The sequence below is a fragment of the Hordeum vulgare genome, chromosome 1H (assembly GCF_904849725.1).
Source record: "Hordeum vulgare subsp. vulgare chromosome 1H, MorexV3_pseudomolecules_assembly, whole genome shotgun sequence".
NCBI classification, from domain to species: domain Eukaryota; kingdom Viridiplantae; phylum Streptophyta; class Magnoliopsida; order Poales; family Poaceae; genus Hordeum; species Hordeum vulgare.
Genome location: NC_058518.1, coordinates 326,545,303 through 326,689,481, shown reverse-complemented (window position 1 = coordinate 326,689,481; position 144,179 = coordinate 326,545,303).

Sequence of the window (144,179 nt, the reverse complement as noted above, 5' to 3'; positions counted from 1 at the left end):
CAACCCTCATGATGTACATCATACGAGCCTCGCTCTAGATCGTACCATCCATGAAGGGACCAATGGTGTGCCCGGTGCGTGTGAAAATAACTCATGGTCTCCCTACATGGAACGACCCCCTCTCGAGAGTGCCACACCACTCTCACCACTAAAACTACGGGCTCTCTGCTAACATCGACCAAAGTAATCAACAAAGCCCCGTCCCATAAGGGTTATCGTGGTCGCACATGTAAAGTTGGGATGGCCAGCAATTCTGAATCTACTCCCGTTTTCAAAACCACACACACGAAACCTTTCTCGGTACACCACTTCTTTCCCAAGTGGTCACCCATCTCAACACCATCTCCTCGGGCATTAGTGGCACCTGACGGGGTTGTTGAAATCCTTTGAAATCATTCCTTTCATTGTCACCATGCATAGTCCCATCCCATTTGCATAGCAGCTACTAGGAACCTACCTAATTCCCACCCTCACAACCCTCATAGGTGGTAGGGTCACGCCCAAGTGCAAGTATCAACGAGGAGTATCTCGGAGACAACCCACCAAGGTGGTCACCGACTCATCATGAATCGAATGCAACACAATATAGTGCTATATGTCATGCAAAATAATGGTTTCTTAGACATGGTCAAAGGGCTTCTAGTCTGGTTCCCTAAAGTCTTCAAGGTCTTCTCACGCTTTTCGTCCAACTCCGAGCACTTTGTCAACTATGGTCGGAAACAACCATGATAAGTCACACAACAAGATTAAAAAAAGAGTTCTATTTTTCTTGGAGATTTGTGGTCATAAGAAATTTTTCTAAAGTTGCTCTAACTGGTTTGGATCACACGGGAATTTTGAATGGTGGAAATAGCTGAATTGGTGATCCTATAAGATGTCTACAGAAAACATTTTTATAAAAATGAGTGGATGTGCCTATCAATTAGGGGATGATTTTATATGAATTTTGGAAGTGGTTTCACTAGAGTTGGAGTTGGTATGATTTGCCTATTATTTTTCTAATATGGAAATGGTGGAACAATGGGCTATTTATTTGACCTCGCAAAAGAATGCTAGAGAAAAATGTTCACTAAGGCTAGAAAAATAGGGCATGATATTTAGAACACCTAGAAAATGGAATCACTCCATTTTGAGTTGATATGAATGCTCTAGGGATTTTTCAAGTGGGGCATTTCATAGTTCAGGTTTAAATTTAAATTGAACTATACAAAAAAGTTCCCACGAAAAATATGTCGGATATATTTTTGGATAGTGCAAGATTTTAGAGTCTCCTAGAAATTTGAATCATAAAATTTGGATGTCATATGAATTTATTATGGATCTTATGGCCCTTCTGGAAAAGAAAAAACAGGGAAAAAGATATTATGAGAGACGGCTAAACGGCGCACTGGGCACAACTTAGCTACTGGGCCGGCCCAGTGGCCGAGCTACGCCTACGCAGGTCCTATGGGTGCACACATGCTACGCCGGTGGCGCACCGGCCAGAACCGTTTTTGGAGCAGGAAAACGCAAACACCGTTGAGCGCTTCCACGTGAACAGGAGGGCCCAATCGGTCGGTGGGCCCTCATAACCCACAAGTATAGGGGATCACAACAGTGTTCGAGGGTAGAGTATTCAACCCACATTTGTTGATTCGACACAAGGGGAGCCAAAGAATATTCTCGAGTATTAGCAGTTGAGTTGTCAATTCAACCACACCTGAAAGACTTAGTATCTGCAGCAAAGTTTCAGTAGCAAAGTAGTGTGATAGTAATGGTAGCAGCGGTAACAGTAGAAGTAGTGACTTGTGTAGCAAGTGTGACAACAGTAGCGGTAAAGTAACTTAGCAAGGACCAGTAGGAAAAGCTTGTAGGCATTGGATCGGTGATGGATAATTATGTCGGATGACATTCATCATGTAAGAGTTATAACATAGGGTGATATGCAACTAGCTCCAGTTCGTCAATGTAATGTAGGCATGTATTCCGTATTTAGTCATACGTGCTTATGGAAAATAACTTGCATGACATATTTTGTCCATCCCTCCCGTGGCAGTGGGGTCCTAATGGAAACTAAGGGATATTAAGGTCTCCTTTTAATAGAGAACCGGAACAAAGTATTAGCACATAGTGAATACATGAACTCCTCATACTATGGTCATCTCCGGGAGTGGTTCCGCCTATTGTCACTCCAGGGTTACCGGGTCATAACACATAGTAGGTGACTACAACTTGCAAGATAGGATCAAGAACACACATATTTGATGAAAACATAATAGGTTCAGATCGGAAATCATGGCACTCGGGCCCTAGTGACAAGCATTAAGCATAGAAAAGTAGTAGCAACATCAATCTTAGAACATAGTGGATACTAGGGATCACACCCCAACAAAACTAACTCAATTACATGATAGATCTCATCCAACCCATCACCGTCCAGCAAGCCTACGATGAGATTACTCATGAACGATGAAGATCATCATGGAATTGGCGGTGGAGGATGGTTGGTGATGACGACGGCGTCGATTTCCCCTCTCCGGATCTCAGAACAGACTCCAGATCTGCCCTCTAGAGGAAGAACAGGTGGTGGCGGCGGCTCCATGTCGTGAAACGCGATGAACTCTTCTCCTCTAATTTTTTCTAGGCGAGAGAGAATATATAGAGGTGGAGTTGGAGGCTGCGGAGCCACGAGGGCCTCACAAGCCTGCCAGGCGCGACCTAGGGGGGGCGTGCCTCCTGGGCTTGTGGGCTTGTGGCTCCGTGTCTCCAGGTAATTCTTGGGCCAGTATTTTTTATATATTCCACAAAAAATCCTCGTAAGTGTCCAGGTCATTCCGAGAACTTTTATTTCTGCGCAAAAACAACACCATGGCAATTCTGCTGACAACAGCGTCAGTCCGGGTTAGTTCCATTCAAATCATGCAAATTAGAGTCCAAAACAAGGGCAAAAGATTTTGGAAAAGTAGATACGTTGGATACGTATCAACTCCCCCAAGCTTAGATCCTTGCTTGTCCTCAAGAAATTCAGTTGACAAACTGAAAGAGACAAAAGAAAAACTTTTACGAACTCTGTTTGATCTTGTTGTTGTAATTATGTCTAACTCATATTCGGATTTTCAGCAAGATCATAAGCTAACCACATAAGCAATAACATTTAGGTCTCATGATGTACTTATATCAATGGCATAATCAACTAGCGAGCAATAATAATGAGTTTGAAACGTCAACACTTCGATCAAAACAAACATGAAAACAATATGAACAGATGGTATCTCGCTAGCCCTTTCTGAGACCGCAAAACATAAATGCAGAGCACCTTCAAAGACCAAGGGCTGACTGAACATTGTAATTCATGGCAAAGAAGATCCAGTCACAGTCACACTCAATATCAATTAATAGCAAAGCATAAAAATGACGGAGGTGCTCTCTAACTGGTGATTTTATAAGAAGAGGATGACTCAACAGAAATGTAAATAGATAGGCCCTTCGCAGAGGGAAACATTGATTTGCAGAGGTGCCAGAGCTCAAGCTTTTAAAATAGAGATAAATAATTTTGGGTGGCATGCTTTCATTGTCAACGCGATGACGAAGAGTTTTCACCATCTTCCATGCTACACATATTATAGGCGGTTCCCAAACAGAAAAGTAAAGTTTTGGCTCCCCCACCACCGATCAATCACACTCCACGACTAGCCGAATCATCGGGTGTCGTCCATACCAACAACAATCCAGGGGGAGTTTTGTTTGCAATTATATTTTTGATTTGAGCATTGAACTGGCATTCTGATTACCGGTCCCTTTCTTGTGAGTGATAGTGAATAAACACATATCGAGGATAACACGCCTAGCATGGAAGATACTGACCGCCCCTTGTCACCACATGAGCGGTTCGGGCATACAAAATAGATTATTACTTGAACGTCTAGAGAGTGGCACATGCAAATTTGCTTGGAACGGCAGGTAGATACCACATATAGGTAGGTACGGTGAACGCATATGGAACAACTTTGGGTTTATGGAAATGGATGCACAAGAAGTATTCCCGCTTAGTACAAGTGAAGGCTAGCAAAAGACTGGGAAGCGACCAACTAGAGAGCGACAACAGTCATCAATAAGCATTTAAATTAACCAATGTTGAGTGCAAGTATGATTAGGATATAAATCACCATAAACATGAATATCATAGAGGCTATGTTGATTTTGTTTCAACTACATGCATGAACATGTGCCAACTCAAGCCACTTGAATCATTCAAAGGAGGATACCATCCTATCATACTACATCATAATCATCTTGAAATTCATGTTGGCATCCAAGACAAACCATTATAAGCTCCTAGCTAATTAAGCATGGCATCAGAAACTATGATCTTTAAGTTGTCATTGCAAACATGTTTCTCTCATAACAATGCTGAATTAGGAATGATGAGCTAGTCATATTTACAAAAACAAAATAGGTCGAGTTCATACCAGCTTTTCCACGCTCAATCACTTCATCATATATCGTCATTATTGCCTTTCACTTGCACGACCAAATGATGTGAATAATAATGAGAGTGTTCGTGCATTGGACTAAGCTGGAATCTACAAGCAAACTCAGAGGAGAAGACAAAATAATATGGCTCTTTAAATGATAAACAATTAGTGCACATGAGAGACACTAAACCTTTTATCCATGGTCTTCTACCTTGACCCAAAGAAAAAGAAAACTATTTACACGGGAAAGCTCCCAACAAGCAAAAGAAGAACGGGAAATCTTTTTTGGGTTTTCTTTTTAAATACCACTAAGCAAGCTGGAAAGTAAACTTACAACTAATTTTTTTTTCAATTTAAACAAACACACTTGAAAGCGAGAAAAATAAATAAACTAGCATGGATGATACAATGGCAAGGTGTGAACACCGACTATCAAAGTGAATGTGTGAGCAAGAATATAAAGTCGGTGATAAACACGTACTCCCCCAAGTTTAGCCTTTTGGGCTAAGTTGGTCTACTCCCAAGGCTGGTCGAGGCGATATCCAAAATCATAATGGGGGTTGTACGGGAACGCGGCAGCTACCGCCTGAATAGCTGCCTCACGGAGGCGAGCAGCCTTCGCCTCCCTCTCATACTCCTCTGCCTCTCCTCTGGTTATGTAATATCTCCGTTTTACCTGAAAGTCTGTAAGTGCATCTAGTGCCCCTTCGTGATTTTGGTGGTTTGAAGACTTATAGGTTAAGTATCTAATGTGTTTGTGAGTGTACACAGGATCTATAAGTCATTGAGGAGTTTGATATATTTGAAGAATATTGACCCCTAAAAATATATGTCTTCAGTTGAAGAGATTGGTCTGAAGCTGAAGAAATGAATCGCGAGGAATCTACGATGAAATTGATATTCCTCATGAAGATACTGATATTGAGAAGTCTGGTGGTTCCTGAAGAAAATCACTCTGAAGAATTGAAGCATGAAGATTTACACTTTCTGTTTTACTTTCTTTGCATTCGAGTAATAGGAACACCGTAGTGTTAAAGGGGGTCGAAGTTACACTATGGAATGAATTTCCTCATGATGCTCAACCCAAGCCTAATCCTACCAAAAGCCTCAAGTGAGGAATATGAGTGACATGAGGACTCTCACAGTTGAGGGTTCCGACCGTTTCGATAGCCACGCCAAGTCACCGGTCTTATCCACTCCAACGGTAATATTACTTAAGGGCATTAGTGTCAAATCATGTCGGGATGCTCCCAGGCTATAAATAGCCACCCCCCACAACCACTAGCGGGTTGGCTGCTCCGTTAGAAACTGACACTTGTCATAAGAGCAACCCAATTCCTCAGAGCCTTCGAGAGTAATTCATCATTGAGGAAATACACCATCCACCGAAACCACAAACCAAACCTAGTGATTGAGCATCACTGAAGAAGTTGTTCCTGTGTGGGACTGAAGCCTTTTACCTTTGAGGACTGTGCATCCTCCAGACGGTTTGGCGTCATGGTCTAGAGCTTTCCAGCAGTCAATTGTGGATCGCCGGGTGACCAAGTTTGTGAGGGTTTGGAAGTCTGCACTGAAGACTTACCACGAGTGTTGGGCGAGGACTGTGTGTCCTTAGCTCAAGGAGAATACGGTAGGGACTGGGTGTCCCGGGACTGGGTGTCCTTTGGTTTCAATACCAAGCCGTTCCAAACCAGATGTACGACTGTCACAGCAGTTGGAACTGGGTCATCAACGACTGTCTTCATTGAGAAACGGGTTCTAATTCCTCAACTCCTTACTTTCCCCGTATTATGTGTTGATGATTTTCACTATGACTGTTTGAAGAATTTGGTGAAGACTTTCTCTGAATTTCCTCAACCCCAAATTCTTCACGTCGGTTAGTCCTCATCTGAATTCTGCGTGCCTGCTCACTGTGCAATCTGTATTCACATTCTTCACTCTGAAAAACTGCTGTTGTGAAACTTTGCACTTCTGATCCTTTACTGTTTCCGCTGTAAGTTAGTCATCAGTGAGGAATTTCCTCAAAAGGAATTTCCTCGGTGATGAAATTCTAAAAATCTCCTATTCACCCCCCCTCTAGTCGATATAACGCACTTTCAATTGGTATCAGAGCAAGGTACTCCCTTGTTCTGTGTGATTTTGCTTTAACCACCTTGAGTTTTAGTTATGTCGACTGCAGGCATGTTTAAGGTGACTGCAGCATGTCCTACCTACGAAGGAAAGAACTTTCCCTTCTGGAAGAACAAAATGCAAATGCATCTACAAGCTATTGATAATGATCTCTGGTACATTGTGGAACATGGCGTCCCCATCATCTGTGCCAGTGTCATTGCGGCTGATGTGAAGAAATTCAAGCAACTCGATTCTCAAGCGAAGAACATCATCCGTGGACATCTGAGTCCAGGCCAGTTTGTAAGAGTAAGTGCTTTGGGCTCTGCAACACTGATCTGGGAGAGATTGCAAGGTAAATGAAGGAGTATCAACCCAGCGTGACTCTCATGTTGATATTCTTCGCAATGTCTTCAGTCGCTTCAAGAGACATGACAATGAAAGCTGCCAAGACACCTTTGATCGCCTCATTGACATATCAAATGAACTGCAAGCACTGGGAGCTCGAGACATCACCGATCACGAAGTTGTGAAGAAACTGCTGAGATCGTTGGATTCTTCATTTGATACTTTAGTTTTGATGATTCAAGAAAGACCAGACTACAAGATGCTTGATCCAGCTGATATACTAGAAAGGCTAAATACTCGTGAATTCCAGCTAGAAGAAAAGAGAGATCTATATGGACCAAGCTATTCCAGACCACGTGCACTGAAGGCTAGACCAATTTCCTCATCTGAAGAAGAAGACACAGATGGCAGCATTTGTGACCCTGAAGAATTTGGACAGGAGCTTGCAATGGTCGTGAGGAAATTCCAGAGATTTACACGACGTGGCCAGTTCGGTAAATCTTCAAGAAGAGACATGAGGAAATCCTCATCTTCAAAGCCCTCATCACACAAGAAGACTAGTTTCAGAAAGGCTCGGGCACTTATTGGCAAGGAAATGGACTCCGAGGCAGAATCAGAGGAATGTGATGAAGAAGAGGGTTCTGATGAAGACTCGGAATTCGGACAGGCTAGTCTTGCACTGGCAACCACTTTCGTCAGCAAGTCAATCTTCAATCTTGAAGAAAATGATTGCACCATCCATATTGATGACTATGCTGATGACTTCACCCCAACCTATTGCTTCATGGCAAAAGGTTCGAAGGTACCAAATAATGCCTCCTCCTCTGATTCAAGTGACTGTGAACCTAATGATTATAAGAAACCCAGTTACAGTAAACTTGCTATCATTGCCACTAAACAACAAACTGCTCTGGAAAAGCTTCAGAAACTGCTAGATAAAAGTGATGATCTGTTGAATGATGAAATGAACCTTACCCAAATCCTCACTAATGATGTGAAAAGTCTTCAGTCTAGATTTGATAATCTTCGGGATCGTTATGATACACTCCTCACTGATCATGAGAAGCTTTCCTATGAATTTCTTCAAAGGAATCTTGATCTTGAGAAACTAAGGATGTCTCATGATGATCTTCGTATGGAAAATGATTCATTACTAGCTAAACAGATCAACGCTGGTCAAGTTGAATTTATTCCTCCATGTCTTAAATGCATTGAACGTGAAACTGATAATTCCTCACCAGAATCATCATATGCTACCATTGCTACAAATTCTTCAAATGCACCTATTGTGTCTATTTACTCACTTGAGGAAAACACAAATGTTACTGATGAAAATGCAGGGTTGAAGGAATTGTACGTGACAGGCATATACAAAAGTCTCAAAGGACATCAAACCCTTTGTGATGTGCTCAAAAAGCAGATCTTGAACAGGAACCCGAGGAAAGAAGGAATTGCCTTTGAGAGGAAATTAAATGTTGATGGATCCTATTGGAAACCTGAGCAATATCCCAAAACCTCATGGGTTGCTGCTACTGGGCCTCCTTTTGATCCATCTAATCTAACTGGCTTTTCATGTGAATTATCCTATTCCTCAGATGAGTCATTTGACTCCAACTATAAACTGTTCAAAAATCAATCTGGTGAAGTATTTGCTCGATATGTTGGAACTAACTGCAGGAATGGCCCTCCTCTGAGGAAAATCTGGGTTCCCAAAAGCTGTCTTGAAAATCTTCAGATGAATGTCCTCATGACACCACCACCGAAGAATCTGAACCCCAGATCAAATTCCTCAGGAGGACCAAAGTCTTCAAGAGGATCAAAATCCTCAACTGGTCAAAACTATGCTTCTACCCGTGCTAATGCGTCTAACGTGCAGGTAAACTACAAGGAATATGAATATGAGCGTTACTCCTCAAATCATTATGTTCATAAATCCTCTAACTAGTTCTCTGCATATTCATATGAGTACTTTAACCCCCCTACTATTAAGAGAAGTGCATTGGCTTCAATGCCACCTTTCTCATATGGTGCTCGCAGGATGATGAATGCTTTGCCACCCCTTCAGATGTAGGTGGTGAAGAAATCGAACTAATCACTTCTGCAGGTAAGGTCTCCAGATGAAAATAATCATCTGAAGAATTTGTTGGAGACCTGAGGAAATGCTTGATAGGACGCAAGCTAATGATTGATGAAATAGAAATATTTCACACGTCCTTACATTTCTGTTATGATGAAATTACTGATCTGATGAAATTAGTATCATATTCTTCAAATCTGAAGCATATGAGATGGTAAGTTGTACTAATTCATCTCCAGGATGACAAGCCCAAGAATACTGAGTGGGTTCTTGATAGTGGCTGCACACATCACATGACTGGTGATAAAATCTTACTGATGAATATGCCACTAACTCCATCACCTCTGAAGCAAATCACATATGCTGACAAAGGTAAAAGCAAGGTATTGGGACTTGGCAAAGTTGCTATTTCCAAGGATAGGCATATGGACAAAGTGATGCCTGTTGAATCCCTTGGTTTTAACCTTATGTCAGACTCGATGCTTTGTGATCTTGATATGATTGTTATCTTTGGTAGATATAGATGTGTAGTCATCATGGAATCTCACAGATCCAAAGTCTTCGAAGGTGTAAGAAGAGGGGATTTGTACATTGTTGATTTATCTACAGGTCCTGAACCAGCCACTTGCTTACTAGCAAAATACTCAGAAGGATGGTTGTGGCACCGAAGACTAGGTCATGCAGGCATGAGGAATTTGCACACGCTCGCGAAGAAGAAGCATGTCATCGGCATCGAATCGGTCAAATTCCTCAAGGATCATCTCTACGGTGCTTGTGAATCTGGGAAAATGACCAGATCCAAGCATCCCTCTAAGACTATCATGACCACTACACGTCCATTCGAATTGCTTCATATGGATTTATTTGGACCTACTCACTATGCCACACTAACCAATGCAGCATCATTATATGGCTTCGTCATAGTTGATGATTATTCCAGATATACTTCGGGGCATATCATAGTGCATAAAACTGAAGTGCAGGAAATCTTCAAACGATTTTCTTCAAGGGCCTCGACGAACTTTGGCATCAAGATCAAACATATCAGGAGTGATAATGGAACTGAGTTCAAAAACACTGGTCTTGATGATTATCTTGATGAACTGGGTATTACTCATGAATTATCTGCTCCTTATACTCCTCAGCAGAATGGTGTCGTCGAAAGGAAGAACAGGACTCTGGTTGAAATGGCAAGAACTATGCTTCAAGAATATCAGACTCCTCGTCGCTTTTGGCCTGAAACAATCAACACTGCATGCCATATCATCAACAGGGTATATCTTCACAAATTCCTCAAGAAAACCTCATATGAACTCCTCACTGACAAGAAACCCAATGTAAGTTATTTCAAAGTCTTCGGTGCAAAATGCTGGATTAGAGATCCTCACCATAGCTCAAAATTTGCACCTAAGGAACATGAAGGTTTTATGCTCGGTTATGGAAAGGACTCGCACACTTACAGAGTCTTCAACAACTATCACAACAAAGTTGTTGAGACTATAGATGTGCGGTTCGATGAAACTAATGGCTCGCAAAGAGAGAAATTGCCTTCTCATCCAGATAAGCTGTCTCGTGAGGAAGCAATAAAGCTCAAGCCTACTGAAGACATTGTCCCCACTGAGGAAATTGGTGAAGAAACAATCCCCATCACTGATAAAAATCAAGAAGATGCTCCTGAGGAAATTGCACCAGCACCACTTCCTCAGCCTAGACAAAATCCTCAACCAGCTCATCCGAGGATTGCAAATGAAGTAGAACTTGACAAAATCCTCAACGACATCAACGCGCCAGGTCCTATCACTCACTCAAAAGCTTCACACTTAGTTAGCTTTTGTGGGCATTTTTCCTTTGTATCCATCACAGAACCCTCAAAAGTTGCTGAGGTTTTTCTGGAACCGGAGTGGATCCAAGCTATGCAAGACAAACTTCTTCAATTCAAGCTGAATGACGTATGGGAGTTCGTCAAACGACCAGATCCTCGCAAGCACAACATCATCGGCACCAAGTGGATTTTCCGAAACAAGCAAGATGAGGACGGTCAAGTGGTGAGGAACAAGGCACGACTTGTAGCCCAAGGCTACACCCAGGTTGAAGGAATAGATTTCGATGAAACTTTCGCACCTGTTGCTAGACTTGAAGCTATTCGAATACTACTTGCTTATGCTAATCATCATAACATCATCTTATATCAAATGGATGTGAAAAGTGCATTCCTCAATGGTAAGCTTGAGGAAGAAGTATATGTTGCTCGGCCCCCAGGTTTTGAGGATCCAAAGAATCCAGACAAAGTCTTCAGACTCAAAAAGGCTCTTTATGGTCTCAAGCAAGCCCCTCGGGCATGGTACGATACATTGAAGGAATTCCTCATGAAGAAAGGCTTCAAACCTGGTTCACTCGATCCAACTCTTTTCACAAAATCCTATGGTAATGAGCTATTTGTATGTCAAATATATGTCGATGATATCATATTTGGCTGTACTGACAAACGATACAGTGATGAATTTTCCTACATGATGAGTGAAGAATATCAGATGTCCATGATGGGGGAGCTGAAATTCTTCTTAGGTCTTCAAATTCGTCAACAAAACAATGGAATCTTCATATCACAGAAGAAATACCTCAAGGATGTTCTGAGGAAATTCGACATGCATGAATGCAAAGGTGCCAAGACTCCAATGCCTACCAACGGCCACCTCGGCACTGATGAAAATGGTAAAGACTTCGATCAGCAGGTATATCATTCTATGATTGGCTCTTTATTGTATCTATGTGCATCTAGGCCAGATATAATGCTTAGTGTTTGCATGTGTGCACGTTTTCAAGCAAAACCGAAGGAATCACACCATAAGGCTGTGAAACATATTCTTCGATACTTAGCTCACACACCAACACTAGGATTATGGTATCCCAAGGGCTCCAATCTTCATCTGGTAGGGTATTCTGATTCAGACTATGCTGGTGACCGTGTGGATCGCACGTCAACTTCTGGCACATGCCACTTCCTCGGAAGATCACTAGTTTGCTGGTCCTCAAAGAAGAAGAACTGCGTATCACTCTCCACTGCCGAAGCTGAGTACATTGCTGCTGGATCTTGTTGTGCTCAATTACTATGGATGAAGCAAACCCTCAAGGACTACGGCATCAACATGAAGAATGTGCCTCTCTACTATGACAACGAGAGTGCTATCAAGATTGCATACAACCTAGTACAGCACTCTAAGACCAAGCACATCCAGATTCGTCATCATTTTCTTCGGGACCATGTCCTCAAGGGCAATATCCTCATCGACTATGTGAAGGCTGATGATCAACTGGCAGATATCTTCACTAAGCCCTTGGATGAGAAAAGGTTTTGCAAGTTGCGGTGTGAGCTAAATATCTTAGAATCCTCAAATGTTTTGTAAAAACATGCACACATTCTAACACTTATGCAAAGTTGATGACTTAGATGTGCAAAACATGATGAATCGATTTTCTTCAACTAATGAAGAATGTCACTCTGAATGTGAAGAAATTAACGAAGAAATTGATTCTCAGGGCCCTATGACAATTGTACGCGGCGTCTGTAATCAACAATTCTTATATGGTGGGTCACGCCACCGCCCAATGTGAAATTCCTCAAGTTGATTTTCTTCAAATGTTCTATTCCCTCAAAATGTGTTTTTCTTCAAAACAGTTGTTCTTCATTGTGATGATTTATCACAAAATCTTCAAAAACACTTGATGACTTTCATTTTCACTAGATAGACTGTGATTTCAATTCCTCAACAGCATTCACTTATTTCTATTTCTTCAAGTTGATATTTCTGCTAAGTGAATGTGATCGGACCCTACTTTCCCTCTATGCTATACTCATCCAGTCTATTCAATTCTTCATATGCGTTCTACTTGAAACTTTGTTCAAAATCCTCACTGCGTCCTTGTCAGCTGATGATTTTGTAACGAAAATCCTCAAATCTTCAAAAATTGTTTCTTTAATACACAGTAACTGAACCCCACTTCCTACGATCGGATAACCACGATCTCCACTATCTCCACCGCATCGTTCGGGAGCTACACGTGTCCTGCGGAGACGTAGAGGCAGGGGCTGTTTGGTCCGAAATTCTCGCGCCAACAGTAACTTTTGGCTATAAATATGTCCTTATCCCCCTCGGCATACTCTTCTTCGCTCCATCGCTCTCCTACCACAGCATACACCACCGAACCCTAGCGCCATCGCTGGTAGTCTCGTCGCCGGTGAGGAAGAGCTTCACTGCCTCGACTTCTCCGTCGCCGGAACCACACCGGAGCCGGACCATCTTCGTCCGCCGCCGCCGTAGACGTCCTTTGTCGCCGGGTTAGGGTGCATTGGACACGCGACTGAAGAGCTTCTCCACACACACCTTTCTGTGTTCTTCATGCGCACCTTCCAGGGTAAATAAATCCCATTTTTACAGCAAGTTAGATCTAAAATTTTACATCTTCTATGTGAAGTCTGTTTTTCCTCAAGAAACAATAAGCACCTGATTCCTCAAACACTGCCTATCACCACATCATTGATGAACTATGCTAAGCATCTAAGATTTTCACGAGATTCCTCAATTGTGCGAATTTTCGGATCTGTACAACTCTGGAACCCAAGAACAGTATGCTTAGGCAAATTCCTCAACCACTGGTTATATTCCTCAAACTGTCAAACTTTTTCATTTTCTTCAAATCTGAGAATGCATATGACCTCTCCAAATTCCTCGCAACTATACTCTGTTCACAGGTACACACATGTCAGCTGATGAATCTCTCGGTTCTCATCACATTAACTCATTTGCAGCGTTTCTGGAAGAAAATCTTCAAGTCTCATCAGAATCCTCAGGAGTTCAATCTCATCAGCAAAATCCTCAACTGAAGAAAATGGAGGATGACAGAAAACAGAAGGGAGGAAAGAAACTTGAGCAAAACACAGCTGTGGATATCCCTGAGGATATTTACTTGGACTATTGCACGCCTGATGAAAATGAGACAATGGCCAAGAGAAAGATACGGCTGCAGAAGATAGAACGCCGATGGGCGAAGGAATGGAAGGAATACAGGTTTGTGACTCCCAAATATGTGAAGAAATTCGCTCTGAAGCCCCCTGGCAGAAGGGCCCCACTTGAGGATCATCAAGTAGCACATCCCACAAGCCTCAAATGAGGCATCTGAAGTTTTGAACTAGGACTCAGATGAATTACTATGCCTCTGTGCTATGTGGATGAAACAAGATATTCCAGCACAGGCATATTCCTCATGTTGAACTTGAAGCAATACCGTGCCTGGAGCCAGTCCTTAGTGTACTCCATGATGCAGGTTTACTCCCAATGTGCTCCGACATATCTGACTGGAACAGCGAGCTAATTCTTCAGTTCTATGCCACTCTTCACATATCTGGCAACCCTGAAGACATTAACACTTGGGTGTTTGACTGGATGTCACAAAACACTCACTACAAGGCTCCTGCTACTGAACTCCTCAGAGAACTGCCCGTACCAATTCCCTCAGATGAGGCTGTGAAGCTTTATGGTGAGCGTGAGCTGCCAAATGGAGTGATGGAAGTCCTCATGAAGCCTTTGGCTGAAGGAAAATCTCCGAGAACAACCTTCCTCGTCCACGAGCTCAAGTACACACCCAGGTCTGTCTACAGAATCCTCTGCAGTGTGCTCGAGCTGATCAAACGCCATGATGATGAAGAAGATGTTGTAGGCCTCACGAAGAATATCCTATTCAACATCATTCATGGTATTCCTATCAACATCCATGATTTCTTCTTGAGGACTTTGGCCGACAATGCTATGTGTCCTTTTGATCACAAGATATATGCTCCATGGATCATGAGATTCATCAGGACAAGGACAGGCATCAACTTCCACGCTGATTTCCAAAACCATATGGGTTATATGCCTCCTATCCGGGTCAACAAGAAGACTTTCGAGTCCATTGAAGGAAAAGGCAAATCTGTGATTGAAGAAGGCAGTAGGCCCCTTGATGGCCAGTTCAGAGAGCCAGAAGCTTATTCTTCATGGGATGATACTGAGACTCGTCCGGCAAGCCCCGTTCCTCCTCGCCTGATGAATACCAGAGAGCTCCTCCTCAGTCTTCACCAGAAGGTGGATCGCAACCACAAATGGGTCAAATGCTAGTTTGGTGCCATTTTGAAAACCCTCACTGAAACAGAGAACTCTGTGAAGCTCAACCATCACTATCTGTATGAGGTTTTCGATCGCACCTGGGCTACACTTGCACATATGAAGACTCAGACTGATCTTGAAGAAATGGACTTTGAGCGAGACTTTGAATGGTCGTGGCCTCCCAAGAAGAAGTTCAGGCCTATTCCAGTGCCAGACCTTGAAGACAGCTCCTTTTCTTCATTCCACACTGCTCAAACTGATGAAGAACAGCTCGACACTGCTACCGGTCCAAGGAAGAAGACTACTCCCAAGAAGCATCACGGCTCTTCCTCAACCGCCAAGAAGTGAAGTCTTCCCGGGCGTCAGTCCTTAGTTTGTCCCTTTTTGTCACTTGATGACAAAGGGGGTGAAACTTGAGAGTTAGTCTTCAAGCGGGATATTTTTGGGGCTTATGAACTATATTTAAGTTACAAACTCTTGGCTCTTCTGAAGTTTTTATGTAATGAGTTGTAACTTAAGCCCGATGGTACTCTGACGCTTTTGAACATTTTCTTCGCATGCTTATTCCTCAAGTTTTAATGCACGCATGCCGGAATTCGTCAGATACCATTTGTCATCATGCATCTTCATTTTCTTCATATGATATGTTACATGTATGCATGATTTACAAGACTCAGGGGGAGATCTCCATGATATAAATCATGAATGTGCATTTGCTGTAAAAAGCAAAATCCTCAAAAGATGCACATCTTCAGGGGGAGTCTCTCTGAATCTGGATTTCAAATTCCTCAAATGAGTATTTACACTTCATATTTTTTATCCCTGTTGAAGACTTAACCTAATTGTCATCAACCACCAAAAAGGGGGAGATTGTAAGTGCATCTAGTGCCCCTTAGTGATTTTGGTGGTTTGAAGACTTATAGGTTAAGTATCTAATGTGTTTGTGAGTGTACACAGGATCTATAAGTCATTGAGGAGTTTGATATATTTGAAGAATATTGACCCCTAAAAATATATGTCTTCAGTTGAAGAGATTGGTCTGAAGCTGAAGAAATGAATCGCGAGGAATCTACGATGAAATTGATATTCCTCATGAAGATACTGATATTGAGAAGTCTGGTGGTTCCTGAAGAAAATCACTCTGAAGAATTGAAGCATGAAGATTTACACTTTCTGTTTTACTTTCTTTGCATTCGAGTAATAGGAACACCGTAGTGTTAAAGGGGGTCGAAGTTACACTATGGAATGAATTTCCTCATGATGCTCAACCCAAGCCTAATCCTACCAAAAGCCTCAAGTGAGGAATATGAGTGACATGAGGACTCTCACAGTTGAGGGTTCCGACCGTTTCGATAGCCACGCCAAGTCACCGGTCTTATCCACTCCAACGGTAATATTACTTAAGGGCATTAGTGTCAAATCATGTCGGGATGCTCCCAGGCTATAAATAGCCACCCCCCACAACCACTAGCGGGTTGGCTGCTCCGTTAGAAACTGACACTTGTCATAAGAGCAACCCAATTCCTCAGAGCCTTCGAGAGTAATTCATCATTGAGGAAATACACCATCCACCGAAACCACAAACCAAACCTAGTGATTGAGCATCACTGAAGAAGTTGTTCCTGTGTGGGACTAAAGCCTTTTACCTTTGAGGACTGTGCATCCTCCAGACGGTTTGGCGTCATGGTCTAGAGCTTTCCAGCAGTCAATTGTGGATCGCCGGGTGACCAAGTTTGTGAGGGTTTGGAAGTCTGCACTGAAGACTTACCACGAGTGTTGGGCGAGGACTGTGTGTCCTTAGCTCAAGGAGAATACGGTAGGGACTGTGTGTCCCGGGACTGGGTGTCCTTTGGTTTCAATACCAAGCCGTTCCAAACCAGATGTACGACTGTCACAACAGTTGGAACTGGGTCATCAACGACTGTCTTCATTGAGAAACGGGTTCTAATTCCTCAACTCCTTACTTTCCCCGTATTATGTGTTGATGATTTTCACTATGACTGTTTGAAGAATTTGGTGAAGACTTTCTCTGAATTTCCTCAACCCCAAATTCTTCACGTCGGTTAGTCCTCATCTGAATTCTGCGTGCCTGCTCACTGTGTAATCTGTATTCACATTCTTCACTCTGAAAAACTGTTGTTGTGAAACTTTGCACTTCTGATCCTTTACTGTTTCCGCTGTAAGTTAGTTATCAGTGAGGAATTTCCTCAAAAGGAATTTCCTCAGTGATGAAATTCTAAAAATCTCCTATTCACCTCCCTCTAGTCGATATAACGCACTTTCAAAGTCAAAGAAGGCAGGAACACGAAGGGTAATATGGAAAACACGCTGTCAGTTAAATATTATCCGGTATAGGAGGGATTCATTATCCCTTTCAAGGAACTGATAACATATCATAGCTGCACGATCAAGGAAAGCTATATGGAGCGGGGGATCTCCTGCGTGGATGGGTATTCCAAGAAAATTTGCTATGCGAGTGGCATAGATCCCACCAAAGAAATCCCCTTCATTAGCATTATTATTTAGCCTCCTCGCAATTATAGCTCCCATGTTGAAACTTATATCACCCGTTACTGCGCTCTTAAGAATACTAAGGTCAGGTGCGCAGAGGTGACAATGCTCAATCTTGTCGTTAATGCATCTACCTATGAAGAGCGCAAAATAATGGAAGGCAGGAAAATGAATGCTCCCTAAGCTAGCCTACGTAATATCTCTAGTTTCTCCAACAGTTATACTAGAAATAAAATCTCTAACCGAAGACTTAGGAGGATCATTGGGACTACCCCAATCAGGTATCTTGCAAATTCTATTGAAATCCTCTAAATCCATGGTATACGATTTGTCATAAAGATCAAACAGTATAGATGTGTCACGGCCAACTGAAAATTTGAATCTACAATCAAAAGAGGCAGTGAATGAAGTATATTGTTCACATTTATTGGAGATGAATTCTTCGAGCCCGGCATTGTGAACAAATGTATCTAACGCGTCCTTGAAACCTGCATCAATCATGAATTCATCGGAAGGCCATTCAGATGGCTGTACCTGTGCGTTCCTCGGCTGATAAGGATCGGGTTCCCGAATCGCGAGACGGGGACCCCTTTTGCTTGAGGAATCACCATGATAGTTTTTCTGGAACATCTTCTTTTTCTGAAATTTTTAGTAACTCAAAAGAAAAGTGAACACGGCTCAACAAAACTCATAGCAACTACTCCTACAAGTGCCTAGAGGCCATATCATGCATCAAAACTACTTGAGACCAACTAAAATTAACATGCAAACCTCAAGAACAGGGTCACCAAGGCAGCAAAAATATGCAACGAATAAAGCAGTAGAACAAAAACTAATTGGACCAATGGAGGAGTCACATACCAAGGAACAATTCCCCAAAATAGTTTGGTGAATGGGGCTTTGCACAAGGAGAACGAAAAATGCAGCAAGAAGAGCAAGAACACGGGTTTGAGCTATGGAATGATTTTTTCTGGAGGTAGAAGAAGGAGATGGGAGCTGGAATAAGTGGAGGGGGCCACATGGGACCCACAAGCCTGCAAGGCGCGGCTAGGGGGCTGCCCGTGCCTCCTAGGCTTGTGTCCCACTGGTGCATCCCCTTGACTAGCTTTCTATCTCAGAAATTTTTAAATATTCCAGAAAAAATCATACTTGAATTTCCGGGCATTTGGAGAACTTTTATTTTCGGATCACTTTTCTAAGGGACGGAAAAAGAAGAAAACAGGAAAATAAAGCTAAATTTATCATTTTTCTTCTAAGCAACAGAAAGTAAAAGTTGGGAGCAGAAGGTTGTGACTCCTAGATTCATCCATCTCATGGTCATCAAAAGAAATCCGCCAATGAGGTTGATCAAGTCTCCTTGACAAACTTTTTTTCAAATCACATAAAACTGGAGAATTTTCGAATAATCACTAGGTTACCTCAACGGGGATGTGCATATCCCCAACAAGTAAATCATACTTCATCTTGACAGTAGGTATAGGGCATTCAAAGCCTCCAATAATAATCGATGAAGATTTCTCAATAGCATTGATGCAATGAACTCGATATTGTTTCTTTGGAAAATGCACCGTGTGCTCATTACCATTAACATGGAAAGTGACATTGCCTTTGTTGCAATCAATAACAGCCCCTGCAGTGTTTAAAAAGGGTCTTCCAAGGATGACCGCCATGGCATCATCCTCGGGAATATCCAAAATAACAAAGTCCGCTAAGATAGTAACGTTAGCAACTACAACAGGCACATCCTCGCAAATGCCGATAGGAAAAGTAGTTGATTTGTCGGCCATTTGCAAAGACATTTCAGTAGGTGTCAACTTATCCAATTCAAGTCTACGATATAAAGAGAGAGGCATAGCACTAACACCGGCTCCAAGATCACATAAAGCAGTTCTAACATAATTTCCTTTAATGGAGCAAGGTATAGTGGGCACTTCGGGATCACCTAGTTTCTTAGGAGTCTCACCCTTGAAGGTGTAATTAGCAAGCATGGTGGAAATCTCAACCTCAGGTATCTTCCTTTTATTAGTCACAATATGTTTCATATACTTAGCATAAGGAGACATTTTAAGCATATCTATCAAACGCATTTGCAAAAAGACAGGTCTAATAATTTCAACAAAACGCTCAAAATCCTCGTCATCCTTTTTCTTGGATGGTTTGGGAGGAAAGGGCATGGGTTTCTGAGCCCATGGTTCTCTTTCTTTACCATGCTTCCTAGCAATGAAGTCGTTCTTATCATATCTCTTGTTCTTAGGTTGTGGGTTATCAAGATCAACAACAGGTTCAATCTCCACATCCTTATCATTACTAGGTTGAGCATCAACATGAACACCACTATCAGTATTATCACTAGGCTCATGTTCATAACCAGATTGTGTTTCGGCATCAGAAACAGAGACATCATTTGGATTCTCGGGTGTAACAGCAACAGGTTTGCTAGCATGCAAGTTCCTATCATCTTTCTTTTTCTTACTATTACCAGGATGACTAGGTGCACCAGTGTTAACTCCTTGAGAATCTTGTTCAATTCTCTTAGGATGGCGCTCAGGATACAAAGGTTCCTCAGTCATTCTACCACCTCTAGTGACAACTCTAACAGAATTGTTATTCAGCTCATTAAGCAAGTCATTTTGAGCCTTAAGTACTTGTTCTACTTGAGTAGTGACCATAGAGGCATGTTTACTCAAAAGCTTAAGATCATTGACATTTCTATCCACACAAGCACTTATATGACTAATCATACGAGCATTTTGTCTCAATTATCTGCTAACATAATCATTGAAACTTTGTTGTTTGGCAACAAAGTTATCAAATTCATCTAAGCATAAGCTAGCAGGTTTATCATAAGGAATATCACTCTCATTGAATCTATGAAGAGAATTTACCTCTACTACCTGTGTCGGTTATCAAGACCTTGTATTTCTTCAATAGGTGGTAGATTCTTAACACCTTCAGATTTAATACCTTTCTCTTGCATAGATTTCTTGGCTTCTTGCATATCTTCAGGACTGAGGAATAGAATACCTCTTTTCTTCGGAGTTGGCTTCGGAGGTGGTTCGGGAATAGTCCAAGCATTATTGTTGCTCAAGATATTATTCAATAGAATTTCATCTTGTTCCACAATTCGTTCCCTGAAAACACAACCAGCACAACTATCTAGGTGGTCCCTAGAAGCATCGGTTAGTCCATTATAAAAGATATCAAGTATTTCATTCTTCTCAAGAGGGTGATCAGGAAAAGCATTAAGTAACTAGACAAGCCTCCCCCAAGCTTGTGAGAGACTCTTTTCTTCAACTTGCACAAAGTTATATATATCTTGCAAGGCAGCTTGTTTCTTATGGGAAGGAAAATATTTCTCAGAGAAGTAGTAGATCATATCCTGGGGACTACGTACACAACCAGGAGCAAGAGAAGTAAACCAAGTCTTAGCATCACCCTTTAGTGAGAAAGGAAACAACTTAAGGATATAGTAATGGCGAATTTTTTCCTCATTCGTAAATAGGGTGGCTATATCATTCAACTTAGTAAGATGTGCTACAACCATTTCAGACTCATAACCATGAAAAGGATCATATTCAACCAAAGTGATTAACTCAGGATCGACAGAGAATTCATAATCCTTATCAGTAACAAAGATGGGTGAAGTAGCAAACTTAGGATCGTATTTCATTCTAGCATTCACAGATTTTTCTTTCCACTTGCGCAATAAATTCTCAAGATCATAGCTATCCTTACAAGCAAGAAAGTCTTCAGCTACCTCTCCCTCCATAAAATAACCCTTAGGTATATCAGGCAATTCATATCTAGGAGAGCTAGGTCTAACAGGTGAAACAACAGGTTCCACTTCAATAATTTCATCAGTTTCAGAAGTATCATCACATTCAGCAGTAACTCTAACAATTTGTGCATCAAGAAATGCACCCAGTGGCATATCATTATCAAGCAAAGCATCATCATAAGCATCATGGATAGCAGAAGCAGCATCATCAAGCACAGACGACATATCAGAATTACCAATAGGTGGTGGTGTCACAAATTTACTCATAACTGAAGGTGAACCAAGTGCAGAGCTAGATGGCAATTCCTTACCTGTCCTCGTAGTTTAGGGCCAGACTTTAGTTTTTGGATCTCTCGGATACCTCATAGTGATCAACAGACTTAAATCCCAAGTGACTCGGAGAATAGAGCTATGCCTTCCCGGCAACGGCGCCAGAAAAAGGTCTTGATAACCCACATGTATAGGGGATCGCAACCGTTTTTGAGGGTAGAGTATTCAACCCAAATTTGTTGGTTCGACACAAAACGAGCCAAAGAATATTCTTGAGTATTAGCAGTTGAGTTGTCAATTCAACCACACCTAAAAGACTTAGTATCTGCAACAAAGTTTCAGTAGCAAAATAGTGTGATAGTAACGGTAGCAGCGGTAACAGTAGCAGTAGTGACTTGTGTAGCAAGTGTGACAGCAGTAGCGGTAAAGTAACTTAGCAAGGACCAGTAGGAAAAGATCGTAGGCATTGGATCGGTGTTGGATAATTATGTCGGATGACATTCATCATGTAACAGTTATAATATAGGGTGATATGCAACTAGCTCCAGTTCGTCAATGTAATGTAGGCATGTATTCCGTATTTAGTCATACGTGCTTATGGAAAGGAACTTGCATGACATCTTTTGTCCATCCCTCCTATGGCAGCGGGGTCCTAATGGAAACTAAGGGATATTAAGGTCTCCTCTCCCAGGAGGCGATGGAGGATGGTTGGTGATGACGACGGCGTCGATTTCCCCTCTCCGGAGCCCAGAACGGACTCCAGATCTGCACTCCAGAGGAAGAACAGGTGGTGGCGGCGGCTCCATGCCGTGAAACGCGATGAACTCTTCTCCTCTAATTTTTTCTGGGCGAGATAGAATATATAAAGCTGGAGTTGGAGGCTGCGGAGCAACGAGGGCCTCACAAGCCTGCCAGGCGTGACCTAGGAGGGGCGCGCCTCCTGGGCTTGTGGGCTCCTGGCTACGTGTCTCCAGGTAATTCTAGCGCCAGTATTTTTTTATATATTCCACAAGAAATCCTCGTAAGTTTCCAGGTCATTTTGAGAACTTTTGTTTCTACGCAAAAACAACACCATGGCAATTCTGCTGAAAACAGCGTTAGGTCGGGTTAGTTGCATTCAAATCATGCAAATTAGAGTCCAAAACAAGGACAAAAGAGTTTGGAAAAGTAGATACATTAGAAACGTATCAGGCCCACCTGTCAGGTCCTTCTCCCTCCTCACGCACGAGCAGGGAGAACAGATGGGGGGGCCCGGCTGTTGATAGCCCATGCTGCCGGCCACCATTTTCGGTGGTCTGGCGACCATTTCAAGATTGTGGGGAACAACCATGATAAGCGGCACAACAAGAATAAAAAAAGAATTTTATTTTTCTTGGACAACTGTGGTCATAAGAAAAATCCCTAAAGTTGCTCTAAGTGGTTTGGATCACGGGCGAATTTTGAATGGTGGAAATAGCGGAATCGGTGATCCTACAAGATGTCTACAATTTTTTTTATATAAAAATGAGTGGATGTGCCTATCAATTAGGGGATGATTTTATAAGAATTTTGGAAGTGGTTTCACTAGAGTTGGAGTTGGTATGATTTCCCTATGATTTTTCTAATATGGAAATGGTGGAATAAGGTGCTATTTATTTGACCTAGCAAAAAAATGCTAGATAAAAATATTCACTAAGGCTAGAAAAATAGGTCATGATATTTAGAGCACCTAGAAATTGGATCACTCCATTTGGAGTTGATATGAATGCTATAGGGATTTTTCAAGTGGGGCATTTCATAGTTCACTTTCAAATTTAAATTTGAACTATACAAAAAAGTTAGCAGGAAAAATATGTAGGATATATTTTTGATAGAGAAAGATTTTAGAGTCTCCGAGAAATTTAAATCATCGCATTTGGATGTCATATGAATTTATTATGGATTTGATGGCCCTTCTAGAAAAGAAAAAAGGGCTAAGGATATTACGAGAGACAGCTAAATGGCGCACTGGGCGAACTTAGGTACTGGGTCGGCCCAGTGGCCCAGCTGCGCCTACGCAGGTGCTATGCCGATGGTGCACCGCTTGAAACCGTTTTTGGTTCAGGAAGACCGAAATAATGTCGGGCGCTTCCACTTGAACTCGAGGGCCCGACCGGTCGGAGGCTTATAGGGGGGTCCACCTATCAGGTCCTTCTCCCTCCTCGTGCTCGAGCAGGGAGAACGGAGGGGGCACCGGCCGTCGGTAGCCCGTGCTGTCGGCCACCATTTCTGGCGGTCTGGCCATCGGAGGGCTCACGGAACCGAGCCGCGCCCTCCGTGGTGGCCCTTGCCGGTCGGGGAAAGCCGTAGCAGCACCAGCTCAGGGGGCCGCGGAGGAGGCCCCCGGCCACCACTGGCTTTGAGCGTTCGGTGCCTTGGGTGGAAGGGAGGCGATCAGGGGGTTTCATGGAGACGGTGTGCTGGTACAGGAGGGGTCAGCAGACGAAGGAAGGCTCGGGGAGCCCGAATTTTGGAGGAGCCCGAGGCGGCAATGTTGACAATGGGGAGAGGAGGAGGCTGTGGGAGGACGAGCTGGTGGCCCGGGAGTGTTCAAGGGTGGGGTAGGGAACCAAGGGAGAGCACAGAGGGTTCGAGGGAGGCCTTATATGGCCGGGGGTGTGGCTCACCGTGGATGGCGAGCAAGGAGAGGTCGAGGGCGAGGACATAGGCCATGGGGGCGGTCGAGACCGTGTCTGTGATGTTCGTTGATGCAGTCCGCGCCCGCGGATGGGAAGAGGGGGAGCGAGAGGGGGCAAGAAGCTCGCGTGTGCGAGGCCGTCCATTGGAGTGCTCGGGAACTCATGGCGCGCATGCGAGGGGGTCACCAGAGGGAGAGAGAGGAGGGGGACAAGAGCTTTGCGTGTCCCGGACGCCGAAGGCATCTTGCACGCGAGGGCTCGATGTGGTCCGGGTTGAGAGGTCAACCCTGTGGACAACATGAGCGCGCTCGAGAGCGCGACTTTGGCCTGCATGCGTGGACTTTTGACACCCACTTGCATCTAGCAGCTACAGGATGTCATAAACAAATGGGAAAGAGCTTTGGATGCTCTCGGAGGGCCATGAGTGGGAGAGGACAGAGAAAGGATGGAAATGTGGTTGTCCAGGGTGTGCAATTGGGGATTCCACCCCCCTCAATCATGGAGATAGTCGTTGGGAAACTTACTGGAGATGTTGTGGGTCTTTATGGAGCCGTGGTAAAATTTTGAGGCCAAGGAGAAGTCATTTGGGGGTTCTATTACTAGACTTTGGATTCCACCAGAAGGTAATCACTGCTTTGGCTACCTCTTGTGCTCCATTGGTCTTCAAAATTAACACGATCAAATGGTGATGATAAATAAGGTTGGGCACCAAATTTGGGATTTGTTAGAGAAAGTTTTCAGTGTAGAATTAAAAAACCCTAGAAATGGCAGAAATGGTTTTCTGAAGATAATTCCATGCAAATTAATCCCCACTAATGAACCACTTGGTGCGGTGACATTATTTGAGTATTAAACCATGCCCAAAATATTTGGGATCAAGTGGAGAAACTTCACAATGTATAATTTCCCAATTCTACAAATCAACAGAAGTGGTTTTGAGGGGCTTGGGGCAAGTTCCTATGTTCTCTTTAATGCACCACCTTGTGTGGATGCATTATTAGAGTTTTATAACATGTCCATAAAATTTGAACACAATTGGAGACACTTGGCAATGTAAAGTTGCTCAAATTAGGTTCTGGACACATGGGGTTTTGGAATATTGAGGTCAATAAACTCAAGATGGTTTGAGCTGAAACTTGGCAAGATCATCACATATATCATGTGTGACTTGCTAGAATTTTCTTGGAATTTATTGAGAATATTTCTTATAGAAATATTTCAAAGGCTTGAAATAGGCATAAAGGGTTTTGAAGGGTTTTGTCAATATTTTCAATATTACCATGTGTTCAAACTCCTATATATGGAATATATATAGCCACTTAGTTTCCCTAAATTTTCTTAAATATTTTTAAATCAAGAAAAATAACTTTTCTTCATAAAATACCATTTCTAGCCTCAAAAAAAGGTATTTATATATAATAGGAAATTAAATTTAAAATAATAGTTTTATGGTTTTGGGAAGTCTTTTTGATAGTAGGATTTATATAAAATATTTGGGGCAAAACAACTTCCCTAATTTGAGGACTTGTAGGGCAAATCCCAACTCACGGGTTTTTGAAAGCTTAAGTTAAATAAAAGCTTTTTGGTCAAAATAATATTTGCTAAAAATAGTTTTAGGCCCTATACACATGGTATGGTCACTAGGCAAAGGTTTGGGCAAGGAGATGAGTTTGGAGGAAGAGAGGGTTTTAGTGCTTTAAACACTAGCAAGCAAGCAAGCAACAACAACCACATCAAGCATCACAAGCACTCACAAAATTTTTAATTAGTCCTAATTTTTGAGCTATGTTAACTTAGCAAAGTAAGGTAAAGCACAGGGTGTGGCACTATCTGAGTTTCAACAATGCACATAAGGGTAGGGGCAAAATCCTTCGCAAGCTCGTGAAGTTCTCTCACTCTCACAGCGTTGCCCGCGCCACGACGGTTCCAGCCAAGGATACTCATTGTGCCAGGTGGAACTCCTCAAGGGAGCCCGCCGATGTTGCATCGGGTTTATTTTGAGTCTCGTTCATTGTGTTCCGCTCATCCAGCATTTGGTTCCTCACTTGCAGGTCATCCTTCGCTACCTTCTATAGCCTTTTTCCTTCCTTCCTTGGAGAGACATAGAGAGGTGGTAGAGGGGGGATTGGTGGAAGCCTACAGCTGACCACTAAAGTTGTTGTTGTCCCCGACGAGGCACTTGCCTCCACTGAATCTTGTTTGTTGGACATGGAACTTCTTTCAGCCACTACCTCCTTCTCTTGACTAGTTTTCTAGACGACCTCATCCTCCCGATCTTCCATCCTCTCTAACATTGCATCACTACTCGTTTGATTCTGCTGTTGTTTGGCATTGAAACACCAACTTTGATTTGGACCATATTGTTCACGGCCTCTGCCACGGCCTCCCGACCTTGTCCCCAACGGCCCCATGATGTTGCTGGTGACCCACGACCGACAGGTTTAAAATGTATGAAAATAGCAAAGAGGACATCTCCCCATTGAATGGTGGACTCACCGTGCTCCCCTTCTCCGAACTCCTCATGCGAGTGACCAAATTCACTAGAGTTGTAACAGAAGATCGGCAATTTCTCATACTTTACTGGATACTTGACTCTTTCATCTCTTTACTTTCCAGTTACACACCTCTTGACTTTCACATAGATATCGATGCTTACCCTAACTGTGAGAAACTCCTCAAAGAAACCTGCCGGAGCATCAGTTTCACCTCTTCTACCTCCCCTACACTTGAGGCCAATCCTCTTACCGCCGACTCAGTCAGGAATTTGTCGGGTAGTCCATATATCTCTGCCCATACAGCCAACCTGTTGAGCTTTACTGAATCAGGGCTCTTGAAGTCGTCGTACTCCTTCAAGATCACTGCTTGTTCCTGGAACAGCAATGGCCCTTTGTGCATCGCCTTGTTCTAGTCTGAGAGGCACCCAAATTGACCCGTGAAAAGATTTTCTTTCATTCTCCTCCAGACTACCTGTTTTTCCGGATTCTAGGCCGCCCACACGTCGTTGTACAACGCATTAGGGCTGAAAGTTTTGGCAGTGTGAACACGTGCAATCGCTAGACACTTCACCGGCTCCACCATGTCTGGCAGCTCCTCCTCCCACATGAAGTCATCCTCCTATTCGTCCTGCAGCGTGAGACAAGACATCAATTCCTCCGCAGATTCCTTGTCCTTCTCCCTTGTGATTGAGCCCCCTCCATCATTGTCGCCCTATACGGTCTCGTTGCCGCTCACTGTCCCGGGAGAACTTCCTACAAGGCCGGGAAGGATCACCAAGATCCCCCTTAATCAGCCCGAAAGTCGGTAGTCACCGGTGCAAGCACGACCGAGGACATAGAGATTCCAGCGATGGATGCCGAGAAGTCGAAACCCTAGGGTTTATCGCCTAGGGGAAAACATCATAAGTTGGCAGTCGAAACCTTTTTTAGGCTAGGATAGCTAACATAAAAGGAGGACGTCGCTAGTTTGAATCGCGTTAAAGGGATAAATGGATCGGCCTAGCGTGCAGGGATGTGCGATTGTTTGGAAAAATGGTGCATTTTGAGGACTCTTATCACGTGCTGCTTCGGAAGCCTCCGAGTGAGCACTCCCACTGTGAGTGTTTCCTCTAGATTTCGTTTTTGTTATTTTTTCGCATGCGTTTTTGGCTTTTTAGATTGGTTTTCTCAGTTTTTTTGGTGTTTCGGTTTTTCACTGCTCTTTCTTCACTTTTTGATGAAAAGTGTGTTTTTTGCGCGAAAAAATGTGTTTTTATTTTCGCGAGAGGCACTGTTTTGATTCCTCGAGAGGCACGTCCATGCCTCTACGAAACCAAAAAAACTCGTTTTTAGAGGCACAGTTTTGCTTCTGCGAGAGGCACAATTTTGCGTGCATGAGAGGCACGACCTCTCGGAAGGAAAAAAAGACGTGTTTTCTCGGGGGTTTTTTGCGAGAGGCACGGTTTTTCTTCCGCAAGAGTCACGATTTTGCCTTCGTGAAACGCACGTCCGTGCCTCCCGGAATGGGGAAAATGCATTTTTTTTCGAGAGGTACGATTTTACCTTCTTGAGAGGCATGGTCGTGTCTCTTGGAAAGAGAAAAAACAAGAAAAAACTAGTTTTCTATTTTTTTTTCTATCGCGAGAGGCACGGTTTTTTTCGTGTAAAAAAGTTTGTCAAAACCAATGAACATGGGGATCTAGTTTCAAAACATCTATGCGGAAAAACCAACGATGAAAACGGTTGGAAATATGGACACACGGTTTAGTAGATAAAACGTTTTGAAAATATGAATCTAGAAAAAAAACCTCCCACTTGCGACAAGTGACACGCATACAGTGCGCCATTTGTCGGAACGTGAGAAGGTGGGAGTGATCTTTGAAAGATGTACTCCCCAATTAATAATTTCAGCCTTCACCGCGTGCAACTTGAGTTGGCGCTCACACACAGCCTTAACAGGCCGCGATCGAGCAGAGTTCGGTTGCCTGCTTGGCCACTCGCTTCGGTGGATCGTTCGTTTGCCAAGCAACAATGTTTTTTTTTCACTTTTCTACCGTTGATCTGGTAGGAAAAAATGTCTAGTTTTTCTAATTCTGAAATAAAATTGTGAAATCAAAAAAGCTTTACAGTTTTAAAGAAAAAATTCATCCACTTGAAAATAGTCCATCTGTTTTTAAAAAGCTGATTGATTTTTTTTTTTAAATTCATCTATTTTAAAAAATATCATGAATTTTGAAAAAAGTTTTTGATTTGAAAAAATATCATGAATTTTGAAATAATTTCTTTCAACCACATATAAGATCTCAATATCATCAAAGAACATGAATTCCCTTCACATAAATAATTTTTATTTCTATTTTTCTCCCCTAATAATAAAGCACGTTGCGCTTCTGTCGTACGTCGTGGCTTTTTTTGCAAAAAAGCCCTTGATGTTTATCGAAATCAACACGCGGTCCTGTGTGTGGTCAAGGTCTTCTTATCCACACGCACCCACGGCCGGCGTCTCCTATCCACACGCACCCGCGGCCGGCGGCGCACTGCAGCGCTCCGCCCCTCCCCACCCACCTCCTGATGCGTCCCGTGCGCCGCCGGCCGCCTCCTGCCTACCAATCCCATCTCCTCCTCACCCCGTGGCTTTCTTTGTTCTTCATGGCTCCCCTCCACCTCGAGGTCTCCGTGGCCGAGGGCTGGCGGCGAGGCGGCGTTGAGTGCGGGAATGTGGCCGACCTATGCCGTCGTGACCACGGCCGGCGTCAGCAACGTACGGCGGAAGTGCGGGGGAAATGTCAAAGAAGAAGGGGGCGGCATTGGCGGATGATCGAGGAGGGTTTGGTGGTTTGTGGTGCCTCCATGGTGGCGAGAGTGAGGGGGCGGAGGAGCTGCGCTCCGACAATGCTCTCTGCTGTATGCAGAGCATAACGGAAAAATCTGTAGATGAAATACGCCGATCCAACCCCGCACGATCTTGGAAAGTGTGTCATTATTATCGCATTTCACTATGATGATCAAGATTTATGTATGCTCGAGCAACCAACTGAACCTAACCAGTTGTAGGTGCCTCGAGATGTCAAGTTCAGGTCTCTGAATTTCAGTAGCACCTCCTTCAACAGCTTGGATTTGTTCTCTCAACTTAACTGGGTGTACAACTGTGGCGACTGCAGTTAGTGCTCACACCCCAAATTTCGTTTTTGAAATCTTGGTAACCGAAGTTAAACTAACAGTTTTTTTTGCGGGTGAAACTTACAGTCACAGCAGCAGACATAAAAGTCCGGTCCGACTAATCATTAGAGAGCGTTTTGTCCAGGTTAACTTGGAGTATTTCATTCTTGTTAATGAATTTAATCTGACACAATTTATTCTTGTTAACCGTGTTAGATTTAATTTAGTTCTTGTTAATGGCTATGCAATCAAACCTTGTATTCCAATCGGATCCAATCAAATCTGACACAATGGCTATGCACTTTCATTCTTGTTAATGAATTCAACACATATGTTTCATTGCTGTTAATGGCAGATGGACACTGCATTCTACTCGGTGTACGACGTGTCGATCGACCAGCTGCTCAACGTACCCCCAGATGAGAGTGATCTCCACAGATGTTGGGAAGGTGCGATGCTACTCTGTTCTTCTCTGAACTTTGTCACAACAAAACAGATCGACTATGTCTATCTATTGTTTCCACATTTGAAAAGAAACCAACTGCAATATATGGTTTCAGACTTTGGAGCCAACGGAGGCCAACTTGTTGCTCCACACTCTCCTTCTACTTACGACGCCACGCTGCTGCCGGAGAGGGAGAGCGGCTGGAGGCGCAAGAGAGGTCCTCGAAAGAGAAGAGTACTGTTATATGCACAGATCGCAGCACCCGCACCATCGTTCCGCTTCAGGCCATCCTCTCTTCCGCGCGCGTGAGCTCCTTGATGTGCTCTCTCATTTTGCGTGCAACCACTTCATCTCCAACCTGACGGAGGAGAGGATTGCAGACCGAGCAGAGAAACGATAAGGCGTAGAGCAGAACCATGCCTATTCCCCTTACTCTCCTTCACAAGCCAGCCAAAGACGCCCAAGTTGTGGCACCAACATGTACGAATGGGTTGCCTAAAACTGAAGTCCGTGCATCTTCACTAGAAGCTATGCTCACTAGCTTGATTCCTCCTATGAGATGTAGAATGTTTATTTCTGCAACATTGTTGTAGTTTCCTTTTTTTCCACTAGCTGCTTATCTATTAAATTTATTTTTGCAGAGTATCTATGCATGTGTGGGTTATGTTTCACTATCTGTCCTATAAATAAACTGAATTTCTTTCAATTGGTTCATTGTTTTGGAACTTGGCCCATGCCGCACAACATAGTTCCTCGACACCGGGTCATTCCTGGTTTATAACAACATCGGGAGTCTGAACCATGTAATCTACTTATCCGTAATGAACCACATGTGGGAACCATGCATCATGAACCCGATCAACCGTATTTCTCCGTAGGTCGACGAAATATGAGTCGGTCCATGTCTTAGGTTGTGGAAATGTGAGCCGAACTAGCAGAGTTATTAAGGATGTCTCTTCCCATTTCTCCCGTTGCAACGCACGGGCATTTTTACTAGTATTAATAAACTATTGAACTTGAAGGTACAACATAACATGCATTAATCCTCCATTTTCTTCTAGGCTTCATCCTCGGTAGGGCCCATTTATTTATTTTTCTTCTTTGTTCGCCCCCGTGAAACAAGCGTACACATACATCCCGCGGGAAAATCTTATATGTCGCTCTCTCGATCGAAATGTCGAACAAACACACACGCGAGGGAACAATTGTTCAGTATGGGCTGGCCCATTAAAGGGTTTGACTCATCCCTGTTTTGGAAACCTTCTAGAGGTATTAGTCGTTTTTTTCCGGATTTGGAGAACTTCTAGAAGCTTCCCTAAACAGGTTTTTTATTTTACTTTTTCTTTATTCGTTTCTGTTTCTTTTTTGTTTTTTGATTGTGTTTCAAAAAGTGTTCTGGATTTTTAAAAACTGTTTTCAATTTTTTTAAAATGTTCTGAATTTTGAAAAAATGTCTGGATTTTAGAAAATTGTTCTTCCAGTTAGAAAAGTAAAATCTATATGGGAAATTCTTGAAAAATACTCATGTTTCGTAATTTTTTTCAAAAATATACAAATGTTGTGGAATTTAAAAAATTGTTCCTGTTTTTGTTAATTTGTTCAACAATCCAAATAATATTTTCAATTTTGGAATTTATTCACATACTTTAAAAAAGTTTATTTTCAAATTTTGTTCACAAATTCAAAAAATGTTCACATGTTTCATTTTTGTTCAAAAATTCTATAATATTTTGATATTTCCATATACGCTCATGTTTATTTTTTTCTTTTCCCTTTCTGTTTGAAAAAAGTTCTAGATTTTCAACTTCAATAAAAATGCTATCGTTTTGTAATTTTACTCAAAAATAAAAAAATGTTCTGGAATTTCAACAATTTGTCCTGTTTTTGTACATTTTATCAACAATCCAAAACATATTTTCAATTTCTAAATTTGTTTATATATTAAAAAATGGTAATGTGTCCAGTTTTGTTCACAAATTCACAAAATGTTCACATGTTTCATTTTTGTTCACAAATTCTAAAATATTTGGAATTTCCATATATGCTCCTGTTTTCCAAATTTGTTCACATGTTCTAAAAATGCGACAGTTTTTAATTTTTGTTCATAAATTTAGAAAATGGTCCATATTTTCGAAATTGGTTTTCAATTTTGAAAACAATCAAGTTTTGTAAGAATAGTTTAATTTTGAAAAACGTTCACTTTTTTATTTTTCGTGGCTGCCGATTGTTCTTTAAAACTAGCGCTACAATTGTAGGAGAGCAGGTCGCCTGGTATAGTGGGTAGTGCATCGCATGCATTTATTGCATGTCGAGGTTTCGATTCCCACGTATTGCGCACTTCTTTTGCGATTTGTCATTCCGCCATGCGCAGCGAATAAGCCGGCCCAGGTTACTTGCCTCAGATGCAAAGCTGCACCTCTTTGCCGCAGTTAGCGGCAAATAGGAGGTCCCCATCGGGCGCGACAAGTTCGCAAGTTCCTGGTGCACCCGCTTTGGAGAAGCTTCTAAATGCTTGCCCTGGTTTTTTGTGTTTGGTTTTCTCTGGTTTTTTCCAGTATGGTTTTTGGTATTTTTGTTTTCCTTTTTAGTTAGTAACTTTTATCTTCAGATTTTCTAAAATTTCGAAATTCTTGAATATTTTTCAAATTTGTCTACTTGTTTCAAATTTGTGAACCTTTTGTCAAACTCATGAACTTTTCCAGAATCCATAAAACCCACAAAAATAGTTAAATTTGTGAATGTTTATAAAATTCATGAACAATTTTGTGCACTTATTTCAGTTTTTTGAATTTTTTGCTAAATCCGCGAAATTAATTCGAACTCACAAACTTTTTTCAAATTCATGAAATTCTTTAGGAGCGTGCGAACCTTTCTAATACCCAAGAATTTTTTGAATCTGCGGAATGTATAAACTTTTATCAAATTCATAAATGATTTTGTGATTTAAAAAAATTGTAATCTTTTTCCGAATTCGGGAACCATTTTAAAATCCATAGTTTTTATATCCACCATTTTTTTCAAACTTGTGAACTTAAAAAAACATGAACATTTTTTGGAACTTGGGACCTTTTCTATTTCTTTACTCTAAGTCTTTTTTAATAAAAGAAATTCGACCGATCAACGATTGACTGGTCTACCGTGTACCAAGTGAAAGAGGGGAGCACAGGAACGAGCAACCAGCTAGCAAATGAAACGACGACTAGCCAACACAAGCACACATTCTTGGGATGACCCAAGAAAGCGGCCATACGGGCACCGGTTCACAAAACGGTGCATAAATCTCTCCATAGAAGGTCTACACAAGCCACACACACCATTTCATCGAAAACTATATATGCATCATCATGAAGCATCCAAACCAAAAAGCTAACCACTCATTGTCAAGTCAGTGCCAACATTCTAGAAGGACTCGTTGTAAACCCCTCCTACATGTTTTGCAAAATTCAAGGTCGACAGAGCAGTTTCACATTCAACATCTGCAAGGTCTTTCGGGGTAGTTTACAGTGACTCGTCGGGGCTTCACCTAGGCTGTCCCGCATGTATATGTTAGGGAGTTACTAGTCCAACTTCTTGGGAAGCAATGGTGTGTCGTGAGGCCTTGGCTCTTGCAAAAGATCCTTCCTTAAGACATGTCGTCATCTACTATGATCACAAGGAGGTAGCTGAGGACACTAAGTTAGACACTAGACAAATAATTGATGATATTGCCAAGTTGGCGGATGAGCTCGAGTCATGTTCCTTTATCTTCAAAGAAAATATTTCAGTATCGAGGCACATACCCTGGCTAAACACACTATATGTCTTCCCGAAGGACGCCATGGCTACTTAAACCCCCTAATCCTCAGTGTATCCCCATGAACATTATATCAATTAATAAACTAAAACGTGCTTAGCCTAAAAAAAGCTCAGTGTCTCTACCAATAAAAAATGCATGCCATTCAACGGGTATAGCTTGTAGTAATAACACATCCTTCATCTATAGAGTGCTGACACTAAAGTTTCGATACTTTAATGGACTTAACTTGATTTTCTAATATACATTGTCAATCTTCCATGCGTCTCTAGTCCCCTTCCCTTAATCTCGTAAGCTCTGGCTAGGGCAAATTCCCCCCCCCCAGGCTTCACTAAAGAGCGTGCGGATTCAACTATCCTCTGCCTACCGCTCTGGTGGCCGATCACAGGGAGGACAATCGTGCCTATTTTCTGCATAGGAGTTTAGGTTAGCCATTTTTTGGTCCTGATAGGAGCGTTGTTCGGACGAATGTCAATGCTTTTTTCTTTGGCTTGATATTTCAAACTTCAATCCTCCTCAAACCTTTCCGTATAGAAGGAGCCAACGGAGCTCTGCCATAGAGTCCTACCATCTCCTTTGGGCAATGAGGTTAGGTTTTCTCATCGTGCTTGTGCCATGGCGAGATCTAGTGTCACATACTTTTGATTGTCGAGCATCAACAGAGGCACTACATCATTTGGTAGTTGGTGTTGAAGAACATAATAATAGCCTAGTTACCAATGTGAACAACACCATTTATGCAATAGCAGAGTGTACTTAATTAGCAAACTCTTACCAAGATATTTCGCCGAATGTCTACTGCCCTCAACCTATGCACTAGTGGCATGTAAAATGTATAATTTGGGCCAGTTCCCAAATTATATGAGAAGTTCTCCCTACCAACCAGGACACCAACAATAAAGTGGATAAGAACATCCTTCTCCTCCCAAGTTAGATGTAATCCATAAGTGTAGTGTGTCGTGTCAATTAATCTCCGTAATTCACTCGAAGAAAAGAAATAAGCTGTAGGTTATAATTAACAAATTTAGTATGGATGAACACCAACTATTTTTAAATATAGAATGCAAATTACTTGACAAATATGGTTGACAAACTCACATGAAGGTAAAACAGGAAGCATATCGACATCCACCCAAATTTCGATGTTACCTTCAATATGATCTTCATGACGAAGATCGAATGTTATTTCCATACCCTCCTGAAATCCATATGCCTTGCAAAGAGCTTCCGAATTTGAGCACCCTATTTTTGTGTTATTAACTACATTCATTACTTTGATCAGAAATGTGTGACCATGTTTAGTCCTCAGGGTAGCTTTCCCCGTCTCCATACTCTCGTGGTCTTCGAAACCGAGCCTCTCCAAGACATGCCTTCTTGCATGGCAGGGGAGGAGCTAGTCGAATTGTATAAAACAGAAATTACACGTTGAAGCAAAGAAACAGAAGTCATGCTTAATTGCGAAAAAACACTTATCATCGTTGCATACCGTACAAACATCAAAGGTCTCATCAAGCTTGATGGTGAAGAACCTATCATCTCCTAGGTGAGGCGTGTTGCACACACCCCGATTGTCGCCGCAGAGTTCACACTCCCAATAATTGTCGTTAGACATTTCCTGTGTTTATCGATTAATTGCAATGAAGTCAACTACATTGTAATAAACATTAATAAACTTTTACAACTATTTAATACACTACATTTAAATAAACTTTAATAAACTACATTTCACGTGTTGTAACTACATTGAAATAAACTACATTAAAATTGACCTATGTCTACCTATATTTTCGATAGCATCCATAGCTTAACTAATCGAAAAGAAAGGTAAAACAATTTATTAACTAATCAAGAAGAAATATCATCATATATATAATATCACTAATACATACAATAATCCACTTAATGCATCATTGAATATTGTCGAATATAAACTCTCGCATTGCATTCCATCACAAAGCTCATCGCATTGCATTGCATTGTATTACCCATTCCATCATTCATAATTCATTCCCTCTTCATTCTATTGCATTCTATTACCCATTCCATCATTCTATTGCATTTCATAATTCATTCCATCATTCATAATTCATTTCAGCATTGCATTCTATTCCCCATTCCATCACAAATCACATCAAACACAATGATTGTCATCAACAAATCGAAAATGCAAAGAGGTGTGGAGGCTCAGAGTGGGAGGAGGGAGAGAGTTGCGGCAGGGGCTCATCATCGGCGACGCAGGAGGAAGACGACGACGCGCGAGGTGGCCTGGCCGGTGCGGTCGGATGGCGGCGCGCACGAGAAAAATACGATGATGGCATGCGGTGGAACGGCGAGCAGCTGGCGGCACGGGCGGCGTCGGGGCTCATGGAGGTGGCGCTCGCGGCCGGCGTTGGGTGCAGTGACGACGACGACGGATTCGGGGGCAGAGGCAAACTCCGACAACCTGGCGGCATTGGGGCAAGGCATCGGCGTGGGGGAAATGGGAGAGAGATTTTGGACGAAGTGGACGACGGGTATATGTATAGGGGTCTTTAGTCATGTTTGGTGGCTTCAACTAGGACTAAAGATCCCCTTTAGTCCCAGTTGGAGCCACGAACCGGGACTAAAGGTGAATTTCACCAAGCCAAGCGGCGGGAAGCCCAGGCCTTTAGTCCCGGTTGGTGCCACGCACCGGGACTAAAGGGCTGCTTCTGGCACTAGCACGGGGCAGTGGAAGTTTAGTCCCACCTCATCGAGCGAAGGGCGCCCGCGGTTGTTTATAAGCCCTGCTGCGGCCTCCCTCTCGAGCTCCTCTCTATTACACACAGTACATGTCTAACACTCTCTTTGCCCCGTTGGGCTGACTTGACCCACGGGCCTGCATCCTGGCCCATATTTATAGTTGGGTTTCTAGTCCTATTCATGCCTTGGTGGCCTAGTACGCGCGTTTTTTTGCAAAATTATATTTTGATCATAACTAAATGTTTATAAAAGCTTTTTAGTTGATTCTTTTTGTTATTGAAGAATATTATAGTTTTGTGTTAGTTGATCATAACAAAAAAGAATTACTGAGGTTTTACACGAAGTGCCTTTGTAAGAGATGAGTATTCTTCTGAAACCGTGATACTTCGAAAGAGATTGTCCAGTTTGTACACGAAGTGCATCCAATTTTTGTCGTAACCCTCCCAACTTTTTAGCACATGCTATGTGGGTGAAATTATGATACTGTTCCAAGTGTCAGCCTTTTCATAGTTCATTTGAAGTGCTTTTTGATTTCAGGGTCATTTAGCTCGAAAAAAGCATTAAATGCATGAAAAATAGAAAATGAAGTGAGAAAGGGTTGAAAATTTTGCATTCATTTCAAAGATGCATATTGAGCGCATAAAAAGTCTGGAGTTGAAATCAGCTTTAAAAAATAAATGCCATTGTAAGAGGTGAGTATTCGTCCAAAACCGTGATACTTTAAAAGAGATTGTCCAGTTTGTACACGAAGTGCATCCAGTTTTTGTAGTAACCCTTCCAACTTTCTAGCACATGATTTGTGGGTGAAATGATGATACCATGCCAAGTTTCAGTCTTTTCAGAGTTCATTTGCACTGCTTTTCAATTTCAGGGTCATTTAGCTCAAAAAATCATTAAATGCATGAAAAATAGCAAATAAAGTGAGAAAGGTTTGAAAATTGATGACGTGGCTTTGAATGATGCATATTGAGCACACAAAAGTCTAGAGTTGAAATAAGTTTTAAAACATGAAATGCCTTTGTAAGAGATGAGTATTCGTCCGAAACCGTGATACTTCGCAAAAGATTGTCCAATTTGTACACGAAGTGCATCCAGTTTTTGTCATAACCCTCCATACTTTTTAGCACATGCTATGTGTGTGAAATGATGATACCATGTCAAGTTTGAGCCTTTTCAGAGTTCATTTGAAATGCTTTTCAATCTTAGGGTCATTTAGCTCAAAACAATCATTAAATGCATAAAAAATATCAAATGAAGTGAGAAAGGGTTGAAAATTGATGACATGGCTTAAAATGGTGCATATTGATCGCACAAAAAGTGTGGAGTTGAAATAAGTTTAAAAAAATGAAATGCCTTTGTAAAAGATGAGTATTCGTCCGAAACCGTGATACTTCGAAACAGATTGTCCAGTTCGTACACGAAGTGCACCCAGTTTTTGCCGTAACCCTCCCAACATTTTAGCACAAGCTATGTGGGTGAAATTATAATACCATGCCAAGTTTCAACCTTTTTAGAGTTCATTTGAAGTGCTTTTCAATTTCAAGGTCATTTAGCTCAAAAACAAATCATTAAATGCATGAAAAATAGCAAATGAAGTGAGAAAGGGTTGAAAGTTGATGACGTGGCTTTGAATGATTTATATTGAGCGCACAAAAAGTCTGGAATTGAAATAAGTTTAAAAAAATCGAAATGCCTTTGAAAGAGATGAGTATTCATGTGAAACCGTGATACCTCGAAAGAGATTGTCTAGTTTGTACACGAAGTGCATCTAGTTTTTGCTGTAATCCTACCAACTTTTTATCACATGCTATGTGGGTGAAATGATGATACCATGCCAAGTTTCAGCCTTTTTAGAGTTCATTTGTAGTGATTTCCAATTTCAAGGTCATTTAGCTTAAAAATAATTATTAAATGCATGAAAATAGAAAATGAAGTGAGAAAGGGTTGAAAATTGATGATGTGGCTTTAAATGGTGTATATTTCACGCACAATAAGTCTAGATTTGAAATAATTTTTAAAAATGAAATGCCTATGAAAGAATTGAGTATTGGTCCGAAACCGTGATACTTCGGAAGAGATTGTCAAGTTTTGTACACGTAGTGCATCCAGTTTTTTCCGTAACCCTCCCAAGTTTTAGCACATGCTATGTGGGTCAAATGATGTTACCATGCTAAGTGTTAGCCTTTTCACATTTCATTTGAGTATTTTTTAATTTCAGGGTCATTTAGCTCAAAAAACCATTAAATGCATGAAAAATAGGAAATGAAGTGAGAAACGGTTCAAAATTTGACGTGGATTTCAATGATGCATATTGAGCGCACAAAAAGTTTGAAGTTGAAATAAGTTTTAAAATATGAAATGCCTTTGTAAGAGATGAGTATTCGTCCGAAACCGTGATACTTCGAAAGAGATTGTCCAGTTTTTGCCGCAATCCTCCCAACTTTTTAGCACATGATATGTGGGTGAAATAATGATACCATGCCAAGTTTCAGCCTTTTAAGAGTTCATTTGAAGTGCTTTTCAATTTCAGTGTCATTTAGCTCAAAAAATCATTAAATGCATGAAAAATAGCAAATGAAGTGAGAAAGGGTTGAAAATTCATGACATGGCTTTGAATGATGCATATTGAGAGCACAAAAAGTATGGAGTTGAAATGAGTTTTAAAAAATAAAATGCCTTTGTAAGACATAGTACTTGTCCGAAACCGTGATACTTCGAAAGAGATTGTCCAGTTTGTACACGAAGTGCATCCAGGTTTTGCCGTAACCCTCCCAACTTTTTAGCACATGATATGTGGGTGAAATGATGTTACGAGGCCAAATCTCGAGCCTTTTCAGACTTCATTTGTAGTGCTTTTCAATTTCAGGGTCATTTAGCTCAAAAAACATTAAATGCATGAAAAATAGCAAATGAAGTGAGAAAGGGTTGAAAATTGATGACGTGGCTTTAAATGGTGCATATTGAGCGCACAAAAAGTATGCAGTTGAAATAAGTTTTAAAATATGAAATGCCTTTGTAAACGATGAGTATTCGTCCGAAACCCTCATACTTCGAAAGAGATTGTGCAGTTTATACATGAAGTGGATCCAGTTTTTGCTGTAACCGTCCCAACATTTTAGCACATGATATGTGGGTGAAATTATAATACCATGCCAAGTTTCAGCATTTTGGGAGTTCATTTTCAGTGCTTTTCAGTTTCAGGGTCATTTAACTAAAAACATTAAATGAATGAAAAATAGCAAATGAGTGAGAAAGGGTTGAAAATTGATGACGTGGCTTTGAATGATGCATATTGATCACACAAAGAGCCTGGAGTTGAAATAAGTTAAAAAAAATAAAATGCCTTTGTAAGAGATGAGTATTCATCCCAAATCCTCATCGTACATCCATTGCCACTTCATCTTCATTACACAAGACCGAAAAGACAAAATTAATACAAGTTCAGAGATAAAGTTCATACACACTTATTCTCATAAAACAACATACAAGAGTATCTAGCTAAAGCATTTAAATGCAACAAAAAATGTGATCAAGATCGCAACTAAGGTAAGAATTGATCCAACAGCATAGTGATACCAAGACTTTTTATTAAGGGCATATTTTCTAATCTTTCTAATCTTCAAGCACATTGCATCCATCTTGATCTTGTGATCATCGATGACATCGGCAACATACTACTCCAATTTCATCTTCTCTTCTTCAATTCTTTTCAATTTTTCTTTCAAATACTCATTTTCTTTTTCAACTAAATTTAACTTCTCGACAAGAGGGTCGGTAGCAATTTCTGCTTCTCATACCTCATATATAAAAATATATATGTCAACTTAATGGGCATAATTGTCGTATAAACGAGAAATGCAACAAATAGTTATAAAAGAGAATATACCACATCTCAATCATAAACTAGACAAGGGCCGATGGGGACGGATATCAAGACCATGGCATTGTTACATCCCTAGTTTCCATCTGATGATTAGCAAGAATGTGCTCATGTTTTATTCTTGCATTAAAAATGAAAATAGAAATCAAAGAAAAACCCTAGCACTTCCGTATTCAACCCAATTCAAAACTTGTGATAAATCAATGAACCCAAAATTGCCTTCATAAAAGCCCAACTTTTTATAAATATTAGAAACAATATTTCAGGCGTGGATTTCTTTTTAAAAAAACATTTGGCATTTTATTTAAAACACAAAAGCCACTCATAATATTCAATTAAGGGGTTTTAAATATCTCTGGTTATTATAAAATGTTGAATATTTTATATGGCCTTGGATATAATTCAAATAACACCCAAAAATTATTTTCACTATTTTAGGAATAGTTTGGAGCCAAAAACAAAATGAAACAAATGTCAGAAAGGTTAAAATAGAAAACAGAAATGAAAAAGAAATAGAAAAACTTATCTGTCGCTCACCCTAGCCCAGCCCATCTCCGTGGCACCTTCTTCAACCTCGTGCCAGTAGGCACGAGGGCTTGGCGCCCGCACAGGAGGCACGGCCACCTCCTGCTTCCACCTCCTGATGGCCGCCCCCCGACCCTATCTCCTCGCGATGAGAAGCCCCGAGGTGTCCCCCTTCCATTTCTCTCCTCTCCGGCCTCCTCGAGCTCGTCCCCCTTCCTCTGGATCTGAGAACGGCCGCCGCTGTCGCCCGCGAATCCGGCCACCTCAACGCCTCCCCAAGCACGCCGTCGACTCCACGCGAAGCACCGTGAGCCCCTGATGGTTTCCCCCCACTTCCCTTGCCTTCTCGCGCCCTGCAGGCACCAACCACCGTGGTCGAGCTTCGGTAGCCGCCGTGGCCCGTCGTCGGGGCTACATCGGCGACCTAGCTCCCCCTCGAGCCCCCTGCGCAATACGGTCGAGCCTGGGCTTCGTCCGAGTGCCTCCAGCGCATCCAACCAAGGCCTGTAGGCCATTTTGGAGCAACTCCGGCGAGCCTCCGTCGCGCCCGTGGTCGCCGCCGGCGAAGCTTCGGTGGGGATGACGTTGCCGCCCTAATCCGCCATTAGTTAGCCCTTAGAGCCACTGGTGGTGGGCCCAGGGGTGGGTCAAACCCACTTAGGGGCTGGTCAGCGCGGGATTAGCCCCTCTGACGCTGACCAGTGGCCCCCACTGGTCAGTTTGACCAGTCCAGGCACAGTTGATCGTGATGACGTCATCATGACGCCGTAAATCCAATTCTTTGATTTAAATAATTCCAGAATAAGTGAAAAACTTTGGAAATTCATAGAAAATTAAATATAACTCCAAATTTGAGAAATAATATATGTAAATTGTTCAGAAAAATTCAATGCACACAATGGTGTTACTTTCATGCATGACAAAGAAAGTTATGAAACAGAATCAGGTAAAATCAATTAAGGGAATTTAATAAATGTCCCATTTTAAATAGTATTTGAATTTGAATTAAACCAGATTCATACTAAGGTTTTGATAGGCACACTAGCTCATGCTACATTTAATTTCATGCCGTGATCATGCATCATATTGTTGCATATGAATGTTATTGATTGTCGTTATTGTCTCGGTAGGCTCTGCCCTTCCGGGTACGTCCGAATATCGGACTGACGGTTTTAACCCTTCTATTGAGGAACAAGGCAAGCACCCTTTTGATCATCCCGATATAATCCCATGTTCCTGCTCTTGCTCCCACTTATTGCATTAGGAAAAAATATTTCAAATGCTTTACTTCGGTAGCTGAACCTATTCCTTTGCATGACTTGTCATTGTCACATTAAATAGACAAACCTTGCAACCTAGCATACTGGTAGTTGCTTGAGCCATGATGTGTCTTATCCTGCTATGCTTGCTATGCCTAGAGTTGTGTCAGGTCTGTCTCATATGGGTGATGAACAGGAATGGATGGATGTGTTCTAGTGACAAAGAATAAGTGTGGAACCTGATTTGGTAAAGTTACCGATGAAAGGCTATGTAGGAGTACATGGCGGGTTGTTTCATTCGAACCGTCCTTAAGAACTGAGTTCCGTGTATGTAATCCAAGACTAGATACTACCACACATTGGGATACTTAATTTACCCTCTCGGCTTATTAATCGCCTAGTACTCGGTCCATGAGTTGCAAGTAGTTTCTGTTATTTATAGTCATGCTCGAGGCCGTGCATAGTGCTGACCTTAGAGGTGGACTATGATGCGGTAGGCAGTGGCACGGTGTACCAAGTGGCACCCGAATGGTGGGCTTGGGAACCCTGCGCACATCGTTTGGGGCCGTGGCGAAAACCTCGGCCGGACTTCCGTGCGGGTTCACTCTCGAATAGGCGATAAACCTGGACTAGGTATTAGCGTGGTTAACGGTCGTGGCCGACTCCCTCGCTGGGCTTCCGCTTGAAGGTTGCCGAGGTGCATGACGTGCACATGGAGATAAGTGGCGAGAGCGTCTGTGAAGAAGTACACCCCTGCAGGGTTATTATCTATTCGAATAGTCGCGTCCGCGGATATGGACTACTTGGAGACATATGTTGTTCATAGACAACCTTAATGGCTACTCATAAAAGTATCAAGATAAGTGTGAGTATCATGTATGGCATTTCCGTAGGGAGACGGAAAGGAATCCACGATAGTGTATTGTTGTGGTGGTAGTGGACTCATGTACGACTTATCAAAGTTGTTTAAAATCATTTAAAATTGTAGTTTAGTCTTGCCAAGAGTCAAAGCTGGCTTACTGCATGAAACCCCACAACCCCCCCCTTTGTTGATACATGTGCATGAGTAGATAGATCTGTTCTAAAGTCTTAATGAGTACTCCTCTACTCATGTTTGTTTAATAAATATTGTAGAGGATACCCACGAGCCAACGGGTGGGTTCTATCTAGACCTCGATGATGACGAGTACCTGGTGTCCCAGCTACGACTTGGCTCCTTTCAAAAGGGACCTGTAGATAGTCAGGCTTTATGCTTTTTTTCTTTCAACTGTTTGTACTCGGACAACTCTAATGCTTCCGCTTGGTTTGTATGACTCTGCTTGTATGACTTGAGTGTCAGGTCATGTGACCCCTACCTGTATGGACATATTATGAAAGACTCTTTCGAGTCTTCTAAATAAATGTTGTGATGTTGTATGGTTATGTTGTGATGCCATTGTTGTATCTATGCATATCGAGTATGTCATGTGTACGTGTGATGCACTGTGATATGTATGGGATTCCACACCTAGTCGTATGCCCTTAGTAGCTCTCTATGCAGAGAAATGCCCCTTTGTGTTTCCATCGAGCCTTGGTACTAGGCTACTGCTCCGGACACATTGGTCGACCGACATGTATCCTTCTTAGTTTTTGTGTCTGTCCCTACGGGGAAATGTCATGCGGTGTAATGGAGTCCTTGTAGTTTGCTATGACCTGTCTACACTCGTTGATGACCGACACCTGCTTTGCTGGGTTATGTATGCCTGTCTCTGTACACTTGAGCCACTTGAGTTTATGACTAGTTATGTCGACCCGGGTTCTTTGACATTGGAATGGTAGCGACACAAATGCATACGTGATTCAAAATGCGCAAACGGTCCCGGCTAAGGTAAGGTGGCAGCCGTGGGGTTAACGTGCGTGAGACCACAAAGAGATGCGATGTGTTACAAGATGGATTCTTATGGCTTAGGATCGGGGTCCCGGCAGCGTTGGTATCAGAGCCTGACTGACTGTAGGATTACCAAGCCAAACTGGTCGAAGTTGAGTCTAGAAATGTTTTAGTTATATATAAGGGAATTGTTTGTGGAAGGGAATGTAAGTTTCTTACTTCTCTTCTCAAGTCATTCTATGCTAGTCATCCTCATCTTTTCTACGGGGATTAAGAACTAGGTTACTTATCTATCTCTCAGGATCGCGTGTTACCAATCGGTAGATTGTAGGAAAACGGTTCGAGAGTAAATCTGAGTTTTCTTTTTGTTCAAAGAAAAGAAAATAAGTATTTGATGACCATGGAATTTAACTTGATAGTTGAGTGGTTATGCTATCCTATCTTTTGTGGGTTGTTTCAAATTTTTTTTTGAGCATTTACAACCGTTATGCTGCCCAATTTTATCTCCAGATCTCTAATGCCTTTTGCATTACTCTCTATTTTAGATGCCTGGCCGTCCTTCTCGTCAGGTGGCCCGTCTAACTAGGTGCATTGATGTGCCGGGTCACACAGCCATGCTGGTCAGGATGATGTCAGTAGCCGGTTACCGCTGGTACCCAGAGTATATAGTGGAGGAGCAGTACCGGGATTTCAACCAGAGTCAGTACCTGTGCACTGTTAGGGTATTCCCAGATTACCCTGGAGTCGAGGAGCCGATCCATTGGTCTTATGGATTGGGGCTTACTCTTGACATGGCGGTACAAGATGATGCCTATTCAATGTTGACCATCATGAGAGCCAGACATGCACTGCTGCAGAATTCAGAGTTCTGTTATGTTCCCGCTTCTCAACTAGGAGAAGAAGGATATCTCAGTTGGTTTAACTTTGATTCCTCTTTGGAGGATCCGCTGCTGCAGTCTACCACTGAGATGTTAGAGAATAGAGACAGAGATGCTCGTGCCCTTCGTATGGAGCTCTATGCTACTCGTGCCCGTTTCTGGACAGCCTTGACACAACTGGCACCTGTAGTTCAGACAGGTTATGGGGATATGGAGATGTTGAACCCCGTTAGGACTCATCTTCCAGCTCATGTTGACTGGCCTGCTATAGGAGGTGTCACCCCTCTTCGGGGACCTCTACTACCACCAGCTAGGGGACCAAGGCCACACCCGTGTCCTTACGGTTCCCAGGGGTCTCACGCTCGAGTATTTCCTGATCCGTAGGTTTAGCTCCTAGGCCATGGAGGCAACCTTTATGAGATGTTTTATGTGGATGCTTGAACCCGTGAGTGGAAGAGTAGTATGGTAGTAGTTGTACTTCCACAGTCATGTGTGTCCTGTGGAGTATGACTATGTTGTGAGATGAGTTCCGGAGGCATAGATAAATAATGTATAGGAAGCTTGGAAAGCCTCTGATGAATAGTATCATCATTTCAGTAGTTTTCCCTTCAGTTTGAGGTTGTATTGAACTATGTAATGGTGTGTATGAACCATGGAGTGTATATAGAAGTTTGCTTGTTACCATGTTGTTCAGATGTTCATTTCCGCATTCCATGTGTTCAGTGCATTCTTAATCCATAGTTAGTATTGATGTTGATCTAGTCTGAGTTGTGAGTTTGTTTGCCAGGATGATGTTTACCCGGCAGAACCGTGCCCCTAGACATGAGCAGGGAGAAGGTAGTCAGGCAGCACAGAAGGAACTGCCTCACCCGCCTTCTCTGGCGGAGGTTATGCTCGAGGCAGAAAGAAACAAGTCAGAGACCAACCGTCTGCTAGAACGTATTGAGCAAAATGCGACTCGTCAGCCGCGAAATGACGCAGTGTCCCTCAATGACTTTGTGAAGCTGAATCCCCTGAAGTTCCATCACTCCGTCGACCCTCTCGACGGTGATGATTAGTTGTGCAGTATATCGTGCAAGATATGCTGTGCCAATGTTTCTGAGGCTGACAAGGTGACCTTCGCTGCGTACTTTCTGGAAGGCCCCGCCAATCTTTGGTGGGAGAATTTTGAAGCTATGCGTCCTGCAGGACCGGCAACCACATGGGCAGATTTCAGTGTAGCCTTCCGTCTGCACCTCATTCTAGAGCGTCTGATGGACCGTAAGAGAGAGGAATTATGTGCCTTCACTCAGGGAAAGTTGACCGTGGATGCTTATAGCCGCGAGTTCGGTAATCTCGCTCGCTATGCAACTAAAGAGATGTCAACTGATGCTAAGAAGCAAGCAAGATTCCGCAAGGGTCTGAGCCCCGAACTTCGTCGTGACCTGCGCCTTCATGAATGTACAAGTTTCCAAGCTCTTGTCAACAAGGCGATCAGTGCCGAGACTGGTCATACCGACTACGAAGCCACGAAGAAGCACTCTCGCGATTCTGGCTCCTCATCCGGTTCCGCGTTTCCGAAATGCAGGTTGTGGGTACCGAATAGATCTTTGCCGCCAAGATATACCCCGGGGCCATCCTATGTGGCGCCTCAGGCAAACCAGACCAACCCCCCAGCCAAGACCTATGGTGGTCCAGCTTCCAATGCTGCACCACGTGCCAATCAGGTGATCTGTTACATGTGTGGAGAACCAGGGCACTATTCACGAGAGTGTCCTCAGAATTTAGTTGCCAAGCAACCTGGGAAGTCTGTTGGGCAAGGCAAGTCGGGCAAAGCATATTATGTGAAGCCAACTCCTGCGCGTGGCCGCGTGAACTATGTTTCAGCAGAAGAAGCCGCAGAGGATCCCGACGTCATTTTGGGTACGCTCCTTATCAATCATCACCCAACGTCTATTCTTTTTGACACTGGGTCATCTCATTCCTTCATTTCCGAAAGTTATGCGCAGTTGCATAACATGTGCTTTTGTGATATGCCAATCCCATTAGTTGTTCAAACCCGTGGCAGTAAATGGCAAACTTCTAGGATAAGTTATGACAATGAAATCCTAGTAGACAGGCTAGTTTTCCTAGCATCATTGATAGCCCTTAAATACTCAGATATTAATATCATCTTGGGTATGGACTGGATGTCATCTTATTATGCCAAGATTGATACCCATACTAGGAATGTTCATCTTACCCATCACTCGGGTGAGATAGTTAATGTATCCACCCGAGTTGCCAAATGCCAACTCTATTCCCTCAATGCTACTCCTCTTCCAGAACTTGAAGACATTCCGGTAGTCCGTGACTTTCCGGACGTTTTTCCAGAAGAACTCCCAGGAATTCCACCTGACAGGGATGTAGAGTTTGTGATAGATCTTGTTCCAAGAAGTGTCCCAATAGCCAGAAGACCCTATAAGATGGCACCCTTGGAGCTAGCCAAACTTAAGAAACAACTAGATGAGGCCTTGAATAAAGGTTTCATTCATCCTAGCTCTTCCCCTTGGGCTTGTCCCGTCCTCTTCGTCAAGAAGAAAGATGGAACGAACCGGATGGTTGTAGATTATTGACCAGTTAACCTGGTCACCATAAAGAACAAGTATTCGCTCCCCAGGATCAACGATCTGTATGATCAGCTCGTTGGATCCTCAGTCTTCTCCAAAATGGATTTGAGGTTGGGTTACCATCAAATCAAGATCAAGAATGGGGACATTCCAAAAACAACCTTTGTCACTCGTTATGGCCAATACGAGTACACCGTTATGTCCTTCGGTTTAACCAATGCCCCAGCCACCTTCTCTCGCTTGATGAATTCAATCTTCATGGAGTATTTGGATAAATTCGTCGTGGTATACCTCGATGATATTCTCATCTACTCGAAGAACGAACAAGAACATGTCGGGCATCTAAGGCTGGTATTGATGAAACTTCGAGAGCATCGCCTTTATACCAAGTTTTCAAAATGTGAATTTTGGTTACCAGAAGTGACCTATTTAGGCTACGTAATCTGTGGTAAGGGTATTGCTGTCAATCTTGAGAGAGTTCAAGCTGTCCTTGATTGGACTCAACCTGAATCGGTTAAGCAAGTTAGGAGTTCTCTTGGTCTAGCGAGCTATTGTTGTCGCTTTGTTGAGAACTTCTCCAAGGTTGCAAAGCCTCTAACTGAACTCCTCAAGAAAGATAAAAAGTTTGAGTGGACACCACAGTGTGAGCATAGCTTTCAGGAACTAAAAAGACGCCTCACTTTCGCACCTGTGTTGCTACCACCAGATTTCTCTAAGGACTTTGTTATCTATTGTGACACCTCGCGACAAGGATTAGGTTGCATTCTCATGCAGGATCGTCATGTGGTTGCATACGCATCTCGACAGTTGCATCCACATGAGGATAATTATCTCACACATGATCTTGAGCTTGCAGCTGTAGTCCATGCACTAAAAACCTGCCGACATTACCTTCTTGGTAATCGTTGCAAAATATTCACTGATCACCAAAGTCTAAAATATATCTTCACCCAGCCGGATTTGAATCTCAGGCAAAGACGGTGGGTTGAGTTGATTAAAGATTACGACTTAGGGATAACTTATACCTCGGGGAAGGCCAATGTCATGGCTGATGCACTAAGTCGTAAGTCTTATTGTAACAATCTGATGTTACAACGAGGTCAACGACGTCTCTATGAGGAATTTCGGAAGTGAAACCTCCACATTGTTCCTCAAGGATTCTTTTCTACCCTGGTGGCGAGACCTACTGTTGGGTATCAAATCATAGATGTGCAGAAATATGATAAGGGTATATCCCGGATCAAGGAGAATATTGCTAGCGGAAACGCTAGGGATTTCTCTACTAATGAGCAAGGTGTCGTGTTCTTTCAGAACCGTTTAGTGGTTCCTAAGAGAAAACGTCTGCGATAGTTGATCCTTAAGGAGGCTCATGATTCTCCTCTCACCATTCATCCTGGTAGTACTAAGATGTATCAGGACCTATGGCAGAGGTTCTGGTGGACTAGGATGAAGAGAGAAATTGCTGAGTTCGTTGCTAACTGCGACGTTTGTTGACAAGTTAAAGCAGAACATCAAAGGCCTGCTGGCACCCTTCAACCTTTAGCTATTCCTGAATGGAAATGGGATAAGGTTAGCATGGATTTCATAACTGGATTTCCCAGGACCAAGAAAGGAAATAATGCTATCTTTGTGGTCATTGACCGTCTTTCCAAAGTAGCTCATTTTCTTCCAGTTCGTGAGAGTATAATAGCTAGCCAGCTAGCAGAGTTATATATCTCTCGAATAGTGTCTCTTCATGGTGTCCCTCTGGAGATTAATTCGGATCGTGGAAGTATTTTTACTTCTCGTTTCTGGGAAATTTTTCTGAATGCCATGGGGACTCACCTATCTTTTAGCACTTCTTTCCATCCTTAATCAAGTGGTCAAGTAGAAAGAGTGAATCAAATCCTAGAGGATATGCTCCGAGCTTGTGTTATATCGTTCGGTATGAATTAGGAGAAGTGCCTTCCATTCGCCGAATTTGCTTATAACAATAGTTATCAATCAAGCTTGGGCAAAGCCTCTTTTGAAGTTCTCTATGGACGAAGATGTCAAACACCTCTTAATTGGTCAGAAACCGGAGAGAGGCAACTCTTTGGTCCAAATATGATCCAGGAAGCAGAAGAGCAAGTTTGCATTATTCGTGAAAAGTTGAAAACATCCCAATCTCGTCAAAAGAGCCAATATGATCGTCATCATAGGGCTGTGACCTTTGATGTCGAAGAGAAGGCTTACCTTCGGGTTACACCTTTGAAGGGTACCCATCGCTTCGGTATCAAAGGCAAATTAGCTCCTCGTTACATTGGTCCATTTCGCATTCTTGCCAAATGAGGAGAAGTTGCCTACCAGTTGGAACTTCCTCCGCATCTTTCCAAGGTTCATGATGTTTTCCACGTCTCGCAACTCAGGCGTTGCTTCTTGGATCCTATCCGTGAAGTGGACCACGAAACGCTTGATCTCCAAGATAACCTTTCCTACCGAGAATACCCTGTTCATATTCTTGATCAAGCTAAGCATACCACTCGACGTCGAAACCTCAAGTTTCTTAAAGTTCTATGGTCAAATCATTCTGAAAAAGAAGCAACATGGGAAAGAGAGGACCGTCTCCGACTTGAGTATCCCGCGTTATTCCCGACGACTTACAAATCTCGGGACGAGATTCTTTTGAGAGTGGGTGAGTTGTTACATCCCTAGTTTCCATTTGATGATTAGCAAGAATGTGCTCATGTTTTATTCTTGCATTAAAAATGAAAACAGAAATCAAAGAAAATCCCTAGAACTTCCATATTCAACCCAATTCAAAACTTGTGATAAATCAATGAACCCAAAATGGCCTTCATAAAAGCCCACTTTTTTGGTAAATATTGGAAACAATATTTCAGGGGTGGATTTATTTTTAAAAATACATTTGGCATTTTATTTAAAACACAAAAGCCACAGATACCATTCTATTAAGGGGTTTTAAATATCTCTGGTTATTATAAAATGTTGAATCTTTTATATGGGCTTGGATATAATTCAAATAACACCCAAATATTATTTTCACTGTTTTAGGAATAGTTTGGAGCCAAAAACAAAATGAAACAAATGTCAGAAAGGTTAAAATAGAAAGAAGAAATGAAAAAGAAATAGAAAAACTTACCTGTCGCTCACCTTGGCCCAGCCCATCTCCCTGTCGCCTTCTTCAACCTCGTGCCAGTAGGCACAAGGGCGTGGTGCCCGCACACGAGGCACGACCACCTCCTGCTTCCACCTTCTGCTGGCCGCCCCCGACCCTATATCCTCGCGATGAGAAGCCCCAAGGTGTCCCCCTTCCATTTCTCTCCTCTCCGGCCTCTCTCCCGGCCTCCTCGAGCTCGTCCCCCTTCTTATGGATCTGAGAACGGTCGCCGCCGTCGCCCACGACTCCGGCCACCTCAACGCCTCCCCGAGCACGCCATCGACTCCATCCGAAGCACTCTGAGCCCCTGATGGTTTCCCCCCGTTTCCCTTGCCTTCTCACACCCTGCAGCCACCAGCCGCCGTGTCCCGTGGCCGGGTCTACTTCGGCAACCTGGCTCCCCCTCGAGCCCCCTGCGCAATGCGGTCGAGCCTGGGCTTCGTCCCAGTGCCTCCAGCGCATCCAACCGAGGCCTGTAGGCCATTTTGGAGTAACTCCGACGAGCCTTCGCCGCGCCTGTGGTCGCCGCCGGCAAAGCTCTGGTGGGGATGACGTGGCCGCCCTAATCCGCCATTAGTTAGCCCTTAGAGCCACTAATGATGGGCCCAGGGGTGGGTCAAACCCACTTAGGGCTGGTCAGCGCGGGATTAGCCCCTGTGACGCTGACCAGTGGCCCCCACTGGTCAGTTTGACCAGCCCAGGCATAGTTGATCGTGATGATGTCATCATGACGCGTAAATCCAATTCTGTGATTTAAATAATTCCAGAATAAGTGGAAAACTTTGGAAATTCATAGAAAATTAAATATAACTCCAAATTTGACATATAATATATGTAAATTGATCAGAAAAATTCAATGAACACAATGGTTCTACTTTCATGCATGAGAAACAGAGTTATGACACAGCATGAGGTCAAATCAATTAAAGGAATTTAATAAATGTCCCATTTTAAATAGTATTTGAATTTGAATTCAAATCAGATTCATACTAAGGTTTTGATAGACACACTAGCTCATGCTACATTTCATTTCATGCCATGATCATGCATCATATTGTTGCATACGAATGTTATTGATTGTCGTTATTTTCTCGGTAGGCTATGCCCTTCCGGATACGTCCGAATATCCGATTGACGGTTTTAACCCTTCTACTGAGCAACAAGGCATGGACCCTTTTGATCATCCTGATATAATCCCATGTTCCTGCTCCTGCTCCCACTTATTGCATTAGGACAAAATATTTCAAATGTTTTACTTTGGTAGCTGAACCTATTCCTTTGTATGACCTGTCATTGTCACAGTAAATAGGCAAACCTTGCAACATAGCATACCTGGTAGTTGCTTGAGCCATGATGTGTCTTATCCTGCTATGCTTGCTATGCCTAGAGTTGTGTGAGGTCTGTTTCATCTGGATGATGAAAAGGAATGTATGGGTGTGTTCTAGTGACAAAGAATAAGTGTGGAACCTGATTTGGTAAAGGTATCGATGAAAGGCTATGTAGGATACATGGCGGGTTGTTTCATTGGAACCGTCCTTAGAAACTGAGTTCCGTGTATGTAATCCAAGACTAGATACTACCACACGTTGGGATACTTAATTGACCCTCTTGGCTTATTAATCGCCTAGTACCCGGTCGAGGAGTTGCAAGTAGTTTCTGGTGTTTATAGTCATGTTGGAGGCCGTGCATAGTGCTGACCTTAGAGGTGGACTATGATGCGGTAGGCAGTGGCATGGTGTACCAAGTGGCACCCGGATGGTGGGCTTGGGAACCCTGCGCACATCGTTTGGGGCCGTGGCGGAATCCTCGGTCGGACTTCCATGTGGGTTCACTCTCAAATAGGCGATAAACCAGGACTAGCTATTAGCGTTGTTAACGGTCGTGGCCGACTCCCACACTGGGCTTCCGCTTGAAGGTAGCCGAGGTGCATGACGTGCACATGGCGATAAGTGGCGAGAGCGTGTGTGAAGAAGTACACCCCTGCAGGGTTATGATCTATTCGAATAGCCGCGTCCGCGGATATGGACTACTTGGAGACATATGTTGTTCGTAGACAACCTTAATGGCTACTCATAAAACTATCAAGATAAGTGTGAGTATCATGTATGGCATTTCCGTAGGGAGACGGAAAGGAATCCATGATAGTGTATTGTTCAAGATAAGTTGTTTAAAATCATTTAAAATTGTAGTTTAGTCTAGCCAAGGTTGAAGGATGGCTTGCTGCATGAAACCCCACAACCCCCCGCCTTTGTTGATACATGTGCATGAGTAGATAGATCTGTGCTAAAGTCTTGTTGAGTACTCTTGTACTCATGTTTGTTTAATAAATGTTGCAGAGGATACTAATACGTCCATTTTGCATCATGCTTTCATGTTGATAGTTATTGCTTTTTGGGCTTTTATTTCACTTCACGGTACAATACTTATGCCTTTTCTCTCTTATTTTGCAAGGTTTACATGAAGAGGGAGAATGCCGGCAGCTGGAATTCTGGCCTGAAAAAGGAGCAAGTTTGAGATGCCTATTCTGTGCAACTCCAAAAGCCGTGAAAATCAACGTGTATTTTTTTGGGAATATATAAAAAATACTGGGCCGAAGAAGTGCCAGAGGGGCGCCAGCAGGTGGCCACAAGCCTGCTAGGCGCGGCCACCCCCTGGTCGCGCCTAGGGGGCTTGTGGTGTCCCTGCTGGCCCACTGACCCCCTCTTCTTCTATATGTAGGGTTTCATTCTGAAAAAATCAGGAGCAGGCTTTTCATAGGATTCTCCGCCGCCACGAGGCGGAACTTGAGCAGTACCAATCTAGAGCTCCGGCAGGACGATCCTGCCGGGGAAACTTCCCTCCCGGAGGGGGAAATCGTCGCCATCGTCATCACCAACACTCCTCTCATCGGAAGGGACTCATCACCATCAACATCTTCATCAGCACCATCTCATCTCCAAACCCTAGTTCATCTCTTGTAACAAATCTCCATCTCGCGACTCCTATTGGTACTCGTATGGTTGCTAGTAGTGTCAATTACTCTTTGTAGTTGATGCTAGTTGGATTACTTGGTGGAAGAGTTTATGTTCAGATCCTTGATGCTACTCATTACCTCTCTGGTCATGAATATGATTATGCTTTGTGAGTAGTTACTTTTGTTCTTGAGGACATGGGATAAGTCATGCTATAAATAGTCATGTGAATTTGGTATTCGTTCGATATTTTGATGTGTTGTATGTTGTTTTTCCTCTAGTGGTGTTATGTGAACATCGACTACATAACACTTCACCATTATTTGGGCCTAGAGGAAGGCATTGGGAAGTAGTAAGTAGATGATGGGTTGCTAGAGTGACAGAAGCTTAAACCCTTGTTTATGCGTTGCTTCGTAAGGGGCTGATTTGGATCCACTAGTTTAATGCTATGGTTAGACTTTGTATTATTTCTTCTTTCATAGTTGCGGATGCTTGCGAAAGGGCGTAATCATAAGTGGGATGCTTGTCCAAGTAAGGGCAGTACCCAAGCGCCAGTCCACCCTGATGCTTGCGAAGTAACTTTGGATGTTTTCCATGTCTTTTATATATTTTTTGGGACTAACTTATTAACTCAGTGCCAAGTGCCAGTTACTGTTTTTTTCCATGTTTTTGACCTCTTTCAGAGGAGATTCTGAAACAGTCCAAACGGAAGAAAATCCCCGAAAAGAGTTTTTCTGGAAAATATCAAAAATACCGGAAGAAAAAGATACCAGAGAAGAGTCCCGAGGAAGCCACAAGCCCGTGGGGCACCCCCACCCCCTGGCCACGCCCCAAGGGCTTGTGACACCCTCATGGGTCCCCTGACTTGTTCTCGACGCCATGTGGTCTTATAAATACGGAAACCTCCAGAAAGAAACCTAGATCGGGAGTTTCGCCACCGCAAGCCTTTGTAGCCACCAAAAACCAATCTGGAGCCCGTTCCGGCACCCTGTCGAAGGGGGAATCCATCTCTCGTGGCCATCTTCATCATCCCGGCGATCTCCATGACGAGGTGGGAGTAGTTCTCCCTCGGGGCTGAGGGTATCTACCAGTAGCTATGTGTTTGATCTCTCTCTCGCGTGTTCTTGAGATGTATTGATCTCGATGTACCGTGGGCTTTGCTACTATAGTTGGATCTTATGATGTCCTTCCCCCTCTCCCTTCTTGTAATGGATTGAGTTTCCCCTTTGAAGTTATCTTATCGGATTGAGTCTTTGAGAACACTTGATGTATGTCTTGCACGTGTCTATCTGTTGTGATCAACTTGCGGGTTTGTGACAATTGGGAACCTATGCATATGGGTTGGCACACATGGGTTCATGTGAGTACTCGATGTATGTTTTGGTGATCAACTTGCGGGTTCGTGACATTGGGAACCTATGCATAGGGGTTGGCATACGTTTTGACTCTCCGGTAGAAACTTCGGGGCACTCTTTGACGTCCTATGTGTTGGTTGAACAGATGATTCTGAGATTGTGTCATGCATATCGTATAATCATGCCCATGGATACTTGAGGTGACAATGGAGTATCTAGGTGACATTAGGGTCTTGGTTGATATGTATCTTAAGTTGTTATTCTAGTACAAACTCTTGAATAGATCGATCAGAAAGATCAACTTTATGGTGGTTTCGTACCCGACAATAATCTCTTTGTTTGTTCTCCGCTATTAGTGACTTTGGAGTGACTCTTTGTTGCATGTTGAGGGCTAGTTATATGATCCAATTGTGTTATCTTTGTTGAGAGAACTTCACTAGTGAAAGTATGAACCCTAGGCCTTGTTTCCATGCATTGCAACACCGTTCGTGCTCACTTTTGTTACTAGTTACCTTGCTGTTTTTTGTAATTTCAGATTACAAAAACCTATATCTACCATCCATATTGCACTTGTATCACCATCTCTTCGCCGAACTAGTGCACCTATGCAACTTACTATTGTATTGGGTGTGTTGGGGACACAAGAAACTCTTTGTTATTTGGTTGCAGGGTTGCTTGAGAGAGACCATATTCATCCTACGCCTCCCATGGATTGATAAACCTTAGGTCACCCACTTGAGGGAAAATTGCTACTCTCCTACAAACCTTTGCACTTGGAGGCCCAACAACGTCTACAAGGAGAAGGTTGCGTAGTAGACATCAAGCATTTTTCTGGCGCCGTTGCCGGGGAGGTTAGTGCTTGAAGGTATATCTTTAGATCTTGCATTCGAATCTTTTTGTTTCTTGTTCTTTTGCTAGAAAACTACAAAAAATGGAATTGAGGATGCCTGATATGCTCCATCTTTTCAATGTCTTTCGTGAGCATGATGGGAAGGAAAATTGTGCTCAAGTGCTGAAAGAAGAATTACATAGAATGCTTGGCATAGAATATGTGAATGATGAGCATGATTGCAATGTTGTTAGCACAAATTCTTTGAATACCCATGATGCTAATGATATGCAAAGCCACAAGCGTGGGGATGCTATATTTGATGAAAATGATCTTTTTAGTTCTTTCACTTTGAATGATCAAAATCATTTTGATGAAAGCATGCCCCATATCTATGATGATTATTGTGAGGATACTTATGCTATAAATAAGAGGGATGATAAAACTTGTCATACTTTCGAGAACCCCTTTGCTAAACCTTGCTTTTTCATTGTGTACACAATTTGTAGTGCTCAAGTCTTTTACGATACTCCCCCTACTATTCTTGAGAATAGATTTCCTTATGTGGAGAGTAGTAAAATTTCTATGCTTGTAGATAATGAAAAGAAATCCTTAGGTGTTGGTTATATTGTTGAATTCCTTCATGATGCTACTGAAAATTACTATGAGAGGATCATATGCTTCTACTTATTGCAATAGTATCAACCTTCCTCTCCATGTGTTGAAATTTTTGAAGCTATGCTTGTTTTGCCTTCCTATGCTAGTTGATTCTTGCTCCAATAAATTGTTTGATCACAAAATCCCTATGCATAGGAAGTGGGTTAGACTTAAAAGTGCTAGCCATATGCTCCATGATGCTCTCGTTGTGTTTCAATCCTTACCTTTTATGTGAGCATCATTGAAATCAATGCCTAGCTAAGGGCGTTAAACAATAGCGCTTGTTGGGAGGCAACCCAATGAATTATCTTTTTCTTTCTGTTTGTCGCGTCCACACTTTCATAATTCTGTTGTGATTATGTTTTTTGTGTTTCTTTTTGTGTTTGAGCCAAGCAAAACCTTTATGACTAGTCTCGGTAATGGTTGTTTGATCCTGCTGGAAAAAGATAGAACCTATTTGCTCACGAGATGCTTTTTCATTTTTATTCACAAAGAGCTTTTGAGATGATTCTTTTTGCTGCTGGTAGATATGCTTTTTGCCCAGGCCTTCGTAATTTTTCAGATTTGTTGAGGAACCAGAAGTATACGAAGTATACAGATTGCTACAGACTGGTCTGTTTTTGACAGATTCTGTTTTTGTTGAGTTGGTTGCTTGTTTTGATGAAACTATGGTTAGTATCGGGTGGTAATGATAAGTCTCCAATGTATCTATAATTTTTGATGGTTTCATGTTGTTATCTTGTCAAACTTTGGATGTTTTGCATGCCTTTTATTTATTTTTTGGGACTAACTTATTAACTCAGTGCCAAGTGCCAGTTCCTGTTTTTTTTCATGTTTTTGACCCCTTTCAGAGGAGATTTTGAAATAGAGTCCAAATGGAAGAAAATCCCCGAAAAGATTTTTTCTGGAACGGAAGAAGATCGGGGAGTTTGGGAGCCAAGGCAGGGGAGCCCCATGGGCCCCACAAGCCCCCACCCCGCGACCAGGGGGGAGGCCGCGCCATCCAGGCTTGTGGGCCCTCTGAGCGTCCCCTGACCTAGGGGTTAAGCCTATATATTCCCTAAATATCCCAAAAAAATTAGGAGATCATCGAAAGTACTTTTCCGCCGCCGCAAGCTTCTGTCTCCGCAAGATCCCATCTGGGGCACATTCTGGTGCCCTGCCGGAGGGGGATTCGGACACAGAGGGCTTCTTCATCAACTCCATGACCTCTCCGATGATGCGTGAGTAGTTCACCATAGACCTACGGGTCCATAGTTAGTAACTAGATGGCTTCTTCTCTCTCTTGGATCTTCAATACAAAGTTCTCCATGATCTTCATGGAGATCTATCCGATGTAATCTTCTTTTGCGGTGCGTTTGTCAAGATCCGATGAATTGTGGATTTATGATCAGATTATCTATGAATCTTATTTGAGTTTCTTCTGATCTCTCTTATGCATGATTTCATATCCTTGTAATTCTGTTCGAGTTGTGGGTTTTCTTTGGCCAACTAGATCTATGATTCTTCCAATGGGAGAAGTGCTTGGTTTTGGGTTCATACCGTGCGGTGACCTCACCCAGTGACAGAAGGGGTAGCGAGGCACGCATCGTGTTGTTGCCATCAAGGGTAAAAAGATGGGGTTTTCATCATTGGTTTGAGATTATCCCTCTACATCATGTCATCTTGCTTAAAGCGTTACTATGTTCGTCATGAACTCAATACACTAGATGCATGCTGGATAGCGGTCGATGTGTGGAGTAATAGTAGTAGATGCAGAAAGTATCGGTCTACTTGTCTCGGACGTGATGCCTATATGTATGATCATTGCCTTAGATATCGTCATGACTTTGCGCGGTTCTATTAATTGCTCGACAGTAATTTGTTCACCCACCGTGATACTTGCTATTTTGAGAGAAGCCTCTAGTGAACACTATGGCCCCCAGGGTCTACTCCACACCATGTTTTTAGCCTTACACGTTTTACTTCATTGTACTTTCCGCCTTCAGATCTCAATTTGCAAACAATCTTGAAGGGATTGACAACCCCTTTGAAGCGTTGGGTGCAAGCTTGTTTGTGTTTGCGCAGGTACTCTGGACTTGACAAGACCCTCCTTCTGGATCGATACCTTGGTTCTCAAACTGAGGGAAATACTTACTGCTCCTGTGCTGCATCACCCTTTCCTCTTCAAGGGAAAAACCAACGCAAGCCCAGCCTCTGTGAACGTGTCAATTTCTGGCGATGTTGTCGGTGGGATAACAGAAGAATTTCTCGCACTGTTGCCTGGGAGGAAAATCAAGTCAAGAACTCATCCAAGTAGGTGTCGCAAACTCATCTCTTGCATTTACTTTGTTTGCCAGTTGCCTCTTGTTTTCCTCTCCCCCACTTCACCAATTTGCCTTTTTCGTTCGCCTTTTTGTTCGCCCTTTTTCTCGCCTGCTCTTTGTTTGCTTGTGTGCTTGCTTGCTTGCTGAAGTCACCATGAACGAAAACACCAAAATTTGTGACTTCTCGAATACTAATAATAATGATTTTATTAGTACTTCGATTGCTCCCGCCAGTATTGCGGAGTCGTACAAAATTAATGCCTCTTTGTTGAATCTTGTTTTGAAAGAGCAATTCTCTGGCCTTCCTAGTGAAGATGACGCATCCCATCTCAATACCTTCATTGAGCTTTGCGATATGCAAAAGAAAAAAGATGTGGATAATGACGTGATTAAATTGAATCCTTTTCCTTTCTCGTTGCGAGATCACGCCAAAAACTTGGTTTTCTTCTTTGCCCAAAAATAGTATCGATTCTTGGGATAAGTGCAAAGATGCTCATATATCCAAGTATTTTCCGCCGGCTAAGATCATCTCTCTCCGTAATGATATCATGAATGTCAAGCAACTTGATCATGAACATGTTGCACAAGCTTGGGAGAGAATGAAATTAATGATTAGAAATTGTCCCGCTCATGGCTTGAGCCTTTGGATGATTATTCAAATCTTTTACGCTGGCTTGAACTTCACTTCTAGAAATATCTTGGACTCCGCCTCAGGTGGAACGTTCATGGAAATCACGTTAGGGGAAGCCACAAAGCTCTTAGACAACATCATTACAAACTACTCTCAATGGCACACTAAAAGGTCACCTACTGGTAAGAAGGTACACGCTATAGAAGAAATTAACTCGTTGAGTGCTAAGATGGATGAGTTAATGAATTTGGTTGCTAGTAGAAGTGCTCCTTTGGATCCTAATGATATGCCTTTGTCTTCTTTGATTAAGAGTAGCAACGCTAGCTTGGACGTTAATTTTGTTGGTAGGAATAACTTTGGCAACAACAATGCCTTTAGAGGAAACTATGTCCCTAGGCCTTTTCCTAGTAACTCCTCTAATAACTTTGGCAATTCCTACAACAATACTCATGGAAATTACAATAGATTACCCTCTGACCTAGAGAGTAATATCAAAGAGTTCAGCAACTCTCAAAAGATTTTCAATGCGTCCATAGAGGAAAAACTACTCAAAATTGACGATTTGGCTAAGAGCGTGGATAGAATTTCTTGTGATGTTGACGCTTTGGAAGTTAGATGTGCTCCTCCCAAAATCAACACGGATGAAACTTTGAAAGCTATGCGTGTTTCGATGATTGAGAGCCAAGAAAGAACCGCCCAAATTCGTGCTAGACATGAATGGCTTAAAAAGGCGTATTCTCGTGATGAGAATCACGAAGATCTTAAAGTGCTTGGTGTGACTCCCATTAAATCTTTGTTTTCTTGTGTCAAACCTAATGATTATGGGGCTGGATATGAATCCACGTTGGTTGAAAAGTGCCCCAATGATTCGGAGTCCATCTATCTTGATGTTAAAAGCATTAAAAGTGGAGTAGAAGACGTTAAAACTTTGAGTAGTAATGAAATTACTACCGTGGATTTCAAGGAATTCAATTATGATAGTTGCTCCTTGATTGAATGCATTTCTTTGATGCAATCCATGTTGAACTCTCCACACGCTTATAGCCAAAACAAAGCCTTTACCGATCATATCGTCGAAGCTGTGATAAAATCTCTTGAAGAGAAACTTGAATTGGAAGTCTCTATCCCTAGAAAGCTTCATGATGAGTGGGAACCTACCATCAAAATCAAAATCAAAAACTATGAGTGCAATGCTTTGTGTGATTTGGGCGCTAGTGTTTCTACGATTCCAAAGTCTTTATGCGATGTTCTTGGCTTTAATGAGATTGAAGAGTGTTCTCTTAATTTGCATCTTGCTGATTCTACTGTCAAGAAACCCATGGGAAGGATCAATGATGTTCTTATTAGTGCAAATAGGAACTATGTACCCATGGATTTCATTGTGCTTGACATTGATTGCAATCCTACATGCCCTATTGTTCTTGGTAGACCTTTCCTAAGGACTACCGGTGCTATCATCGATATGAAGGAAGGGAATATTAGATTTCAATTTCCTTTAAGGAAGGGCATGGAACACTTTCCTAGAAAGAAAATAAGATTTCCTTATGAATCCATGATGAGGGCCACTTATGGGTTGAGCACCAAAGACGATGATACATGATTCTATCGCTTTTATGCCTAGCTAAGGGCGTTAAACAATAGCGCTTGTTGGGAGGCAACCCAATGAATTTATCTTTTTCTTTCTGTTTTGTTGCGTCCACACTTCCATAATTCTGTTGTGATTGTGTTTTTTGTGTTTCTTTTTGTGTTTCAGCCAAGCAAAGCCTTTATGACTAGTCTTGGTAATGGTTGTTTGATCTTGCTGGAAAAAGACAGAAACTTTTCGCTCATGAGACGATTTTTAATTTTTATTAAGAAAGAGATTTTGAGTTGATTCCTTTTGCTGCGGATTGATATGTGTTTTGCCCAGGCCGTCGTAATTTTGCAGATTTTTTGAGGTACAAGAAGTATACGAAGTATATAGATTGCTACAGACTGGTTTGTTTTTGACAGATTCTGTTTTTGTTGAGTTGGTTGCTTGTTTTGATGAAAATATGGTTAGTATCAGGGGGTACTAGCCATGAAAAAGTGAGAATACAGTAGCCTATCATCAATATAGATGTAATTCAAGTTTTCTACAGTACCAAAAGAAGTGGTAGTTTGTTTTCTTGTAGTAATGTTATCACAAGTTTCTCTTTAAGTTTTGTGTTGTGAAGTTTTCAAGTTTTGGATGATGTTCTCATGGACAAAGAGATAAGGAGTGGAAAGAGCTCAAGCTTGGGGATGCCAAGGCATACCAAGACAAATTCAAGGACACCAAAAAGCCTAAGCTTGGGGATGCCCCGGGAAGGCATCCCCTCTTTTGTCTTCAATCCATTGGTAACATTACTTGGAGCTATATTTTTATTCACCACATGATATGTGTTTTTCTTGGAGCGTCTTTTATCATAGGAGTCTTTTATTTTTGTTGTGTCACAATCATCCTTGCTGCACACCCTTTTGAGAGAGAGAGAGACATGCACTCATCGTGACTTTGCTAGAATGCTCATAGTGCTTCACTTATATCTTTTGAGCTAGATACTTTTGCTGTAGTGCTTCACTTATATCTATTGAGCTAGATACTTTTGCTCTTGTGCTTCACTTATATCTTTTAGAGCACGGTGGTGCGTGATTTGGTAGTTGGCTTATGCTATGAAAGTAGTCCCAAATGTGCTAGGTACCCAAAGAGGATGCAAAAACCTCCATCTTCATGTGCATTGAGTAGAAAGAGAAGTTTCGATTCCTCTCAATTAGTTCTGAGACGTGGATTCGGTAATATTAAGAGTTATGTTAGTAGGGTGTTGTGAATCTAGAAATACTTGTGTTGGAGTTAGTGATTCCCGTAGCATGCACGTATGGTGAACCGCTATGTTAGGAAGTCGGAGCATAATTGATCTATTGATTGTCATCCTTTGTGTTGAAGTCGGGATCGCTCGATGGTTTACAACTACCAACCCTTCCCCTCGGAGTATGCGTTTACCACTTTCTTTCGTTTACTAATAAAAACTTTCGCAATAAGTATGTGAGTTCTTCATGACTAATGTGAGCCCATGGTATAGATGCACTTTCACCTTCCACCATTGCTAGCCTCTCTAGTGCCGTGCAATTCTCGCCGGTGCACAAACCCACCAAATTCCTTCCTCAAAACAGCCACCATATCTACCTACTATGGCATTTTTATAGCCATTCCGAGATATATTGCCATGCAACTACCACCGTTCCGTCTCATGACTTGTGCCGTTACTCTCATATTTCCATTGCATGATCGTAAGATAGCTAGCGAGATGTTTCAACATCATACGCCATGCTAGATCGTTGCACATCCCGGTACACTTTCGAAGGCATTTCCTATGGAGTCATCATCATTGTGATCTTTGAGCTGTGAGTAAATAAAAGTATGATGATCATCATTATTAGAGCATTGTCCCATGTGAGGAAATAAAAAAAGAGGCCAAAGAGCCCAGAAACAAAAAAAGAGAGAAAAAAAGAGGCCTAAAAGCCCAAATGAAAAAAGGAGGGAAAAAGAGAGAAGGGACAATGCTACTATCTTTTTCCACACTTGTGCTTCATGTTAGCACCATGTTCTTCATGATTGAGAGCTTCTTTCTTTGTCACTACCATATTCTAGTGGAAATCTTCATTTTATAACTTGGCTTATATATTCCAATGATGGGCTTCCTCAAAATTGCCCTAGGTCTTCGTGAGCAAGCAAGTTGGATGCACACCCACTAGTTTTCCTTTTGAGCTTTCACATACTTATAGGTCTAGTGCATCTCTTGTATGGCAATCCCTACTCATTCACATTGATATCTATTAATGGGCATCTCCATAGCCTATTGATACGCCGAGTCAGTGTGACCATCTCCTCCTTTTTGTCTCACAACCACCACCACACTCTATTCCACCTATAGTGCTATATCCATGGCTCGCACTCATGTATTGCGTGATAGTTATAAAAAGTTTGAGAAAGTAAGAGTGCGAAAACAATTACTTGGCCAATTCCAGGGTTGTGCATGATTTACATTAGTTTTGTGAGAATGATGGAGCATAGCCAGACTATATGATTTTGTAGGGATAACTTTCTTAGGCCTTGTTATTTTGAAAGTTCATGATTACTTTGCTAGTTTGCTTGAAGTATTACTATTTTCATGTCAATAGCAAACTATTGTTCTGAATCTTACGGATCTGAACATTCATGTCACGTGAAAGAAGTTGCAAAGGACAACTATGCTAGGTAGCATTCCACATCAAAAATTCATTCTTTCTCACTTCCCTACTCGAGGACGAGCAGGAGTTAAGCTTGGGGATGCTTGATACGTGTCACATCCCTAACCCTTAAGCAAGATAGCATTGTGCTCATGTCTTCTTTGCATTTGCATCTAAGAAGTTTCAACAAAAACAACAAAGTGGCAAAGGCAAAACTCAAAACCCTAGCCACCATTTCAATTAAAGGAAATTTCAAACTAGTTCAAAATCAATGAACCCAAAAATGGCCTCAAGAAATGTTCAAACTTTCTGATAAATCATGAAAGTAAATGAGCATTGGAGAAAACTATTTTCTTGACACTTTAAGCATTTTAAATAAATGCAAAAGCCACTGGTTTCAAACTTTAAAATTTGAAATCAGAATCTATAAATTTCCAAAAATGTTGAAAACCTCGAAAATGAGTGGGGATATTATAACAAATATTTCAGGAGGTCTAAAATAGTTTTTACTTTTTGTTTTGGAGCTAAATTAATTAGCAAAACAATAATTAGCAAAACAGAAAAACAAAAACAAAAAAAAATGGAAAATCCTTACCTGTCGCCTAAGCCTGGCCCGGCCCATCTCCCCGCTCGTCCCCTCCCTCGCGCCAGTAGGCAGCAGGAGGTGGCCGCCGCCCCCTCCGGCGGAGCCACGCACCTGCGTGCCTGCCTGGCCGCCGCCTCGCGCTGGCGACGACGGGGATAAGCTCCCCAGAGCCGCCCCTATCCATTCCCCGCCTCGGTTCTCCTCCTCCTCCCGGATCTCCTCCTCCTCCTTGCTGCCGCCATTAGAGCCGAGCTCGAGCTCGAGCTGCCCGTGCCCCTGGCCATAGGTTTCCCTCCCAGAGCACGCCATTAGCTCCGGCTCGTCGCCCTGGTCATCTCTGCAGAAGCCGAAGCTTCCTCGAGCCTTGCAACGCCCGCAACGCCGTCGTCTTCCACCTCCGGCCGCCGGACCTCTCCCGTCGATTCGTCGCCCCCAGGCCTTCCCCGAGCCGTCTAAGCTCTGCTCTGCACTCCCCGTGAGCACGATCGTTTCCCCTAAGTTTCCCCCGTCGATCCCCTCCTCTAGCTCTAGTTTCACCGGAGCCCGACGAGGACCGCCGCTGCCGCTCGTCGCCGGTAGCCCTCCGATGATCAGCTCGTCCTTCCGAGGGCACCAGCAGCTCCAGGACGACGCGTAGATGCCGTAGCAGCTAAGAACCGAGCGTGGATCCCCCTAATTCAAAGACCCCGATGGCGCCCGAGCTTCGGCCACCGCTCCGGCTCGTCGCCGACGCCTCTTCCGGCGACCCTAGCCTCCCCAGATGGTCCTGCCAGATCGGCCACTTCGCGAGCATGCTGTAGCTGCCAACCGCGGGCGTTTTGGTGCTGTGCAGCGCCGTCTAGGTCGCCTCCGGCGAGCCCTCCGCCGCGGGTCTGGTCGCCGGCGACCACCCTCCGGTGGGCGTCGACGTGGCCGACCATTAGGGCATAATCGCCCTCCCCTCAGTCGCTGCCAGAGGGCCCCACGCCTGGTCAAACCCCAATTAGGGGCTGGTCAGCGCGGGATTAGTCCCAGAGAGGCTGACCAGTGGGGCCCCCCTGTCAGGTTTGACCTGAACAGGTCGGCTGACCTGCTGACGTCAGCCTGATGCAATAAATAGAATTTCCAGTATAAAACTAATTCAGGAAATTGCTAAAAATTGTAAAAATCATAGAAATTAATCTGTAACTCCAATGAAAATAATTTATATATGAAAAAGTATCAGAAAAATTCGAGGATTCTGATTATGCTATTTTCAACTATGTTTGAAAAAGTTACAGAACCCTAAATTGTGAAATAAGGAATAATTCAATTCTTTTAATCACTTTATAAATGGAATTTGCAAAAATATTCAAATTTCATTATATATGCAATGATCACACACTGCCCTAATTACAAATCAGTACCATAACATGAACTTTCATGCATGTTAACATCAAGTTGATCTGAGCATCAGGTCGAATCAATTAAACCGGTATCCGAGAATACCCCGTTTGAATTGCTATTCGAATGTGATTCAAATCAACTCTAAACCTAATACATGTTGAAAATAATAACTTACCACTTGCATTCTCATGCCATGCTCATGCATCATTTTGAGTGCATATGATTGTTATTGAATGTTGCCATTCTTTTCGGTAGGCTCCGCACCCCCGGATTCCACCGAATATCCGTCTGACGGATATCGTTCCTCCTCTGAGCAACAAGGCAAGCAACCCTTTTGATCATCCCGATAACTCCTATGTTCTTGCTCCTGCACCTATTCATTGCATTAGGATCAAATGCTTCAACTGCTTTTGCCACGATAGTTGGACCCACTTCCTTTGCATGACTTAACCTTGTCACAGTAAATAGCCGAACCTTGCAACCTAGCATACCTGGTAGTTGCGTGAGCTATGATGTGCCTTATCCTGCTATGCATGCTATGCTTAGAGTTGTGTATGGTCTGTCATCTGGGAGATGAACAGAAATGTGGAATGTGTTCGGTGAGCAAAGGTTGTGTGTTGAACTTGATTTGGTAAAGGTACCGGTGAAAGGCTGTGTAGGAGTACATGGCGGGTTGTTTCATTGGAACCGTCCTTAGGAACTGAGTTCCGTGTATGTAATCCAAGACTAGATACTACCACATGCTGGGCCCTAAAATATGACCCCGCTCGGCCTATTAATCGCGTAGTACTCGGTCCAGGAGTTGCAAGTAGTTTCTGGTGTTTATAGTAATGCTGGAGGCCGTGCATGGTGCTGACCTGAGAGGTGGGCCGTGATGCGGTAGGCAGTGGCACGGTGTACCAAGTGGCACCCGGATGGTGGGCTTGGGAACCCTGCGCACATCGTTTGAGGCCGTGGCGGAAACCTCGGCCGGACTTCCGTACGGGTTACTCTCAGATAGGTGATAAACCTGGACTAGGTACTAGTGTGGTTAGCGGTCGTGGCCGACTCCCTCGCTGGGCTTCCGCTTGAAGGTTGCCAAGGTGCATGACGTGCACATGGCGATAAGTGGCGAGAGCGTGTGTGACGAAGTACACCCCTGCAGGGTTATGATCTATTCGAATAGCCGCGTCCGCGGATATGGACTACTTGGAGACATATGTTGTTCATAGATAACTTCAATGGTTACGCATAAAATTGTCAAGATAAGCGTGAGTGTCGTGGACGACATTTCCGTATGGAGACGGAATGATTCCACGATAGTGTATTGTTGTGGTGTTAGTGGACTCGTGTGCGAGAAATCAAGTTGTCAAAACTAATTTCAAAGTGCAAGATGTCTAGCCACGAGTCAAATGCTGGCTTCCCGCATGAAACCCCACAATACCTTTTTGATACCTTGCATGAGTACTTAGCTCTCCTAAAGTCTTGCTGAGTACCTTCGTACTCATGTTTTCTTAATAAATGTTGCAGAGGTTGCTAATGACCCTAATGGAGGGTTCTTCGTAGATATCGACGACGACGAGTAGCTGGTGTCCCAGCTACGATCTGGCCCTACGTCTGCTCTGTAGTATAGTCAGGCCATGTGCCTTCTAGTTGCCCTGTCTGTACCCAGACAGTTTATAACTCTTCCGCTGGCTTGTATTGTATGACTGCTATTATGGGTCGTAAGACCCTTAATGTGTAATATTATGTGTGTGGCTCTTCCGAGCCTCTTAAATAAAGCTTGTATGTTTATGGTTATGTTGTGATGCCATCGATGTATCTATACATATCGGTATGCCATGCGTACGTGTGTCTTACTTGGTATGTATGGGGTTCGAATACCTAGTCGTGAACTTTAGTAGCACTCCTTACAAGGAAATGCCCCTTTGTGATCCAATGAGCCTTGGTAGTTCACTACTGCTCCGGACACATTGGTTGACCCACATGTGTCCTTCTTAGCTTCTGTGTCTGTCCCCTTTGGGGAAATGTCACGCGATGTAATGGAATCCTTGTAGCTTGCTACGACTCGTCTACATTCGCCGGTGACCGACACCTGCTTTGTTGGGTCATGTATGCCTGTCCTTGTGCGGTACTGCCACTTTGGTTTATGACTACACATGTCGATCCGGGTTCTTTGACATTGGATTGCTAGCGACACTATCGCATACGTGAGTCAAAAGACGCAAACGGTCCCGGCTAAGGTAAGGCTGCAGCCGTGGATTTAACCGTGCGTGAGACCACAAAGGGATGCGATGTGTTACAGGCTAGATTCCTATGGCTTAGGATCGGGGTCCCGACAGCGTTGGTATCAGAGCCTGACTGACTGTAGGATTACTAAGCCAAACTGGTCGAAGTTGAGTCTAGAAATTCTTAGTTATATCTAAGGGAATTGTTTGTGGAAGGGAACGTAACACTCTTGTTCTCTTCTCAAGATATTCTATTCTGGTCATCCTCGTCTCTTCTGCGGGAATTAAGGACTAGGTTACTCATCTTCTCCTAGGCTCGTGTTTCCGATCGGTAGCTTATAGGACTACGGGTCGAGAGATATTGGGTTTCTTTTATCCCTAGGAAGCAAGAAGTAAGTTTGATGATCAGAGAGTTGAACTTGATAGTTGAGTGGTGACGCTATTTCATTTTGGGTTGTCTCAAAATTTGTTTTGAGCATTTACAGCCGTTATGCTGCCCAATTTTGCATTCGGAGCTCTAATGCTTTTGCATTACTCTCTATTTACAGATGCCTGGCCGTCCTTCTTGTCAGGTGGTACGTCTGACCAGGTGCATTGATGTGCCGGGTCATACGGCCATGCTGGTCAGGGTGATGTCGGTGTGCGGTTACCGCTGGTACCCCGAGTACACAGTGGAGGAACAGTACCGAGACTTCAACCAGAGCCAGTACATCTGCACTGTTAGGGTATTTCCAGACTACCCTGGAGCTGAGGAGCCAATCCATTGGTCCTATGGGTTGGGAGTCACTGTTGACATGGCAGTACAAGATGCTGCCTATTCAATGCTGACTATTATGAGAGCGAGACATGCACTGCTGCAGAATTCAGAGTTCTGCTATGTTCCGGCCTCTCAGTCTGGTGAAGAGGGATACCTCAGTGGAGTCTATTTTGATTCTTCTACGGAGGATCCACTTCTGCAGTCCACTGTTGAGATGCTAGAGAACAGAGACAGGGATGCTCATGCTCTCCGCATGGAGCTTTATGCTACCCGTGCCCGTCTGTGGATAGTTTTGACGCAGCTGGCACCGGTAGTCCAGACAGGGTATGGAGAGATGGAGATGCTGAACCCTGTTAGGACCCATCTTCCGGCTCACGTTGACTGGCCAGCTATAGGAGGAGTCACACCTCTTCGGGGACCCCTCTTACCACCAGTCAGGGGACCAAGGCCACATCCGTGTCCTTATGGATCCCAGGGATCTCAGGCTAGAGTGTTTCCTGATCCGCAGGTTGAGCTTCCAGGTCATGGAGGTAATCTCTATGAGATGTTCTACGCGGATGCCTGAGCTGTGAGCAGAAAGATAGTATGTTAGTAGCCGTACGTTCACAGTCCTGCGTGACTTGTGAAGTATGGTAGTAATGTGAAATGAATTCCGGAGGCCTAGATAAATAATGTATAGGAAGCTTGTACGCCTCTGATGAGTAGTTTCACAATTTCAGTAGTTTGCTCTTTGGTTAAGGTTGTACTGAGCTATGTAAGGGTGTGTATGAACCATGGTGTATAAATAGCAGTTGCTTGTTACCATGTTGTTCGGATATTCATTTCCGCATTCCGTGTGTTCAGTACATTCTTAATCCATAGCTAGTATTGATATGATATTGGTCTAAGCTGTGAGTTTGTTTGTCAGGATGGTGTTCACCAGGTTGAACCGTGCCCCTGCTCATGAGCAAGGTGAGGGTAGTCAAGCGTCGCAGGAAGACCTGCCTCACCCACCTTCTCTGGTGGAAGTGATGCTTGAGGCAGAAAGAAACAAAAGGGAGACCAACCGACTGCTAGAGCGTATTGAGCAGAATACGGCTCGACAGCCTAGGAATGCTGCAGTGTCCCTCAATGACTTTGTGAAGCTGAATCCTCCAAAGTTTCATCATCCCGTCGATCCCCTCGATGCTGATGACTGGCTGTGCAGCATCTCACGCAAGATTCGCTCTGCGAATGTGTCTGAGGCCGACAAGGTGACCTTCGCGACGTATTTCCTGGAGGGACCCGCCAATCTGTGGTGGGAGAATTTTGAAGCTATGCGTCCCGCTGAACCAGTGGCCACATGGGCAGACTTCAGCGCAGCCTTCCGTCTGCACCATATTCCAGAGGGCCTGATGGACAGAAAGAGAGAGGAGTTCTGTGCCTTCACTCAGGGCAAGTTGTCTGTGGATGCCTATAGCCGCGAGTTCGGTAACCTCGCCCGCTATGCAACAGAGGAGGTGTCTACTGACGCCAAGAAGCAAGCAAGATTCCGTAAGGGTCTGAGCCCTGAGCTCCGTCGTGACCTACGCCTCCATGAGTGTGCAAGTTTTCAAGCCCTAGTCAACAAAGCGATCAGTGCGGAGACTGGTCATTCTGACTTCGAAGCCACAAGGAAGCACTCCCGTGACTTTGGCTCATCTTCTGGTTCCGCGTTTCCAAAACGCAGGCTGTGGGTTCCAAACAGTTCTCTACCGCCAAGATACACTCCGAGGCCATCCTACGTGGCGCCTCAGACGAATCAGGCCAACCCTCCAGCAAAAGCTTATGGTGGTCCAGCTAGCAATGCTGCACCACGTGCCAACCAGGTCATATGCTACAAGTGTGGAGAACCAGGGCATTATTCCCGTGAGTGTCCTCAGAATATGGGTGCCAAGCAACCCGGAAAGTCCGTCGGGCAAGCCAAGTCGGGCAAAGCTTTTTATGTGAAGCCAACTCCTGCACGTGGCCATGTGAACTATGTGTCAGCAGAAGAAGCTGCAGAGGATCCCGACGTCATGCTGGGTACGCTTCTTGTTAATCATCACCCAGCGTCCGTTCTCTTTGACACTGGGTCTTCTCATTCCTTCATTTCAGAAAGTTATGCACAGTTGCATAACATGACATTTTGTGATATGCCAATCCCATTGGTTGTCCAAACCCCTGGTAGTAAATGGCAAACCTCTAGGATAACCTATGACAATGAAATTCTAGTAGACAGGCTAGTTTTTCTAGCCTCATTGATACCATTGAAATCTTCGGATATTAATATCATCTTGGGCATGGACTGGATGTCAGCTCACTATGCCAAGATTGATACTCATTCTAGAAATGTCCAGCTTACCCATCCCTCGGGTGAGATAGTAAATGTCTCTACTCGAGTTGCCAAATGCCAACTCTATTCCCTAAATGCCAACCCTCTTCTGGAACTTGAAGACATTCCGGTAGTCCGTGACTTCCCGGATGTTTTTCCAGAGGAACTGCCAGGAATTCCACCTGACAGAGATGTAGAGTTTGTGATAGATCTTGTTCCGGGAACTGTCCCAATAGCCAGAAGACCTTATAAGATGGCACCCCTAGAGCTAGCCAAACTTAAGAAGCAATTTGATGAGGCCTTGAGCAAAGGTTTCATTCGTCCTAGCTCTTCTCCTTGGGCTTGTCCCGTCCTCTTCGTCAAGAAGAAAGACGGAACGGATCGGATGGTTGTGGATTATCGACCGGTTAATCTGGTCACCATAAAGAACAAGTATCCGCTCCCCAGGATCAACGACTTGTACGATCAGCTCGCTGGATCCTCAGTCTTCTCCAAAATGGATTTGAGGTTGGGATACCATCAAATCAAGATCAAGAACGGGGACATTCCAAAAACGGCTTTTGTTACTCGTTATGGCCAATATGAGTACACCGTTATGTCCTTCGGTTTAACTAATGCCCCAGCCACCTTCTCTCGGCTGATGAATTCAATCTTTATGGAGTATTTGGATAAATTCGTCGTAGTATACCTCGATGATATTCTCATCTACTCAAAGAATGAACAAGAACATGCCGAGCATCTAAGGCTGGTATTGATGAAACTTTGAGAGCATCGCCTTTATGCCAAATTTTCAAAATGTGAATTCTGGCTACCAGAAGTCACCTATCTAGGCCACGTAATCTCTGGTAAGGGTATTGCTGTCAATCCCGAGAGAGTTCAAGCTGTCCTTGATTGGACTCAACCTGAATCAGTTAAGCAAGTTAGGAGTTTTCTTGGTCTAGCGAGCTATTGTCGCCGCTTCGTCGAGAATTTCTCCAAGGTTGCAAAGCCTCTAACTGAACTCCTCAAGAAGGATAAAAAGTTCGAGTGGACACCACAGTGTGAGCATAGTTTTCAGGAACTGAAAAGACGCCTGACATCCGCACCTGTGTTGCTACCACCAGATTTTTCTAAGGACTTTGTTATCTATTGCGACGCCTCGCGACAAGGATTAGGTTGCATTCTCATGCAAGATCGTCATGTGATCGCATACACATCTCGACAATTGCGTCCACATGAGGATAATTATCCCACACATGACCTTGAGCTTGCAGCTGTGGTCCATGCACTAAAAACCTGGCGACATTACCTTTTGGGTAATCGTTGCGAAATATTCACTGATCACCAAAGTCTGAAATATATCTTCACCCAGCCGGATTTGAATCTCAGGCAAAGACGGTGGGTTGAGTTGATCTCGGATTACGACTTAGGGATAACTTACACCCCGGGGAAGGCCTATGTTATGGCCGATGCACTAAGTCATAAATCTTATTGTAACAATTTGATGCTACAACAAGGTCAACCACATCTCCATGAGGACTTTCGGAAGTTGAATCTTCATATTGTTCCTCAAGGATTCCTTTCTACCCTGGTGGCGAAGCCTACTCTTAAGGATCAAATTATAGCTGGCCAAAAGCGTGACAAGGGTATATCACGGATCAAGGAGAATATTTTTAGCGGAAACGCTAAAGAATTTTCCATGAATGATCAAGGTGTTGTGTTCTTCCAGAATCGTTTAGTGGTTCCTAAGAACCCACATCTAAGGCAGTTAATCCTTAAGCAGGCTCATGATTCTCCTCTCACCATTCATCCCGGTAGTACTAAGATGTATCAGGACCTACGCCAGAGGTTCTGGTGGACTAGGATGAAGAGAGAAATTGTTGAGTTCGTTGCTAACTGCGACGTTTGTCGCCGAGTTAAGGCAGAACATCAAAGGCCTGCTGGCACCCTTCAACCTTTAGCTATTCCTGAATGGAAATGGGATAAAGTTAGCATGGATTTCATTACCGGATTTCCCAAGACCAAGAAAGGAAATAATGCTATCTTTGTGGTCATTGACCGTCTTTCCAAAGTGGCTCATTTTCTTCGTGTTCGTGAGAGTATAACAGCTAGCCAGCTAGCAGAGTTATATATCTCTCGAATAGTGTCTCTTCATGGTGTTCCCCTGGAAATTAACTCGGACCGTGGAAGTATCTTTACTTCTCGCTTCTGGGAAAGTTTTCAGAATGCCATGGGGACACACCTATCTTTTAGCACTGCTTTCCATCCCCAATCAAGTGGTCAAGTAGAAAGAGTGAATCAAATCCTAGAAGATATGCTCCGAGCTTGTGTTATTTCGTTCGGTATGAATTGGGAGAAGTGCCTTCCATTCGCCGAATTCGCTTATAACAATAGTTATCAATCAAGCTTGGGCAAAGCCCCTTTTGAAGTTCTCTATGGACGAAGATGCCGAACCCCTCTTAATTGGTCAGAAACCGGAGAGAGGCAACTCTTTGGCCCGGACATGATCCAGGATGCAGAAGAGCAGGTTCGCATTATTCGTGAAAAGTTGAAAACAGCCCAGTCTCGTCAAAAGAGCCAATATGATCGTCATCATAAGGCTGTGACCTTTGAAGTTGACGAGAAGGCTTACCTTCGGGTTACACCTTTGAAGGGTACCCATCGTTTCGGTATCAAGGGCAAATTGGCTCCTCGTTACATTGGTCCTTTTCGCATTCTTGCCAAACGAGGAGAAGTTGCCTACCAGTTGGAACTTCCTCCGCATCTTTCCAAGGTTCATGATGTTTTCCACGTCTCGCAACTCAAGCGTTGCTTTTCGGATCCTATCCGTGAAGTGGACCACGAAACGCTTGATCTACAAGATAACCTTTCTTACCGAGAATACCCTGTGCGTATTCTTGATCAAGCTGAGCGTACCACTCGACGTCGAAACCTCCAGTTTCTTAAAGTTCAATGGTCAAATCATTCTGAAAAGGAGGCAACTTGGGAAAGAGAGGATCGTCTCCGACTTGAGTATCCTGCGTTATTCCCGACGACTTCTAAATCTCGGGACGAGATTCTTTTGAGTGGGGGTGAGTTGTCACATCCCTAACCCTTAAGCAAGATAGCATTGTGCTCATGTCTTCTTTGCATTTGCATCTAAGAAGTTTCAACAAAAACAACAAAGTGGCAAAGGCAAAACTCAAAACCCTAGCCACCATTTCAATTAAAGGAAATTTCAAACTAGTTCAAAATCAATGAACCCAAAATGGCCTCAAGAAATGTTCAAACTTTCTGATAAATCATGAAAGTAAATGAGCATTAGAGAAAACTATTTTCTTGACACTTTAAGCATTTTAAATAAATGCAAAAGCCACTGGTTTCAAACTTTAAAATTTGAAATCAGAATCTATAAATTTCCAAAAATGTTGAAAACCTTGGAAATGAGTGGGGATATTATAACAAATATTTCAGGAGGTCTAAAATAGTTTTTACTTTTTGTTTTGGAGCTAAATTAATTAGCAAAACAATAATTAGTAAAACAGAAAAACAAAAACAGAAAAAAATGGAAAATCCTTACCTGTCGCCTAAGCCTGGCCCGGCCCATCTCCCCGCTCCTCCCCTCCCTCGCGCCAGTAGGCAGCAGGAGGTGGCCGCCGCCCCCTCCGGCGCGGCCACGCACCTGCGTGCCTGCCTGGCCGCCGCCTCGCGCTGGCGACGACGGGGATAAGCTCTCCAGAGCCTCCCCTATCCATTCCCCGCCTCGGTTCTCCTCCTCCTCCCGGATCTCCTCCTCCTCCTTGCTGCCGCCATTAGAGCCGAGCTCGAGCTCGAGCTGCCCGTGCCCCTGGCCATAGGTTTCCCTCCCAGAGCACGCCATTAGCTCCGGCTCGTCGCCCTGGTCATCTCTGCAGAAGCCGAAGCTTCCTCGAGCCTTGCAACGCCCGCAACGCCATCGTCTTCCACCTCCGGCCGCCGGACCTCTCCCGTCGATTCGCCGCCCCCAGGCCTTCCCCGAGCCGTCTAAGCTCTGCTCTGCACTCCCCGTGAGCACGGTCGTTTCCCCTAAGTTTCCCCCGTCGATCCCCTCCTCTAGCTCTAGTTTCACCGGAGCCCGACGAGGACCGCCGCTGCCGCTCGTCGCCGGTAGCCCTCCGATGATCAGCTCGTCCTTCCGAGGGCACCAGCAGCTCCAGGACGACGCGTAGATGCCGTAGCAGCTAAGAACCGAGCGTGGATCCCCCTAATTCAAAGACCCCGATGGCGCCCGAGCTTCGGCCACCGCTCCGGCTCGTCGCCGACGCCTCTTCCGGCGACCCTAGCCTCCCCAGATGGTCCTGCCAGATCGGCCACTTCGCGAGCATGCTGTAGCTGCCAACCGCGGGCGTTTTGGTGCTGTGCAGCGCCGTCTAGGTCGCCTCCGGCGAGCCCTCCGCCGCGGGTCTGGTCGCCGGCGACCACCCTCCGGTGGGCGTCGACGTGGCCGACCATTAGGGCATAATCGCCCTCCCCTCAGTCGCTGCCAGAGGGCCCCACGCCTGGTCAAACCCCAATTAGGGGCTGGTCAGCGCGGGATTAGTCCCAGAGAGGCTGACCAGTGGGGCCCCCCTGTCAGGTTTGACCTGAACAGGTCGGCTGACCTGCTGACGTCAGCCTGATGCAATAAATAGAATTTCCAGTATAAAACTAATTCAGGAAATTGCTAGAAATTGTAAAAATCATAGAAATTAATCTGTAACTCCAATGAAAATAATTTATATATGAAAAAGTATCAGAAAAATTCAAGGATTCTGATTATGATATTTTCAACTATGTTTGAAAAAGTTACAGAACCCTAAATTGTGAAATAAGGAATAATTCAATTCTTTTAATCACTTTATAAATGGAATTTGCAAAAATATTCAAATTTCATTATATATGCAATGATCACACACTACCCTAATTACAAATCAGTACCATAACATGACCTTTCATGCATGTTAACATCAAGTTGATCTGAGCATCAGGTCGAATCAATTAAACCGGTATCCGAGAATACCCCGTTTGAATTGCTATTCGAATGTGATTCAAATCAACTCTAAACCTAATACATGTTGAAAATAATAACTTACCACTTGCATTCTCATGCCATGCTCATGCATCATTTTGAGTGCATATGATTGTTATTGAATGTTGCCATTCTTTTCGGTAGCCTCCGCACCCCCGGATTCCACCGAATATCCGTCTGACGGATATCGTTCCTCCTCTGAGCAACAAGGCAAGCAACCCTTTTGATCATCCCGATAACTCCTATGTTCTTGCTCCTGCACCTATTCATTGCATTAGGATCAAATGCTTCAACTGCTTTTGCCACGATAGTTGGACCCACTTCCTTTGCATGACTTAACCTTGTCACAGTAAATAGCCGAGCCTTGCAACCTAGCATACCTGGTAGTTGCTTGAGCTATGATGTGCCTTATCCTGCTATGCATGCTATGCTTAGAGTTGTGTATGGTCTGTCATCTGGGAGATGAACAGAAATGTGGAATGTGTTCGGTGAGCAAAGGTTGTGTGTTGAACTTGATTTGGTAAAGGTACCGGTGAAAGGCTGTGTAGGAGTACATGGCGGGTTGTTTCATTGGAACCGTCCTTAGGAACTGAGTTCCATGTATGTAATCCAAGACTAGATACTACCACATGCTGGGCCCTGAAATATGACCCCCGCTCGGCCTATTAATCGCGTAGTACTCGGTCCAGGAGTTGCAAGTAGTTTCTGGTGTTTATAGTAATGCTGGAGGCCGTGCATGGTGCTGACCTGAGAGGTGGGCCGTGATGCGGTAGGCAGTGGCACGGTGTACCAAGTGGCACCCGGATGGTGGGCTTGGGAACCCTGCGCACATCGTTTGAGGCCGTGGCGGAAACCTCGGCCAGACTTCCGTACGGGTTACTCTCAGATAGGCGATAAACCTGGACTAGGTACTAGTGTGGTTAACGGTCGTGGCCGACTCCCTCGCTGGGCTTCCCCTTGAAGGTTGCCGAGGTGCATGACGTGCACATGGCGATAAGTGGCGAAAGCGTGTGTGACGAAGTACACCCCTGCAGGGTTATGATCTATTCGAATAGCCGCGTCCGCGGATATGGACTACTTGGAGACATATGTTGTTCATAGATAACTTCAATGGTTACGCATAAAATTGTCAAGATAAGCGTGAGTGTCGTGGACGGCATTTCTGTATGGAGACGGAATGATTCCACGATAGTGTATTGTTGTGGCGTTAGTGGACTCGTGTGCGAGAAATCAAGTTGTCAAAACTAATTTCAAAGTGAAGATGTCTAGCCACGAGTCAAATGCTGGCTTCCCGCATGAAACCCCACAATACCTTTTTGATACCTTGCATGAGTAGTTAGCTCTCCTAAAGTCTTGCTGAGTACCTTCGTACTCATGTTTGCTTAATAAATGTTGCAGAGGTTGCTAATGACCCTAATGGAGGGTTCTTCATAGACATCGACGACGACGAGTAGCTGGTGTCCCAGCTACGATCTGGCCCTACGTCGGCTCTGTAGTATAGTCAGGCCATGTGCCTTCTAGTTGCCCTGTCTGTACCCAGACAGTTTATAACTCTTCCGCTGGCTTGTATTGTATGACTTCTATTATGGGTTGTAAGACCCTTAATGTGTAATATTATGTGTGTGGCTCTTCCGAGCCTCTTAAATAAAGCTTGTATGTTTATGGTTATGTTGTGATGCCATCGATGTATCTATACATATCGGTATGCCATGTGTATGTGTGTCTTACTTGGTATGTATGGGGTTCGAATACCTAGTCGTGAACTTTAGTAGCACTCCTTACAAGGAAATGCCCCTTTGTGATCCAATGAGCCTTGGTAGTTGCTACTGCTCCGGACACATTGGTTGACCCGCATGTGTCCTTCTTAGCTACTGTGTCTGTCCCCTTTGGGGAAATGTCACGCGATGTAATGGAGTCCTTGTAGCTTGCTACGACTCGTCTACATTCGCCGATGACCGACACCTGCTTTGTTGGGTCATGTATGCCTGTCCTTGTGCGGTACTGCCACTTTGGTTTATGACTAGACATGTCGATCCGGGTTCTTTGACATTGGATTGCTAGAGACACTATCGCATACGTGAGTCAAAAGACGCAAACGGTCCCGGCTAAGGTAAGGCTGCAGCCATGGAGTTAACCGTGCGTGAGACCACAAAGGGATGCGATGTGTTACAGGCTAGATTCCTATGGCTTAGGATCGGGGTCCCGACAATACGTCTCCAACGTATCTGTAATTTTTGATGGTTTCATGCTATTATCTTGTCAAACTTTGGATGTTTTTCCTGACTTTTATTTATTTTTTGGGACTAACTTATTAACTCAGTGCCAAGTGCCAGTTCTTGTTTTTCCATGTTTTTGACCCCTTTCAGAGGAGATTTGAAACGGAGTCCAAACGGAAGAAAATCCCTGAAAATATTTTTTTTCTGGAATGGAAGATCGGGGAGCTTGGGAGCCAAGGCAGGGGAGCCCCAGGGGTTCCACAAGCCCCCACCCCCCGGCCAGGGGGGAGGCCGCACCATCCAGGCTTGTGGGCCCCCTGAGCGTCCCCTGACCTAGGGGTTGCGCCTATATATTCCCTAAAAATCCCAAAACAAATCAGGAGATCATCGAAAGTACTTTTCCGCCACCACAAGCTTCTGTCTCCCCAAGATCCCATATGGGGCACGTCCTGGTGCCCTGCCGAAGGGGGGATTCAGACACGGAGGGCTTCTTCATCAACACCATGACCTCTCCGATGATGCGTGAGTAGTTCACCATAGACCTACGGGTCCATAGTTAGTAACTAGATGGCTTATTCTCTCTCTTGGATCTTCAATACAAAGTTCTCCATGATCTTCATGGAGATCTATCCGATGTAATCTTCTTTTGCGGTGTGTTTTTCGAGATCCGATGAATTGTGGATTTATGATCAGATTATCTATGAATATCATTTGAGTTTCTTCTGATCTCTCTTATGCATGATTTCATATCCTTGTAATTCTCTTAGAGTTGTGGGTTTTGTTTGGCCAACTAGATCTATGATTCTTTCAATGGGAGAAGTGCTTGGTTTTGGGTTCATACCATGCGGTGACCTCACCAAGTGACAAAAGGGGTAGCGAGGCACGCATCATGTTGTTGCCATCAAGGGTAAAAAGATGGGGTTTTCATCATTGGTTTGAGATTATCCCTCTACATCATGTCATCTTGCTTAAAGCGTTACTATGTTCGTCATGACCTCGATAGACTAGATGCATGCTGGATAGCGGTCGATGTGTGGAGTAATACTAGTAGATGCAGAAAGTATCGGTCTACTTGTCTCCTACGTGATGCCTATATGTATGATCATTGTCTTAGATATCGTCATGACTTTGCGCGGTTCTATCAATTGCTCGACAGTAATTTGTTCACCCACCGTGATACTTGCTATTTTGAGAGAAGCCTCTAGTGAACACTATGGCCCCCAGGGTCTACTCCACACCATATTTTCAGCCTTACACTTTTTACTTCGTTGCACTTTCTGCCTTCAGATCTCACTTTGCAAACAATCTTGAAGGGATTGACAACCCCTTTGAAGCATTGGGTGCAAGCTTGTTTGTGTTTGTGCAGGTACTCTGGACTTGACGAGACCCTCCTTCTGGATAGATACCTTGGTTCTCAAACTGAGGGAAATACTTACTGCTCCTGTGCTGCATCACCCTTCCCTATTCAAGGGAAAACCCAACGCAAGCCCAGCCTCTGTCAACGTGTCAATTTCTGGCGCTGTTGTCGATGGGATAGCAGGTACTAGCCATGGAAAAGTGAGAATACACTAGCCCAACATCAATATAGGTAGAATTCAAGTTTGCTACAGTACCAAAGGAAGTGGTAGTTTGTTTTCTTGTGCTAATGTTATCACGAGTTTCTGTTTAAGTTTTGTGTTGTGAAGTTTTCAAGTTTTGGGTGATGTTCTCATGGACGATGAGATAAGGAGTGGAAAGAGCTCAAGCTTGGGGATGCCCAAGGCATCCCAAGCCAAATTCAAGGACACCAAAAAGCCTAAGCTTGGGGATGCCCCGGGAAGGCATCCCCTCTTTCGTCTTCAATCCATCGGTAACATTACTTGGGGCTATATTTTTATTCACCACATGATATGTGTTATGCTTGGAGCGTCTTTTATCTTAGGAGTCTTTTCTTTTTGTTTGGTCACAATCATCCTTGCTGCACACCTTTTCGAGAGAGAGAGAGACATGCACTCATCGTGATTTTGCTAGAATTCTCATAGTGCTTCACTTATATCTTTTGAGCTAGATACTTTTGCTCTTGTGCTTCACTTATATCTTTAGAGCACGGTGGTGCGTGATTTGGTAGTTGGCTTATGCTATGAAAGTAGCCCCAAATGTGATAGGTACCCAAAGAAGATAAAAAACCTCCATCTTCATGTGCATTGAGTAGAAAGAGAAGTCTTGATTCCTCTCAGTTAGTTTTGAGACGTGGATTTGGTAATATTAAAAGCTATGTTAGTAGGGTGTTGTGAATCTAGAAATACTTGTGTTGAAGTTAGTGATTCCCATAGCATGCACTTATGGTGAACCGCTATGTTAGGAAGTCGGAGCATAATTGATCTATTGATTGTCATCCTTTGTGTTGAGGTCGGGATCGCGCGATGGTTAACACCTACCAACCCTTCCCCTCGGAGTATGCGTTTAGCACTTTGTTTCGATTACTAATAAAAACTTCCACAACAAGTATGTGAGTTCTTCATGACTAATGTTGAGTCCATGGATTATATGCACTTTCACCTTTCCACCATTTCTAGCATCTCTAGTAACGCGCAATTTTCGCCGGTGCAGAAACCACCATATGCCTTCCTCAATACAGCCACCATACCTACCTATTTTGGCATCTTCATAGCCATTCCGAGATATATTGCCATGCAACCTTCAACGTTCCGTCTCATGACTTGTGTCATCTTTGTCATATTGCTTTGCATGATCGTAAGATAGCTAGCATGATGATTTCATGGCTTGTCTGTTTTTTGATGTCATTGCTACGCTAGATCATTGCACGGAGGCATTTCCTATGGAGTCATCCTTGTTCTAAAGCTTTGAGCTGTGAGTAAATAAAAGTGTGATGATCATCATTATTAGAGCATTGTCCCATGTGAGGAAAAAAGAGAGGCCAAAGAGCCCAAATGAAAAAAGAGAAAACAAAAAAAGAAAAGAAGAGAAAAAAGAGGCCCAAGAGCCGAAATAAAAAATGAGAGAAAAAGAGAGAAGGGACAATGCTACTATCTTTTTCCACACTTGTGCTTCATGATAGCACCATGTTCTTCATGATTGAGAGCTTCTTGTTGTGTCACTGCCACATGCTAGTGGGAATCTTCATTATATAACTTGGCTTGTATATTCCAATGATGGGCTTCCTCAAATTTGCCCTAGGTCTTCGTGAGCAAGCAAGTTGGAGGCACACCCACTAGTTCTCCTTTAGAGCTTTCACATACTTATAGCTCTAGTGCATCTCTTGTATGGCAATCCCTACTCATTCACATTGATATCTATTAATGGGCATCTCCATAGCCTTTTTATACGCCGAGTCAATGTGACCATCTCCTCCTTTTTTTCTCACAACCACCACCACACTCTATTCCACCTATAGTGCTATATCCATGGCTCGCGCTCATGTATTGCGTGATAGTTATAAAAGGTTTGAGAAAGTAAGAGTGCAAAAACAATTACTTGGCCAATACCGGGGTTGTGCATGATTTACATTAGTTGTGTGAGGATGATTGAGCATAGCCAGACTATATGATTTTGTAGGGATAACTTTCATTGACCTTGTTATTTTGAAAGTTCATGATTACCTTGCTAGTTTGCTTGAAGTATTATTGTTTTCACGTCAATAGCAAACTATTGTTTTGAATCTTACGGATCTGAACATTCATGCCACGTGAAAGAAGTTGCAAAGGACAACTATGCTAGGTAGCATTCCACATCAAAAATTCATTCTTTATCACTTTCCTATTCGAGGACGAGCATGAGTTAAGCTTGGGGATGCTTGATACGTCTCCAACGTATCTATAATTTTTGATGGTTTCATGTTATTATCTTGTCAAACTTTGGATGTTTTGCATGCCTTTTATATATTTTTGGACTAACTTATTAACTCAATGCCAAGTGCCAGTTCCTGTTTTTTTATGTTTTTGACCCCTTTCAGAGGAGATTTTGAAACAAAGTCCAAACGGAAGAAAATCCCCAAAAAGATTTTTTCTGGAAAATATCAAAAATACCGAAAGAAAAAGATACCGGAGAAGAGTCCTGAGGAAGCCACAAGCCTGTGGGGCGCCCCACCCCCCTGGCCGCGCCCCAAGGGCTTGTGACTCCCTCGTGGGTCCTCCTGACTTGTTCTCGACGCCATGTGGTCTTATAAATACGGAAACCTCCAGAAAGAAACCTAGATCGGGAGTTTCGCCACCGCAAGCCTTTGTAGCCACCAAAAACCAATCTGGAGCCCGTTATGGCACCCTGCCGGAGGGGGAATCCATCTCCGATGGCCATCTTCATCATCCCGGCGATCTCCATGACGAGGAGGGACTAGTTCTCCCTCAGGGCTGAGGGTATCTACCAGTATCTATGTGTTTGATCTCTCTCTCATGTTCTTGAGATGTCTTGATCTCGATGTACCATGGGCTTTGCTACTATAGTTGGATCTTATGATGTTCTCCCCCCTCTCCCTTCTTGTAATGCATTGAGTTTCCCCTTTGAAGTTATCTTATCAGATTGAGTCTTTGAGAACACTTGATGTATGTCTTGCACGTGTCTATCTGATGTGATTAACTTGCGGGTTTGTGACAATTGGGAACCTATGCATATGGGTTGGCACACGTGGATTCATGTGAGTACTTGATGTATGTTTTGGTGATCAACTTGTGGGTTTGTGACATTGGGAACCTATGCATAGGGGTTGACACACGTTTTGACTCTCCGGTAGAAACTTCGGGGCACTCTTTGAAGTCCTATGTGTTGGTTGAATAGATGATTCTGAGATTGTGTCATGCATATCGTATAATCATGCCCACGGATACTTGAGGTGACAATGGAGTATCTAGGTGACATTAGGGTCTTGGTTGATATGTATCTTAAGGTGTTATTCTAGTACGAACTCTTGAATAGATCGATCAGAAAGATTTACTTTATGGTGGTTTCGTACCCGACAATAATCTCTTCATTTGTTCTCCGCTATTAGTGACTTTGGAGTGAATCTTTGTTTCATTTTGAGGGCTAGTTATATGATCCAATTATGTTATCTTTGTTGAGAGAACTTCACTAGTGAAAGTATGAACCCTAGGCCTTGTTTCCACGCATTGCAATACCGTTCGTGCTCACTTTTGATACTAGTTACCTTGCTGTTTTTGTAATTTCAGATTACAAAAACCTATATCTACCATCCATATTGCACTTGTATCACCATCTCTTCGCCGAACTAGTGCACCTATACAACTTACCATTGTATTGGGTGTGTTGGGGACACAAGAGACTCTTTGTTATTTGGTTGCAGGGTTGCTTGAGCGAGACCATCTTCATCCTACGCCTCCCGCGGATTGATAAACCTTAGGTCACCCACTTGAGGGAAAATTGCTACTGTCCTACAAATCTCTGCACTTGGAGGCCCAACAACGTCTACAAGGAGAAGGTTGCGTAGTAGATATCACATCGACATATCAAACTATCAAAGTAACGAACGCAAATCATATGAGCATGATGAAAACTAGCATGACAGAAATTCCCGTGTTTCCTCGGGAGCGTTTTTCCTCCTATAAGACTTTGTCCAGGCTTGTCCCTTGCTACAAAAGGGATAGGGCCACTTTGCTGCACCGTTGCTACTTTTGTTACTTGCTGCTTGCTATGAATCATCTCAACACACAACCACTTGTTACCGATAACTTCAGTGCCTGCAAATATTACCTTGCTGAAAACTACTCGTCAGATCCTTCTGCTCCTCGTTGGGTTCGAGACGATAGATCCCCTATACTTGTGGGTCATCAAGACTCTTTTCTGGCGCCGTTGCCGGGGAGTGAAGCACCTTTGGTGAGTGGAACTTGGTAAGGAAACATTCATATAGTGTGCTGAAATTTATTGCCGCTTGTCACTATGGAAACTAATCCTTTGAGGGGCTTGTTCCGGGTATCTTCACCCCGAACGGAAGTACAAATAGTTGCTCCTCAACCTGCTGCACCTACTGAAAATATTTGCTTTGAATTTCCTTCGGGTATGCTTGAGAAACTACTGGCTAATCCTTTTACACGAGATGGAACATCACATCCAGACTTGCATCTGATCTATGTAGATGAAGTTTGTGGTTTATTTAAGCTTGCAGGTTTGCCCAAGGATGAGGTCAAGAAGAAGGTCTTTCCCTTATCTTTGAGGGATAAGGCGTTGACATGGTATAGGCTATGTGATGATACTGGATCATGGAACTACAATCGATTGAAATTGGAATTTCATCAAAAGTTTTATCCTATGCATTTAGTACATCGTGATCGGAATTATATTTATAATTTTTGGCCTCGTGACAGAGAAAGCATCGCTCAAGCTTGGGGGAGTCTTAAATCAATGTTATATTCATGCCCCAATCATGAGCTCTCGAGAGAAATTATCATTCAGAACTTCTATGCTCGGCTTTCTCATGATGATCGCACCATGCATGACACTTCTTGTACCGGTTCTTTTATGAAGAGAGATATTGACTTCAAATGGAATTTATTGGAGAGAATTAAACGCAACTCTGAAGACTGGGAGCTTGAAGAAGGTAAGGAGTCAGGTATGAATTTCAAGTATGATCGCGTTAAATCCTTTGTTGAAACAAATACCTTTTGTGGTTTTAGCGCTAAGTACGGACTTGACTCTGAGATGGTAGCTTCATTGTGTGAATCATTTGCTGCTCATATTGGTCTCCCCAAAGAGAAGTGGTTTAAATATCATCCTCCCTTATAAGTCAATGTAGTTAAACCCAATCCAGTTGAAGAGAAAGTCATTGCCTATAATGATCCTATTGTTCCCAGTGCTTACATTGAGAAACCACCTTTCCCTATTCGGATAAAGGATCATTCTAAAGCTTCAACTGTGATACGTAGAGGCTACATTAGAACACCTACACCCCCTAAGCAAATTAGAGTTGAACCTAGCATTGCTATTATCAAAGATCTCCTGTCCGACGATGTTGAGGGACATAATATTCACTTCTGTGAAGATGCTGCTATAATTGCTAAACCTCACGCTAGAGACAAACATAGGCCTGTTGTTGGCACGCCTGTTGTTTCTGTTAAGATAGGAGATCATTGCTATCATGGTTTATGTGACGTGGGTGCTAGTGTTAGTGCAATACGTCAATCCTTATATGATGAAATCAAAGACGAGATTGCACCTATTGAGATAGAACCTATTGATGTCACTATTCAGCTTGCCAATAGAGATGCTATCTGCCCTGTGGGAATTGTAAGGGATGTTGAAGTCTTGTGTGGTAAAACAAAGTATCCTGTTGATTTCCTCGTTCTTGCTACCACACAAGATAGCTTTTGTCCCATCATATTTGGCAGACCCTTCCTCAATACCGTCAATGCTCATATTGACTGTGAGAAGCAAACTGTCACTGTTGGTTTTGAAGGTGTGTCACATGAGTTCAATTTCTCCAAGTTTGGTAGACAACCTCATGAAAAAGAGTTGCCTAGTAAGGATGAAACTATTGCCTTCGCTTCTATTGCCGTTCCTCCTACGGATCCCTTAGAGCAATACTTGCTTGAGCATGAAAATGATATGCATATGGATGAAAGGGATGAGATAGATAGAGTTGCCTTAGAACAATATCCTATCCTTAAGAATAATTTGCCTGTTGAACGGCTTGGGGATCCACCCCCACCAAAGGGTGATCCTGTGTTCAAGCTTAAACAATTGTCTGATACTCTTAAGTATGCTTATCTTGATGAAAAATAGATATATCATGTTTTTATTAGTGCTAGCCTCTCAGAGCATGAAGAAAAGAAGTTACTAAAAACTCTGAGGAAGCACCGTGCTGCTATTGGATATACTCTTGATGATCTTAAGGGCATTAGTCCCACTCTATGCCACCACAAGATTAAAAGTGATCCTGACTCCAAGCCAGTTGCTGATCATCAACGAAGATTAAATCCTAAGATGAAAGAGGTAGTAAGAAAACAAATACTAAAGCTCGTGGAAGCTGGTATTATCTATCCTGTTGCTCATAGTGATTGGGTGAGTCCGGTGCATTGTGTCCCTAAGAAGGGAGGTATTACCGTTGTCCCTAATGATAAGGATGAATTGATCCCACAGAGGATTATCACTAGCTATAGGATGGTGATCAATTTTAGGAAATTGAATAAGGCCACTAGGAAAGATCATTACCCTTTGCCTTGACCAAATGCTAGAAAGACTATCTAAACACACACACTTCTGCTTTCTAGACGGTTATTCTGGTTTCTCCCAAATACCCGTTGCACAATCAGATCAGGAGAAAACCACTTTCACCTGCCCTTTCGGTACCTTTTCTTAGACGTATGCCTTTTGTCTTATGTAATGCACCTGCCACCTTTCGAAGATGTATGACGGCTATATTCTCTGACTTTTGTGAAAAGATTGTTGAGGTTTTCATGGATGACTTCTCCGTTTACGGGTCTTATTTTGATGATTGCCTCAGCAACCTTGATCGACTCTTGCAGAGATGTAAAGATACCAATCTTATCTTGAATTGGGAGAAGTGCACTTTATGGTTAATGAAGGCATCGTCTTAGGACATAAAATTTCTGAAAGAGGTATTGAAGTCGATAAGGCAAAGGTTGATGCAATTGAGAAAATGCCATACCCCACAGATATCAAAGGTATAAGAAGTTTCCTTGGTCATGCTGGTTTCCATAGAAGGTTCATTAAAGACTTCTCTAAGATTTCTAGGCCTCTTACCAATCTCTTGCAAAAGGATATTCCTTTTGTTTTTGATGATGATTGTGAGGAAGCCTTCGAAATACTTAAGAAGGCCTTGATAACTGCGCCTATTGTTCAACCACCTGATTGGATCTTACCTTTTGAAATCATGTGTGATGCTAGCGATTATGCTGTTGGTGCTGTCCTAGGGCAAAGATTTGATAAGAAGTTGAATGTTATTCACTATGCTAGTAAAACTCTAGACAGTGCCCAAAGAAACTATGCTACTACAGAAAAGGAATTTTTAGCAGTCGTGTTTGCATGTGAAAAGTTCAGGTCTTACATAGTTGATTCCAAAGTCATTATTCACACTGATCACACTGCTATTAAGTACCTGATGGAGAAGAAATACACTAAACCTAGACTTATCAGATGGGTTCTCTTGCTACACGAATTTGATTTGCACATTGTCGACAGGAAGGGTGTTGATAACCCCATAGCAGATAATTTGTCTAGGTTGGAGAATGTTCTTGATGACCCACAACCTATTGATGATAGCTTTCCCGATGAGCAACTGAATGTCATCAATACTTCACGTAGTGCACTGTAGTATGCTGATTATGCGAACTATATCGTTGCCAAATATATACCACCTAGTTTCACATACCAGCAAAAGACGAAATTCTTCTTTGATTTGAGACATTACTTTTGGGATGATCCTCACCTTTATAAGGAAGGAGTAGATGGTGTTATTAGACGTTGTGTACCTGAACATGAACAGGGACAGATCCTACAGAAGTGTCACTCCGAGTCCTACGGAGGACACCATGCGGGAGATATAACTGCACACAAGGTATTGCAATCAGGTTTCTATTGTCCCACTCTCTTCAAGGATGCCCGTAAGTTTGTCTTGTCTTGTGACGAATGTCAAAGAATAGGTAATATCAGTAAACGTCAGGAAATTCCTATGAACTATTCACTCGTTATTGAACCATTTGATGTCTGGGGCTTTGATTATATGGGACCTTTTCCAAAATCCAACGGGTATACTCACATCCTAGTTGCTGTTGATTACGTCACTAAGTGGGTAGAAGCTATCCCCACTAATAGTGCTGATCACAACACCTCTATCGGGATGCTTAAAGAAGTTATTTTCCCTAGATTTGGAGTCCCTAGATATCTAATGACCGACGGTGGTTCACATTTCATTCATGGTGCTTTCCGTAAAATGCTTGCTAAGTATGATGTCAACCATAGAATTGCGTCTCCCTATCACCCTCAGTCCACTGGTCAAGTAGAGCTAAGCAATAGAGAGATTAAACTAATTCTGCAAAAGACTGTCAACAAATCTAGAAAGAATTGGTCTAAGAAGCTCGATGATGCACTGTGGGCTTATAGAACTGCCTATAAGAATCCCATGGGCATGTCTCCGTACAAAATGGTGTATGGTAAAGCATGTCATTTACCTCTTGAGCTAGAGCGTAAAGCTTATTGGGCAATCAAAGAGCTCAACTTTGATTTCAAACTTGCTGGTGAGAAGGGGTTATTTGACATTAGCTTGCTTGATGAATGGAGAGCTCAGGCATATGAAAATGCCAAGTTGTTCAAATAAAAGGTTAAGAGGTGGCATGATAAGAGGATACAAAAGCGTGAGTTCAATATAGGTGATTATGTCTTGCTATATAATTCTCGTTTAAGATTTTTTGCACACAAGCTTCTCTCTAAATGGGAAGGTCCCTATATTGTTGAGGAAGTATATCGTTCCGGTGCTATCAAGATCAACAACACGGAAGGTAATTGTCCAAGAGTTGTAAATGGGCAGAGAATCAAGCATTATATCTCAGGTACTCCCATAAATGTTGAAAGCAATATTATCAATACCATAACTCTGGAAGAATACCTAAGGGATATTTATCAGCCTGTTTCAGACTCTGAAAACGAAGAGGTATGTGATTCGGTAAGAAAACAGACTCCAAAAGTTTTCTAGTAGGAATTTTTCTCCGTTTTGGAATATTTGAAAAAATAGAAAAATTGGAAGTAGTCCGGGAAGCGCGCGAGGAGGTGACAAGCCTGCCAGGCGCAGGCCTACCCCCTGGCCGCGCCTGGGGGGCTTGTGGCCACCTGGTGTGCCTCCCGGACTCTATTTTCGTGCGGAGTACTCCTTCTGGTCGGAAAAAAATCATTATATATTATTCCATAAGGTCTGACCCTTGTATCACGCGAATTTCCTCTCTTTCCGTTTCGAGCCTGTTTTTGCTGCAGATTTAGGGCAAGATGTCTTCTCAAGATTCACAGGGGGAGAGCTATGTGGCCGATTACCTTGCCAACCCCAAGGTTTATGGGGACTTGGATCGTTATGGCTGGACCACTAATGAGGAAGAAGATCATGATCCCAAGGGGAAGGAAGGAACAAGTTCCGATGAAGAGGAGGCTCCTCTACCTCCACCTGGAGACACCCATGTGGAGTTCAAGAAGTCGAGCCTCCCTGACTCAAGGAAGAAGCCTAAGACTTTGTTTATCCCTTCTGTTTCTTACAGGAGAGTAAGCAGGAATTATGCAAAAGGGTGTTGAAGCTTGAAGAGGAAAATGATGATCTGAGGGAGCAGAATTTTATGCTCAGGTGGAAATCAAACAAGCTCAAGACCTCCGCAACAACTCCACCACCATCACCTCCAAAGGAAGACAACTAAGCATGGGTATGGGCAATCCCCTTGGCTTGTGCCAAGCTTGGGGGAGTTTCCCCGGTATCGTATTACCATCACATCTTTTGTCTTTACCTTTGTTTTAGTTTGTTCCTTTTCAGTTTTCTCTTTCTCTAGTAGATTAAAGGTCTTAGTGTTTTAGGCTTGAGTTTTGCGTTGTGTCACCCTCAATTTAATTGAGCTTGTGAGCCATATAATAAAGAGTGTCTTAGTTGAAGGTCCTTACCTCTTGCCATGATCAAAAGATTGATAAAAGGACAAAAGCATGAAAGATCATGCAATGATCTTATGGGAAGTGATGGCTTCACATGTAAAAAGAATGATGATTAAAACTTGTTGAGGGTAGACAAACGTAGACCTTGGTCATTGTTGCAATTAATAGGAAGTAATAAAGAAGGAGAGGTTCACATATAAATATATCATCTTTGACACCATCTATGACTATGAACACTCACTAAACTATTGCATGCTTAGAAGTAGATGTTGGACAAGGAAGACAACATAATGACTTGCGTTTGCTTGGTTCCGAACAATGTTATATGACTAGAGATCCCTTAGCATGTGACGATTGCTTCCACCTCATATTAGCCAAAACTCCAGCACCAAGTAGAGATACTACTTGTGTATCCACAAACCTTCAACTCAGTTTTGCCATGAGAGTCCACCATACCTACCTATGGATTGAATAAGATCCCTCAAGTAAGTTCTCATTGGTGCAAGCAATAAAAATTGCTCCCTAATATGTATGATCTATTAGTGTGTGAAAAATAAGCTTTGTACGAACCTGTGATGAGGAAGACATAAAAGCGACAGACTGCATAATAAAGTTCTTTATCACAAGAGGCAATATAAAGTGACGTTCCTCCACACTAAGAGGACACGCATCCCAACCTCAAAAGCGCATGACAACGTCTGCTTCCCTCTGCGAAGGGCCTATCTTGTACCTTTACTTTTTGCCCTTGAAAGAGTCATGGTGATCTTCACTAATTCCCTATTTCGCCTTTATCTTGACTAACGTCATATGCTTGGGAAAGATCTATATTCATATGTCAACTTGGAAGTAAGTACTCATGAATTATTATTGTTGACATTACCCTCGAGGTAAATGGTTGGGAGGCGAAACTATAAGCCCCTATCTTTCTCTGTGTCTGACTGAAACTTTGATCTCATGAGTACCACGTGAGTTGTAGCAATTGTAGAAGACAAAAAGATGATTGAGTATGTGGATTTGCTTTACAAGATCTTATTTGACTCTTTCTGATGTTGTGATAAATTGCAATTGCTTCAATGACTAAAGGCTATCGGTTGTTAATTATCGGTAAGGTTCTTGATCCATACTTTACTTTGTGAAGGAATTGTCACTTTAGCATAAGAGTTAATATGATGGTATTGTTGTTCTCATCATGATCATGATGCGTGCATGTTCGTATCTTGTTTTGTCGACACCTCTCTCCCTAAACATGTGGACATATTTATTGAGCTCGGCTTTCGCTTGACGACAAGCAAGGTCTAAGCTTGGGGGAGTTGATACGTCCATTTTGCATCATGCTTTCATGTTGTTATTTATTGCTTTTTGGGCTGTTATTTCACTTCATGGTACAATACTTATGCCTTTTCTCTTTTATTTTGCAAGGTTTACATGAAGAGAGAGAATGCCGGCAGCTGGAATTCTGGCCCGAAAAGGAGCAAGTTTGAGATGCCTATTCTGCGCAACTCCAAAAGCCGTGAAAATCAACATGGATTTTTTTGGGAATATATAAAAAATACTGGGCCGAAGAAGTGCCACAGGGGCGCCAGCAGGTGGACACAAGCCTGCTAGGCGCGGCCTCCCCCCTGGCCGCGCCTAGGGGGCTTGTGGGCTCCCTGCTGGCCCACTGGCCCCCCTCTTCTGCTATATGAAGGGCTTCGTTTCGAAAAAATTAGGAGGAGGCTTTTCGGAGGATTCGCCGCCGCCGCGAGGCGGAACTTGAGCAGAACCAATCTAGAGCTTCGACAGGACGATCCTGCCAGGGAAACTTCCCTCCCGGAGGGGGAAATCGTCGCCATCGTCATCACCAACACTCCTCTCATTGGAGGGGACTCATCACCATCAACATCTTCATCAGCACCATCTCATCTCCAAACCCTAGTTCATCTCTTGTAACCAATCTCCGTCTCGCGACTCCGATTGGTACTCGTAAGGTTGCTAGTAGTGTTAATTACTCTTTGTAGTTGATGCTAGTTGGATTACTTGGTGGAAGAGTTTATGTTCAGATCCTTGATGCTACTAATTACCTCTCTGGTCATGAATATGATTATGCTTTGTGAGTAGTTACTTTTGTTCCTGAGGACATGGGATAAGTCATGATATAAATAGTCATGTGAATTTGGTATTCGTTCGATATTTTGATGTGTTGTATGTTGTTTTTCCTCTAGTGGTGTTATGTGACGTCGACTACATAACACTTCACCATTATTTTGGCCTAGAGGAAGGCATTGGGAAGTAGTAAGTACATGATGGGTTGCTAGAGTGACAGAAGCTTAAACCCTAGTTTATGTGTTGCTTCGTAAGGGGCTGATTTGGATCCACTAGTTTAATGCTATGGTTAGACTTTGTCTTAATTCTTCTTTCATAGTTGCGGATGCTTGCAAGAGGGGTTAATCATAAGTGGGATGCTTGTCCAAGAAAGGGCAGTACCCAAGCGCCGGTCCACCCACATTTCAAACTATCAAAGTAACGAACGCAAATCATATGAACATGATGAAAACTAGCATGACAGAAATTCCCGTGTGTCCTCGGGAGCGTTTTCCCTCCTATAAGACTTTATCCAGGCTTGTCCTTTGCTACAAAAGGGATTGGGCCACTTTGCTGCACCGTTGCTACTTTTGTTACTTGTTGCTTGCTACGAATCATCTCACTACACAACCACTTGTTACCGATAATTTCAGTGCCTGCAGATATTACCTTGCCGAAAATCACTTGTCAGATCCTTCTGCTCCTCGTTGGGTTCGACACTCTTACTTATCGAAAGGACTACGATAGATCCCCTATACTTTTGGGTCATCAGATACACACGAGCCAACGGGTGGGTTCTATCTAGACCTCGATGATGACGAGTAGCTGGTGTCCCAGCTACGATCTGGCCCCTTTCAGAAGGGATCTGTAGATAGTCAGGCTTTATGATTTTTTTCCTTTCAACTATCTATACTCAGACAGCTTTAATGCTTCCGCTTGGTTTGTATGAATCTGCTTGTATGACTTGAGTGTCGGGTCATGTGACCCCTACCTGTATGGACATATTATGCAAGACTCTTCCGAGTCTTCTAAATAAATGTTGTGATGTTCTATGGTTATGTTGTGATGCCATTGTTATATCTATGCATATCGAGTATGTCATGCGTACGTGTGATGCACTATGATATGTATGGGATTCGACACCTAGTCCTATGCCCTTAGTAGCTCTCTATACAGAGAAATGCCCCTTTGTGTTTCCACTGAGTCTTGGTAGTACGCTACTGCTCTGGACACATTGGTCGACCGACATGTATCCCTCTTAGTTGTTGTGTCTGTCCCTACGAGGAAATGTCACGCGGTGTAATGGAGTCCTTGTAGCTTGCTACGACTCGTCTACACTCGCTGATGACCAACACCTGCTTTGCTGGGTTATGTATGCCTATCTCTGTATACTTGAGCCACTTGAGTTTATGACTAGTTATGTCAACCCGGGTTCTTTGACATTGGAATGCTAGCGACACAAATGCATACGTTAGTCAAAAGGTGCAAACGGTCCTGACTAAGGTAAGTTGGCAGCCGTGCGGTTAACCGTGCGTGAGACCGCAAAGGGATGCGATGTGTTAGAGGCTGGATTCTTATGGCTTAAGATCGGGGTCCCGACAGGCATTATGTATGACAAACAATCATACATGTAAGAAAACTATTTAAATCATACAAATAGGATTTTTCTGGAATAAAAAGGATAAGAACAAGAGGATCACCAAGGTGGTGCGGGCGACAAGACGGTGCGGGCGATCGACGGTGGTTAGGACGGGGATGGGAAGGAACTAAGTAAACCACACCTACACATATGCAAACTAAGAAGTTAATATGAGCTCAAATTGCATATAAATCAAATAAACTCCCACAAAATTACTCCTCAAACTAAAACCCACAAATAACTATACTTATAGAGCATTGCACGAGCTAATCTACCAATGAGAGAGGAAAGGACAAAGTTGCTAACCTTTATGAACACTTGGAGAGATGGGGTGACCTTGACAGAAAATGGAGGGTGAGCTCGAGCTAAGGGGAAGAACAGAGAAGGGAATGGATAAAACTAAGAAATGGGCTCGGTCTGGACGAAGAGCTTATATAGGGAGACCTTTAGTCCCGGTTTGTATAACCAACCAGGACTAAATGGCTTCATCTAGTCCCGGTTTGTGATACAAACCGGGACTACATGTACAAAATGAACCACGTGGGGGCCCCAGCCCGACGCCCTCTTGCCACCACATCACAAACCGGGACTATAGGTACAAAATGAACCGGGACTAAAGATGCCCATGCCACCGATCGCTCCTAGCCGTTGGAACCGGGACTAATGGTCCCATTAGTCCCGGGCCAAAATCAAACCGGGACTAATGATCCAAACGTAAAATCTGTTTTCTACTAGTGCTATATGCTCTAGTCGTTTTTAGGGGAATTATTCTTGTTCATATTCATGCTGTTTGGCAGTTGTATGTTCCCCTAAGATTCACATTTTCTTGTGGCTTCTCTCTCACAATAAACTACTTAGTAGTGTCAATCTTTGTCAAAAGAAAACACCTCTTTCATATTTTGCTATGAAGTCGAGTCATGTATGCATATTTTCTTTGATTGTGTTGTTGCTATTGAGATTTTGAAATATATGAGCTCTCTCACTAGCAAGTGTGGCTAGATTGTGGGTGAGCAATAAGGTCAATCAAGCTAGTCATTTGGTTCATGCTGCTACTCTTAGGTCTATTTTGAGATGCGTAAATAACTTGTGCTTTAATAATAGCACTTGGCTTGGTCACATGTGATTCTAAAGGGGGTTGCATTAGCACGCTACCAGTGGAAGATCGTGTGTGTGGGAAACACAAAATATTGCATGAAAATGACTGCATCTTCGCTCTCAGACTCTGCCAAAAGACCTCCCCTGCTGTTATGGCCTGAGCCTAGTTGAAGAAGCAAGAAATCTTGCTAAAGTACTCTCTACAGATGGCGAGGGACATCGTCGATATAGTAGACAGGGTGGCGTTTTACCAGATGCTCTTGTATCCTTGAGTCTTGCACTCTTGCCTCACATATAGCTTTTTTTCATTGGTTCGTTTTCCTCCTCACCGGCCTCTAGACGTTATATTTCTTATGTTCTTTTTTTTGTGGTTGGCAGATTTGGCCGGGGTTGATACTCTATATCCCTCATGTGCTGTAATATGCTACTCTGTATGGTTTCGTTTTGATCGAAATGGAGCTGAGGCATGAGCCATTACCGCTTTGCCACATCAAAGTCACGGTTAACATGCGTCTAGTGCTTTATGTCAAAGCTTAATTTTGCATTTGGTGTTTTTTTGCTAGCTCCCTAGCTATATTGTGTTGTTTTCTTTCAATTGACATAAGTATTGTAGTGGTTTTATGTTTTTCACTCAATCAACGGAGTTGAAAAACGATCGTTGATTCACTATCGGTCACAGTTTTCTCCACTCAACGCCACGTAAAAATAAAAATACTAGTTATTGGACAATGCTGACATTTCACTCGCACTTACAATTTTAGTCCTTAATTTCTACAATGAGCAATCGTATAAAAAGCACACCACATGACAATCCAACACAAGATCGTTGCATCAGAAAGTAGCTCTGATTGTGAAAGAAGCCCCTACCCGTGTTTCATAATATAGTGCATATGGATTTATTGAAAAGTCAAACTGCACGAACTTTAACCAAGTTTGTGTGTGTGCGTGTGTGCGTGTGTGTGTGTGGGGGGGGGGGTGCAAAGTATTTCAAGAATGCCACAGTATTTTGGAAAATTATTGTTTCAAAAACTTTGAAGTGTTTGGCTCTAGTTAAAGTTGCAATATTATAAAACCATACAATGCACAAAACCATGGTATTTTTGCTATACAAAAAAAGGGGCGAGGATCTCTTTCAGAAAAATTGAGAAACACAACAAAAATTCTCTCACGCGGTTAGTAAATACACCATCGTATACTTTGATTGCCAAACACGACGCTATCTAAGTAATATTTTAAAAACTGATGTTTTTAGATACTACAGTCTTTCTTGTCATCGGTATAAAAAACTGCAGTATTGAAATGCTTAGGTTTTTCAAAAACTTCGCTTTCAAATGGAGCCTAAGATGCAATTTCACATTTAATATTTTTCATACTTTTTATCTAATAATAAAGCAAATAGTGTTTCTCGTCGTACGTCATTAAAATTGTTCCTAATGTTTTCCAAAATTACCCATTATGCCATCTATAAGTGAAGAAAATGATTTGATTTTTTTCTGTCAAAGTCATCGCGTGATCCGATACTTATAAGATGAGACCCAATGAAAAACGTAAGAGGTTGTGTGGCGTAGTGGCTAGAGCGCCTCTCTCGCATACACAAGACCAAGGTTCGACCCGAGGAACCTACATATTTTTCATCCCATTTTCTGTTTTATTATTTCAATTTGATTTTTACCTTCTTTATATTATTTGGAATTTTCAAAATTCCAAATTTAAAAAGGTTCGAGTTTTGAGACAAATGTTCATAAAATCATAAAATGTTTGGGAATTCAAAAAAATATCCACCAAATCATAAAATGTTATCGGAGTCAAAAAATGTTGACGATTTTAAAGAAATTTTGAGTTTTGGAAAAAAAATCCTCATGAAATCATAAAATCTTTGGGAATTAAAAAAATAAATATTCGGTAAATTATAAAATGTTCATGGATTAAAAAATGTTGATGCTTTTACAAGACTGTTCCCATATTATAAAAGAATTCACAATTTCCAAAAGTATAAAACAGAAAATATAAAAAGTTCATGATTTGAAAATGATCATGTATTCAAAACATAGAAATACAATGTTCATGAAATCATCAAATATCTAGGAATTCAAAAGAAGGATCAGGAAATCATAAAATGTTTACGGATTCAAAAATGTTGATTATTTTCAAAACAATATTTGCATATTATAAAAGAATTCACAATTTTGACAAATATATTCTAAAAAATATACAATGTTTCTTATTTGAACTTGTATTTCTTCTTTAAATTAAATCAGGATTTTTGAAAATTCTAAATTTTAATGGTTCCGAGTTTTGAAAACAAATCATGAAATCATAAAATGTTTGGTAATTCATAAAAAGGTTCAGGAAATCATAAAACATTCATGGATTCAAAAATGTTGATGATTTTTAAAAACCGCTCAGATATTGTAAAAGAATTCACAATTTCAGAAATATATTGAGCAAATACAAAACATTCATGATTTTCAAATGATCATGTACTCAAAACATATTCGTCAATTCGAATAAAATGTGTATGAAAATTTAAAAAATGTTCACAGAGACAAAAAAAATGTGAAGTGCAAAATTTATACTCCATTTTCAAAAAAGTTCATCAATTCAAGAAATGTTCACTGTGTAAAAAATTGTCCATGCATTTCACAAAAAGGATAAGTGGGCATCAATCGACAAAATTCGATCACATGGATATCGTCGCCATCATCAACAAGGGTGGCACAAAAGATAAGTGACAACATGATGCGCCACCATGTTAAAAAAAAAGACAAGCATATGTCAATGTATTGAGCCATACTTATTTGACTACGGGGTAATATTATTGTCTTCCATTGCAACGCACGGGTATATTCTTGCTAGTGTAGATATAAATAGAATTCTCTATAATTGATCAAAACTTTATAAAGTTCGACTCTTAAAAAACTATAAGCACTTGTATTACAGAACTAGCTGTGTTTGCCCTGACAAACGAGCAATCATTGGCCTTTCCATTCGTATACAACCGGGTAGTTGGTGTGTTCGTCACATCAGAGGATCAATCACCTGCCAAACCGAAGGAGAAGTCACAAGCGTGCGCGAGACTGTGACAGCGAGACCTTTGATTTTGAGGCAGAAAACAAGATACTCTTCGAGATTGGGATATTGGTCCCCATCATGTTCGATCTGCATGATCTGCAAAACGGTTTTCGTGACTGTCCTGCAGAAAACGCACAAAAACAGTACTTGCAGTACATGACAACTCAATTGGGCTGGGTGGGTTAGCTAGCAACAAAGAAAAATACCTAATTGCCTGGCGATAGTACCACTGCTATGCAACATTGAAAACAGAACTTCTTTACAAGACGGGAGCTTTACCGAAAACAAACAATACATCGATGTCGTGTTCCGAGCCAACTGATCTTCGATGCAAAATTAAGTGGCAACACAGTATTCTGTATTTTTTGACAGGTAGAGTGATACTACAGTAGATCACAGAATATTGATCTGCTTGGAGCTTAATTAGGGCAGCGGTTCTGGTTTCTCGACTTAGCATCTGGCGGGCTGGACTGTGTCGTTGCCATAGGAGGCATTATCGTCGTCCTTCCAGCGACGAGGGGCTGTGGCAGCCCTGATTGGGCGCGGCCTGCCGCTCGGCTTTCTCCGCCGCCGTACGCAGAGCCTTGTCGCTGCGGACGCCGTCCCGGTCCACTCGCCCCTTTCCGTTGCCGGCGACGAGGACGGCGGCGTGGAGCGACACGGTGGCGTACATATCGACAAGTTAGTCACTGAGGTGGTTCCGCGCCGCGCGGACTCACCCCTGAGCGCACCAATTCTGGTGAGCTCCACCGCATCAGCCACCGCCCCTAGGCGTGCTACACTGCTACCAGCCCACCCTGATAGTAGTTGAGATGATGAGAGCAATCAGTGGAGAAATGTTAAGCCAATGGAGCCTTCAATTGGATCCAGGAGGGAGGAGGAACACCGGAGCCACCATCGGCCGAAGCACGCCACCGCGGAGAGAGGGGCAATTGTCAGCAAAGTCGTCGTCAGCAGGAACGGAGGGTACGAGGAGATGCGCCGCCAAGACAGTGGCACGCCAATATCAAGAACTATGGCAACGGACGCCAGAGTCGTCCGGAATCGTCCCCGGACCGCCTCGATCCGAGGAAGAAGAAGAAAGAGGAAGGAGAAGACATCCCACGTGAGTCCCCACCTATTAGTGCGCGAAGGCATAAGCCGGTGCCTTGCGCCGGATTTAAGTGACGACGTACTCCACTCTTTACGTTTTCGACGCGAAGAAGTGTATTCTCGGAGAATTCACGAACGGATAAACCATCATAGACTCAGGCGTAATTATTCTTTTGATAGATTAGTCTCTGACATTAATTGTCTTATTACTTTTTACTCATAACTCTGATTGATGTGATTCTAACACTTAGAGTTTATTTGTTACGAGGCTGTTCCATTAATTTTTATTTTACTGTGTGTTTTACACTAGGACTATTAGGCCATTTCCGAGACAATGATTGCATCACTTCTCGAAGATTCATTGACCCTGAGGCAAGGCAACTTCTTATCATGAGCAACCAATGACTCGTGACATTGCTTGAACCTGTTTCAGTACTTTTATGTGTTTATATGTTTACCATTTTATTTTTTATAGTACTTTCAGTAGTAGTTCTACATTACTATCTTATTACCAGTTATAGTTGTAACTTGTTGTTCTAGTGATGTTGATAGATGCCAGTGTAATGTTTTACTTTCGGTTTTTGTTGTTGTTGTGTCTTGATTGTCGGTCAAGTTAGGAAAACTATAAACACGATTGAGGCAAAAGTCCTTTTTACCTCACACACCCTTCTCTGTCGTTAATAACAACAAGCCTTGGTGCCACCAAACTGAACTAAATTGTGCAACCATATTTACCTGTATGGGAAGGCCTTATCATGGGTTGTAGTTATGTCTCTCATGCATATCTCTAAAGAGGAAAGTTGGACGGTAGTATCTCCTCAGCCAGGGAGATAGTTGTTCAAAGCTTAGAGGGCCCGAGTTGGAGTAATCGTGCATTTTTAATTTTTAATTCCCCCAGGGGGAGAGTTGTGCCCTGGGTGGCTTGGTCCCAGTTCCCCTTGATCCTGGAGTACCCTGCATGATGTCGGCGATATGATAGGAGGATCATGCTGTAGACAGGTGACGGTGTCCTGGATTAAGGGGTACTAAGTGTGACGCCCTCGATTTGATCGTAAGCTAATCATACACGCAAATGCGTATGACCAAGCTCATGGACTCACGAAAAGATATCACAACACAACTCTAGACACAAATAAAACATACAAGCTTCATATTACAAGCCAGGGGACTCGAGGGCTAGAATACAGAAGCTCGATAACACACGAGTCAGCGGAAGCAACAATATATGAGTACATACATTAAACATGGGGTGCCTTAGAGAAGGCTAGCCAAAAGAAACAACGATTGAGCGAGGCGGGACCTCCTACCTTGGAGCCTCCTAACTACTCCTGGTCTTCAACGACCTCCACGTAGTAGTAGGCACCGTGTGGTAGCAGTCGTCGGCGGCGGGATACTCCAACTGCTAGGCTCCATCATCTGATCGCAGCAACGGATCAAGGGGACAAAGGGGGAGCAAAGCAACGGTGAGTACTCATCTGACATCAGAACTATGCTAAGTATGCATCAATATCAAAGGAAAGGGGTTTATATGTGGACTGACTGCAGCAATGCGAGAAAGAGAGAGAAAGCCTAGTCCTATCGAAGACTAGCATCTTCACGGGTCTTGCAGCAATAGACGAGAGTAGAACATGTAACACAATTATAGTCATATTGTTGCATCAATATTAATATGAGGTCACGCCTAGAGATTCTCCCTCGACGCCCCCCGAGGAAGCAATCCCGGAGCAACATTCCAGTTAAGTAACAGTTGTAGTTGTATAAGATCAGGGCACAACTCCGAGTCATCCTATAACCGTGGACACGGCTATTCGAATAGATAAGTTCTTCCCTGCAGGGGTGCAAAACATATTCCCTTCACGCTCGCTAAACTCTGGTCGGACACACTTTACTGGGTCATGCCCGACCTCGGAACATCGACAGGTTGCAGCCCCACCTAGACTCAACAGAGAGGCCAGCCCGTCGGTCTAAATCCTAAGCACGCAGGGGTCATGGGCCCATCACCCTTTGCACTCCTGCATGATGCGTGGGCGGCTAATGTCATTCCTAGCACCCCTTATTACAAGCGTGATGCATTTCCGGACCACTTGGGCGCACGCCGCTCCATTGCTGACGTCTGAAGAGATTCGGCTGATACCACGACGTCGAGTACCCATAACTTCTCCCACATAGACGGTTAGTGCGTAATAAGGTCTTCGACCAACCCAGATATAAATACCCAAATCCTTAGCATTTTAATCAACTTATCGACACATCCACGCGGGAACCCACCTGCCTAACATTTATTCAACAATGCTCCCAGTAACACGGTCAAGTAACTGTGTGGTTGTAACATTAGGGGGATCCGAGGCATCACCCTCGTTGGATTCCGAACGATGTAACCGTCAAGGTGGACTTAGAGGAATCACCATCGAGGGTCTCACACTTGAGGGGTTGCATGACAGAGTCATCGTCGGGAGTGGGGAAGGAGGAATCACCGTCGATAACCACGACCGACTAGCTGCACTATAGAGATATCATCATCAGTACTTCACGAGGTGTCACCCTCGGTACCCGATAGTAGCTCTGCAGCGTCGTACAACTAAGGAGGGTGTATGTGCGGTGTCGGGTCTTGGCTCGTCAATCAGGGATCGAGACTTGACGATAAAGCGGGGCAACTGGACTAAGAGTCGGAGGGGACGACTGCTCCACCTATACTAAGCAGTTTAAAGTGCGGTACTGAAAGTAGCAAATAATCAAAAACAGGCTATGCATCGGATATAGGAGCTAACTACAAGAGTAGCAAAATTCTAATGCAAGCATGAGGGAGAAAGAAATGGGCGATATAGGAATGGTTAAGGGGGTTTGCTTGCCTTGTTGCTCTGCGGCAAAGGGCTGGTCGTCCGGAGGGTAGTCGTACCCGGCAGCAACGTTAGTCTCGCGTCTACCGGTAAGAAGAGGGAGGAAGAAACAATAAATATAACACTGATGCAAACACTAAGCATGACATGGCAATATGCAGGTCTAGGCATGAGCTCACAGAGTGCTATCCGTCATAGACGGGTCGGGAAAATATCACATGATATTTCCGGGTCTCTGGCTACTACCGGTCAGATGAAAACGATGTAAAAGTTCCACGTTTGCTATGTTAGGGGCGCGAGAGAGATGAATGGACAGCGTATGCGGGTTCGTCTCGATTTTCATATGAACTTCCATGTTCGAAATATTTTTATCACACGTACGGTTTTTTTAAGTTTTATTAAATATTATGAATTAAACAGATTTAAATGATTCAGATATTTCAATTATGACATCAGCAGTCAACAATAAGTTTGACTGGTCAAATATGACCAATGGGTCCCATGTGTCATAGACACTTTTTTTGTTAACTAATAATTAATCCGTTTAATTAGGGGGAGGGACCCACGTGTCGTACTATCTAAGACAAATAATTAAACAAATTAATTATCAATTTCACTAATTACTCTACTAATTTTAATCACCATGTTAACTAATTAATTCATGAATTATTTATTTATTTAACTATACTATTAGTTAATTATTATTCTTTAATTATTTTATTTTTCTGTTTTATGGGCGTGGCCCCGCATGTCATTGGGACAGGAAGCACCACATTCACTAAACGCACACACATCTTTACACGCCATTTTTATACATACCAACATACACACATATTCACATATACATACACACATATACATCTCTGCATACATACATACATTTATACATAGATTTCCGTTTTCTTTTTTGTTCTTTTACAAACACAATGTACTATTCACAGGGGTTATCCCCCTGTCTAACAGGGAGGGGCCGGAGTGCACGCGAGAACGGAGCCGATGGCTCATCGGAATGCAGGGGAAACAGGGAGGAGGAGGGTGCACTAGTAGAAAAAGGGCCTTTTATCCCGGTTCGTAAGGGCCTTCTATCCCGGTTTTGGAACCGAGACTAAAAGGTCGTTACTAATGCCCTCGGCCTTTAGTCCCAGTTCTTACACCAACCGGGACAGATGGGCCTCCACGTGGCCGCTGTGGCCAGGCCAGGCAGGGGGGCCTTTAGTCCCGGTTGGTGACACCAACCGGGACCAGAAGGCATCCACGCGTCAGCACCTGGCTGAAGCTGAGTTTTTTTTGAAAGGGGTTGGTTTAGGGGTTAATTTAGGTTGTTATATACACCAACCAAGGAGCATCCATGAGAAAGCACAAAAAGAAATAATTTTATCTTTCATCAATGAGCATCCATGAGCATGCACAAAATTTCAGCAGGCACACCACCATCATACTTAAAAGTGCAGTAGCAGTTCAACACTATCGTACTTAAAAGGTTTACACTATAAAGATTAAAGCTCCATCAGGTTCTTAAGATCTTCACTCCTGCTTCTTCACCTTCTCCTTCATCATCCTGATGCGCTTAGAGCGGCGAAGCCCCAGGCCAGGCTGTGGGATGTACTCCTCTACCAGAATTGGCATGGCCATGTTGCCCAGCTATGGGATCACCATCGCGAGGCCATCGTCACTGCTACTTTTGCTGTAGCCAGAGTCGCTGCTACTTTTGCTATAGCCAGAGTCGCTGCTGCCGTAGACATAGCACCTGTCGCAGTACTCACTGCTCCTGCTCCCATTGCCTTGCCAAATGCAAAAAAGTTTTTTAAAAATGGGTGTGGGACATAGCCTAATGGATAGGAAGAAGAGACAGAGCGTACTGGCATCGTCGTCGTCCTGGTAGCGCCTCCGACACATAGTCGTGTCGAACACCTTCACGGTGAACGTGGCGTTGTCGTCGTACCCGAAGACAAGGAAGTACCCATGCCGCGGGTCGTAGGCAGGGACGAACTGCTTCCAGCCACGATCTAGGTACACGCTTCCATCGGTGTCGAACGCCACCTCCACGTCCCACAGCTTGCGAAGCCCATTGCCGGCCTGCCTCAGCTTCATGTTCTGTGGCCGATGACCGTCCAACATCTTCACAAAATTGTTCGGCAGAACCTGCCTGCTGGAGGATTTCTCAAGTATAATCGTGAAGAACTCCATCTCTGAAAAGCAGCAGAAGAGACCAATTACTACCCTTTACAACATTGTCAGTACTCGCTGCTCCTGCTCACATTGCCTTGCCAAATGCAAAACAGTTTTTTTTAAAAATGGGTGTGAGACATAGCCTAATGGAGAGGAAGAATAGACAGAGCATACTAGCATCGTCGTCGTCCTGGTAGCGCCTCCGACACATAGTCGTGTCGAACACCTTCACGGCGAACGTGGCGTTGCCGTCGTACCTGAAGATAAGGAAGTACCCGTGCTGCAGGTGGTAGGCAGAGACGAACTGCTTCCATCCACGATCTAGGTACATGCTTCCATCGGTGTCGAACACCACCTCCACGTCCCACAGCTTGCGAAGCCCGTTGCCGGCCTGCCTCAGCTTCATGTTCTGTGGCCGATGGCCGTCCAGCATCTTCACAAAATTGTCCAGCAGCACCTGCCTGCTGGAGGATTTCTCAAATATAATCGTGAAGAACTCCATCTCTGAAAAGCAGCTGAAGAGACCAATTACTACCCTTTACAACATTGTCATGCAACATTTACAGCAACATGATCATCAATATTAGGTAGGACCTAATTAAATACCCTCTTTAAGGTAAAATAGCATAAAACAATATAGACCCTGACTCGAGGTCAGAGGGGGGTCGGTGTCGGGGACGACGACGTGGATGATGGAGGGGGCTCCTAGATTTCTGCATAGTGCTCTCCAATTTTAGCATTCAAAGTAGGAGTACTTTTCCAATTTGAGCATTCAATAAGCAAAACCAAATCGTAAAATAAAGTAGTATTCAAATTAGCATGCATTCAATTATAAGCAAAACTACATCATCTCTTGTCATACATATAGCATCACTAATATAGCTAGAACCGTAGCGCCCGACGGGTATCGTCGCGGGTGGTGGACACCCAAAGAAAAGGAACCATCATAGGATCATAGCTCCAGTGATATCCCTGAAGAACCTGCCAGGTATTGTCGAACCTTTCCTCCAATGCAACCATGTAGCGATGGACGTGCTCGTCCTCCTCGCTCACACGGTGACGTACCACCTCCGCGGTGTCCGGAAGCCTCGGCAACGTCACTCGCCCACGCGACCGCCACCAAACAAGGATCGGGTCAACAACGGGCTACCTCCTCACCAACCTACGCTCCCCGGAAGGTAGCACCTCCCAATACCAGCCGGGCGGAGCCCAGTCCCGGACATGGCCCCTCTGATCAAGCAGGTGTCCTCCGCCGAGTCGACGACGAGGATGCGGGATAGGCATCGTAAAATGAACTAAAAAATAAACTAGTTCTATTAATTTTCTTCCTAAAAATAAACTACTTCTATATATAGTAAAATAAAGTAGTTTTATTAAATCAACTAGTTCAACTACTAAGCACTTACTATAAATAAATAAAACCAGAGCTATATTCACTATGGTGCTAATACTAGTTGTTATATTCTAAAAGGATAAAGAAATAAGTTCACATGCACATGACTAAATAAAGAAAATAAAACACAAGTTCGTGCTAACCAGATGTTAACTTATAAGACAAGTTCATGCTAACCAGATGGTAACTTATTGGCTATTCCTTTTTATTTTTGATTAAATTGATGATCAAATCAAATGGACATGCCTTATAAATCAGAAATTATATAGTATTGTTGTAATCACTTAAATAGTCGGCTGCTAGCATAGATAATTAAATATTGTAGTCAAGTTCATTTTTTACTTTTGTATGGTCAAAAATATAGTTGTTCAGCTTCCTTAATTGGTCATCCCCTTTAATTTCACAGAAAAACACGTTGCCATACCGTCCACAAAATTTAATTATCTGTCTCATATTGCACTACAACTAACAATCTAATGAACAAGAATTAATATATGCCATCTTTTGGTCGCTAACAACATTAGATTAATTTAACTAGCATAAGTTTTGCCAAAGTGGCAGAAATGTTTATTCTAGTGAGCAAAAATTGCATATCTAATCCCATTGCTCATGCAGGACAACATAGGATAAGCATATAAAAGGAAATGATGTTCCTAGAGTATCCGAAATGCACAAGTATCCGATATGCAGGACTACCAAAATAGGTCGAGATGCACAAGTATCAGATTCCTAGGACTACCAAAATAATGCTATATGTTTCTTCTACGTTCGTGCCTACAATAATTATTTTTATCCTATAATTGTCACTTCTTTTTCAACAGTAGGCATTATTCCATGGAATTTCTAACATAAGTACTTGTAGTTGTTATGGAAAAATGTCAATATCTCCCTCCTTGATCTTAATCAACTAATATGCGAATTTATTTTCTTTAGGTATTACCAGATACATACTGTCTAGATAACATCTTGCAAACTAAAACACAAACATATGGTACAAAAAATTAAAAACATTGTTAGTTTAATTTTAAAAAAAGAAAGGTTTCGAACAAAGATCTGGATGACTACAAATTTAGAAATTACAAGATATTGTTGTTGTGTATTAGTTATGAATAAAAATCCGAGCTCATCTGTTCTAATCCTAACCAACAGAAGAAATCAGAGTGAAAAAGAGATATGTAGGACCGGCCCTGTCGGCGAGGGGAGAGGATGGGGGCGCTGAGCGCGGCGTGGGGAGAGTAGGGACGCCTGCCGACGGGAGGAGGCCGGAGCTAGAGGAGGAGAGGGAGGAGTGGCGGCGGATCTCACTTTGGGAAGCAGAGGAGGGCTGGGCTGCTCGTTGGCGGGCAGATGGAGGAGGTGCAGGCGACCGGCGTAGGTGGCGGCGACGATGAGGACGGTTTCGCGGGCTGCAGCGTTTCTAGTAGCCTGGCAGCGTCGGCGGGGGGCAGGGGCGACGTCGGCATCGTGATCGAATGGAGAGAGGGGGAGAGATCAAAATTTCTAAACTGCCGCTTATATAGCCCCACCTTTAGTCCCGGTTGGTGGCACTAACCGGGACCAAAGGTCTCTTTTCAGCAGCCCGACGGGCGGGAAGGGGGGCATTGGTACCGGTTGGTGTCACTAACCGGGACCAAAGGTCTCTTTTCAGCAGCCCAACGGGCGGGAAGCAGAGGCATTGGTACCGGTTGGTGGCACAAACGGGCACTAAAGGTCTCTTTTCACCAGCCCGAAGGGCGGGAAGGAGAGACCTTTGGTCCCGGTTGGTTGCACCAACCGGTACCAATGCCTCCCTTTAGTCCCGGTTGGTGCCACCAACCGGGACCAAAGGCCTTGCGCGGTGCGGTGCTATGTTTAGTCCCACCTCGCTAGCCGAGAGGGGCTCGGAGTAGTTTATAAGCCGTGTCGAACCAACCACTTCGAGCTCCTCTCTACTACAGGCTTACGAGCCTAAAATCACTCTCTGTGCTTGTGGGCCTATTGGGCCTACTGTGGGCCTGCATCCTGGTCCTAGTAATGGGTTTCTAGTCGTATGCAGGCCGTGGTGGCCGTGTAGATGGCACTTTTTTTAATTTTTCCCCCTGTTTTTTGCTTTCTTTTTTGTTTCTAATTACTGATTTATTTTCTTTTACGATAATTATTTTTGCTATTAAAGTTTGTAACAAAATTCTAATTACTTATTTATTTTCTTTTATGATAATTCTTTTTGCTTTTAATGTTTTGAACAAAATTCTAATTACTTATTTATTTTCTTTTTTGATAATTCTTTTTCCTGTTTAAGTTTGTAACAAAATTCTATATAATTTTAGTTTCAATAATACTAGAGGTTTATAAAAGCATTATAGTTGATTCCTTTATTTTAATTTTTTCCTAGTTTTTTTGCTTTTTTTTTCTAATTACTTATTTATTTTCTTTTACGATAATTCTTTTTGCTATTAAACTTTGTAACAAAATTCTAATTACTTATTTATTTTCTTTTATGATAATTCTTTTTGCTTTTAATGTTTTGAACAAAATTGTAATTACTTATTTATTTTCTTTTATGATAATTCTTTTTGCTATTAAAGTTTGTAACAAAATTCTATATAATTTTAGTTTCAATAATACTAGAGGTTTATAAAAGCTTTTTAGTTGATTCCTTTAGTACCAGTTCTAAGGCTGTTACAAAGGCATTTTATTTGGTACATGTTTTAAGGCTGGGGCCCCACGAGCACCTTTTAGTACCGGTTCGTGGCATGAACCGGTAAAAGAGTTTTTTAGTTGATTCTTTCTGCAGCTGTTTTTTAGTCCCACCTCGCTAAGCGAGAGGCACTCGCAGCGGTTTATAAGCCCTGAGTGTAGAGACGATGAAGGGAGAAGGGCAGTGGTCACCTGCACGTTGGCCTGAAGCTAAGCAACATGCAGGTGAGCATTGCGCCTCTCTTTTATTTTGGCATGGTATCATAATTTCATCCACATAGCATATGCAAGAAAGTTGAGAGGGTTACGGCAAAAACTGGATGCACTTCGTGTACAAAACGGACAATCTCTTTCGAAGTATCAAGATTTCATACGGAAACTTGTCTGTTACAACATGCATTTCAAATGAACTACGAAAAGGTTGAAAGTTGGCATGGTATCATCATAATAGTTGTGGAGAAAGTCTTCACTTTTTCTTCGCTTGTGTCCTTTCCTTATTGCGCCGTAACCATGGATAATCTTCATCATTTATCAGGATGCTTGGGTCAGCCTTGACTTTGAAGGGAGGAATTTCATGAAACTTTTCATAATCTTCGAACATGTATGTCTTGCCCTCCACTCCCACGATGTCCCTTTTTCCTGAAAGAACTATGTGGCGCTTTGGCTCATCATATGATGTATTCGCTTCCTTATTTTTCTTTTTCTCGGTTTGGTAGACATGTCCTACACATAGATAACCTGTGCCACATCATTGGCTAGGACGCACGGTTCGTCAGTGTACCCAAGATTGTTCAGATCCACTGTTGTTATTCCGTACTGTGGGTCTACCTATACCCCGCCTCCTGACAGATTTACCCATTTGCACTTAAACAAAGGGACCTTAAAATCTACTTCGTAGTCAAGTTCCCATATGTCCACTATGTAACCATAATATGTGTCCTTTCCCCTCTCGGTGGCTGCATCAAAGTGGACACCGCTGTTTTGGTTGGTGCTCTTTTGATCTTGGGCGATCGTGTAAAATGTACTCCCATTTATCTTGTATCCTTTCCAAATCATAACAGTCGAAGATGGTCCCCTGGACAACGGGTACAGCTCATCACAAACAATGTTTTCATCTCTGAGACGTGTTTCCAACCAACTACTGAAATTCCTGATGTGTTCACATGTAATCCAGTCGTCGCACTGCTCCGGGTGTTTGGAGCGCAGACTGTTCTTGTGTTCATCGACATAAGGGGTCACCAAGGTAGAGTTCTGTAGAACTGTGAAGTGTGCTTGAGACCAAGAATATCCGTCCCTGCATATTATTGTCTCCCCTCCAAGCATGCCTTTTCCAGTCAGTCTCCCCTCATACCACGATTTAGGGAGACCTATCTTCTTAAGGTCAGGAATGAAGTCAACACAAAACCCAACAAAATCCTCTGTTTGATGGCCCATGGAGATGCTTACTTCCGACCTAGCGCGGTTACGGACATATTTCTTTAGGACTCCCATGAACCTCTCAAAGGGGTACATATTGTGTAGAAATACGGGGCCCAGAATGACAATCTCGTCAACTAGATGAACTAGGACGTGCGTCATGATATTGATAAAGGATGGTGGGAACACCAGCTCGAAACTGACAAGACATTGCACCACATCACTCCTTAGCCTTGGTATGATTTCTGGATCGATTACCTTTTGAGAGATTGCATTAAGGAATGCACATAGCTTCACAATGGCTAATCGGACGTTTTCCGGTAGAAGCCCCCTCAATGCAACCGGAAGTAGTTGCGTCATAATCACGTGGCAGTCATGAGACTTTAGGTTGTGAAACTTTTTCTCTGCCATATTTATTATTCCCTTTATATTCAACGAGAAGCCAGTCGGGACCTTCATACTAAGCAGCCATTCAAAGAAGATTTCCTTCTCTTATTTGGTAAGAGCGTAGCTCGCAGGACCTTCATACTGCTTTGGAGGCATGCCGTCTTTTTCGTGCAAACGTTGCAGGTCCTCCTGTGCCTCAGCTGTATCTTATGTCTTCCCATACACGCCCAAGAAGCCTAGTAGGTTGACGCAAAGGTTCTTCGTCACGTGCATCACGTCTATCCAAGAGCGGACCTCTAGGTCTTTCTAGTAGGGTAGGTCCCAAAATATAGATTTCTTCTTCCACATGGGTGCGTGTCCCCCAGCGTCACTCGGAACAACTAGTCCGCCGGGACCCTTTCCAAAGATTACGTGTAAATCATTGACCATAGCAAGTACGTGATCACCAGTACGCATGGCGGGCTTCTTCCGGTGATCTGTCTCGCCTTTGAAATGCTTGCCTTTCTTTCGACATTGATGGTTGGTCGGAAGAAATCGACGATGGCCCAGGTACACATTCTTCCTGCAGCTTACCAGGTATATACTTTCGGTGTCAGCTAAACAGTGCGTGCATGCGTGGTATCCCTTGTTTGTCTATCCTGAAAGGTTACTGAGAGCGGGCCAATCGTTGATGGTTACAAACAGCAACGCGTGCAGGTTAAATTCCTCCTGTTTGTGCTCATCCCACGCACGTACACCGTTTCCATTCCACAGCTGTAAAAGTTCTTAAACTAATTTCCTTAGGTACACATCCATGTCGTTGCCGAGTTTCTTAGGGCCTTGGATGAGAACTGGCATCATAATGAACTTCCGCTTCATGCACATCCAAGGAGGAAGGTTATACATACATAGAGTCACGGGCCAGGTGCTGTGATTGCTGCTCTGCTCCCCGAAAGGATTAATGCCATACGTGCTTAAACCAAACCATACGTTCCTTGGGTCATGTGCAAACTCAGCCCAGTACTCTCTCTTGATTTTTCTCCACCACGACCCATCAGCGGGTGCTCTCAACTTCCCATCTTTCTTACGGTCCTCACTCTGCCATCGCATCAACTTGGCATGCTCTTTATTTTTGAAAATTCGTTTCAATCGTGGTATTATAGGAGCATACCACATCACCTTCGCAGGAACTCTCTTCCTGCGGGGCTCGCTGTCAACATTACCAGGGTCATCTCGTCTGATCTTATACCGCAATGCACCGCATACCGGGCATGCGTTCAAATACTCGTACGCACCACGGTAGAGGATGCAGTCATTAGGGCATGCATGTATGTTCTGCACCTCCAATCCTAGAGGGCATACGACCTTCTTTGCTGCGTATGTACTGTTGGGCAATTCATTATCCTTTGGAAGCTTCTTCTTCAATATTTTTAGTAGCTTCTCAAATCCTTTGTCAGGCACAACATTCTCTGCCTTCCACTGCAGCAATTCCAATACGGTACCCAGCTTTGTGTTGCCATCTTCACAATTGGGGTACAACTTTTTTTTGTGATCCTCTAACATGCGATCGAACTTCAGCTTCTCCTTTTGACTTTCGCATTGCGTCCTTGCATCGACAATGACCCGACGGAGATCATCATCGGGCACATCGTCTGGTTTCTCTTGAACTTCAGCAACTTCCTCCGTTGCAGCATCATCGGGCACATCGTCTGGTTCCTCTTGATCATCAGCAGCTCCCCCCGTTGCAGCATCACCGTATTCAGGGGGCACATAGTTGTCATCGTCCTCTTCTTCTTTGCCGTCTTCCATCATAACCCCTATTTCTCTGTGCCTCGTCCAAACATTATAGTGTGGCATGAAACCCTTGTAAAGCAGGTGGGTGTGAAGGATTTTTCGGTAAGAGTAAGACTTTGTATTCCCACATTTACTGCATGGACAACACATAAAACCATTCTGCTTGTTTGCCTCAGCTACTTCGAGAAAAATATGCACGCCCTTAATGTACTCGGAGGTGTGTCTGTCACCATACATCCATTGCCGGTTCATCTGCGTGCATTACATATAATTATGTGTGTCAAAATTAAGAAAATCAGACAAATATCTATCTAAAGTAAGAAAATCAGACAAGTATCCTAAAGAAGATAAAAACAAGAGGGTCAACACGGTGGTGCGAGCGATGAGATCGGTGCGGGCGATCAATGGCGGTTAAAACGGGGACGAGGCGTGGCGGACCCCTAAATCTAGACAAATCTCGAAAAAAGATGGAGCTCCTAGGTCGAGCTTCGAGAGGAGAAAGCTTAACTAGTGTGGCTCGTGCATTTCATCGAACACCTCATGTGCATAGGAGGTGAACACCTCATGTGCATAGGAGGTGAACTAGAAACCTCGCTGAATTGAAAAAAACAGAGCACTGTGGAGTGCTCTGCCGCGGCGGTGGGTATATATAGGCAAGTTATTTGTCCCAGTTCGTGGCATGAACCGGGACTAAAGCCACCCCTTCTGTCCTGGTTCATGCCACGAACCGGGACCAATGGTTGTGGGCCAGCTGCGAGGACCATTGGTCCCGGTTCGTGGCTCGAACCGGGACAAATGGTTCTACACGAACCGGGACCAATGCCCACGGGGCCCCGGCCCGCCCCCTGGGCTCACGAACCGGGTCTAATACCCCCCATTGGTCCCGGTTCTTGAAGAACCGGGACTAATGGGCTGGCCAGGGCCGAATGATAGCCCTGTTTTCTACTAGTGGTGGCTGGAGCCGCGATGGCTCACCACCGGTTGAAGGGGAGACAACGGCTTGGGGAGGACCGGCGAGGTGGAGATGAGGAGGCGCCGGTGATGGTGGTGGTGATGGCCGGCGAGGTTGGGGTCGGAGGAGGACGGTGGAGAAGGCCAGCAACAGGGAGCTCTACGACGGAGGCGGCCGGCGGCGGTGTGGCTTTTGTCGGCGATGTAGGGGTCGACCTCGACCGAGGCGTCATAACCCGCAAGTGTAGGGGATCGCAACAGTTTTCGAGGGTAGAGTATTCAACCCAAATTTGTTGATTCGCCACAAGGGGAAGCGAAAGAATATTCTCAAGTATTAGCAGCTGAGTTTGTCAGAATCAACCACACCTGAAAGATTAGTGTTTGCAAGCAAAGTATCAGTAGCAAAGTAGTATGATAGCAACGATGTCAGAAACAGATCTGTTGACGGCAGACTATTCCTAACTGTTGTATCAATAGCGCTAGTAAGTTGCACGTGGACGGGAACTATTCTTCCCCGGCAATGGTGTCGAAAAAGTCTTGCAACAAGTAAAGTAGCAAGGAACAGCAGTAGTAGCAGCAGCAGAGTAACCTCAGTAGCAAAGTGGCACAATCCCTTTTGTAGCAAGGGACAAGCCTGGACAAAGTAATGTAGCAAGGACCAGTAGTAAAAGACTCATAGGCGATGGATCGGTGATGGATGAGTATGACGGATGTGACTCATCATGTAACAGCTATAACACGGAGAGATAAGTAACTAGCTCCCGTTCGTCAATCTAATGTAGGCATGTATTCCGTATGTAGTCATACGTGCTTAGGGAAAAGAACTTGTATGACATCTATTGTCCATCCCTCCCGTGGCAGCGGGGTCCTAATGGAAACTACGGGATATTAAGGTTCTCCTTTTAATAAAGAACCGGACCAACGCATTAACACGTGGTGAATACATGAACTCCTCATACTATGGTCACCTCCGGGAGTAGTTCCGGCTATTGTCACTCCGGGGTTGCCGGGTCATAACACATAGTAGGTGACTACAACTTGCAAGATAGGATCTAAAACAAACATATATTGGCGACAACATAATAGGTTCAGATCTGAAATCATGGCACTCGGGCCCTAGTGACAAGCATTAAGCATAGCCAAGTTGTAGCAACATCAATCTAGAACATAGTGGATACTAGGGATCAATCCCCGTCAAAACTAACTCGATTACATGATAGATCTCATCCAACTCATCACCGTCCAGCAAGCCTACGATGAGATTACTCACGAACAGTGAAGAGCATCATGGAATTGGCGTTGGAGGAAGGTTGATGATGACGATGGCGACGATTTCCCCTCTCCGGAGCCCCGAACGGACTCCAGATCTGCCCTCCAGATGAAGAACAGGAGGTGGCGGCGCCTCCGTATCGTAAAACTCGATGAAAACTTCTCCCAGATTTTTTTCCGGGCGAGACGGAATAAATAGAGCTGAGTTTGGGGGCGGTGGTGCCACGTGGGCCCCATAAAACCCTCACAGCGCGGCCTAGGGGGGTGGCCGCGGCCAAGGGGCTTGTGGCCCACTGGCACGCCCCCTCCGGTGGATCTTTCTGCAGGTATTTTTCTTGCATTCCAGAAAAATTCTCCGTAAATTTTCAGGACATTCTGAGAACTTTTATTTCTGCACAAAAACAACACCATGGCAATTCTGTTGAAAACAACATTAGTCCGGGTTAGTTCCATTCAAATGATGCAAGTTAGAGTCCAAAACAAGGGCAAAAGAGTTCAGAAAAGTAGATACGTTGGAGACGTATCAACTCCCCTAAGCTTAAAGCCTTGCTTGTCCTCAAGCAATTCGGTTGATAAACTGAAAGAGACAAAAGAAAATCTTTGACGAACTCTGTTTGATCTTGTTGTTGCAACTATGTATAACTCATAACCAGAATTTCAGCAAGATCACAAGCATATAACCACATAAGCAAATGACATCTAGGTCTCATGGTAAACTCATATCAATGACATAATCAACTAGAGAGCAAATAATAATAAGTTTCAAACGTCAACACTTCAATCAAAACAACATGAAGCAGTACGAACAGAAGGTATCTCGCTAGCTCTTTCTGAGACCGCAAAACATAAATGCACAGCACCTTCAAAGACCAATGGCTGACTAAACATTATAATTCAAGGCAATGAAGATCCAGTCACAATCATACTCAACACAGTTAAAAGCAAAGCATAAAAACGACATAGGTGCTCTCTAATTGGTGCTTTTGTAAGAGGAGGATGACTCAACAGGAACATAAATAGACAGGCCCTTCGCAGAGGGAAGCATTGATTTGCAGAGGTGCCAGAGCTCAAGCTTTTAAAACAGAGATAATAATTTTGGGTGGCATGCTTTCATTGTCAACACAGTGACTAAGAGTTCTCAACATCTTCCACGCTACACATGCTATAGGCGGTTCCCAAACAGAAAAGTAAAGTTTTGACTCCCCCACCACCAATAAATCACACTCCACGGCTAGCCGAATCCTCGGGTACAGTCCATACCAACATCAATCCTGGGGGAGTTTTGTTTGCAATTATCTTTTCGATTTGAGCATGGAACTGGGAATTCCTATTACCGGGTCCTTTCTCGTGAATGATAGTGAATAAACACATATTGAGGATAACACGCTTAGCATGGAAGATACCAATAGCCCCCTGTCACCACATGAGCGGTTCGGGCATGCAAAACAGATTATTTCTTGAAGGTTTAGAGATTGGCACATGCAAATTTACTTTGAACGGCAGGTAGATACCGCACATAGGTAGGTATGGTGGACTCATATGGAACAAATTTGGGTTTATGGGAGTGGATGCACAAGCAGTATTCCCGCTTAGTACAAGTGAAGGCTAGCAAAAGACTGGGAAGCGATCAACTAGAGAGCGACAACAGTCATCAAAATGCATTGAGATTAACTAACATTGAGTGCAAGCATGAGTAGGACATAAATCACCATGAACATGAACATCATAGAGGCTATGTTGATTTTATTTCAACTACATGCGTGAACATGCGCCAAGTCGAGCCACTTGAATCATTCAAAGGAGGATACCATCCTATCATACTACAACACAATCATCTCAAAATTCATGTGGGCATCCAAGATAAACCATTATGAGCTCCTAGCTAAGTAAGCATGGCATAAGAAACTATGATCTCTAAGTTGTCATTGCAAACATGTTTCTCTCACAACATAGCTGAATCAGGCATGATGATCTAGTCATATTTACAAAAACAAAATAGATCGAGTTCATACCAACTTTTCCAGGCTCAGTCACTTCATCATATATCGTAATTATTTCCTTTCACTTGCACGACCGAACGATGTGAACAGTAATAAGTGTGCTCATGAATTGGACTAAAGCTGGAATTTGCAGGCAAACACAAAGGAGAAGACAAAGTAATATGGCTCTATAAAAGCTAAACAGGTATGCATGCAAGAGCCACTAAACATTGTAACCAATATCTTCTACATTGACCCAAAGAAAAAGAAAACTATTTACATGGGAAAGCTCCCAACAAGAAAAAGAATAAAAAGAAAATCTTTTTGGGTTTTCTCAAACTAGACAGACACACGAAAAGAAAACGAGAAAAAGAAATAAACTAGCATGGATGATACAGTGGCAAAGCGTGAACACCGGCTAACAAAGTGAAAGCATAAGCAAGAATGTAAAGTCGGTGAGAACACGTACTCCCCCAAGCTTAGGGTTTTGGCCTAAGTTAGTATACTCCCATGGATGGTCCTGGCGAAACCCAAAATCATAATGGGGGTTATACGGGAGCGCTGCAGCCACTGCTTGAATAGTTGCCTCACGGGGACGAGCAGCCTTAGCCTCCCCCTCATACTCCTCTGCCTCCCCTCTGGTTATGTAATATCTCCGTTTTACTTGAAAGTCAAAGAAGGCAGGAGCAGGAAGGGTAATATGGAAAACACGCTGCCGGTTAAATATCAAACGGTATAGGAGGGATTCATCATCCGTCTCAAGGAACTGGTAGCGTGTCAAAGCGACGCGGTCAAGGAAAGCTGTATGGAGCGGGGGATCTCCTTCGCGGATGGGTACTCCAAGAAAATTTGCTATGCGAGTGGCATAGATCCCACCAAAGAAATCCCCTTCAATAGCATTCTTATTCAGCCACCTTGCTATAATAGCTCCCATGTTGAAGCTTTTGTCACCCGTCACTGTGCTCTCAAGGATACTAAGGTCGGGTGCGCAGAGGTGACAATGCTCAATCTTGCCATTAATGCATCTGCCTATGAAGAGGACAAAGTAATGCAAGGCAGGAAAATGAAGACTCCCCATGGTAGCTTGCGTAATGTCTCTAGTTTCTCCAACAGTAATACGAGAGCAAAAATCTCTAACCGAAGATTTAGGAGGATCATTGAGGCTACCCCAAATAGGTATTTTGCAAATTCTATTAAAATCCTCTAAATCCATGGTATACGATTTATCGTAGAGATCAAACAGTACCAATGTCTCACGGCCAACTGAAATTTTAAACTACGAACAAAAGAGGCAGTGAGAGCAACATACTGTTCACATTTATCGCAGATGAATTCTTCGAGTCTGATGTTGCGAAAAAGTGCATCAAACTCGTCTTTGAAACCTGCCTCAATCATAAATTCATCAGAAGGCCATTTACATGGTTGTACTTGCGCGTCCCTTGGTTGGTAAGGATCGGGCTCCCGAATCGCAAGACGGGGACGTCTCTTGCTTGAGGAACAACCATGATAGTTTCTCCTGAACGTCTTCCTTTTCTGAAAATTTCAGTGACCCAAAGGAAAAGTGAACAAGGGTCAACTAAACTAGTAGCAACTAATCCAACAAGTGCCTAGCGGCCATATTACGCATCAAAACTGCTTGGGACCAGCTAAAATCAGCATATAAAGCTCAAGAACATGGTCACCAAGGCAGCAAAAATACACGGAGTATAAGGCACTAGAGAAAAAACTAATTGGACCAATGGAGGAGTCACTTACCAAGGAGTAATTTCCCCAAAACAGTTCGCAGAACGGTTCTTTGAGCAAAGAGATCGAAAATCCCAGCAAGAGGAGCAAGAACACGAGTTTGAGCTGCGAAACGATTTTTTCTAGAGGTAGGAGAACCAGATGAGAGCAAGAATGAGTGGAGGGGGTGCCTGTGGGCCCCACAAGCCTGGGTGGCGCGGCTAGGGTGGTGCCTGCGCCCCAAGGGCTTGTGGCCCACTGGTGTGGCCCCTAGACAAGCTCTTTGTCTCAGAATTTTTCAAAAATTCAAGAAAAAATGATACTTGATTTTCAGGACGTTCGGAGAACTTTTATTTTTGGGGTACTTTGCTACCGGACGCTAAAACAGAAAACAGGGAAAACTAAACTAAATCTATCATTTTTCTTCTAAGCAATCTAAAGTGATAGCTTGGAACAGAGGTTTGTGACTCCTCGATTCATCCATCTCATGGTCATCGAAAGAAAATCCGTCAATGAGGTTGGTCAAGTCTCCTCGACAAGCTTTTCGAATTGCAAAAGAGAACGAAGAATTTTCGAATAGTCACTAGGTCACCTCAATGGGGATGTGTATCTCCCCAACAAGCAAATCATACTTCATCTTAATAGGAGGAATAGGGCATTCAAAGCTCCCAATAAGAATCGATGAAGATTTTTGATAGCATTGATGCAATGTACTCGATATTGTTTCTTCGGAAAGTGCACTGTATGCTCATTACCGTTGACATGGAAAGTGACATTGCCTTTGTTGCAATGTATAACAGCCCCTGCAGTGTTTAAAAAGGGTCTTCCGAGGATGACCGCCATGGCATCGTCCTCAGGAATATCCAGGATAACAAAGTCTGTTAAGATGGTGACGTTGGCAACCACAACAGGCACATCCTCGCAAATGCCGATAGGGAAAGCAGTTGATTTGTCGGCCATTTGCAGAGAGATTTCAATGGGTGTCAACTTATTCAGTTCAAGTCTACGATAAAGAGAGAGAGGCATAACACTAACACCGGCTCCAAGGTCGCATAAAGCAGTTCTCACGGAGTTACCTTTAATGGAGCAAGGTATAGTGGGAACACCGGGATCACCTAGTTTCTTTGGAGTTCCACCCTTGAATGTATAATTAGCAAGCATGGTGGAAATCTCAACCTCAGGTATCCTCCTCTTATTAGTCACAATATCTTTCATGTACTAAGCATACAGAGACATCTTGAGCATATCCGTCAAACGCATTTGCAGAAAGACATGTCTGATCATTTCAACGAATCGCTCAAAATCCTCATCATCCTTTTTCTTGGATGGTTTGAGAGGAAAGAGCATGGGTTTCTGAACCCATGGCTCCCTTTCTTTACCATGCTTCCTAGCAGCGAAGTCATTCTGATCATACCTCTTAGTCTTAGGGTGTGGGTTATCAAGATCAACAGGTCCAACCTCCACATCCTTATCGTTGCTAGGTTGAGCATCATCATGAACATCACTATGGATATTATCATTAGCCTCATGTTCATCACCAGATTGTGTTTCAACATCAGAAACAGAGGCATTGTTTGGACTCTCAGGTGTAGCAGCAACAGGGTTGCTAGCTGATACGTCCATTTTGCATCATGCTTTCATGTTGATATTTATTGCTTTATGGGCTGTTATATTACTTTGTGGTACCATATTTATGCCTTTTCTCTCTTATTTTGCAAGGTTTATTTGAAGAGGGAGAATTCAGACAGCTAGAATTCTGGACTGGAAAAGGAGCAAATCTTAGTCCACTATTCTGCACATCTCCAAATGCCCTGAAAAGTTACGTGTAATTTTTTGGGATTATATAAAAAATACTGGGCGAAAGAAGTACCAGAGGGGGGCTACCAGGGCGCCACAAGCCCTGCCACCGCCACCCCCCCGGTGGCGGAGGGCAAGCTTGTGGGCTCCCTGACGGCCCACTAGCCCCCCTCTTTTTCTATATGAAGGGTTTCATTCTAGAAAAATCATTCAGGAGCTTTTTCGTGGTTTCGCTGCCGCCACGAGGCAGAACTTGAGCAGATCCAATCTAGAGCTGCGGCAGGACGATCCTGCCGGGGAAACTACCCTCCCGGAGGGGGAAATCGTCGCAATCGTCATCCCCAACACTCCTCCCATCGGAGGGGAGGCATCTTCATCAACATCTTCATCAGCACCATCTCCTCTCCAATCCCTAGTTCATCTCTTGTAACCAATCTCCGTCTCACGACTCCGATTGGTACTTGTTAGGTTACTAGTAGTGTTGATTACTCTTTGTAGTTGATGCTAGTTGGATTACTTGGTGGAGGAGTTTATGTTCAGATCCTTGATGCTATTCATTACACCTCTGATCATGATTATGATTATGCTTTGTGAGTAGTTACTTTTGTTCTTGAAGACATGGGATAAGTCATGCTGATAATAGTCATGTGAATTTGATATTCGTTCGGTATTTTGATATGTTGTATGTTGTTTTTTCCTCTAGTCGTGTTATGTGAACGTCGACTACATAACACTTCACCATACTTGGGCCTAGAGGAAGGCATTGGGGAGTAGTAAGTAGATGATGGGTTGCTGGAGCGACAGAAGCTTAAACCCGAGTCTATGTGTTGCTTCGTAAGGGGCTGATTTGGATCCACTAGTTTAATGCTATGGTTAGACGTTGTCTTAATTCTTCTTTTGTATTGCAGATGCTTGCGAGAGAGGTTAATCATAAGTTGTATGCTTGTCCAAGTAAGGGCAGTACCCAAGTGCCGGTCCACTCACATATCAAACTATCAAAGTAACAAACGCGAATCATATGAACATGATGAAACTAGCATGACAGAAATTCCCCTGTGTCCTCGGGAGCGTTTTTCCTCCTATAAGACTTTGTTCAGGCTTGTCCCTTGCTACAAAAGGGATTGAGCCACTTGCTGCACCATACTACTACTTGTTACTTGTTACTTTTCGCTTGCTACGTTTCACCTCACTACACCATCACTTGTTACCGCTACTTTCAGTGCTTGCAGTTATTACCTTGCTGAGAACCGTTTATCAGAGCCTTCTGCTCCTCGTTGGGTTCGACACTCTTACTTATCGAAAGGACTACGATTGATCCCCTATACTTGTGGGTCATCAAGAATCTTTTCTGGCGCCATTGCCGGGGACTGAAGCGCCTTTGGTAAGTGGAAATTGGTAAGGAAACATTTTTATACCGTGCTGAAATTTATTGTCACTTGTCACTATGGAAACTGTTCCTTTGAGGAGTTTGTTCGGGGTATCTTCACCACGAACGGAAGCATGAGGGGTTGTTCCTCAACCTGAGGTTCCTACTGAAAATGTCTTTTATGAAATTCCTTCGGGTATGCTTGAGAAACTGCTGGCTAATCCTTTTACAGGAGATGGATCTTCACATCTAGACTTGCATCTAATCTATGTAGATGAAGTTTGTGGTTTATTTAAGCTTGCAGGTTTGCCCGAGGATGAGGTAAAGAAGAAAGTCTTTCCTTTATCTTTGAAGGATAAGGCGTCGACATGGTATAGGCTATGTGATGATACTGGATCATGGGACTACAATCAGTTGAAATTGGAATTTCATCAAAAGTTCTATCCTATGCATTTAGTACATCGTTATCGGAACTTTATTTATAAATTTTGGCCTCGTGACAGGGAAATCATAGCTCAAGCTTGGGGGAGGCTTAAATCAATGCTATATTCATGCCCCAATCATGAACTCTCGAGAGAAATCATCACTCAAAACTTTTATGCTCGGCTTTCTCATGAAGATCGTACCATGCTTGACACTTCTTGTACCGGTTCTTTTATGAAGAATGATATTGACCACAAGTGGAATTTATTGGAGATAATCAAACGCAACTCTGAAGATTGGGAGCTGGAGGAAGGTAAGGAGTCAGGTATGAATTTCCAGTTTGATTGCGTTAAATCTTTTGTTGAGACAAACACTTCTAGAGATTTTAGCGCTAAGTATGGACTTGATTTTGAGATAGTAGCTTCTCTATGTGAATCTTTTGCTGCTCATGTTGATCTTCCCAAAGAGAAGTGGTTTAAGTATCATCCTCCCGAAGAAAGCAACATAGCCAAAACCAATCTAGTTGAGGAGAAAGTCATTGCTTTTAGTGATCCTGTTGTTCCTTGTGCTTACACTGAGAAACCACCATACCCTGCTAGGATAAAGGATTATTCTAAAGCTCCAACTGTGATACGCAGGGGTTACATTAGACCACTTGCACCCCCTGAGGAGATTAGGGTTGAACCTAGTGTTGCTATTATCAAAGATCTCTTAGCCGAAGACGTAGACGTGCATGTTATCAAATTCTGTGAGGACTCTGCTAGAATTGCTAAACCTCACGCGAAAGACAAATATGGACCTGTAGTTGGCCTGCCCGTTGTTTCTGGCAAGATAGGAGATCACTGTTACCATGGTTTATGTGATATGGGAGCTAGTGTTAGTGCAATACCCCGTTCTCTATATGATGAAATCAAATATGAGATTGCACCTTCTGAGTTAGAACCCATTGATGTCACTATTACGCTAGCTAATAGAGGCACTATCTGCCCTCTGGGAATTGTGAGAGACGTAGAAGGCCTGTGTGGTAAGGCGAAGTATCCAACTGATTTCCTCGTCCTTGGTACTGCACAAGATAACTTTTTTCCCATCATATTTGGTAGACCCTTTCTCAACACTGTCAATGCTCACATTGATTGCATTAAGCAGACTATCACAGTTAGTTTCGAGGGTATGTCTCATGAATTTAACTTCTCCAAGTTTGGAAGACAACCCCATGAAAAGGAGTCGTCTGGAAGGGATGAAATCATTGCTCTTGCCTCTATTGCCGTACCTCCTACGGATCCTTTAGAGCAATATCTGCTTGAGCATGAAAATGATATGCATATGGAGGAGAGAGATGAGATAGATAAAATTGTCTTAGAACAATATCCTATTCTCAAGAATAATCTGCCTGTTGAACTGCTTGCCGATCCTCCCCCACCAAAGGGTGATCCTGTGTTCAAGCTTAAACAGTTGCCTGATACTCTTAAGTATGCCTATCTTGATGAGAAGGAGATATATCCTGTTATTATTAGTGCTCTCCTCTCAGAGCACGAAGAGAAGAAGTTACTAAGAACTCTGAGGAAGCACCATGCTACTATTGGATATACTCTTGATGATCTTAAGGGTATTAGTCCCACTCTATGTCAGCACAAGATTAAAACCGATCCTGACTTTAAACCAGTTGCTGATCATCAAAGGAGATTAAATCCTAAGATGAAAGAGGTCGTTAGAAAAGAAATATTAAAGCTTCCGGAAGCAGGAATCATTTATCCTGTTGCTCATAGTGATTGGGTAAGTCCAGTACATTGCGTACCTAAGAAGGGAGGTATCACCGTCGTTCCTAATGATAAGGATGAACTAATCCCACAAAGGATTATTACTGGCTATAGGATGGTGATAGACTTCCGAAAACTAAACAAGGCAACCAGGAAAGACCATTATCCTTTGCCGTTCATCGACCAAATGCTAGAAAGGCTATCCAAACACACACACTTCTGCTTTCTAGACGGTTATTCAGGTTTCTCGCAAATACCTGTTGCACAATCTGATCAGGAGAAAACCATTTTCACCTGCCCCTTCGGTACCTTTGCTTATAGACGTATGCCTTTTGGCTTATGCAATGCACCTGCCACCTTTCAAAGATGTATGATGGCCATATTCTCTGACTTTTGTGAAAATATTGTCGAGGTTTTCATGGATGACTTCTCCATTTACGGGTCTTCCTTTGATGATTGCCTCAGCAACCTTGATCGAGTCTTACAGAGATGCGAAGATACCAACCTCGTCTTGAATTGGGAGAAGTGCCACTTTATGGTTAACGAAGGTATCGTCTTAGGACACAAAATTTCTGAAAGAGGCATTGAAGTTGATAAGGCAAAGGTTGATGCAATTGAGAAAATGCCTTGCCCCACAGATATCAGAGGTATATGAAGTTTCCTAGGTCATGCTGGTTTCTATAGAAGGTTCATTAAAGACTTCTCTAAGATTTCTAGGCCTCTTACCGACCTCTTGCAGAAGGATGTTCCTTTTGTTTTTGATGAGGATTGTGAGGAAGCTTTCGAAATACTTAAGAAGGCTTTGATAACCGCACCTATTGTTCAACCACCTGACTGGAACTTGCCCTTTGAAATCATGTGCGATGCTAGTGATTATGCCGTTGGTGCTGTTCTAGGACAAAGAGTTGACAAGAAGTTGAATGTTATTCACTACGCTAGTAAAACTCTAGAAAGTGCCCAAAGAAACTATGCCACTACGGAGAAGGAATTTTTAGCAGTCGTGTTTGCATGTGAAAATTTCAGATTTTATATAGTTGACTCCAAAGTCACTATCCACTCTGATCATGCTGCTATCAAGTACCTTATAGAGAAGAAGGATGCTAAGCCTAGGCTGATCAGATGGGTTCTCCTGCTACAGGAATTTGATTTGCACGTCGTTGACCGAAAGGGTGCTGATAACCCTGTAGAAGATAACTTGTCTAGGCTAGAGAATGTCCTTGATGACCCACTACTTATTGATGACAGCTTCCCTGATGAGCAATTAAATGTCATCCGCACTTCACATAGTGCACCGTGGTATGCCAATTATGCAAACTATATCGTAGCCAAATACATACCACCCAGTTTCACCTATCAGCAAAAGAAGATATTCTTCTTTGACTTGAGACACTACTCTTGGGATGATCCTCACCTTTATAAGGAAGGAGTAGATGGTGTTATTAGACGTTGTGTGCCTGAACATGAACAGGGACAGATCTTGCAGAAGTGTCATTACGAAGCCTACGGAGGACACCACGCTGGAGATAGAACTGCCCATAAGGTATTGCAATCAGGTTTCTATTGGCCCACTCTCTTCAAGGATGCCCGTAAGTCTGTCTTGTCTTGTAACGAATGCCAAAGAATAGGGAACATCAGTAAGCGTCAGGAAATGCCTATGAACTATTCACTTGTCATTGAACCATTTGATGTCTGGGGCTTTGATTATATGGGACCCTTCCCGAGTTCCAATGGGTACACTCACATCTTAGTTGCTGTGGATTACATCACTAAGTGGGTAGAAGCTATCCCCACTAAAAATGATGATCACCACACATCTATTAAGATGCTTAAAGAAGTCATTTTCCCAAGATTTGGAGTCCCTAGATATTTGGTGACTGATGGTGGTTCACACTTCATTCATGGTGTTTTCCGCAAGATGCTCGCAAAGTATGATGTCAACCATAGAGTTGCATATCCTTATCATCCTCAGTCTAGTGGTTAAGTGGAATTGAGTAATAGGGAGATGAAATTGATCCTACAAAAGACCGTCAATAGATCTCGAAAGAATTGGTCTAGCAAAGTTGACGATGCACTATGGGCTTATAGGACTGCTTATAAGAATCCCATGGGCATGTCACCGTATAAAATGGTTTAAGGTAAGGCCTGTCATTTACCTCTTGAGCTGGAACACAAAGCTTATTGGGCAATCAAAGAGCTCAACTTTGATTTCAAACTTGTCGGTGAGAAGCGGTTGTTTGATATCAGCTCATTAGATGAATGGAGGGCCGAGGCATATGAGAATGCCAAGTTGTTCAAGGAAAAGGTTAAGAGATGGCATTATAAACGAATACAGAAACGAGAGTTCAATGTAGGTGATTATGCCCTGCTATACAATTCCCGTTTGAGATTCTTCGCAGGCAAGCTTCTCTCTAAATGGGAAGGTCCTTACGTTATCGAGGAAGTATATCGTTCCGGCGCCATCAAAATCAATAACACGGAAGGAAATTTTCCTAGAGTGGTAAATGGGCAAAGAATCAAGCATTACATCTCTGGTACTCCCATAAATGTTGAGACCAATATCATCAATGTCATAACTCCAGAGGAGTACATAAGGGATGTTTATCAGCCTGTTTCAAACCCTGAAAATGAAGGGGTATCTGTTTCGGTAAGAAATTGGACTCCGATGCTTTTCTAATAGGAAATTTCCTCCTTTTGGAATTTTTGGAAAACTAGAAAAATAAAAAGCAGTCCGGAGAGCGCACGAGGCGGCCACAAGCTTGGCCACCGCCACCCCCTGGTGGCGGAGAGAGGGCTTGTGGGCACCTCGTGTGCCTCCCGGACTCTGTTTTCTTGCGGAGCACTCCTTCTGGTCTAGAAAAAATCAATATATATTCGCCCGAAAGTTTTGATCTCCGTATCGCGCAGTTTTCCTCTGTTTTCATTTCGAGTTTGTTGTCTGCCATAGATTTAGAGCAAAGATGTCTCAGGAATCTGTTGGGGAGAATGATCTTCACCAAATTCATGAAGAAGTAGATGCTGATCTTAAAAGAGTAGAAGTCATGGAAGCCACGGACCAAGCTAAGGAGAAAACCCAAGCTAGGGAGGAAGTTCAACCTATGTTCAATATTGAAGACGTTGAAGGAGTAGATTTTCTCCAAGCCTTCCTCCACGTGATGTCTCCATCCTTCATTGAACTCTTGAGGTTTCGCAAAACAACTCGTGCTCGCAATATTTTCCCTTTCTCGTGAAGTTGTTTTGCTGGAAAACCATGTCACAGATCTGAAAGGTATAAATCAAAGATTGATAGCTCTCTTGGAATCAAAGGCAACAACTCCACCACCTTCACCACCAAAGGAAGACAACTAAGCATTGGTATGGGCAATCCCCTTGGCTTCTGCCAAGCTTGGGGGAGTTGCCCTGGTATCGTATCACCTTTATATCTTTTGCTTTAACCTTTGTTTTAGTTCTTTCCTTTTCAGTTTTTATTTCTTCTTTTAGAGGAATAAGTCCTTAGTGTTTAGTTTGAGTCTTTTGCTTTGTCTCTCCCCCGAAGTATTCGAGCTTACGAGCTATTTAATAAAGAGTATCTTAGTCAAGGGCTTTGCTTTGTGCCATGATCAAAAGTATGAAAAGAACGATAGCATGAAAGATCATGAGACGATCTTATGGAAAGTGATAGCTTCACATATGACACGTATGATGATTGGAACTTGTTGAGAATAAATCAACATAGACCTCAGTCATTGTTGCAATTGATAAGAAGTAATAAGGAAAGAGAGGTTCACATATAAATATATCATATTATACACTTTTTACAATTGTGAGCACTCACCAAACTATTACATGCTTAGGAATAGATGTTGGACAAGGAAAACAACATAATGAATTGTGTTTGCTTGGTTCCAAACAATGTTATATGATTAGAGATCCCTTAGCATGTGACGATTGCTTCCACCTCATATTAGCCAAAACTCCTGCACCAAGTAGAGATACTACTTGTGCATCCATAAACCTTCAACCCAGTTTTGCCATGAGAGTCCACCATACCTACCTATGGATTGAATAAGATCCTTCAAGTAAGTTTTCATCGGTGCAAGCAATAAAAATTGCTCTCTAATATGTATGATCTATTAGTGTGTGGAAAATAAACTTTGTACGAACCTGTGATGAGGAAGACATAAAAGCGACAGACTGCATAATGAAGTTCTTTATCACAAGAGGCATTATAAAGTGACGTTCCTCCGCACTAAGAGGACACATATTCAAACCTCAAAAGCGCATGACAACATCTGCTTCCCTCTGCGAAGGGCCTATCTTGTGCCTTTACGTTTTGCCCTTGTAAGAGTCATGGTGATCTTCACCAATTCCCTATTTTGCCTTTGTCTTGGCTACCGTCACATGCTTGGGAAAGATCTATATTCATATATCAACTTGGAGTTGAGTACTTATGCTTTATTATTGTTGACTTTACCGTTGAGGTAAATAGTTGGGAGGCAAAACTATAAGCCCCTATCTTCCTCTGTGTCCAGCTGAAACTTTGACACCATGAGTACCACGTGAGTTGTAAGAATTGTGGAAAACAAAAGAGATGATTAAGTATGTGGATTTGCCTTACAAGCTCTTACTTGACTCTTTCTGATGTTGTGATAAATTGCAATTGCCTCAATGACTTTGGACTGTTGTTTGTTACTTCTCGGTAAGGTTTTTGCTTCATGCTTTGCTTTGTGAAGGAATTTTTACTTTCCCATAAGAATCTTTATGATGTATTGCTGTCGTATGTGTGATCATGATGCCCTCATGTCCGTATTATGTTTTATCGACACCTTCGTCCCTCAACATGTGGACATGTTTATGGAACTTGGTTTTCGCTTGAGGACAAGCGAGGTCTAAGCTTGGGGGAGTTGATACATGCATTTTGCATCATGCTTTCATGTTGATATTTATTGCTTTATGGGCTGTTATATTACTTTGTGGTACCATATTTATGCCTTTTCTCTCTTATTTTGCAAGGTTTATTTGAAGAGGGAGAATTCAGGCAGCTGGAATTCAGGACTAGAAAAGGAGCAAATCTTAGTCCACTATTCTGCACATCTCCAAATGCCCTGAAAAGTTACGTGGAATTTTTTGGGATTACATAAAAAAATACTGGGCGAAAGAAGTATCAGAGGGGGGCTACCAGGGCGCCACAAGCCCTGCCACCGCCACCCCCCGGTGGCGGAGGGCAAGCTTGTGGGCTCCCTGACGGCCCACTAGCCCCCCTCTTTTTCTATATGAAGGGTTTCATTCTAGAAAAATCATTCAGGAGCTTTTTCGTGGTTTCGCTGCCGCCACGAGGCAGAACTTGAGCAGATCCAATCTAGAGCTGCGGCAGGACGATCCTGCCGGGGAAACTACCCTCCCGGAGGGGGAAATCGTCGCAATCGTCATCCCCAACACTCCTCCCATCGGAGGGGAGGCATCTTCATCAACATCTTCATCAGCACCATCTCCTCTCCAATCCCTAGTTCATCTCTTGTAACCAATCTCCGTCTCACGACTCCGATTGGTACTTGTAAGGTTACTAGTAGTGTTGATTACTCTTTGTAGTTGATGCTAGTTGGATTACTTGGTGGAAGAGTTTATGTTCAGATCCTTGATGCTATTCATTACACCTCCGATCATGATTATGATTATGCTTTGTGAGTAGTTACTTTTGTTCCTGAGGACATGGGATAGGTCATGCTGATAATAGTCATGTGAATTTGATATTCGTTCGGTATTTTGATATGTTGTATGTTGTTTTTCCTCTGGTGGTGTTATGTGAACGTCGACTACATAACACTTCACCATACTTGGGCCTAGAGGAAGGCATTGGGGAGTAGTAAGTAGATGATGGGTTGCTGGAGTGATAGAAGCTTAAACCCCAGTCTGTGCGTTGCTTCGTAAGGGGCTGATTTGGATCCACTAGTTTAATCCTATGGTTAGACGTTATCTTAATTCTTCTTTTGTAGTTGCGGATGCTTGCGAGAGAGGTTAAGCATAAGTGGGATGCTTGTCCAAGTAAGGGCAGTACCCAAGCGCCGGTCCACCCACATATCAAACTATCAAAGTAACGAACGCGAATCATATGAACATGATGAAACTAGCATGACAGAAATTCCTGTGTGTCCTTGGGAGCGTTTTTCCTCCTATAAGACTTTGTTCAGGCTTGTCCCTTGCTACAAAAGGGATTGGGCCACTTGCTGCACCATTGCTACTACTTGTTACTTGTTACTTTTCGCTTGCTACGTTTCACCTCACTACACCATCACTTGCTACAAAAGGGATTGGGCCACTTGAGGCATGTTTACTCAAAAGCTTAAGATCATTGACATTTGTGTCCACACATGCACTTAAATGACTAAGCATACGAGCATTCTGTTCCAATTGTCTGCTAACATAATCATTGAAACTTTGTTGTTTGACAACGAAGTTATCAAATTCATCCATGCATAGGCTAGCAGGTTTATCAAAAGGAATATCACTATCATCAAACCTACGCAGAGAATTTACTTCTACTACCTGTATCGGGTTATCGAGACCATGGATGTCTTCGATAGCTGGTAGATTTTTGACATCTTCAGATTTAATGCCTTTCTCTCGCATAGATTTCTTGGCTTCTTGTAGATCTTCAGGACTGAGGAATAGAATACCTCTTTTCTTCGGAGTTGGCTTAGGAGGTGGTTCGGGAATAGTCCAAGCATTCTCATTGCACAAGATGTTATTCAGTAGAATCTCAGATTGTTCTACGGTTCATTCCCGAAAAACACAACTAGCACAACTATCTAGGTGGTCTTTGGAAGCATCGGTATGTCCATTATAGAATATATCAAGTATTTCATTCTTCTCAAGAGGGTGATCAGGCAAAGCATTCAGTAGCTGGATGAGCCTCCCCCAAGCTTGTGGGAGATTCTCTTCCTCAACTTGAGCAGAGTTATATATTTCCTGCAAGGCAGCTTGCTTCTTATGGGCAGGGAAATATTTTTCCGAGAAGTAGTAGACCATATCCTGGGGGCTACGCACACAACCAGGAGCAAGAGAAGTGAACCAGGTCTTAGCATCATCCTTTAGCGAGAAAGGAAACAGCTTGAGGATATAGTAGTGGCGAATCTTTTCCTCACTAGTGAATAGGGTGGCTATATCGTGTAGTTTGGTAAGATGGGCTACAACCATTTCAGACTCATAACCGTGGAAATGATCACATTCGACGAGAGTGATTAAATCAGGGTCGATAGAGAATTCATAATCCTTATCGGTCACAGAGATAGGCGAAGTAGCATACTTCGGGTCGTATTTCATCCTAGCGTTCAGAGATTTTTCTTTCCACTTGCCCTATAGTTTCTCAACATCATAGCTATCCTTACACGCAAGAAAGTCCTCAGCTATCTCTCCCTCCATAACATAGCGCGTATCCGGCATAACATGCATAGTAGAAGGTTCTACTTCAATAGTATCAGCAGTTTCAGAAGTATCATCACATCTAGCAGCAACTCTAGCAATTTCTGCATCAAGGGCACCTAGTGGCAAAGCAATATCAAGCATAGCATCATCAGGCATAGTATCAAGCATAGCATCATCAGGCATAGTATCAAGCATAGCATCATGGGCGGCAGAAGTAGCATCATCAAGCACAGGCGACATATCAAGATTTCTAGCACGAGGCGAAGTCGCAAACTTACTCAAAACAGAAGGTGAATCTAGTGCAGAGCTAGATGGCAGTTCCTTACCTGTCCTCGTAGTTGAAGGCAAGATTTCAGCTCTTGGATCTTTCCAATTCCTCATAGCGACCAGCAGACGTCAATCCCAAGTGACTCAGAGAATATAGCTGTGCTTCCCCGGCAACGGCGCCAGAAAAAGGTCTTGATAACCCACAAGTGTACGGGATCGTAACAGTTTTCGATGGTAGAGTATTCAACCCAAATTTGTTGATTTGCCACAAGGGGAAGCGAATGAATATTCTCAAGTATTAGCAGCTGAATTTGTCAGATTCAACCACACCTGAAAGATTAGTGTCTGCAAGCAAAGTATCAGTAGCAAAGTAGTATGATAGCAACGGTGTCAGAAACATATTTGTTGATGGCAGACTATTCCTAACTGTTGTATCAATGGCGCCAGTAAGTTGCACGTGGACGGGGAACTATTCTTCCCCGGCAACGGTGTCAAAAAAGTCTTGCAAGAAGTAACAGCAAAGTACCAAGGAACAACAGTAGCAGAAGTAGCAGAGTAACAACAGTAGCAAAGTGGCCCAATCCCTTTTGTAGCAAGGGACAAGCCTGGACAAAGTAACGTAGCAAGGACCAGTAGTAAAAGACTCGTAGGCAGTGGATCGGTGATGGATGAGTATGACAGATGTGATTCATCATGCAACAACTATAACACGGAGAGATAAGTAACTAGCTCCCGTTCGTCAATCTAATGTAGGCATGTATTCCTTATGTAGTCATACGTGCTTAGGGAAAAGAACTTGTATGACATCTATTGTCCATCCCTCCCGTGGCAGCGGGGTCCTAATGGAAACTACGGGATATTAAGGTTCTCCATTTAATAAAGAACCGTACCAATGCATTAACACGTGGTGAATACATGAACTCCTCATACTATGGTCATCTCCGGGAGTGGTTCCGGCTATTGTCACTCCGGGGTTGCCGGGTCATAACACATAGTAGGTGACTACAACTTGCAAGATAGGATCTAAAACACACATATATTGGCGACAACATAATAGGTTCAGATCTGAAATTATGGCACTCGGGCCCTATTGACAAGCATTAAGCATAGCCAAGTAGTAGCAACATCAATCTAGAACATAGTGGATACTAGGATTCAATCCCCGTCAAAACTAACTCGATTACATGATAGATCTCATCCAACTCATCACCGTCCAGCAAGCCTACGATGATATTACTCACGAACGGTAAAGAGCATCATGGAATTGTCGATGGAGGAAGGTTGATGATGACGATGGCGACGATTTCCCCTCTCCGAAGCGTCGGACGGACTCCAGATCTGCCCTCCAGATGAAGAACAGGAGGTGGCGGCGCCTCCATATCATAGAACGCGATGAAATCTTCTCCCTGATTTTTTTCCGGGCGAGATGGAATAAATAGAGCTAAGTTTGGGGGCGGTGGTGCCACGTGGGCCCCACAAGCCCTCACGGCGTGGCCTAGGGGGTGGCCGCGGCCCAGGGGCTTGTGGCCCACTGGCACGCCCCCTCCGATGGATCTTTGCGCAGGTATTTTTCTTTTATTCCAGAAAAATTCTCCGTAAATTTTCAGGACATTCCAATAACTTTTATTTCTCCACAAAAACAACACCATGACAATTCTGCTGAAAACAACGTTAGTCCGGGTTAGTTCCATTCAAATCATGCAAGTTAGAGTCCAAAACAAGGGAAAAAGAGTTCATAAAAGTTGATACGTTGGAGACATATCAAGGCGCAGGTGGCGGAGTGAGGTAGAGGAGGGGCCGACCGGATCCTGCCGGAGGAGGAGGGATTCGGCCTCGGCCTGAGGAGGGGCTGAGGGAGGTGGCCGGTCGGTGGTGGCTAGAGGCCGGCGGCTGGATCGGCTCGAGGAGAGAGAAAGAGAGTTTGAGCGAGGGAGATATGGTGGGTGGCTGGGGAGTTTGGTGGGTAAGAACGAGCAAGGGGCGAGGCTGTCTCGCTCGTGGCGGTGGGGGCTCGAGAGGGATCTCGTGGGAGCGCTGGGGGAGGGAACGAGGGGGTGTGGGGCTTCGGTGGGGTGAGCGAGGGGAGGGCTGGGGGTCCGCTCGAGAGGGGGAAACGAGGGTGGATCCCCTCATGGGGATGGGGAGGCTGGCGGCTGGGAGTCTGGGTGAGTGAGGGAGTGGGGGTGTGGGCTAGGGTTAGGAGGGGGGTTTTATACCCCCGAGGTAGTTGGGCCGGTTTGGGTTAGATTAGGTGGGCCGGTTGACCTAGGTGGGGTGGGTTTTTTTTTATCTTTATTTATTTTATTTATTTATAGTATTATTTTTATTTTAACCCTTTTTTTATTTATTGCTTCTACTCTTTACTGCACTTTAGTTTTAGAAATTCTTAATCATTATTTATTTGCTACAACTTGAACATTTTAGTTTTGATAATTGGGAACTTTAATTGCTTTACTTTATTTTAAAATTTGAATTTGAATCGGTTTGGAACTACGCGAGATTAACAATAGTAATCCTAGTGACGTGGCATCATTAGCATAAGATTACTGTAGCTTAATTGCGGAGATTACTGTAGCAAAAGCAAAGGATGTCACAACTCTCCCCTACTAACAAGAATTCTCGTCTCGAGAATTAAGAGGTAGAAGGAAAGAGCTCGGGGTATTCATCACGAAGATGATCCTCGCGTTCCCAAGTGGCTTCATCTTCAGAATGATTTGACCACTCCACTTTAAGGAACTTGGTGACTTTGCGACGAGTCTGACGTTCAGCCTGGTCGAGAATGCAGACCGGATATTCTTTATAAGAGAGGTCTTGTTGCAACTCGAGCATATCATGATCCACTGCTCGAATAGGGTCCTTGAAGCAGCGGTGGAGGTGAGACACATGGAAGACATCGTGAACCTGAGAAAGGTTTGCCGATAGTTCTAATTGATAAGCTACTTTTCTACGCCTTTCGAGAACAGTGAAAGGACCAATATAGTGAGGAGCTAACTTGCCCTTGAGCCCAAAATGGTGTGCACCTCTCATTGGTGTGACACGAAGATAAGCCTTTTCGCCAGGTTGATAGACCATATCTTCCTGATGACGGTCATACTAAGTCTTCTAACAAGACTGAGCAGCCTTCAGATTCTCATGGATAATGCGGATTTGATCTTCAGCATGTTGGATAATATTCGGACCGAAGAGTGGTCGTTCCCTAGTTTCTGACCAATTCAGAGGACTTCGACACCTTCGTCCGTACAATACTTCAAAAGGGGGCATCTTCGGACTAGGCAGATAGCTATTGTTGTAGGAGAACTCGACATACGAGAGAGATTCCTCCCATTTCTTACCGAAAGAAATGACACAAGCTCAAAGCATGTCCTCGATAATTTGTTTGACTCGTTCAACTTGTCCCTGGGATTGAGGATGAAATGCGGTGCTGAGGGATAGATGAGTCCCCATAGCTTTCTAAAAACCTCCCCAGAATTTTCAAGTGAACAAGCTGCCACGGTCCGAGCTGACTACCAACGGAATACCGTGAAGTGAAACAGTTCTTGACATATAAAGATCTGCCAGTTGACCAGCATTAATTTTTTCTTTGACGGCCAGAAAATGTGCAACTTTGGACAATCGGTCCGTGACGACAAGAATAGCATCATTACCTTTCGGAGATTTGGGAAAACCAGTGACAAAGTCCATTTCAGCATGGTCCCATTGAAAGGTGACTCGGGAATTTCATACGAAGCCAAGTGTAAAGGATACTTTGTAGTCAAAGATGTACGGGATAGTCAGGTTTCGATCCTGTGGTGTTATGGGTCCACCATATGGGCCGAGAGTAGGCAAAGGGGTGACATATTGCACGGTATTGGTAGCAAGACATGTCAGAGGATAGCCTGTCTGTTATGTTGGCAACAACGTCGGTACCAAGGGCGGGGGACGAATACAACCATTTTCCCGCTCGTTGAAACGAGGCGGACCAATAGGCAAGGCTCTCGTTCACCGTCGGCTATCGAAATGTTATCCACAATAGTAACAGGGTTTTTAGTGACAAAGTTGTATACCGATATTTTTACCCAAGTAGGGAATTAACACTGCTTAGATGAGTTTAGATTCAAGAAAGGTCAAACTGACTAATAGGAAGGAAAATGTGTTCACACACACAAGTATTAGAGTATACCATTCCCAAGGAAAATAGAGTATGCTATACATGATAGGTCATTAAGTACCTAACCATCTTGATAAAAGGCCAAGGAGAATCATGATGTTTACCCATACCATACGGTTTGGATAATTGATCAAGAACAATTTAGCATTGAGCTTCCAATGTTCCTGTTGAAATTTGAAGTACCACATCCGTGCTTCGGGGTAGCATCGACATGGTCATCAAGTAAAGGCCGGACCTATGGGTATACAAAGAGGATCCATGAGGAACAACTTATGAAATAACTCATATAGTTTCCGCACGGAAGAATTATGAATCTTACATATGGAAGAATTTATAACAATAGGTCCATCGTCCCGGTGTGCAAGACAAGACATCACCGTACCAGGTATAAAGACCAAATTTATAATTATTTGGAAAAGTTCCAACCATCATATCTGGCCAAGATTCAGATCTGATTGGTGTCAGGACACCTCAGGCTCAGGATGCGTGAGAAGAAAAGATGATGATGCAAGATTCCCAGGATATGAACTACACAAGCAATCACTACTAGAAAAGGCTTATCCCCAATATCACTATTAGTGGCGCACCAAGATGGTGGTGCGCCACTGCTATATAGCAGTGGCGCACCAGAATCAGGTGCGCCATTGCTATGTTTTTACTAATGGCACACCACATGAGCAGTGCGCCATTGCTATTTTTTGATCCATCCCCCACCCCCACCAGACATAGAAATGGCGCACCACACCTAGGTGCGCCACTACTATGCTACATAACAGTGGCGCACCTAGGCGTGGTGCGCCATTGCTATTTTTTAGTCCATCCCCCAACAAGACATAGACTTGGAGCACCACACCTAGGTGCGCCAGTGCTATGCTACATAGGAGTGGCGCACCTGGGCGTGGTGCGCCATTACTAACATCACACACACACAAACACACACACCCCTGGTGGATCGCCTTTTAGGTTTTTTAAAAAATAAAAGAAAATGATAAAATATTCAATTTTTTTTAAAAAATAGATGCCCATGTGTTATGTGTTCCAGTTGTTAGGAAAATTAACAAACATGAATTTCGAACTTTTTTGCAAAAGGCCGCCGTGTTTCGGTAAAATGGCCATAACTTTTGCATACGACCTCCGATGAAAAAGTTTTTTATATGAAAAATCATCTACTCAAAAAGTCACATCCGAATTCAACTCGGGGAAGCCCGTTGAAGATTTTTAGAATCCCCAAAAACCTAAGAGAAAAAAAAATTATGAAGCTTTTAAGATCTGGAGGCAAAAATATTCGAAAAAATGCAGAATATAAATAAATAGTAATGGCGCACCACGCCTAGGTGCGCCACTACTATGTAGCATAGCAATGGCGCACCAGTGCAAGGTGCGCCACTGCTATTTTCCCGCCTTCACAATTCAAAAAATAGCAATGGCGCACCAGTGCAAGGTGTGCCACTGCTAAGTTCGGCTAAAAGGGCCGGCCAGCCACTTACACCTTCATTCTTCTCCTCCTCTCCTCCACTCCATCTCCTCCTCTCCTCCTCTCATCCAATCCATCTCCTCCTCTCCTCCTCACGGTGCTCCTCCTCCGGTGAACTCCTCCTCACGGTGCTCCTCCTCCCGCGACCTCATCCTCACGGTGCTCCTCCTCCGGCGACATCCTCCTCCCTCCTATCCTCCTCACGGTGCTCCTCCTCCGGCGACCTTCTCCTCCCTCCTCTCCTCCTCACGGTGCTCCTCCTTCCTCTCCTGCTCACGGTCCTCCTCCTCCTCTCCGGTGAACTCCTCCTCCCTCCTCTCCTAATCCTCACGGTCTCTCCTCCCTCCTCTCGTCCTCACAGTTTCTCCTCCATCCTCCTATAATTCCGGCCACACGTGGAGCTCCCCCGGCACAAAGGACGTACCAGATCCAGGTCGAGAATGAAATTTGAAAAAAATTCAAGCAACAAAAAGAGCAAAAAATCAAGCCAAAAAAATGAGCCAGATCTAGATCCAGATCCAAATTCAAAATTCAAAAATTGCAATGGCGCACGGTTGGGGTTAGAAGGTGCGCCACTACTATTTTCCCGCCTTCAAAATTCAAAAAAAATAATAATAAAGAAAAAAGTTACCATTGGCGCACCAGAGGTGCGCCATTGCTATTTGTTAGTAGTAATGGCGCACTACAAGGTGCACCACTGTTACGTGCAATACTAATGGCGCCATTAGTATTTGTTACTAGTGGCGTGGTAATAATGGCACCTATAGTGCGCCATTAATAGAAAAAAGTGGTGCGCCACTAATAGCCTTTTTTCTAGTAGTGAATCCTTGGATCACGACTTGGATTGTAAGACACATGAACATCATGTCAAGACATTCGTGCCCACGTGGAATTCTTACAACAAAATGCAACTGACTTTTGATTTGAGAACCATCATCGAGGATATCAAGGCCCTTGTGTAAGCCTCTATTAGCTCTTATGACGGAACTTAATTTCCTTGATCAAATCAGTCAGTGGCTTGGGGTGCTAAGAGAAGTTATATGAAGTGAAGATAGAAAATCTTCAAAACATATAACACTTCGCACATGCGTGAATGATTTGGTATTACCCAAGAGGAAGTGAAACAAAACTTTCACATATTCAAGGCGGCAAAAATGCATGTGAACCTTGGGAAAAACTTCTTCTTATTAAATATATTCTTCATGAGCTAGGCACAAAGATAATTCCCTCAAAAAGCTTCATCATGAAACATGGAGAAGTTCAGGGTGTGGCCAGTAGGCTCAACAACAACCCCTCAAGATTTTGACAGGGATGATTGTCCAAAATTATAATATCAAGGAGATAACATTTGTCAAATCAAATGGTACAATGTCGTATGTTCAAGGGAACAACAACAATTAAACATTGGTCAAAGGGTGCACTCAGAAAATACTGAATGAGTAGCATGACCATTGCTAGAATGGTGAGTCAACAACCAGCACACCAAGAATGAAACAATCAGTTGTTAACCTCAAGGCAATAGGGTTGCCAGAAGTATTGGGATGACACATCAAAGTTCACTTGTTGGTATTCCGGTTTGAAACAACACGTGAGCAAGAAATAGATGGTGAGGGCGAGAAGTATCACTTATATCAAGAATTACTTAAGAGGTGCAACAATGCTCACAATTTTCTTGACATAAAGATGGTAATACTCCAAGGTAGAAGATAACATAAGCTGGATAGCAAGGAACTCAAAGGACAACACAAAACATGAACAAGTTTGTGTTGGAGGGAAGGCAATAAGGTTGACGATGACTTCACAAATCATCGAGGGGCAAGGATGGTATTTCATACCCTAAAAGAGCCCAGAATGCTGATGATGATCATGACACAATTGTCGAGAAGTTTCATGAAGATATAATCGTTCATCGACGACACCAAGCAAAGGAATGATGCAACGAAAGGTTGTTGGAATCATAGATAAGACCGCTAGCTCCAAATCGAGATTGCCTTTCAAGAAAACCAACATGATATTTAAAGCCCGATGTAAGCTTAACGCACAGTCGGAAATGTGCTCCAGGGATGAAGGACGGATATAGCATGGTCAATCTCTAGCATGAAGAAGATGATGTAGCCTAAAAACTTGGAAGGGCATGAACGTGTACAAACTCCTAAGCAAAGAATATCACTAAGAGTTGTTGAATCGTAATGCATACTCGATTCAGTTATCGGTGTCCTTGTGTGTCCAACGACTCAAAACACGAGGAAACTAGAATAAGTGAAATGACATAGTTGATGAGGAGATCATAAGAAGTTATATAGCTCCATGATATTTTCGAGATACCAAGGACAGTACTCGGAGGTAGATTAGAGTAGAGGTTAGACTAATGTATTGATCTGTGGAAGACAAGCACTTTAACTTATCTACATATGAGATCAGAGTAGAGGTTACACACATATACATTTGTGCAAACGTACATACATTTATACATAGATTTCCGTTTTCTTTTTTGTTCTTTTACAAACACAATATACTAAGCACAGGGGTTATCCCCCTGTCTAACAGGGAGGGGTCATAGCGCAAGCGAGCACGGAGCGAGTGGCTCGCCGGAATGCGGGGAAAACGGAGAGGAGGAGGGTGAACGGAGCCGCGGTGGCTCACCACCGGTTGAAGGGGAAGCAACGGTTTGGGGAGGACCGGTGAGGTGGATATGAGGAGGTGCCGGTGATGGTGGTGGTGATGGCCGGCGAGGTGGGGGTCGGAGGAGGCCGGTGGAGGAGGCCGGTGACGGGGAGCTGCACGACGGAGGCGGTCGGCGACAGTGTGGTTTCGGCCGAAGATGTAGGGGTCGGCCTCGACCGGGGGCGTAGGTGGCGGGGTGAGGTAGAGGAGGGGCCAGTCGGATTGGGTCGGAGGAGGAGGGACTCGGCCTCGGCTGGAGGAGGGCCTAAGGGAGGCAGCCTGTCGGTGGTGGTTGGAGGCCGGCGGATGGATGGCCCAAGGCGAGGGAAAGATAGTTTGAACGAGGGAGAGATGGTGGGTGGCTGGGGAGTTCGGTGGGGAAGAATGAGCGAGGGGCGGGGCTGGCTCGCTCGTGGGGGTGGGGGCTCAAGAGGGATCTGGTGGGAGCGCTGGGGGAGGGAACGAGGGGGTGTGGGGCTTCGGTGGGGTGAGCGAGGGGAGGGCTGGGGGTCCGCTCGAGTGGGAGGAAATGAGGGTGGATCCCCTCGTGGGGATGGGGAGGCTGGCGGCTGGGAGTGTGGGTGAGTGAGGGAGTGGGGGTGTGGGCTAGGATTAGGAGGGGGGTTTTATATCCCCAAGTAGTTGGGCCGGTTTGGGTTAGATTATGTGGGCCGGCTCGCCCAGCTGGGGTGCGGTTTTCTCTTTTTTTGTTTCATTTGTTTATTTTATTTACTTAGAGTTTTAGTTTTATTTTAACCCTTTTGTTTATTTATTTCTTTTACTCTGTACTGCATTTTAGTTTTAGAGGTTATTAATCATTATTTATTTGCTACAACTTGAAAATTAGAGTTTTGATAATTGGGAACTTTTATGGCTTAACTTTATTTTAAAATTTGAATTTAAATCGATTTGAAACTACGAGAGATTAACAATAGTAATGCGGGTGACGTGGCATCATTAGCATAAGATTAATGTAGCTTAATTACATAGATTACTGTAGCAAAAGCTGAGGATGTCACACTAACCCTGACAGCCCATCATCCATGGGCTGGGCCGATGACCCACCAACCACTTATGTAAGGACCATTGAAGTTGGGGCCCTCGGTGTAATCAAGATGGAACCCTCCAAAAACTTGGTTTATACTTCAAGGAGTGTTTGAGGTATGTTTATCGCTATATGGCAACCAACGATATGTACACCCTAGGTACCCCCGGTGCATATATAAGCCGAGGAATTTAGTCTTGAGGGACACAAATACGAGTCTTAGGGTTTAGAACATGATATGGGGAAAACCTGACGGTGGCCCAATCTTCACGAATTGGTGGTGGATTCTATGAAGAACACGAAGAACACGGGGAGAATACAGGGAGAAATCAAAGGGGGAAAACACTCTATTGGAAAAGATCCACACCGAGTACTCCTGAAATCACAAGCAATACATGAGGTGCATCAAGATCCAAGAACAACACTGTAAATAAAGATACATGGGTAGTTCATCCAAACCTCTAGGAGAGATGGGCCTTGAGTCCAAGATGGATCTTCCCTCATAAGGGGCCTTGACATCCTATTGGGATCTTCTCTGGTGGAGGCCTCGATCTCCATGTGATAAGTAGAGGAAGGATCATAGCTCAACTAATGAGCTCTCACTTTCTAACCCTAGAATGGAGGAGGGTTGGAGTATGTATAGTGCGAGACACGAAGGGGTAAATGAGCTGCACCGAATGCAATGCGCACATGAATCCTGGAAGTTCCGGGCGCCAGAAGTTCTGAGCATGATCACAGTTTATCCAAAGAGTTTGCACTCTACGCACGAGGGAGGTTCGACATTGCCAAAAGTTTGAGGGTAGCCACATGTTCCGAGGGCCAGAAGTTTCAGGATGGTGGCCGAAGGTTTCAGCCTTTCCATACACTTGTCCTCTCTTCTTTTTCCTTCTCTTCCAAGCTTCCCTCACAGATGGTGTAGTAGTACTTTTGAGATTGTACTCCTCATCGATGAATGTGTATCCCCGCTCACATCCATGCACGCATACGAGATAAGGGTTAAGGAGTATACCATCCTCGAAGGGCACACGTTGATACATGTAAAGGAGAAGATTCACCTTTGTATATATGAACTATATGTCGTACGTGTGATGTGTATGCATGCTTCTATTCTTGTAGATTATGTCGGTCCTCCAAGCATAGAGGATTGTAGGACAACATGAATTTCCCTCAAGTGGATGACCTAAGGTTTATCGAACTCAGGGAAGTAGAGGTTGAAGATGGTCTCTCTCAAGCAACCCTGCAATTAAGAAACAAGAAGTCTCTTGTGTCCCCAACACACCTAATACAATGGTAAATTGTATAGGTGCACTAGTTCAGTGAAGAGATGGTAAAATATGGGTGATAGGTGTGGCAAAGCAAGGTAATATAATTTTGTAAGAAAAATTACAGCAAGGTAGCAAGTGACAAAAGTGAGCATAAACGGTGTAACAATGGTGAGAAAAAAGGCCTAGGCTTCATACTTTCACTAGTGGCAACTCCCAACAACATTAACATAGTCTAATCACATGATATTTCCTCTAAAACATGCAATGGAGACGTACTTGGAAGTCATTCCTTTGTGATCAAGAGAGGACAAGAATTATGTAGGGCTACAAAAGCACACCTCAGAGTTCGTAGTTATCATCTATGGATTTCCCAATGTCACCGTGGCCATCCAAAGAGAGTACCACAATCACCACAACTTATCTCAAGGATTGTCAAAGACAAGCACTAAGAGACTCTCAATCTTCAATCAATTCACAAAAGAGGAAATCACTCATGAAAATATTCTTCTACTCCATGTCCAATAGACTGCCGTCACCATGGTCTCGGAGATTATACTAGATAAGAACAAGTGAGTACATCAATCCAATACATATAAGAAGGGGAAACACCATGGTATCACCCTAGGTTAACATAGCCTATGATCACAATCAAGATCACATCATGGGAGAGAGAATTAACCACATAGAAACTCTAGAAGACCTCAACCCCGAGTTGGAACTACTCCCGCTTCATGGAGGGAGGAAGCAACGTTGATGGAGATGAATCTAGGGGCACTTCCCCGTCCCGGCAGGGTGCCGACACAGGAATTCTGGTCCCCCGACACTACTAGAAAAAGGCATATTAGTGGCACACCCACTTTACCTATTAATGGCGCACTATAGGTGGGCCATTATTATCACGCCACTACTAATAAATAGTAATGGCACACCCCTGGTGCGCCACTGTTAATATACATAACAGTGGCGCACCACCTGGTGCGCCACCATTACTATCCCAGATACTAATGGCGCACCTCCTGGAGGTGCGCCACTACTATGAATATTAGGATTTTTTTTCTTTTCGATATTTATACAGGTTAAAATATACATAATAGCACAAAATATAAATAGCACAACATATATATAAACAACAGATTTATCGAATACAATAGAAGATTAGTCTCCGAATACAATTCATCACATTAGTCTCCGAATTGAAAATACCGAACAAAGTTAGAACATTACAAGTTTTGAGACCGCGATTAGCGATATTGTCTTCACATTAATTACATGTCGATATCTAAACTACCATCACATAGAAGAGGGTTGCTGTCACGATGAGCATCATCGCGATGAAACTGATCTTCATCCGGTTCCTCCTCCGCTCCCTCCTCTCTCCGGCTAGATAGCGCGCGTATCTAGCTTCCGCCTCCACCCTAGTGGTGTACCCTTTGTAACTGTTACCGCTGAAATGGTGAACCTGTCTCCGACACTCCTCCCAGTCGTCGTAGACTCCGGGAACCTCACCCTTGTACACGACATACGACGGAATCTCTATGCACTAGACAAACAAAAGCAATTCACAGATAATATATAAGCAATATATAAGTATGCAACAAAAGAATCGGAAGAGAAAAGCAACACATTAATAGCACAATTCATGGTCCTACTAATAAATAGCATCGACTACACATATAAATTCAACGACTGTCCAAATTAAAGAGACATAGAAGTTCATTAAAGTTTAATTACAACATATCTTCAGTACTTTCGACTCGACTCAGGGACAGGAGCGTGGATGAAGCCGCCATCTTTCGTCATGGTCATGAATGTGCGGTCATTGTCAGCCCGCATTTGTAGCATTGTGTCAATATCACTGTTGGACGGTGGACAGTTTAGGTAGAACTGCCCCGATCTAGCAAGGACATCTTGGTAGATGATTTCCGCCAACTCCGACTCGATGCGAAAGAATTCTTGTCTGATGTCCTCGTCCTGGATTGCCGACAAGCGTGTGGCCCAATCTTTGAGCTCATTTGTTAGCATACGGTGATGCTGGTCCCGTACGATCGCCCGCATGTGATGGAGGGCGTAGTAGGCATCCTTCTGACTTCTAGGCGGCTGCTTGACGCAGGGGAACGTCGTTACGTGGGTGAACACGTGCTTGCCATACCTAAGAATTGGCCTCCTGAAGGTGCCTCCAGATTTGGCATAGCCGGGGAGGACATCATCAAGAACTTTCTTGATATTTGTGTAGTCTTTCTTCGACTGACGAACCGAGTCGAAATACGTGGCCATGGAATATTTCGGGCTTAAGAGGATGAGTGTGCAATGTGTGTCACTGCACAAAACACGGAATGATAGAAAAAAAGAACGATCAAAATCTAAGAAATCATATGTTACGGGGCGATGAGGGGATGACTTACTCAGAAAAGTAAGGCACGAGGAAGTTATCCTTATCTGCGTTCGCCAGAATGACGCCTTCGAGGTATGAACTCGCGACTTGCCGGTCCCCAGCGCCATCCAAGAGCTTGGCACGCATGTAGACGGGGTCGACTATCACGATGTCCGGGGTCTTGTCTCTAATGATCCGCATCTCCATACTGAGCGAAAATAGACGAATGAAGGTGTAGTGCAGCGGATAAAGGTTAAGCATAGCGAAGATGTCATCAAACCGCAGGATGATCATACACTCGATGTTTCTATCGACAAAGCCCTTGCCCTGTGGCACCTTGGACACGAAAACCGGGTATGCCCTATCATTCTCGGAGAGACGCCGCTTCTCCATATAAAGAACATCGTCATGCAGACTCCGCATATCACCGGTTGCAGCATTGAGCATATTATTCGGTAGCATCGGCCTACTCGCCACATGCACCCTCCTCTCAATATCCTTAGATATTGGTGGCACGTCCTGAGCACGGATCGTACTCGGTGCCAGCTGGCTCGCACCCTTGTTAGTTTTTCTTTTCTGTCCCTTCTGCTTCTTCTGCCGTAATGGGATAGAGTTCTGC